The following is a 129,222-nucleotide window of genomic DNA, read 5'->3' on the forward strand; positions in this document are numbered from 1 at the left end:
CTTGACTTTGTAAGTTTGGGAAGGTGAAAGGACGGCTGGGAATGAAGATAGGAGTAGCATCAACCGTTATTTGCTGCGTTATCATATCTGAAAGGTCAGCCTCTTTGTTTAGGTTTGATTCAGAGTAAAGAGGAGGGAGGGAAGCTTTACATACCACAGGCAGCTGTAGCTTCAGTGCTTCACTGCAGGTTACTGTTAGATCATGCTGCTGCTACCCTACAAAAAAAGACATTCAAGATTCCTACAGATAGAAGGTTTTCTTAGCAGCACATTAAACCTTTAAGTACAGCTGACCACACAGAGCCCAAGTCACCTTAGTGCATATGTTCCAAGGGTTGAAGCGATACAACCGGACGTGTAGAGTTTTCTTGAAGACGTTTCGCTGCTTCTCCAGCTTGAAGCTGCTTGGAGGAAGTTACAGATTCATTCTTGAGTTGCCCTAAGACAAGTGTAAGTATCTCATGAGAGTGCACATGCAAGCTAATGAATGTGTGTCCGAGTGAGACACATGAATACAAACCTGTATAAATTACATTTTCCTGTTTAATTTGTTTTAACTGGTTATTTACTTTGAGCGCTGCACAGTTCACCGTGGAGGATCGTGTCCAATGTGCTATAAAAAAGTGAGTTAGTTTACAGGTTTTATATGTAATATATTTAGCCATGGAATGCATGGGCTAATATGCAGACTCCCAGTATTCATACACAGTATTTGATAAAAACATCGAGAGAGCATAGAAATATATTTCTACTTATAATAAATACATAAATCACATGGTTGTGGTATATTATATAATAAAGCAGCAATGGGCCTTGTGTACCTGTATATGTAAATGATAATGTGCCATAAACTGGTCATAAAAGCAAATTTCACGTGTGGTGAGGTCTTCCGTGATTCCTGAAAGGGTTAAATAAAAATACAAATATGCAGAGATAAAGAGTGAATGAGGTAACCAAACACTGAATCAATGTAAAACTGCCAGCCAGTAGTATTTATGGGTCTTTATAGTCCAGTCAGTAAAAAACATTTAAGTGCTAATAGCCACATATAAAATATATTTTCACTGACGATACCTAAAAAAGTACAGCATATCCTGGAGGCACTCTCGTGCACAGACACACACTGACATTAACCTGGGGGGAGTTTTAATTGCTGACACTATAGCTTCTGGCTCTCTGAAGCAAATGGGCCCCCTTGCTGGATACATAATCCATTATCATAAATCAGATGCACCAACACAGACAGGTGCTGCATGAATAATTAAAGGTCGGTACATTAGCACTTGTGTGGAGGCATGTGTTTGAGCCATCATTGGCTAAAAGCACCATCCACATTAAACAGCTTAGTGCTGTGCACTGCAGACGGAAATGATGTACACGTTAGTGAGAGGAGTCCAACCTCACCACCATCCTCCTCCTCCTCCTCCTCTAAACTGAACCAAAACAGAGAGGTCTGAGAGGAGGAGGAGGTATCTGTGGGATAGACAGCGCTCGGAGCGGTGTTCGTCCTCTGTTCTGCTCTCCCGTGGTTGAGCCGGTACCCCTCTCTGAACCTGTGCGGGTGAGCTAGGTTACTCTGTAATGGAGTCCATAGAGCTGGAGGCAGAATGAGCCAAAAAAAGGTCTTCTCAAGCAGGCAGGCTTTAGGACTGCAGATCTTCATACCAACATTAATTACACTTCAGGCAAATTCATTTGGATTTCTGCCCAGTGAGAGATAAGCTTTTACTGCAGACAAGGCAAGAGAGGAGCCAGAGAGGAAGCAGAGATACTCTTCATGCTGCCCTATTTGGCTCTGCAGCGCTTCTTTTTATCACATGAAGTTCTGTGGCCTCAAATGTCACGTGTGTGGAGTTCCATCTTCTCATATTTTACATGACACTGAAGGAAAGGCTTAAAGAGCAGAAGTAGTTTGACAGACAGGCAGGCGTACACTTTCTAACTATGTGACAGTCATGCTGAATTAGTACTAAAAGTAGGGTAGGAGATTTTGAAAACTCAGTGAGAGTCAGCCAGATTTCGAAATTAAACACACGCCCCTTTCTCTCGGGGCTCACCCCGAAGCCACGCCTCCCAATCACATGGACGTGCATCACCTGAAGACAAGCTGTGGTCTGTGACTTCGGCCATCATGCACGTACCTCTCTGGTGCAGCCAATACTCCGCGCAGGGTCCACCCGGAGGATTGGCTGATGTTTTTAGCGTTTTATAGCTTTGTTTGTTATTTGTTATTGTTTGTTTGTTATTGTGGAAACTTGCATCAGTCATGTATGTAAAGGACAGGCACTGCATCCTAATTAATATTTAAGGTATATTAGAGTGACGTCTGATCAATAACACAGTGTCAAACAGCATAGATGTTCTCTGTCTACCTCTTACATGCGGGCATTGGATGCTTTTCTTGGATCCTGGACTGCTGGTCAGAGAAAACATGCACTTTGAAGATGTCACTTTGGCCTGGTGGAAACAAAATAGTTAGTTCTAATCAATAACAGTTACAAACAGCCAGCCTTTAAAAAATATACATCACATTTATTTGTACTGACACCAGTCGAGTCCGTACAGTCGTCTTTGTCTATTGATGCTTTGTTTGGGCACTACAGGTACAACAACCTGTTTCCTACTTCCATACATCCAACAGTCCACACACTGTACCACCGAGCATTGCTTAATCGCTACCAAAAAAAAAAAACAGAGTTTGACATAGCTGACACACACCACTGTTTTTTTCTCTAAAGGTAACACAATGTACAAAAAGCAAGTTTGGAAATAGTAAGATTCTTGGTTCCATAAAAAACTTTTTTTTTTCTCCTCAATGTGTGAATAAGAAAACAATGCACTTATCTCTACTGAGCTTCTGCTGCATTGCTTGTTAGGCAGCCAAGGGGTAAATTGATGCAGATAAGTAATGAAAAGAAACAGGCCGGCTGATCCCTGTATTACTACCACAGCAGCTTTCCAGGAATTGTTCATGCTCTGCGGAGCCGCAGAGCTGTAGGAGTCGCCTGGAAGTGGTAAGATGCCAGTCAATGAGAGGAACACATCATGTAAAAAAAAGGAAGTGATTAAACAAATCTTTCCACAATGTACACTACAGTACAACACTACCGTGATGCTGGAAAGAACTGTGCAACTCAAACATCCAGGACCTCAAACGGAAAACAGGAAACTTAAAAAGGATGAACTCCGCAGAGCCGCCCCCGCCCCTCGGCCGGCCTCGGGCCCCGGTGGGATGAGTAAGGCCAAAGCAAGCAGGCAGTCAGAGGGAATACGGGAGCAGAAGATTGGTGGCTCCCCTCGTGAAAACAAAGATGGCACAGTGGCCTCACCAGGAAGCTGAAGGCACCAGAAGAACCAGGAGCAGTGCTGTCCATGTTAGGCTCTGTGGCAGGCAGTGCACGGAGCACTGGTTGCTTTTTGCTCGGACGCCTAAGAGAAGCCAAGAGATAAGAGGAGAGAGTCAAAACAAATGAAAACAAAGATGCATTCATTTTTAATGCTAAAAATCTGCATTCATCTTTTAACGTTCTCTGGGAGTTTCAGTCTCTTTCCTGAAAAGAAAAAGGACAACAACAATCCACAGTCTGAAAAGGCAGCCTAGTCACACAGAGGGCTGCAAACTTTCAGCTCGTCCTGTTGCTTAGAAGTTAATTGGCTGTGCAGGAGGAGGAAGGTTTGTGTGGGCGAGGTAATTAAAACAGTATTAGCCAAAGAAAACTTGGCTCCAACAACAGCTGCGGTGACTCAATTAAGGGCAGGACTTAAGATGGCTACAAAGGAGAAAACAGCTTGTGCAAAGAGATGCAATTTCAGGTGTCATGTAATGGAGTGTATGATTGAGAGAGGAGGCAACATATCAGAGGAGGAGAGCTTACCGGAGGAGGTGACAACTCGAACCTGGGAGCTGACTGCTCCCTCGCCTCCTTCACTGAGCGCTCGCACCTCGATGATGTAAGTGCCTCCCTCTGGCAGTGAGAGCATGGTGGACGGGTTAATGGTCCTCGTCACCTGGTTGTGGCCTCTGCCCTCTTGTTTGAGTAACACCTGCAGGATGTGTGCACACAACCACTTCAGGCTACACTATATATACACTTCAAAACACACCGGATCATGCTCCAGTAGCTTAGGGTTTAAGCTGCATTTTAGTAAGCTATTCCCTAAATTGTACATTAAGAGTTAGCACATTAATGCTAACTCCAGGCTGGCCTTGTTTCTTTCTCTATAGAAAAGTTCCCTATTGATGGAAACTGTGTGATTAAAATAAAAGACATTAAGGTGTAAAGTCTTTTCTGGCTATTCTGTCCCAAAACAGAAGATATAACACATGACCTGCTGAGAGAGTTTAAATGAGACGACGATACAAACAGCAACAGTGCAAGTCTGAGGGCTCGGCATTAAGTCGTATCAGAGAAAACAAAAATGCAGCTTTTCAAAAACAACAGTTAAAGTTCAAGGCACAATGGTGTGATGTAGCACACAGCTATCTATTTAAAATCACAACTTTGGCAAACATTGATTGCTGAATCGTGTAAGTGTGTGCCGCTGACAAGCAGGCAGACCTCCAACAAAGTTCATTTTGTTCCTGATTTGTTCGCCTGAAAAATGAGTGTTTGGAAAATGTGTAACAAAAAGGTCTAACTAATGCTTAGTTTGGTGACTGTGAGGTGCCAGAATCACACTGAAATGACTTCTTTCAATGGAATCAGGACACAAGTTTCCTAAAGAAGCAGCAACAGCGTGCATGAAAAGTTATTTATCAAACAGAGAGACAGATCTTTTGTATAATGGATCAGTAAACACACAGGAAATGTAATTTGGACCCTGCTTAAATAATACCTCTGGAACATTGTGTTTCTTATGACACAGAACAAACACGATGCATCACTGGGTCATTACCATGTACCCGATGACAGCCGATTCATTGTCTTTTGCCTTCACTGGGTCCCAGCTTAACGACACGTTGTTCCCTTCCTGAATCCACATCAGGCTGGCTGGAGGCTGAGCGGGAGCTGTGCAGAGAACACGACACTCTGAGTGCACGTTCAAACACATTTTAAAACAGCTTCAACCAACTGGGTCAATTACGGCACCTTTTACAAGGGGATTTCGAGTGAAGCTTAACGGGTGGCCTGTATTCCGTATATAGTGTATAATGTATAGTGTGATTAGTGTCGGTGCTGCACTCACGGGCTTTTCTGGTCTTGGCGGTGACAGCAGCACTGGCAGGACCCTGGCCGATGCTGTTGAAGCCTTTCACTGTGATGTGATACAGTGTGTTTCCTTCTAGTCGCGTCAGGACCATGGATGTTTCGTTCTTTACAGTTTGTTGTTTATTCGACGACTCTTCCTGCTCCATGTCCTTCCAGTAGCTGACCTGTTAACATACGGCAGAGACTGAGAAATGATTCCTCTCAAACTCAGGCTTGTACAAAATGATTTCTACATACAAACAATGAATTACAAACCTCATATCCCCTTGGCTTTCCTGGGCCAGGATTGGGCGGTTTCCAAGTCACCCTGATCTCCGAGGAAGAAATACTGCTAGCTCTCACATCAGACGGTGCTTCTCTTGGCTCTGTGGAAAAAGTCAAAATGAAGACAATAAAAAAAAAATGGTGAAAAGTCTTTTCCCCTCTGTACTTTCATATCCATTCAGCCATGAATATGAACTCACCCCCCTCAGCAGAGTGGATGATGACAACTTTGCTGAATGGCCCATCTCCCTTATTGTTGTACACGCCAACTTTCACTTCAAACGGCGTGAGAGGAGGGAAAGTCTCGTCCCTGTATTTGTACATGGTGGAGTCTGCTGACGTCACCATCTTCTCCTTCCAGCCTCTGGTCCCGTTGGCACGAAATGCGACAATGTACCCAAAGCCCTCGCCATTTTGGAACTCCTCCGATACAGGCTGGAAACAAAGGAAGCAAAGCATGAGCTCTGGTGCAAAAAAACATGTTTTATTTCTACGAGTCTCATTTTAAATCCCCCAAAATATAGCATATACTGTAAAAACCTTTACTTTTCAGTGGAGATTTCTCCATGATGTGCATGAGTGCAAAAACAGATTAGCAGAGGCTGTAAAAATGCAAACAGTTGAATATCTAAGCACATGGACACAGGGGGGCAACTGAAGCAACTACATAGGGATGTTCCGATCCGATCACGTGATCAGAAATCGGGCCTGATTACGTGATTTCAGACTCGATCGGAATCGGATGTTACCTCCTGATCAGGACTCGGATATATATTTATTAGGGCTGTCAAAGTTAACGCCTTTAGTGTAGGGGTATGAAATGTCCTAGCTTGGGAAGGCTGAAGTATTTGAAGTTGGCGGCAATGTGTTGCAGGCAGTTTGGAGAAGCAGTGCACATGTGGAAATCCACAGTCAGTGCGAGGCGTTCTGGACGCACACACACGAAGTTTGCTTGCAATAACAGGCAAAGTATTACTATATGGATAATGATATGGACTTGGACTTGAGGGCAAAAAAGCCTGATCGGGACATCCCAAGTTGTAATTTTTGTAACATTAATAATCACAGAAATGTATTTTTCTCCTCTCAGTTTCCTTTTAAAACGTATGTATGACACACATTTGTTGCCATGATTGTGCTGTTTCCATACAGGTGTAGTAACAATGAGCCCACAGGACAGGAGTAGAAAAAACTGCTTGGCATTCAGAGGGTTAAACACTGAATATGCATCATTTGCACATTTTTTCATGTGGACAGTTTCTCCAGCACAGCGACTGAACAACAAAAGACTTTTTCCTGTGCAATAATCCCGGATAACTAGCTTTCAATTTCATACAGTAACCGTCCGCCAGTGTTAATAAAGATGCAGTCAGTCTTGAGTAATGGAAACAAATCATATCTGGCTCAGTTGTGTCCATTATGTAGCTATTTATCTTTGCATGTCTGACAGGAGGGTTTTGGGGACACGGATTGTTATGGGCTGGATTCAGTGATTATCTGTGGTTTTCCTAAAGTGGTGAAACTGGGAACTAACTTCCACAGCTGCTCGGCTGCTTAATCAAATCAAATGCCAATTTTTAAGTGAGCTAAAATGTAATTAAAATATGAGCTGCAGGGATTAAATCTGTGGCTAAATTTAATAAATGACAAACACCTGTACACCTGTTTTTTTGGCAACAAGTCTGCCGCTCCTGCTGTAATGTGCTGATTTGCATAAGCTTCAGAATAATATTATTCCCTGAAGGCATCACCCATATAAACCATCCAGTCTACAGGAGCGACTGGTGTGTGCACGGAGATGTAGTTCAGATTTTATTCAGCAACGACCAATCACCGTGACTGCCTAATTACAACGAGGATCAGTGAAAATGAATTAGCTTCCATCAAAGTTATTATCAGAGCTGGCACTGTGTTTAGAGCGCTGCCAAAGAACACAAGTCTGTAAAGAAAAGCAGCGTGAACAAATGAGCTAGTTAAGTTTAGAAACACTTGCAGGTTTGGGGAAGTGAGACAGTCACATACAAGTGTGGACACAGTGTGAGAGGGCGGATATAACCGAGGTAAGTCTAGCGGATGAAATTGCGGGACCTGCTGGGCTCAGTGACGGTGACTGTGGGGGCATCACTAATGGTCCTCCCCATGGCTTCCCAGGAAAAAAAAGCCGTCTCTCACAGTCGACTCTAATGAGACGGCTGAATGAAGCTGCGGAGACTGTTTAGTCATTCATCCTGCTTAATAACCCTGCCCACCGTGGCCGTCCAGGCTCTGACAACTCTCCACAGATGACTGGAAAGGCAGAACTGCCACACGCTCACATGCCTTGACTGCCAAAAAGGGCTAACATTCCTGCTCCGTCTCCTTTAATATCCATCCCCATTGATCACTGACGGAGCCCTGACGTATTTCCAAAAGCATTTAGCAGAAACAGGAATAAATAGGGCAGAGCTAAAGTGACTTAAAATGCCACGTAAAAAAAAGAAAGTGTGTAAGTGGAGCATGTCAGCACTGTGCTGTGATACTTTGATTAAACCTTACTGATGGGTCAGAATTCTTCTACCCAAACATAATCAGACATGAGACGTCATTCTTGGGGATTTACTTTAATTTTTCACTTTTGATACACTTAATCTGTGTGAAGTGACTTTTCACTCCCGCATCTCATAATTTGCAAATCAGCGGAGAAGACAAGCCTTTTCTGAACTCTGCCTCAGTTAGCCATAGTGCTGCCTTTCATGGTATGAGCTGCACTTTTGATATTATCGCTGAACGAAGCATGTTGAGCATGTAAAACTAGCCGTATCTGGATTTCATGCTGCCTAAATGTGCATTTATTGAAAACTAACAGTGTGTGTGTGTGTGTGTGTGAGGAGTTTAGTTAACTTCAACATTGTCAGTTACTATGGTAACTTCGCTGAACTGTAGGAGTCTGTCTGACAGGGTTTCATTTACATTTCGTCATTCATTTAGCACAGAAGCAACACTCATTTGGATCCTAATGTCTTAAAACAGGACCAGACATTATCGCTGATGTGGTGACGACTTTAGAAACATCAAATCTAATATATAGGTTCTAGCTTTATCATTTAAAAGACGACATTTAAAACAGGCACTGTACTGCTTTAAACAAATATAATGTAACTGAATAAGCTGCAGCTTCGTGCACCACGAGAATTCTGGGTAAGAATTTGTTGCACTTTTTCTCATTGCTTAAGAAGCCTTTATGTCTAACAAGGCACCAATCATGGGCTGTGAGCGGTTTTAAGCATCCCCTGATTGTTCTTTGTCCCATATTATTTACAAGCAGGTTGTGCTACACTGGCCAAGCTAATGACACACTTGAGTTATAAATAGGAAATAGTCTACAACCAAACACCATCCCATCTGGAATGGACATTATCCCCCATAATGTGCCACGGAGGTGCACTTCTCCTGATGTGAAGGTTATCCTCCCAGTGGCAGTTGGGCTCCCATACTTAATAACTACAAGAATAACTGTCAGTTGCCTGCACATCTGTTCACTGCTCCCCAGTTAATATATCCTTCAACTGATCTCAATTGCAAATTCTCAAGCTTTGCTCATAGTCATTCTGTACATGTGCTGCCTTGACTGTGGCTGCGAGCCAAGCTGTCCACTTGAAAATGGTTCACACTAATATCCCCCCCCCCTTTACTTGGTGGGAGATTTATTACATTTCCTACAACCATTGCAGCTCCAGATTACAAACAGATATCCATAAACACCGCTGGATTCGGCGGGAACGACTCAGAAAGTCAAGGTTAATCATCGCTGTGCCTCTCTGGTGGGACTGAATTTGAAATTCACTACATCCTAATCACTTGGCCCGGCTGATGCGGCTTGTGTGTTGTACATGGCCCAGCTGGCCTCCTCTGAGCCTCGTCAGCAACTTTTGCAATTGTGACCAAATGGTGCCCTTTAACCCTAAAGATCCTGGAAGGGTAAACCAATTTTGACACAATAAATTGAGACTCTTTTAAAAAATGCAATGAGGGGCATTGATCTTGAACTATGGCAATGTTGTTAATAATAAAGCAGCATTTAAAGTGGATATTTATTACCGAAAATAAGCATTTTGAAAGCTAACCGCTAAGATACACATGATAGCTTAACACCAGTGTGATCTGGTTACCCTTGTGCGACTAAGCTTTACGGGTCCAGACACAAATAAGTATGTGAGTAAGCACACAGGGTGATGTGGCCCCTGTGTGTGCACCATGATCAAGTTTATTGCATTTTTGATGAACTGAGCTATACTACAGAGCTTTAATACACAATACACAGGACCAATCGACACCCCTGTGTAAGCATGTCCATGTGATGGTAGCAAATATTAATCTATACTGAATGTGCATGCTGTTTTATAAAATACGTGTTTTTTTTTTGTTGGAATAACTAATCATTATTTGTGTTGTCTTGATTTCAACAGTCTATTAAAAAGCACTTTTATTGTATTATTTGCTGCTGTTATTTCTTTATTTCCCCTGCGTGCAATAACGTTTTATTTATATCTTATCATATCTCATGCAGGGCACCTTTCTACAGCATCCACAGTCCTCTCTTTGGTCTTATAGAAAACCATTGTGTCCCAGTGGACTGCAGATTTTCTCTCCAGGTTGTTCCTTTGGTCTTCCTTCATGCTCAAATTCTCCAGTTTAAGAGTCAGAGAGAATCATGCAGACTACTAGAGCAGATGGGTCTCCCATGTCTCCCCTCTGAAATGGAAAAAGGTCACTTTGCCCCTAATGGTGAAAGCTCACCTGAGCCCCTCTCGGCTCAAGGCAACCTCCACCTTTGTGTTATCCCGCTGGATTCAGTGTTGCCTTTTTCTATCAAAGGGTCATGGCTTCCTGGGAGTTCTGTGCATCGCCACCTGGCTTATTTTACCTTTGTCTGTACAGCTGTGAGGCTACCCAGCATGTTTCCCAGTGAGGGCTGCTACAGTAACATTAGCATTTTTTTTTTTTTTTTACCTCAGCACTGAATTCTTTTGCAGTCAGACAGTCACATGGCGATACATTAGAGGCTCTATTTTCAGGAACCTGGTGGCCTTTTCTGTCTGCCAAGAGTGTGCCATGTGCATGCTTTGGTATCACTGTGACCAGCTGCACCTGGCACACCTGGGGCACACTTGAGAAAGTGGTGGGATCAGAAAGAATACATTATCATACATTAAAAGTGGGCAATTTAAGAGTTTCTGACGCTCACAAGACAATTTTTTAATATACGTTCAAAATGCAGAAAATAAAAGAAGGGAAGGGAAGATGCACAAAAACACCTAAAGGAGGTTGTGTGATTTTAGAGAGGTTGATGTGGGACACAAAAACACGGTGGAACAGAGGTATGCTGGCCAACTGACCTGCTTTGAGCAGGTGAGTGGAGACCATGCACCGTGGAAAACACTCTGGTTCTCGGCACAAACATTGCAGTAAGCCATTGAAATTGCTGCACTCTCTGCTGCACCTCACCTCCCAGTGAGACACACAGCAGGACACAAGGATCCCACAAAGGCACAACTAAGAAAACCTCACCTGACCTCAGTGTGTTGCAGCAAAATAATACTTCACAAGTCGGGTTTATGCCTCATGCTGCTACAAAAAAAACTAGCTTTGAGCCTTTTAAGGAAACACAGACTGAAACTAACTTTATCTAACATCCAGCTGGGAGATGTTTTAGACAGCCTTTAGATGAACTTTTCCTGGATGTATAAGAAGCTGTCAAATCTCAGGTGATGTTAGTCTATGTCTAACTCTGTACTTTAAATACTCCCTCAATGCATTAAGTCATTTTCCATTTTAAGAACATCTCCAGACACCCCTCATCATTTCTCACTTGAGCTGCTGGAACTTTTCTCTATGTTTTAATTAGGTCCCACTTTGATGGTTCTGGGAATAGGACAACAAGCAAACGCAGGTCCCTGCTAACACACAACCGCCGAGCTGCAGCTAGTCATCATAGTTCACCTCAAGTGAAAGCAGCTGACTGTAAACTAATGCAATCATCTGTATCACAGTCATTAGACCATTTCCTTTAAGCTTAGAACCGCAAGGATTCCGTCATCAGCCAAGCTTTATCCTTCTTAATTCTGCCTGACAAGTATTCCCAGGCAGCAAAAAGTGAAGGTTTTTAATGAACAGCACAAGCAGCGGCAACCTTGACATGATTATTAAGTCCCATTCACATGCAGGATTTATTACTGTGTGACTGTAAAATTCCTTAGTGAACAATGGAGAGGCTGTGGTTTCAGTGCAGATGTTGTTTTGACTCTTGGATTACATTACTGAACGTCAACCTGCGGCCTCTGGGTGAACGATTCCCTGAACATGCAGATTATCATATTTTTAACTCTGCTAAGTAATATTTTCTCAGATTTAGGTGATAAATATTTATCTGTCGATTCATGTAGATTAAAAAATAATAACTATTATACACCTTTATAACACTGCCAGGGGCTTTATTGAAGGTCGCGAACAGGAGAGGAATCTATTCATAGAAATAATAATATCATAATCTAAAAATCACTGTTAAACTTGTCAAACTTATGCTTGAATCCATCTATGGTGACATCTCTAATCTGTAAATTGACCCAAAAAAGTTTTGACCTTTCCTTATTTTTTTTCCAATAATAGTAGTTTACAAAAAACATAAGTAGTTTGGACAAACACGTTTCAATGAAAATGAAAAAATCTGCAACTACCACCACAACAGGAAGCCATGACAGTGATATGATTGTTGGAACTAACAATATAAACTGTTTGCTTGCATTGATTTCTGATTTATGTTTAAGAATACAGGCCAGTCTCTGCCTCCGTTTCTTTACAAATCATCATTGAAGCCAGTTCTACAGCACATGAAAAGGATCATGTTTTTATTTCTTCACTAAGGGATTTGAACATCTCACAGTTGAAATGTGTTCTTGACATTCTAAGATGAAAAAGAAAGTGAGAGGAGATGAAACAGAAGCTTCCGTTCACGCTTGTTAATTCAACACCAATCTGAGTTTGCTTAACCGAAGCACCGGATCTGCTGTCACATTTGTGAGTTTTTGCAAATGTTGACACACTCACTGCTACAACAGGGAAGTTTGGCAGAAGACCTACCTCCCACGAGATGACCAATTCGTGCCTACGGCCATTTCCTCCACTCACATTCGATGGTGCCACTGATGGGACTGTGTGAAACAGAAAGGTTAACACTGCATGACTGACCAAACTCACTTTAACACATTTTTAAAGAATTGAAAAGAAGACGACACATAAAAAAAAAAGAGAAAGAACTGCAGACAATCTCAATCTGCAATTTTTTACCACATAGAGGAAAATTCAGTTTATCGTGTCATGCTTCTGGTTTCTATAAGTAAAAATAAAAACATTTTAATGAAGTGTTTTAGTGAACAGAAACACTGAGAAGTGCCTTCATTAAGAACCATAGCTGGTCTGTGGAACCCTTTTGTTGACATCTGTATCATATTGTAACTGTAAGGATGGATTGTCTCACAGTGAGGGGATACAGTAATTAGTCTGTTAATTAGGCTGAAGAGATGGAAGAGATTAAATAAGCCACTCCAAAATGACCGCTGACCTTTGTAATTATTGCATTTTATAGAGGGGAAATGAGCGGTTAGTGAAGCAGCACAGTGAATCTCTGCACACCATAAACAGTGTGTTCTGCTGTGTTGTTGCCTGGGGCGCTGAAGGACTGGCTGTTTTAGCAGAAACACTAAATTTGCTGAAATCCATGTGAGCAGCTTATTTTCAACTTCTTCCCCAATTAATACTGAGTAATATCAACAATGGGAGCAGAACATGGCGGTGAAGCGGCGTGCACCAGCTAAGCTGTCTGGCTACGATAAAACTGGAATATTAAATAAGACTGTTCTGAACTGTTTTGGGGCGATGTTTGTCCACATGTGACCTGAATGCTGTGCCCACCGAGCATTGCTTAGAAACTTTACCTGCTTCTTTGGTCCTGACAACTCTTGAGGGTGCGCTGGGATCGCCCGTCCCGATGGCGTTGCTGGCCACCACTCTGAACTCGTATTCCACCCAGGGGTTGAGCTCCACAGCCATGGCTGACTCCATGCTGCCTGTCACGGGGTCTGGGTCTGCAGACAAGAGAGTAGCTTATAGCATGTTCTTTCATTCTTATCCATCAGCCACTCACCACTTTCAGCCATTACGTGTTGAATTAGGCTGATCAGAAGAGCCGATGAGACAACAAAAATGGCTGCACAGACCTGGCAGTTCAACCAATTTACAAGGTCTAGTCCAAAAATACACTCCATGGAGGAGAGTGGCTAAAACATTTCAACTCGCATCAGACATTTGAAGCTTGCTATCACTTAGGAATCCATACCAACCGGTGATCTGCCCCCTCAGCCCTCACATTTGAGCTGCTGCACTCGTATTCTCTCATCTGCTGTATGTAGGAGACACCCACTCAAAAGTGCCAACTCTTAACTTTAAAAGTGTTTGGATCCATATTTTCGAAGGCCATTTAGGACCTCCATGACCTCCAATACAAACTCCCCCCAAAAGAACAATGTAGCTTGCAATAAACCTGCAGTCATAGCCACCAGGAGAGAGTTTTTTATGGCCAAACATTCAGTCATGCAACTGAGCAGACGAGAAATGGCAGAGTGCTGGCAGGGCAGCCCAGTTTAGACCGTAGCCTGCATACATTAAGGATTCACTATGAGACTGACTATGGAGCCTTCATTTGGTAACACTATCTGCAGTGTTTACATCCTGTGCGGAGTTGACTCTTTCACCTCATGTCGGTGGTTTTATTTAAAGTCCAGTATACAGGACAGCAGATCCAGAATCACACAAACATACAGCTGTTCGTCAGCTTCCCTCCAGATTCAACGTGCTTTTGAATATTTTGCACATTTTACTTGGTATATGATGATGTTTTGATGCATAATTAACAGCTTAGAATCGGCTTCAGAGTGCATTTGAAGTATGTACAAGTCATTACACAGGCAGAAGCTGATCAATCAATTCTCTTTAGTTTCTGCAGAACAGAGCCGTATGTACATAATTAAATTACATCCTGAGAGTGGGGGGAAAAAAATGGATTTTAAGAATGCATTTAGAGCAAAATTACAAGAAGTTACACAACTAATCTACTTTCTTCAGAACCTCTATGATCAAGCTTTGTAAATATTGATCCTGCAATAACAAACAAACATTGACTGAAAGCATATCCATGTCACAAATGAAGCAGAGGTCTCTTGAAGCAGCAGAGCTTACGTTCTTATCATCCAAAGCAGCTCACAATGAGACCACTCTGTTGAGCAAGCTGCTCTTCAAACACAGGCTGATAACTCTGTTTGCAAGGAGTAAAAGCCCCAATCCCCTTTATGCTAATCTTTAACAAGTTCAACACTGGCAATATATCACAGGGTCCTAATTGTGCTTTATCGAATTAAAATGTGGTTGAACAGACATGATGTGAGAGGAGTGTATACAAAGTGTGATTTATACATCTGTGGGGATGAATCATTATCGCACCTTAAACTCAGCTATTATTATCACATGGCATATTAAGATGGATTACACAGCATGCTTTGCAGGCCTTCATGCTTTAATGCTAAGTGATGGTAATTGATAGCGAGGAGGGGGGGGGGTTCACTTTTAGGCAGTGAAAGTGCATTTCTGCTAAATGAACATGGATCAGTCCTATAATGTAAGCTCAAAAGGTTAATCTATCGCAATCTGCTGATATGATACAGAATAAGATTCACACGAATGACATTTAATACAGGCTTAAAATACTTTTTTTTTTGCTAAGCTCCTCCGAACGACGGCCAAGGTCGACCATAAAACCCCAGAGAACTCCATTTTAACTTGTGAGAAGAAAGTCTACTTGGGTCCACAGACACAATGTAAGATGTGAGGAGCATTATGAACTTAAGGCAAGACACAAGAAGGGGATCGTTTCATGGCTGCTGGTATAATGATAATAATAACAATACATCGAACTTATATAGCTGGATGTGGGTAAAGCGCCTTGCCCAACGACACACACCAATGACTAGGGCAGAGATCGAACCGCCAACCTTACGATTATTAGACGACCCTGCTCTACCATGAGCCACTGCTGCCCTTCCCACTATGTCCTTTCCTTATTAAACATATAAGTGACTTTCATCAGACGTATATGTTAAAATGTGCAGGTACGAGGTGGTTTTTTGAGGTTTATTTGGAGGGATATTTCTTTTTCTTTCTCATATCTGACATTGAGGTAAGATGCTTTACCTTTCTTCTTGTGGTTTGTTTTGGATTAGGTTATCTTGGTGATATGTTCCACAAATAGTTCTGCTCTGTTTGTATTTTAGCTTGTGCCCACCATGGAGTTAATTCCAGCACACATTTGTAAATACACATTCTTTTACTGTTGTCAGCAAAGGTTTCTTTATCTTTATCTTTGCTGTAAGGAGAAGTTGTGGATTTTTCAGTGGATGATTTTGTAACCTGACCTTTTCAAGGCAGATTCAGTCATTGTGGCAAACTTCTGTGTTATTCTACAGGTCACCAGTTTTAATAGATTACCTTCATAAAAAAAAATCCCAAATTTAATATTTTTTAAAGGTTTCATTATTTGAAATAAGATGGTTGAATACGCAAATTATGTGTTATCTAACCAAAATATGTGCTGATGTGCATGAATAATATAAATGGCCAGATGTCTGTTCTGGATCTTTACTTTCCAGTCATATTAAGGAAGAAAACCACCTCACAGGTCAGAAAGAAAAACATTGTTTTTGCCTGAAGTGTCTAGTTGGGCTGATTCTCCACCTCTGCCATGACTTTGCACAGGATTAAGGCCTTTGTATACGGCCCCACATTACCCTCCTAGATCTAGAGGCTGCAATTTGCTCTGTATTGATTACCTGTTTTGACAGTTTGCCAGCCTAATGAAAATGGGCTGCGGGCCTGTAAATTATAGGTGCTGATAGGGCTGTGGTTATCCAGGCCACATGTCCAGGACAGCGTGGCCGTAGTGTCTGTGATCTCCTCCACTATCACCACCCCTGGGGGTCCTGGAGGACCTGGTGGAAGAATTAAGGAGACACAGATCAAATCACCAGTGCTTCAGACATATCAGGCGGGCGGGGGGGGAGGGGAAACAATCTCTGCTGCACTTTGATTCACTACTGAGCTGTGGTGTAGTGATGTCTTCATTACAGATTGTTATATACACTAATGGATGCAGCCACACAAGCATTAAGATGGATATGCAGCTGTGTGCATATGGTAGCTCCACCAGTTCCCCGTTGTAATCTTTACACAAACAAATAACAGACAAGAACATGACATACTAAACCGAACCAGGATTCGGCTGACACAGATCTGCTGCCAGGGATTTCATGCTGATTAAAGGATACTGAAGCTTTCTTTTTGGGGCTTTTTGGAGGCATTTCGCCTGCTTGTTCTGCTGAGCAAGACTGCATGGTAGGTTTCCTGTGTTTTCAAACAGCTGAACATATGTTTCAGACCTGAAGTGAATGTGATCTGCAAGTGCAGCGGATATCTAAGGACTCTAGGGGGAACAGCTGTAAATGAAAAGTTGGCAGGTGCTACGCACAGTGAAAATCAATGTACTGTGTCCCCAAAAAGTGCCAGTTAGAAGGTTTCACAGGGGCATTTGCATTCTGTGATCAAAACAATTACTGCCATAATGGTCCATTTATGTCTATGCACTCGCACTCCACTCCATTCTGGAGTGCAGGTTCTACTTTTGGCAGTGCCACAGATGATGCTATCAGCTGTAGAATGCTAACAGAATTAGCTGACATCACATCAGGGCAGACGGTGCATGTTGTATTAAACATGTGTGGTGTTAGGGTTAGCGTTACGCTACATGTGTTAGTATGTATAAACAGAACCTGCGACAATAAGCCGGCCTATTCAGTTAACACAACGTCACTGTTCCTTCTGTCCGGGGACAAAAATCATCGCTTATGAAAAAAAAAATGGCTGCGGACAGGAAGTGAGACAGACTGCATCACCGCGCTCAGCTGAAATTACACTGCTGGTGATAATGGTTAATTAACATTAAATATGAATGTGTTGCACTTAATGGACAGTGTGCTAACATTTCAGTGCCTTAAGCATTACAGTAAAAATTAAGATTTTTTTTTGGCTGTACTGATGATATCTTGTACTACAACAGGAGTTACAGTCCAGCCCCTGATTTAGCTCTGCTGGGGGACATTTGTTGTTGTTTCTTGTCTGCCTCTTCACTTGTTACTGTCCAATCAAGTCAAAATACTTTAAAAAGGTGCAGGAAAATGTAAATAAAATTAAATTACTGAATGGATCAAAAAAAACTGCGACCTCATAACACCAACCTGTTACCACCCAGTCAAAAAACAGCCCAGAAACATCATGGACAACAATCATTGCAATTAGAAAATAAATAAATATTAGATTACCAGACCTTCTGTTTAACAGCACGTATTAAACATGTTGGCAGAGTCGACCACCTGTTATGCACATTCACAGTGATAATAATTAGTCAAGATGATCAAGAAGGACGATATAACGTGGATGTAGGGATCGTGTGACTGTTCCCACCAGGAGCAAACCTCTAATGTTCAATGTAATTAACTAACTTCCCAGACGTGCCGCTTTTGTGACAAATTAGGTTAATGGATTCCCTGAGAATGTTATTATAGTTTAAAAAACATGCACAAAATAATCATAATCGTCTCAGAAAGAGGTTTATTACCTTGCATGTTTTATATAGAAGAAGTTTGTTTATTGCACATCTGACCAATAGGGGGTGGGTTTTGGTCAGATGTGCACAGATTAAGGAGACTTTTAAGGTTTGTTAATCTAAAGGCACTCTTGGGTGAGCATCCCTTTGCTACAGTCTTCAGTGTGAAAAAGTTAATTCTGTTCTATGGTTATGGATTAAGTCGGGGAATCAACACCTCCAGTAAAGAGTGTACAAGACGTCACGGTGTACTGGTGCATTGGCAGATAACAGGCTTACCTCGCACAAGAAGTTCAGCTTCTGCAAACACAGTGTCAGCACTGGTCTGTGCCCTGCACCCATACTTCCCAGCATGCTTCAACAAAATGCTCCTAATCATCAGATCCACTGTCGAAGACTGCTGCAATTGGGAGAAGAGAGTATTAAAAAAAAGGTATTAAGTGAGCCTAAATGTGCTTCACACATTCCTTTACATCTTGTACAGGCTCATGAGGCTTGAGAGTTTCCTTTTTAATTCAGGTGCTCGCTCGGTGCTATATTCCACAGCTAGCCGTATTTTCTCTCTGCTGAAATGAGAAACGCCTAAGGCAAGACTGAGAATAATTCAAGGTCTACAGGCAGCTGTTTAGCGCGAAACCTGATTAAAATTACAAACCATGCATCAGTCAGGTTTCTGTGGTGCCTGTAAAGGATTGTCATTGCAAATACTTTCTCCCAGGAGCATGGGCTGCAGCAGAGGACATCAGGACAGATGTGACTTTAACATCTCTGCTGATAAACAGACATGTTCTCCTGCTACTTTGTAGCTATATTCTAAATTTAAGTCATTTTAGTATTGGAATGGGGGCTTAAAATATTAAATTAAGCTTAGTGAAATGGCCAAAATGTATGTCTCAATGTGTTGTACAAACACATGTTCTCTGAACAGCCCTAGCTAGGTAGCATTTTCTTGTTGGCGAGTGATGAAAGTAAAGACGTGTCTGAGAGCACAGATGTTGCTTTGTTGCCTTTAAGACAGCTTATTATTTGTAAAATATTTAGCATAAACTATGTAGCTATAATACTCTAACTATATATTGAATTAATACACAGTAAACCTTCATCAAATGCTGAGCTCCTCTTCCATTTGGGAGCATCAGCATCTTTCTTGCTTGAGGCTCCACCATGCTCCTTGTTTACCTGATTGGCCTGGCACTGATAAGGCTTAATAATCAGAATTATGTCTACTTATTCTGGAAGGGCTTGAAGGTAACTGATATTTATATAATGAAAGGCCTATTTGTCCAAAGAACCATGTGGTTCTGATCTAATCTCATTTTTCGTCAGGACATTGGGACCTAAACTTTTTACCTTTACAGGCAGCGTCAGTCAGTCTCTACGAAAAACTTTTTATTTCCTCATCATTGATAGATATGACCATCACTAAATGACAAACGTACTTTCCGTCTCATATTTTCTCTTACTCTTGCTCTTACTGTTTGGATGTATTCGAAGTGTCCGCCGTCGTGCTGGAAGTTGATGGGTTTCTGGTTGAAGAACCACTGGAAGGCCACATCCAGCGACGTGTCATGTGTCGCCTTGCAGCTCAGCACCACGCTCTCACCCACTGTCACCTCCACTCTGCTCGGGCTAAGCGCCACACGCATGGCCTCTGGAAGCACAAAGCTGCTGCACTGTCACCTCAGGCTAACCCAAAGCTAGCGTCAAGCAGCTGCATTCGAGTGTGACATAAGCGCCAGAGCAATCATGGGAAGCCAACCCTAACTGGGCCAAAAAACACTCACCTTTGTCAGATAAATATCCTGGTTAGCTCTTATCGAGACTGTGTACAGTGCATCTATGAGACAGACTGTTAAAGTGTGCCCTTGTAATATGATTCTTGAACGTGAGAGCCCTTCTTCACGGCTGAGCAAGCACAATAAATTTCCTGGCGCCCGTACAAAGGTGGGGAGGGGGGGAAAAAATGACATTGGGGACTGTTTACTGGTGGCCGACTTGTGCTAATTTGGCAGAAAATAAAGGCCCAGAGGGCATCACTTACCTTTTACCCACAGTATGGCCGTCATCTCTGCCGAGCCCAACTGATTCTCTGCCCGGCACACATAGTTCCCCTCGTCCGCTCGGCTGGAGTTAACAATTTTCAGAGTGTTGTTCCGTAACAACATAATCCTGTAAGAAGGGACAGAAAAATCAATACTCGTATGAGGAACACATTCACGTGAACTACAAGTTCAGGCATGAAGTTATATGTGTGTTATATTTGTGTTGTGTTACAAGAATAGCAATGTTCAACACTGCAGAAGGACTTCTTAAGGACACATAAAGAAGTGAATTTAAGAACACTGTTTGTATTTACTGTGTCTAACTCAACAATTTAAATGTGTTAATGTATCTGATTTGCAGATACCACTAAGCAGCCCTACCTAGCACCGGCTTAAACACAGATGCTTTTAAAGATACAATTTAAGGACAAATAATAGGGGGCACTGAGGTTTTGATGTCAGGGAACATGCCTTTCAACGTCAGGAGGACAAAGCTGCGTTCTATCCGATCCTGTGCCTTTTTAAAAAAGAACAAACAAGGCTGCAATTTGAGTAATTGTGGTATAATTTAAAATTCATTAAAGGAAGATTTCAGTGCGACTTCAAAAAGCGTGTTAGGATTCTGTGTTTGTACGCATCAATATTTCCATAAATGTAAATAAACCCTTGGTATAGCGCGCCGCCGTGCTTATAAATCGACCTGACAAACACTAAATGCTGCTGCATTCGATGAATCTAAAGCCAAACAAAAAAAAAAAAAGAAGAAAAATACTGTCAAATGCTGATATGCGTCTCACTGAGCCGTCCTCCTGGGAAACACAAGTGTAATAGAGAGGAAAAATAAACTGCCAAACACCACGTCTGCATTCACAAGTGGCCCCCCCTCATCCAGCTGAAGGACACAAGATATTTTTTTTGGTATTAACATTTCACTCAAGACTTGTAAATAACAGCTGGAGAGTTAAGTGCTTGACATAAGATAGTATAGAATGTAACCAAGCCTGGGAGCAGGTGTGCCAGCAGATGGCTATAGAGCAGGAATTACATTCAAAGGATGGTATAGTGATCATGCTGAGCGTCTGTTCTCAGCGTCCTGTCCAATGTGTAACAATACATATTAATATCACGTTTGATTTTAACACGGCCAGCAGAGCTGCGGATGAATATTTACAAAGCTATTATCATGTTTTTGGCATTTTTTTTTTTGACAGACAGGAAACATGAGGTGACATGAGGAGGGGTATGATATACACAGGTCCCTGACTGGAATCACATCAGGGAGGCTGCAGTTAAATGAGGCGCTCCCACAAAGTTATTTTTTTATTAGAAAATCAATTTTGCCCTAAATAAAACAATTGGAAAGACGGTGGGTGTGAGGCCTGCTTTGTCTTTTAATTGAATTTATATTGTTTGACATTTAAATTTACGACACTAAGCTCCTTCATCACGGCCGATGTGATTGAAATTGGCAGAGAGAAAGTCGTGAGGGCGTGACAAAAACCTCGCCACACGCAGACAGATCTGCAACCAGGAGACATTTTTCAAATTAGGGAGGAAATTCACATCGGGCAAGGACACCGAAGCAGAAAGGACAGGATAGGGATAGGGGGACCTGCTGGGTGTAGAGAACATGCAAATCAATTCAACCTTTGGAAATTTAAAAGAAATATTAGAAGATCGGAGCAAAACAAAACACATTTTACTTTGTGAAATGAGGTTTCTGAGGTGAAATGTAACAGAGCACAACTTCTCATTTACATGTGTAATCAGTGACATGTAATGCATTTCAAACATTCTGCATTGTTTTAACGACGCTGAATGATGCACTTACTGACTGACTCTCCAACAAAGAGTCAGTCAGTAGATTTCAAATGAGTCTGCCACGTACTTTCAAACTAATGGGATTAATACTTTCTATTTAAGAGACAAAAGCCCTGAACATTAGCGGAAATCCATGTTAATTACAAACCTTCATTAAGTCAGCACAGCTGTCAATGCCAGATAAACGTGGAGCTGTTTCGATTCCTGCCCTCTTCTTCCAAGAATAGAACGTTCATTCTATCCATAAACACTTCGCTATAGGTAGTGGCAGAAAATCCTTGCAGGAGTCACCCTGGCCGGGACCTGAAAGCACGGCGCTCCACGTCTTTATTTCCCCCTTTTGCTCAGATAGAAATCAACCTTTCACAAGGTTGATCTCAATTTGAAGAGTGACTCCTCTAAACATAGCGTTATCCCCTTCATTAACTCACTATAGCACTCCTGAGTTACAATAGAGGGTCACAATCTAATGAGATTTGAGTTTGAGATTATAAAATCACTGTAAAATAGCAGCTTGAGAGGAATCATTGAGATTATGAGGGAAATGATCCACATACATGTTAATGCCAGCACTTAACAGTGAATGATGAATTACACTTGAGGGGGGGAGATTACCTGACAGCTTTGCCAATATTTTTGTTAACAATTTCAGTGTCTCTTAAGACGACTTTATTTAAAGTTGGACAAAAACCAGATCAAGGCATTGTACAAGTCTCTCTGCAGAGTTTGCCAGCAGCACTGAAAAATAGATTTAGAAGAGTTTGACAAATACCTCAAAGGCTTTATCTGATCCAGGCCTACCAGGGTCATTAATCACAATTTTAGGGCAACACACTCCCCACCCATCCATCAGTTCCACTAAAGGAAATCTGAAATTACTTCTAAGAGCTATTTTTTTTTTCTTTTAATGGGAAAAAAAATAAATTGCACATTTCCATCAACCCTTGAAATTACCATGTTCATCTAATTCCTGAATGCCCTGCTTCCATTCACCTGTTAGAGGCATGAAGAGCTGTCGCTGCCACACACTGAGGATCTGATTATCAACTCGCTGCCCGTGCTGTGAGGCTGCTGAACAGACTGCAGCGTCTTGGCTGATAAACAGAGGTCTCATTCTCTCAAGTCAAAAACTTGGGATGCTCAGCGGCGACTGATAATTCGAGCGACGTCGCTCAGCGTGATTGATGGACCCTTGCCCCTGCTCAGCTCCCTCCAGGTGCAACCGAGAGATGCTTCTCATAAAAGATGATGCATCAAACTGCATGTGAATTCCAAATGCAATTGTGTGGTCTAAATTGTCAGCATCCTTGAGAAGGAAGGAAGGGGAGGGGAGGGGGGGGGTTTGAGGATGAGTCTCCTGAGCTTTGCCAGCACCTAAGGTGTTTTATTTTAGCAGTGACACTTAATTTCGGTTACAGTAATGAAACTGTGATGTGTTACAACAAGACATGTATACAATTCCTCCCGGGCCTGAGCTGAAATGATACCAGCTGACTTCATGCCATAAAACTATGATGAATAACAATACAAAGATATCGAGAGAGACAAACTTTTCATGACTTCATACATATTTTACAGGGCAATTAACTTTCTCTCATAATAAACAGCAGAGAAGGGGGAAAAAAAAATCAGATACTATTACAACAAAGAGCTCCAGCATCGCGACTCAGCCACTTGTGAGAAAATGTACACAGTCTATCCCGGAGAAATTAATCTTTCCTCAAAATCATTTCATTACAGGCACTAAAATACATCCTCCAACACACTGTTATTTTAGATGTGCATAAAAACCTCTACATTCCCACACTCTCTCTGGCTTTCCAGTTTTACAACTTGTACCAATAAGCACCAGGCTGAGCTATATAAGGATATATTGTGCAAATGTTAAACAGTACAGAAACGTTACACTATTTATGTTCACTCTCAGCCTTTAATGTGAGCTTCTGCATCACTGTACTGGTAGAAAGGCAGCTTTGGTACTAGGAGTATGGAGGAGAAAGAAAAAAGAAAGAAGAAGAAGAAGAAGAAGAAGAAAGCCAGCGTTTAGGGAAAGAATAGAGTCTAAAAAACACAAACCTCGACCAGTCCTATCAATAATTCACAGAGGAGAACGCACAACTAGGGGGTGAGGAACTTTCAAAGCAGTAGCAGTTAACGTGTCAGCAAGCCTGTATTTGTGGTGTGGCCAGAAGTAAATAACCTAAAGCCAGGCAAGTTTGATTCATGTGAATTTACATTATGAAAATAGCCACAAATGTTTAAACAGAATGTGAGGCTTCTTCTCATGGCAGCGGGATGACAGATGTTGCTGCACTTAAGTCTTTGAGTCGTTTAGACTGCACAGATGCTGGCTAGCTAGAACCTTTAGCCGACCCATGATACCGCATATATATTTAATTTTTCACTTTCATTTATAAACGTTTCCACTGTAAATTCACTGTGTGTGTTGTTGTTATGGTGAGTTTCAATACAATGACCTTAACACAAAGCGTGGACACAGGTGCAAGCTTTTCGTACTAACATGACCTTGAGCAGCACCATCAGCTGCATGTAAAAGGATCTTTTTCTGACACTGCGTTTTTAATCATTTCATATACTCTAATACATATATCTAACAAACAATAATATGATAGTGGAACACAGGTCTGCCGTACCTTTTATTCGGCTGTATCCTCCGGTCTCCTCTCCTCCAGATTATCCGTGGTTTGGGAGACGCCCTCGGTTTGCATTCTAGTGATACATCTTTTCCAAGTGTGGCTATGACCCGTATTGGATTGGGCACAAAGACAGGGGCTGACGCTGTGTGAAGCATCGAAAAATAAATTAGTACAGTACTAGATTTTATCAGACATTATGCTCAATAAATAAAAACTAGATTATTGTACATTGCTAAGGTTTAATGGGAAAATCTACTTTCATAAATGTTTGTTTTTTCTCACTAAATAAAATAAAAAAACGTTGCCACCAAATAGCACACGAGCTAAATAAATGATGGCAACTCAGATAAGATTCTGTTTAATCTCCCTGCAACATGACCCGTTTATGTGACGTAATTTTTCTATTGAAAAAACAAGAAAGATGAGCAATAGAGTTTTAATCACTGTGTGGTTGGTGGCAGCAGCAGGAATAATGACTGTAAACATAGTACTTATGTTTACAATCATACAGTCATTATTACCAAAATGCTGGAGGGGCTCAACTGTCACATAATGACTAAAAACACCACTTAATTACAAATACGTCCTAAATAGGACTTTGAGTATTATAATGTGTGCTATTAATCTATTCTTAAATATTATTTAATATGCTGTAAAAACATGCAGCACATTTTATTCAGTCTCCAGTTCCAGCATTGTGTTTTCACAGCCTAATTACTAAATGACTGTCATGTTAATGTTGACATGGTTGGATGATTTGTACTGCTGTTTTTAACCCATATTTAACCAGGATGCCTGAGTGAATAATAAACACGCAACATAAACATTTCCATCAATTATGGCTCGCTCAAGAGGATGAATTAAGCAGTAATGGGCTAAATAAGGCTTCAGGCAATAAGGTTGATGTGGCACTGCTTGGTACGCAGCTGCATTACACATCAAGGCCATCTACGGGCTGCAGGGCTGTGTCAACTGTGATTATTCAAATCATGAATGACGGTTCATAGGTGACATTACACACAATGACAATTCAATCCCATCTGTAGCTACAGGCTGACCCCTCTCCCTGCAACACTTGGGTCTTTGAGCCTGAGTAGTTGCCCGAGTGGGCAGAGGTCCCTGCAGACACGGGGAGTAGCAGAAAACAGAGCAGTTGCTGTGTGTATTTGTTTTAATCAAAATAAGAGCAGGCCTGCAGCTGGTGGCAGCACTACCCGTATTGCTTCACCCGCCACCCTCCCAGAAGAGCTGGATCTGGGACAAGATCACAGACGTGAGGGCAGCCGCTGCCCCCCATACAGCCTCCGGTGATCGCTCATCTGCAGGCTGTTATTAGTCATGTAATCTGTCCTGATAGTGTTTGCTTGTGGACATCTCCACAGAGCACAGGTCACTGGGAAGATGTGCCTGGGGGGTATCGTTATGAAAACATTCGTCAACAGCTACAAGGAAGGCAAAAAAAAAAAACAAAAAGCCTCATCGTCGGCTCAGACAAAGCTTAATAAAATCTATAAATTCTGACTCTTGCAGACAACACCTTAAGTTTAAATCTGCAGTATTTTTCAACTTTTCATCTGCAACAAGATTTTCAAAATGCCAAAGATTTCCCTTGGAAAAAGGGCAAGCCGTGCAGACAGTAAATCAAACTGTCCCTGAGGGATACATGAAAGGGGAATGGGTGTCACCAGATGTGTCCCTGTATAGAAGATGACAAGGAGAAAATAGTGCATCAACACACAACGCTGGACAGCTATTTGGTATGACTCTTGTGTTTTCAGCCTGAGGCATTATGGGTGAGGAGCACGGTTCCCGTAGCTTTTAATGTCATTAAATTTCCAAGTACATATGAGGCAGGTTTTACCATGTACCAAAAAAAAAAACACAAGACACAAATCCTCATTTTAAAATGACCCTGAAAATGTAAAATTACTGAAGATTACAGCTGATTATTACATGATAATAGCAACTAGCGCCTAATAAAAGCTGGATGAAAGTCAAGTCCGAGGTGGAGGTTTGTTTTGGCTGAGTTAAAAAAAAAAGATTGTATTGTTGACCGTGCTTTGATGACAAACGATAGAGCTGAGATAAGACCGAATGGAGTCATTAAACTCCATCAAAGGAACCATTGATGTCTCTCTCCTTGTGTTTGCTCCCATTAGTACAAATCTATACCTACAACTCATTGCTTTTCATTCTCCCAGAGAATAATGTGGAACTGTTCCAGACTCTCTCCTGAACTTGATATGGGCAGACACCTCATTGAATATAACCATAACGGTCCTCCATTTATTCATGCTGTCCATTGCCTGGGTTAAATCGGGGGACCATTGATTGGCAATCAGCACATCTCACAGTTCAGCGTTCCCCACTTGCATTTCAATCTCCCTTACCTATCATCCGCTTGCTTATTCAGATGTAAGCGCTCGACCTGCAATTTGGTTCTCTACAGAGCATCGAGAAAAATGCAGAAAGGAATAACAACCTTCACTTTATTAGCATGTTTTGTCTTTTTTTTTACCTAAAATCTTCAGTTCAGCATTCGAGTAGATGGCTCCATATTTATTTTCTGCAACACACTGGTACATTCCAGAGTCCGCCTGCTGCACTTTGTGAACGGTCAGCTCCCCGTTTACTATTTCAATTCGACTCTGTACAAAGAAAAAAAAAAAAAGGCATTATGTCTGAATATGGACATATTTTACACAATAATACTGCATACATTCATATGGTGATTGTGTGTTCATGGTATATTCAGCAAAGAAGAAGGGTATTGTGTAGTAAGATACGTACCTGGGATGTCAAGGGCAAACCATTACGGAGCCAGCGATAGGTGGGCCGGGGCCTCCCAATGGCCTTGCACTCCCATTGGAGCTTCTCTCCACTATCCATCTGAGTGTCATTAATCATTCTGACCCACTGAGGGAGGGCTTGAAGATGGAAAAAAAAAAGAAAAAAAGATTTCGGAACGGGTAATATATCCTTGAAACACAGACAAAGCACAAGTACGGTTACATGTACTTAAACCATAAAGAGCACAAAAGCACTGTGTGCAGGCCAAGAGATTTGTTACCGAATTAATTTAAGAATAGACTAATCACAATAAAACTACAATGTAATCAATGCCAGATCCATTGTGTGTAGCTAAGTTGAACCTAGCTGGCTAACTGATTGTGTCATTGGCGAGTAGAAAGAGCGTCCACACTATTGGCCAACATAAATAAATAACCAGTATCATTATTACATAACATGGCAAGCTAGCCACATATCAACCCAGTTAGCTTAGCTAGCAAACAAGTAAACAAGCAAACAAGCTACAGGGTAAGTATGGATGCTAGTCTCTCTGCAACTAAGACATCTTACATCTTAGATGTGGAACCTTCAATGCAATATATGACAAGCTAGTTTTTACAATCATAAGGTTGCCTACAGTTCTATGTGCAGATGCTTTGAATTGTTGGACATCCTTTCGCTGTTTCTCTATTTTTGTTGCTGCACTTGACTGAAATAACAGGTATGTTGGAAACAATGTTAAACAGAATCAAAGGCTTGTTTCTGGAGCAAGGGTTAAGAAGTGTAACCAGCACACCGCAAATCAAAAGAAGCAGAGACAAGTGCTTCCTGACAGGAGCAACCTCTGCAATGAGTTAGGCTAAATTATGAATAGAGCATGTGCATGTGGTGTGCGCAGAAAATACAGCTAGCATTTTCTCTGGGCTTGGAGTAGTGTAGATGTCAAACAGAGGAAGGCTAACACATCCAACACTGCGGGGAGGTCAAGTACCTGAAGGAAAACAACAAGCGAAAATACTTGTAAAGAGGCAGGAGTCCCTTTCACACTTTATACGAAATAAAGTCTCAACTGAATAAACATCAAAGAGTCTCTGCTTGTTAGTTTCCTTCAGTTATTTGCACCATGTTTAGGAACTTTTTTCTTTTTCCTTCCACTCTGTGGCAGCTTCATGGTCTTTGCAGACTCTGCCCTTCCTGGGGGCTCCTTCACCATCATCTCTCCTTTTTTTTTCCCTTCCTTGTGTTTCCAGGCTGTGTGTGCCTTTCCTGTCCACACACACGGCAGAGAATCTCTGTCACAGCTTTTCATCATGCATTCTCTTTCTTTCTAGTGGTTAAGGATTTTTTTCCCATTTGCAAGATTATAAAATTTACAAGAACCTGTTACTGGGTCAGTGTGGGGGAGGAATTGTTAATGAGCAAGTCTGGAACCTTTCTTCTTTTCATTTTAATCCTGTAGTGTTTGTTCTGATCTGTTCCTTCTTTCAAAATAAGACATTAAAATATCACGTGTAACCCCTCTCATTTAGATTTCATGGGACAACTTAGATTGATAACATTAGAAACCCTGGAAATAAAACAATAAAGTGCACAGACAGTGACACACTGTAGTGTAATTCTCGTTCATTGTGTGCAGACAGGAGGCGGCCCACAGTATTGAGCTGTTTCTCCCACAGTAACATGCCGAACACGTCCTCTATTCTTTGCATACGGCACCTTCAGGAGAATACTTTTCTGTGAGGTTTGATTGAATGATTATGGCCAGGGAGGTCTCCCTCACAATGAAAGTTCAAACTACCAGCTGACCTGTGTAAATTACATTTAGCGTGAGGCTGCTACAAATTAGGCTTCCTATTCTCCTTGTGATGTCAACCGAATGGAGGTTGCCAAGAAGTGCGGGGCCTTGGAAATGTGTCCTACCAAGGTTGAGGTAGTCCATTATCTTGAGCCCGTGCACATGGTCACAGACAGAAAGCAGCAGCAGACGGTTTATGATTGCGGGGGAAAGCACGGCATGCAGTAATCGCAGGCATGATTCCAGGTAGCTCTCATTGATGAATAAACTGATCAAAACATCAGTAAACATGCCTTTGATTATAACTGAACCCAAATCGGTGGCATTCAAAAAATATTGTAGTAAATGTCCGTGTCCACAGGTAGCTGTTTATTTTGCACTGGCAGCACCTATGGCTTCTTTTTCAAAACGTTGCTAGGTTACGGAACTAACAAGTTCGCATTCCTACGAGCCTTTATAGTCTCTATTACGATGGCAAGAAACTGCATCCTGCCATTGGCCGCAGCTTTCAAGATAGAAACGGATAAACCTTGTAAAAGACGAGTCTGAGTGCATGAGGTAAACAATGTGAGACAGCAGCGTAGACAGAACAACTGGTGTAAGAGGACTTGGCTGTGTCCTCCACCATTGTTGTTATTGTAAAAATCACCCTTGTCTTGATTTGGATTATGTTGAAATTCATAGAAAGCAGAAAGAAACGTCTAAATATTTTCTAAATAACAACCGTGAGAGTCTTTTTAAACAAATCATTCCAGGAGAACCACATCTCAACTCAAACAGCTCTTTTAGCTGCATGATGAGTAGCTGCTCTTGGATTATCTGGGATGGATGTATAATTAATCCTTTGACTGTTCAGCAAATTCCCAAGGACCACTAACAGTCCTGATCCTTGAATTAAGAACACTGTAACAAGCAAAGATTATACTATGAAAAATAAATGAAAATGGGAGGAGGACCAAAATAGAGCGTGTTCCTGGAATATATATGTATGCATCCACATTTGTGCTAATGTATGCTCACTCTTAGATAATGGTCATGAAAAAAAAAACACAAAGGAACTAAACAGATCAGCAGAAAATAAAAAGTAAGAGTGCCCCAACAGCCGAGAGGCGATGAGCGCAGCTCGTTATGTTCCCAACCAGCACAGAACAATACATAAAGAGCGCACTCACTGTAGACCTGCAGATGTCCTTTGAAAGCAGTGCCTCCTCTTGGATTCTCTGCTTTGCACTCGTACGTTCCCGAGTCATCCAGCTGAATGTTGGGAATCTCAAGCACAGCCTGGGACTTCCGAAGTCTTGCTTTCTTGGGGATGTTGCCGTTTATCTTCCTCCATGTGATTGTTGGCACTGGACTGCATAGGTAAAACAGGAGGCAGTGTTAACAGACAGCAGCATGTGATCACTTAACTCACTTTAACTCACTATTGACAAAAAAAAAATACCAGTTTAAGGTTCTCGTGAACATAAGATAATTACACTATGAAATGAGAACAATAAGAAGAAGATGCATAGTAATATGTACAAATTATGTCAACTGATAATTACAACTACCAAATAAATGTATGTGTAAAAGTGCTGTCTAGATATTCTCCTTTTTGTCTCTGGAACAACATAAAATCCCCTACCTGTTTAGCAGTTTTGTTCCTAAGTGTGAACTATTGTATTGTTTTTTAATACCTAATCAAGTTACATGAATTTTAGAAAGCAAAAACAAGCTTCAAATTTCAAACTGAGCTTGTAAAATGTATGTTTTTCTTGTTGTTCCTACTGATAAGAGCAGTGATTTAGTGACCGTGCTTCCTTCTTTGTCCATCCACTCAGACTGTACTGTAAATCTAAACCTTTTTGAAAAGGTATGATTGATCATGTTTTTAAGATTTCTATACTTGATAACCAGAAAGGCACAGGAATAGCCTGTCCTGTCAGACAAAAGCATGCAAAAGACACAAACTTCCATTTGTTCTAGCGTACTGAGTTGGTGGAGAGTGTTTGTTATCACTATTTACCACAAAAACCAGTGTTTCACATCATTACCTAAGAAGACTAATTGTCTGACATAATTGATAACTGTGGCTCACATCAACTGTAACTGTACAGAAACTGACATAGAGTCTTTCATTTACAATTAAGTAATGAATCACCCTGATGGGAGTTTAATGTTGGCTCTGCTCTACATGCTACCCTTGACCTTTTTGACCACTTGTGATATATTTACAGTAACACATGACCCACATGTGACGCCTGTTAAATCCTGTATGTGAGAAGGGACAGGGAAAATATTCAAATGAGGTTACAGCAAGGCCAGGGAGCGTTTTATAATAAGTATTCAAGCAATCGTTACCCATCTCTGTTTATTCATGAATCTCCCCATAGATCCTTATGATAGATGGCTTGCACATGCAGGGAGAGGATGTCTTACTATGCGCTCAGTCTCTTGTATGACGACGAGATTTGACAGGTCTCTGAAAGATGGAAATGTGACACTAGACAATCCTCCATTGCACCCATCAATCATTTAGTCAAGATGGAAATGTAACATCCCTGAGCTTTTTTTTTTTTTTTTTATCCATTCTAAATTCACAAGGACAATGAAGTGCTCCCGGCTGCAGTGGACTCACATTAGGATTCACACCATGTCTGGTATTCAAGTGTTTCTTTTCCATTTTGTGTGACATGCTTTTTTTGTTTTTGTTTTTTTAATAAAACTGCAGCCGTTTGTGTTCCTAACACCACTGGGACCTAAATTGTGAATAACCAATGATCAACTGTATTCGTAAATATGTTATGGAGTTGTTATGAAACATCTCTTTACATGTTATCGATGGAGATTTTTGCTCCAAACACCTGACTACCCAAGACAGCAAAGGAAATCTATCGCAGCTTTGATGGGTTGGAACATGATGGTGAATCTTTCTGATTCCATGGCCGAGTTTCTCTTTGGGGGCTGAATAATGAGCATGAGGCTTGTGCACGCTCACAGGAGGGAATCGGCTCGCTTGGCTTAACGATGAACAGCTCGTCCTCTTAGGCCCCGTTCACACTGGGGAAAAAAATGTGGCTTAAGCAGGATTTGGCCGCATCCAGATCAATCCAGATGTGTTTTTTTCCGAGTGTGAACACCTCCAATCCGGCTGAATCCAGTTTGATTTCAAGCCGGCTAGATCCACCCTCGAGAGCAGGATTGGCTCAAATGTGGCTCAGGTGTGAATGCAAATGTGGCTAGCGAATCCGGCTAGCCACATTATTAGCCATATTACGAGGCGCCACCTAGTGGTTTGGAGAACAGCAAACACGCTGGATGAAGCCGGATTGAGTGCGGACACAACTGTGTGCTAGCCAGATTTGAAAATAGGTCTGAACGCATCCAGCTTAAAGACTGTCTGGGCTCAATCCTACTCTAGCTGGAATGACTTTCTCCAGTGTGAACGGGGCCTTAGTGTCTTCGGAGGCATGGCTGGCATAATCTCCTGAACTCTGGTCATTTCTGGTTTGTTTAACCAAAGTGTGTGAACGAAGCTTTCTGTGCTTTCACTTAGTAAAATGTGTTACATGCTGCAGTTTATGTAAGGTGGTACGGAGATTGAGATTGTGCCTACTGGCAAGCGCTGTAGATTACATCTTAATTAGCATTTCAAGCGACTGCCGTGCCCTCGAATGGACTTGTTCTATAATAAAGGATCCAAATTAAATCTAATAGTAAAATACAATGCAGAATTGGCTTCAGATCATTTAAATCCAGATAATAACCAACAATTTAGTTCATTTCATAAGCCCTTCATTTCTTGGTTCCTGGTTGAGTATCCAAATGAAACACAAAGCCACATTTTTACCTGTGTGATCTGAGCCTAAACAGCTGTCTTTCAAAACATTAACCACAGCACCAAAGAGTATAAAACGTGTTAAGAGGCACTTTTCTCATGCCGCTGACAATGTGCTCCTGCATAGCTCAATGAGGGAAAGTAACTGCAGGGCTTGAAGAGTTTGATTCTCTCTGGGGTCACTCAAACTACAAGTATATCCACTACTCTAAGGCAATTTGGCTGAAAGCACCCAGCACATGCCATATATTATATTTTAAGTGGATATGAGTGGGTTAAATATGAAAAAACAACAAATGCACAAGGCTTTTTGAACCACATTGAACTTCTTATGCCAATATCCTTTAAAAATGAAAACCCACTAATAGCATTCCACAGCCGTCTGTAGATCAGAGTGTGAAGCCAGGACAGAATTCAATATTTCATAAATCATTTCATTCTTCCTCATCTATAGGAAGATGATCCTTCATAGTAAGTATCGTCACCCTCCGTTTTATTAAACAGACACTAAAGGATTGTGTGTCAATAATGCCAGACCTTGGTTTCTATATACTATAAAGCTGCCATGTTGGTTTTCTTTTCACATGACTATCTATTGCATTTCATCCTCTTTTTTTTTAAATTTCATTTTTTAGGGGAAGATTTATGAGAGCCTGAGGACAGAAGTATGTCATATGCTGTCTAGCCTCTTGAGACACATGTGTGATATTGGGCTATATTGAAAAAAAAAACATCACTAGAAAGCTGCAACCTGGGAGTTTGTATGATGAAAGTGAGCAGTGCCGTATTTTGTACTATATTTGGTTTGCAACTTTTTAAGCTTAAAAGCATGAGCTGATCAATTATAAAGTAACTTCGGTCTATACCTACACAAGTGAGAGCAGGATGCCTTCTGAGCCATGACATTGGTGAGCTGTCTGTGCAACCATAGCTAATGGCTGCACTGACTGCAAAACACCCAGCAGAGCAAAAAGCAGAGCAGTTACTGGAATCTGAATTTAAGTCGTGTTTACATAGGACGTGATAAATCTATTAGAATATCGTCAATTCTGTCAAAGTTTTTATTTACTTTTGTTATGCATGAAAAACATTTTTTCCTCAAAAAGTCAACTGCCTGATAAAGCTGCTTTTATCCGCTGTTATTTTAACTGTAACAGGATTTCTGGATTATTGCACACAACAGAAAAACAACACAGTTGTTATGGTCAGTGGGTAGAAGATAACTTTCTTTGCAGCAAGCTTGCATCAAAAGAAAAGGCTTTATTTAAAATTCAGTCTGTTTAGAATAAAGCCTTGTTCGGTTCTGCAGCAGGTTTTCCTCTTAAAGATGCACAAAACTATCTGGGTGTGGTATATTTATAATCTATAGATGTATAATAATGTATGTATACAAGTAAAAAGTGATGTAAACTGAAGTGATGATTTGATGGTTCATCAAAACATTCAAATTCCAAGTCCTTTAAAGATTTCCAAGATGGCCGCACAGGGCGGTAAAAGTGTAAATTTTCAACAGACGAGAGAAAAAATGTTCATTTTTGCTGTGTGCCATCTAAATTTACAAAGAGCCAGAGACATACAAACTAATACTTCCACATGTGAGCAAATCTCGCAGGTGTTCCCTTTATTATGACACCAAAAGTTTTCAAATACACCTTGTGGTTGCTGAAATATACTCTATTCAGTTTGGGCAATTCATTTTCAAGCTGAGGCCTTGGGGTGGAATCTAATCACGTGCTTGTAAATGAAACAGCAAAGCCTAGTTGATAATAGTTGGTACTCTGCTGTTTGTGCATGAGTTTAAGGAGTCTGAATCAGCAGCCGTCATCCACTGTTACCAGCAATTCTTCATGTTAGTGGGCAGACTAATGTTACGTCAACTCTGTCCTGAGCTGTTCGCACAGACGTCATAGGCTGCTATATAAGAAGCTGTTTAATTTATAAAGCTGCACAGACGTACATCATGTCTAACTGCTGGATCATACCGTACACACTGACAGTGACTTTATGTGAGTTAAAGCATTCTGAAACACCGAAGCAACAGCAATAATGTAGTTTTACATGCAGGTGTTCATCATCACTAATCGGTTGTCACGATATAAAACTCCTCTAAGCAGCCAATGTTTTTATTGTTGTGTTTTTCATTTCAATTGTCTCATTGTTCCCTTTGTCCTTGACTGCAGCTTACAAAGTACAGTCACTGGTAAATATCACATCAAGGAGCTGTGGCATTCACACACAAAGAGCTGCTCTGCGCTGTAGTAGATAGCGGTGCCATCATACATATTGATCAACAGGAGAACAAAACCCCATTTTAACTTCATTTTGAGTGCTATATAAAGAGTGGCATTTCTTAATAGGTTACATTGATAAATCATTCATCTGTGCGTAAAAGGGTAAGTCACCAGGATCACTGTCTGACTGAGAGCCATCATGCACAAATTACTTCACCGAGGGGAAGCACAGGGCAAGAACTCAAGCTGTTCCGACTGCTCGACAAGAATCCGGAAGGCCATTCTTAGCTTAATAGGAAACACTGAGGGCTGTGAGATTATAACGCAGTGTCTATATATTTAGAAAATGACTTAACACAATAATGTGGATAATTAATTAAAATCAAGGTAAACAATTATGAGGCCCCTTACTCGTCCGTAGATTAGCGACTGTTTGCACTTAAGATAGGAGTCAGCAATGAATAATTTATGTTGAATAATTATAAACAACACACAGTCGGGATGACTAAAGATTATGTCGAACAATTATTATTACTTTTTGAAATACCAAACATAAAGCACTTTGCAGCTTTGCATAAAAATGCACATATTTTCAATTCAGCCTTCAAAAGTTCGATAGAAAAAAAAAACGCATTTAAATGTATTTTCATTCAAACAGGCAATAGTTTTGTGAAACATGAAGCCTGCACACTAACTTCCGCAGCTGTAGTAAGTGGTTTGGATTGAGTCTCTGTGGACAGAGGAGTGTTTTCCCTTCTGGCAGACAACTATTACCAATTTCATCTTTTTTTTTTTTTTCTCAAAAACATAACCTTGGCTTTCTACATTCATAACAGACCCTGAAAGCACCCAGGAAACACAGATACATTAAGGCTCTCAATTATAAGAACACATGGGTCCCTGGGGCTGAATTCCCCATTCAGTCTTCCCCCTGTGCACTAACATGCCATCTAACAGCTGAGCTACGATGCTGCACTTCTCTACACTCACTTAACATACTGCCTGAAGACAAGATATGCCTGGTTCCCATTCAGGTAATGGAATAATGTAATTTAAAAAAGAAGAGGGGTGGTAAACACAGGCGGTATTATCTAAAGGATCTCTCAGCACTGGAACAGTTATTGGCTGTAGTTTACTCGTCCTGGTGATTAATATGATCTCAGTGTAATAAACAACTACCTATATTTGTGCAATATATCCTGGTTTACTTACTTCCCGAGAGCAAAGCACTCCAGCCTCACTGTGACTCCTTTGGCGGCCAGGACAGATGTGGGGAAATGCACTTCAATTTTGGGCTCATATTCACCCATGACACCTGCAAAAAAAAAAAAGGTTAAAAGAGAGGGATTACAGACATTAGAACCAGGTAGATTGCAACAGCTCCTTTCCCCTCCAACCACTCCCTAACCATTCTCTTGTTTTCTTGCAGACTGACCATGGTGATTTTAAAATAATAAGGATCCTCAATTTCCTTTTCCATCAGTGAAAGTCTAATGAAAAGTGCAAAAGAAAAATTAAACTTCCTCAACATTCTTGGTTTAAATAACCTCTCAAAATACAGTACATTGAATCATGCAGTGGGCAGGTGTGCTACGCACATTATGCACACCATCTGGCGTATCTTTCCACTAGGCACCATCATTTTATACAGTGATTATTAATAGGGCTATTGATACTGGTTTAGATCCAAGCAACTGAATAATTCTACTTTTGATCTCTACAACAACAAAAACATGTGAATTAAAGCATGAGCAGGATTAGCTGGGTTTAACACATGGCAGGCTGCATTATATGAAATATATATTCTTTATTTTATGTTGTCAAAGTCAGAAAGGAAAATACAGGGGTGCACTGTAAGCTGCATGCTATATAGGAAAGCTGAAAAGCCGTGTCATCACAAAAACAAACCATTAGGGTGACGTACTAATAAATATCCTCTAGCGACAGCCGGGAAAAGGACTCTATTGTCCTCAAGAATTAGTAATCCACTCAACAAATTCCAAACACATTGCGAGGGACAGTAGTGATAACGTCTTGCTAAGTGCCAGTATGACTAACACCTCCGCTCTAAGTCAGAGCCACAGGATGGGGTTTTTTTTTCTTCTTTGTTTATTCATCTGTATGTTAAGCCGACTATTTATTCCCATTTGCCGGGACGACATGTCAGATGGCATTGAGCGAATTCTGAAGTAACAAAGGAAAACACTGTCATCTGGGATCTCATTACTATTATCTGTCTTATTAACACGAGTTTGCAATATGAATATTACATGAGGGTTTTTTACCTTTTTTCAGAAGAATGTTAAACACGACGGACACACTGTTAACCCTCCCACTCGCCTCAATGCACATTTAATACACACGTGAACATATGCAGTGTGGCTCTACGTACATTTTAAAGAGCATGATCAGTAAGACAAATGACTGGCGTGACATTTCAGAAACAATAATTACACTTCCTGCGTGCACCTGACAATTTTTATGTGATAAAATGAATGCAGCAGAGGAGGAGTGGGGTTATTGAATTGTGGCCCACTATGTATGGAAAAAGGAGTTTTATGATATTTGTTCCAAAGAACTTTTCAATTTCAATCTCATTCTCAACATTTATGGCTCCAAAGCAGCCCTTCACATATAATGAATTTGCAATATTTCACTGGCTCTTGCCATAGTATATTCAATATCATATTCAGTCTCAGTGGCTGGACTTGATAGAAGTTGAAAGAAATAATGTCTGTTCTCTAAAACATTACCAGCCCTCTGCTGCAGTGTAGCTTTATATTTTATGTTCCAATTTCATTTATTAATCACATGAAAATTACATTTTTTTTTCTGTTTTGCTTTGTACTGCCAAACTGACGTCTGTTCTTAAATTTATTGGAAGCTAAAGAGAAAAAGTGCTTTTTGATCCAGTAATGGATGTGAGTTACAGGCCCCTCAGAAATACTAATGCAGGAAAAATCTTTAAACTTTGAGAAGCAAAAAAAAAAATATACACAACATAACTCTGACTGCAGACAAAGGAAACACATTATGCAGGTCTGTAAGTCTTAATACACTGTGCCTGCTTAAAAATACATGGCTTCTTATACATGTTCACACCCGTCTTGCAGATTTCTGTGACCAAACTAGCCTACAGGTTTTATACATACATATATTTTTTTTGATAATTACAAGGTATTAAAAAGAAACTTGCTGTATGTTCTTATTAAAAATAAAACACTGAGCTACTGCCTAAAGTTTTCGCCCTGTAGGCTATATGCTGCTTCATGGTAAAGGCCAATAAGTTGTTTTGACTACACTATTGGCTAGTAAAGAAATCATGCTGACATCCAATATAGCTAAGGGCTTAAGGTCTTCAATAATAATTTGCAGCGTAGCAGAGAAAACATGCCCATGTGGAGATGACATGTGCCGGCAAACATTATGTTTCATTGATATTACTGCCAGATTGGAGACAGAGAGAAAATATGGCAATAATAACTCCACTACTTCTGCAGTGCGACACAATATGTATGATGATAAAACTTATTAGCTAATAAAAGTTACATTCTTATATTTATTAAGGTAGATAGATAGATCAATACTGATGCAAAATGCTTTGTTTCATTGTTTGTGTTTTGTGTTACTGCATGTGTTCATGGCCTGTCAACAAGTCTGAAAATGAGACCCCTTTGAGGCCACAGACAACATATATAGTGCATTACCATAATAACAGGAATATCTTAGATGAGTCAACAGAGAGATAGTGGCAATTTGACAGCATCTTGACATTTAAAAGGCAGCTTATTTAGAAGTAAGCCGCTATAAACAACAGCGTGTATACACATAAGTAAACAGCCACAGTGCAACCCATACAGCATGGTAAATGGATATGAGAGTTTGTTCTTTTACCCTAAGGAATGCACACAATTACAGAAGATGGATAAAAAAAATTGGATGTCAGAAATCATTTTAAACATCCTGGCTATAGATGGACAAAGACAGGAAGTGTTCAGTTGAAAGTTTCACTTTAAAAAGGTGGAAAGTGCAGCAAGCGTTCCGACGTCTACTCCCTGCATCCGGTTCCAGCAGGCTGTGTGCTGGGAGTCTAGAGGCTGCCGAGTCTTTGTTTTCACAGAGACATGGCCGGATGCTGCCATTCAGTTGGACAAGGTCAGCTCACTTTACTTTGTGCCGACAGAAATGCAGTTCTCATGGTGGTGGAGTAGTGGATTGACTGTGCAGGTCATGTTTCTATAATTTATGGTAATTTGTGTGTTACTCTGCTTCTGCACCGATCTAGTACATCATGATGACCGTGGCTTCAGTATCGTAACAGAAACAGCGGCAATACCCTTAAAGGCACCACAAATTCTTCACAAATGTTTTACAAATTACCTATTTAGTGTTAGAAAAGATCCCCTTAAACTGTATTGGCGATAGAATTTTGTGATAATTCTGCACTACCTTACATTTAAGCATCCATCATGATGATGATTCAGTCAGTAGTTTTAGGTAAAACTTCAGTAACAGCAGATAACTGAGGAATCCGTTACCTAATTTAAAGTCAGTTGGCAGTGTTAACATTTCATTTGTATCTATATCTACCATCTACATTTATGTATATGCTTTGCGCCAAACGTAAAGAAACTGCAATGCATAGTAATCTTATGCAATTGCTTCCTTTTACACCGAAGCAATAAATCAAAGAGATAGTGTCTCTGGGATGAACTCTGTCTGTTTAAAAACAGTGCATTAGTCTGGAGTTCAGCGTTTAGTCCCGTTTTGCTCAAGGTGGATTGCGATCTGACGATCAATGGCCTCCAGCTGGGTATAATGGAGCCCAGATGCTTGTTTTGATTAAGAGAGTCGGGGTTGGAGCTGACAGTGGTGAGCTGCACACAGATCCAGCTTCAATTGTCTGCCGTGTAATAATCACTCACTTTTACTGAGGCACAGATTGCAGTGTCTAATTGGTCAGACTCCAATGACCAAAGGGTGCACGCAGCACGGCAGCATTTGGACGACTGCTGTGAGGCGTGCCAGTGTCATTTTTGAGGGATTTTACACATAAATTCACAATATAGAGAGCTGGTGGGCATCACAGGATTTCCACAGCCAAAGCTGCCAAGACATTCTTTGGCATAATGGACCTACAGGTGTAGAGATTTGATTCAGCAGCAGGTGAGAATGCTGTCCTTCCATGCACATATATCATAAAATTCATTTCCTTCAGACATTACTATAAGAACAAAAGAGATCTGTCTGCTCCCTTATCCAGACATGACACACATAAAAATGCTGTTATAGCAGACTGACCACATAGCCTTCTAAATGCATTCTGCCTCTCAGTTAGTGAGAGACACAAACCAATTTAGCATGGGTATGTGCTAAGTATTATGTATGTCTCGCGGGGCCACTTCATACAAGGTTATGCAAATACAGAGCAGAAGAATCTTGCTGGAAGGAATGCAATCCTTAAGAGCTAAATTTCTGTTGTATCATTTGGAACAAGCGTTCTTCTCAGGCACAGAGGCCATTTCGCAGCTTGTCTGGGGGATGGAACCTTGACAATGACGGGCACCTGTGTGAAGTGATGGACGTTTCTCTGTGTAGTCAGATGTAAAAAAAATAAAATAAAAGCCTGTAGGTGAAATTCACACCTGAATCCAACAAACGGCTCTGCAGCATGGCTCCTGAGAGGCTAGTATAAAAGAGCAAAATCCCATCCACAGCAAGGGCCATTGATTCAGTTAATTTTATGCAGGAAAATGATTTCCCTGATGGCCAGTTTCACCAAAGCACATTGTGAGCAAAGAAGGCACCCCACTCTAATGTTAAAGCATTGCTCACTATCTATTTACAGTGTGTATGGAATAGAAAACACCCTCTCTGCTAGCAGGAGATTCGGTAGAAAGCAAAAGAACGGCCTACTTTTTATAAACTATTCTCATCTGAAAAAATGTTCTCAAAATGCATTAAGATACAATAAAAATGCACCAGCAGGATCTATGCTGCTTTTAGATTTTCATCTTCACAGCAACTTCAGGAGAAGGCAGAGCAATAGATCTAAAAAAGAATCTAAACATCAACTCTCAGAAACAGAGAGAGGACGCTGTGTGCTTTAAACAAATAAAATCCTCACCGTCAGTTTTCAGCGTCAGAGGCGTGGGAGGACTCAGAACCCTTGCATTTGTCACAGTGTTCTTCACCAGACAGATGTAACTTCCAACATCGGAGGGTTGCACCTTTGAGATATACAGGTTGCCGGTATCCTGGGAGATGAAGCGCCGACTGTCCTCAGCAACAAATGAGGGGAACTCATTAAACACCCAGCTGTAGATAATCTCTGTAAAAGCAACGGGAAACAATATTAGTAACATACAGCAGTACCTCCATGCATGACCGTCACCTAAGAAACTTGTAAAATAAATTGTGGCTTTGTTTTAAAATCCTGTCTCAGTCACTACTTTCAGACTATTTAAGGATCACTGGTATGTTTTACAAACTACGATTATATGCTAATCAGTAAAATAATAACACATTTATGATTCCCAATTCAATCACCAGAAATAAAGTAAATGTTAGCTCTAAATCAACCACACCAGTGACAGAAAAAAAAAAACCTTAGCGGGGTATACACAGGGAATTTTGTGTCATAGAAAGTGTGAAAATCTTTTAAGGTTGTGTTAACCTTTCAGACATCCCACTCAGTTGAAGACAAGGGACACTAAAGTGTTAAAATGCTAATATGCATGCATCTTTAATCGTGCAGTGTACAGATCGGCTGAATTTCTGACATGTTTGAAATTTTTGTCGCCCCTTTTGAGGGTATCGCATAATTTAAGCAGAGATATGGCCCAAAGCCTGTGTTTTCCCCCACTGCGCATGCCTTGGCCGAACACGCTCAACGTCACTGCGCCTTCATGAAACTGTTACACGATAACAAACATGGCGATGACCACACGGTGTTGGACAGAGGTGATGGGGCTAGGTTTGTCGACCTGTGGCAGCAACAGCGACACAAACTCTGACTGACTGACTTTTTCTTTGAAACAGCCACAGTTCTGGGTTTGATTTCCAGGAATGCAGTAGAGGAAGGTCCAGACTGCAGGCTTTGAATATCAGCATGGGCTGACTGACCCCACTGTCTGACTTACAGTGCTGTACAGACAGAGGCGTGCTTCAAGACCATAAAGATAAAGTGAAAAAGACAACCAACACCTGCAGAGCTGAGAAGACCCACTGAGTGAGAACTGTTATTTTTGTCACATCTCATTTGGCCAGCAAATTAATAGCTACTACATAATGTGGAGATGCAATATTAATGATTAGTCTGTACAATGACAAGAAAAATAACACAGAAGCCGCTTAAGATGGAAAACAACAATTGAAAAGGCCCCTAATGAGGCTGAGGTTATTTTAATTAGTTGGCAATACCATCAGAAATCTTAAACTGGTATATGGCTGCTTTTTCCTAGGCGGACTAATTCCAGTAAGCCTGACTGGTCACGTGCAGGAACGTGTGTACGCATGTATTAATGGTCATTAAACAATAGAAGCAGCCTTGTAATGTATAATTCAACCAAACAAAACAAAGCACTGACAAGGATTTTTCAGTGTTCGTTGTGGGCTAATAATCTTTGAATGATTGTCCAGGTATTTGCATCTAGGTTGCATCTTTTATATTTTATTCATGAATAAGCGTGTGTGTGTTTGTGGAATAGAAGCATATCAATTCTGGCAGATTCGAAAGTACAGATGTGTTTAGTATTCTTTACAATTCACGCTGATATACAAATTAAATAGAACAAAAATGGATGGCTGGCTGGATGAAAAATGACTGCGATGAACACAGAGCTGACTTTGACAGTATGCTGCCTGCTATGTGACTGTTGAGCGTACTTGTACAGAGCCACATCCATCACTGCATTAAAAAAAAACACAGAGGACTGTCAAACACAGGGACAAATTAATCCATTTAACATTCCTAACAATATTTCACAACTCTCTCATCCATAATCTGTCATCATAATGTAAAAAAAAACACAGATTGCCCTCTTGTCCTCTTGATAAATAATGAATAACGGATGTTTCAAAGACACAAAGATCTTACTGCACTCAATACCACACTCGATTTGAGCTCAGTGGATTCAAAGAGACGAAAATTGAAATTAAATAGAGTTTTCAAATACTGTATTCAGATAAGATAGCACCCTTTGCCAAAACTACTGAGAGAGCGATACGATAGAGCAAGGAAAGCAGAAACACACCAGAAGGAGAAGAGGACCCTGTTATAGGCTTTGGGCTACAACACAGCAGCACCCTCCAGGGATGAAAGACGAAGTCTAAAAGAGTGTGCCAAAATCTGCAGTTCTTAAACCAGTCTAAAACCAGGTTTTTGGTCTTTGGCGTTTCCTTGCTTATCGGAAGAGTGTAGGGGTTTACTGTTACACCAGTTTAGATTTTAGTGAGGCTTAAAGATGGATATTTGTGGGTGTGGATGCCTTAATTAGCAGCTTTGTAATTTTGCAGATTGCCAGCTGACTGCGAAGGCATCACCTGCTAATCTTAGCTCCACTCACACTCCACCCCTTTGTTCATTAGTCAACGAGGCTTCCTGTTAACATACAGCGTGCTTCCAGATCAGATGCTGATGTTATAATTTCACACAATAGAAGTTTCAATAGTTTTTATTTACCGAAGACAAACACAAAAGCTGATGTAGGACAGGAAGTGGGAAAATAATAAACTTTTCTCATCTCAGTGACTTCAAATTATATTCACTCATGAGACCTATCTAATTTAAATGGCATTTTAATGCCTTTGAATCCACCCACAACCACTTTAACTCAAACATTGTTTAACACTCCCTATATAATATGAATTTCAATTGTGACATGCTCTGAGTCACCAAGGCATTAATCGCAGCAGTAAAAATACGGCTGTGGCACTCTCATGTTCTTGGGATCATTTTTTAACTCATGTAAGTATGTAAATAATAATATCACCTGTGTTTTGTGAGGAAATAAGCCTAAAATAAAAGCTCAACAGCTTGTTTAGGTTGGCCCGCCATTTAACTAAATGCACACATTCTAACAACATAATAACACATGTCCACAAGCGACGGTGCTTGGACAAACAGTGCTCTCTCCTCTTCTGTTTGCTCTCCACACATCGGATTTCCACTATGACTCAAACAGCTGCCACATCCAAAAGTTCTCTGATGATACAGCCAATGTGTATCTGAAGAGAATGATCTGGAATATAGGAAGGGGGTTGAGGACTTCGTTGTCTAGTGTGAATTCAATTACTTCCACATGAATGTCACCAAGACGAAGGAGATGGTCACTGGCCTCTCAGACTCCACCAGCGAACATCCAGGGACTCGACATCGACAGGGTGGATGTGTACAGGTACCTGGGTCTTCACATCAATAATAAACTGGACTGGTCAGACAACACAGGTGTCCTGTACAAAAAGTCGCCTCCACCTCCTGAGGAGACTGAGGTCCTTTGGTGTGTGTGTAGGTCACTACAAAGGACTTATTTATGACACCATAGTTGCATCGGCAACTTTCTATGCAGTGGTCTGCTGGTGTGGCAGGATTAGAGACAAGGACAAGAGAAAACTGGACAAACTGGTCAAGAGGGCTAGCTCTGTTCTGGGCTGTCCCCTGGACTCAGTGGACTGAGGTGAGAGGAGGATGTTGGCCAAGCTGTCAAGCATCCAGAACAAGCCCTCTTCACCCTCTGGATGGGACAGTGGGGACCTTGAGTAGCTCCTTTAGCCGCTAGACTGCTGCACCCTCAGTGAAAAAAGGGACGCTACCGGAGGTCCTTTGATCTGACAGTGGTCAGACTGTACAACAACAGTATCACATATGTTTCTAGTTTTTATCTTATCTTATCTTATAAATTTGGAGTTTTCTATAAGCTTATAAAATATAAATCAAGGTCTTCTCATCAAGCAATTTATACTGCCCTGTGCTGTAATCTCTTAAATATCGATTAAAAAATGTTACATGGCCACACACAGAGTATGATATTGCATTTGCCAATTTCTTGATTACCTTCCATTCAGTCCATAAATGCTGATCTGTCTGTCACAATTAATTAAGCAACTTCCTGTGCAGACAATAAAAACAAAAATCCAATGATAAAAATCTAATCTCACCGTTTCTGGATTGCACTTTCAACGGTTGAGCAATTTTATTACATATTGACCCACTTGATCAATCTAATGCAGGCACTGTAACATGAAGGTCTTACACTACGTCAGTGTGACTGCAATCTGGGTCAATTCTAACAGTTTATAGCAGCAAGATGGCAACAATCATTAAATGACAGAAAATCATTATGTCCATTATGCTGCTATGATTTTCTAACATCGTCTCCAGTGTTTGATTCTAATTAAATGTCAATCACAGTTGTAATGATTGAAGTAAAGAAAAAAACCCTGAGTGAAAGCATAGATGTACGTACAGTGTTTTTTTTTACTTTTAGCAGGACAATATCATCTGTCCTACACTTAAATCTGTCCATCATCACAATTTATTAATCATTAATTGTGTCTTATTTTTATCAGCTATTTTGTCACCGGTCGCCATCCTGACATGGACAAACAGGCAGGGGTACTGAGGAGCACCAGGCAGACATTCCCACGGGAGCAGTGCAGCAGTGCGACAGAGCTGATGCAAACAGAAACCCTGGATGATTCATGGCTCGCATAAGAGCTTACATTAGAGGACAACTGTAGAGAGGGATATTCCATAATACATATGCCATTAAAGAGCAGTGCCTATGCTCTGCCTACATGAAATAATTGGCTGTGTAACTTTTTCTTTTTCTTTTTTCCATTTTTAATGATCCAGGAAATTTGATCTTTGACAATAAGCGTATAATAATATGGCTCAGTCACCATAACTTAACACATGCATCATTCGAACAGCAGAGACCGATGGCTAAAAATAATAAATCATCAAAATACAATGCAACAAATAAATAAATAACAAGTGCGATCATTCACCTTGGTGCTGTAATAACACTACCCGCTGATAGAAATGATGATGAACAGTGATGAGCCTGTGGTCAACCTCAGAGGAAATAAGGAGATCAAATATTGTCTTTCTTTTGTCTGAATGAGTCTTACCTGGTGAATGAGGAGGAGGGGTGCACATAAGTACCACACCTTGGCCTTCACGAACAGAAACTCCACCACGGGTTTTTGTACTGAATGCACCAAGATCTGAAAGAGCATGTAAAGAGAACATTTTTTTTCCTTAGTAACTCACAGTGAAACAGAACACAGTTATGTAGAATCATGCTGAACGAGCCAGGAAGTTATCCCTGCAGTCAATACATGATATATTGTCAAGAAGGTAAAGAAACACTGATGCGTACAAATAAAGCTTTCATGCCGTGTCTGACAAATGGTGGTAATTTAGGTTTCAAATCTTATATGGGAAAATATACGACCAAGGAATGCTGAAAATTCATTTGAAGAATTAAATGATTGCTGTAATAGTTACAGATTAATATTATATCTGCCAACTTATTGATGAATTGATTAGTCTTTGGTGCTTCTGGTATTTTTCTGCTGATCTTTTGGAAATCATCCTCCGCCTCCGGAAATGGTTCAAAATTGGGAAAGCTTTCCTTGTAACAACAGTACTTGGTTATATAATGACACGTCTGTCATCATCAGACCTAAAAAAGGGGGACGTCCTTGATCAAAGTCCAATAATTTATATGCCCACCTACCACTTCCAGCTCCAGGATCTGATACTGGTACTGTCTACATAACTCATCACTACAGAAAATATCCAAGCTGGCAAGAAATTGCATCCTTTAAACTTATAAGGTTAGGAAAAGAATTATTTCTGACATAATTATGTTTAATTTACCATAAACATTTGCAGAACTGTCACAGTGTTTGAAACAATTACAATCCTAGTCAAACTGTTCTTCTGGAAATACAACAAAGCAGCTTGAATCTAAAATAATCTCTGCACCCATTTACAATCCAATATCGCCTTGTTTAATTTTTAGTTGCAGCAAGGCCGAAGTGTGAAAATCAAGTGACAGCCTGCTGACCCAAGGCGGGTCTTTACGTCTCCACCACTTTTCTTCCCGTCAGTCTGAGGGGCAGTGTTTATCATTACCCTGGAGCTCTTGGACAATTATGCCTCAGAGTGACTTGTGAAGGCCGCATTTCTGGCAGATTTATTAATTATTGTGGTTCGTGCCCTTCATTTTAAAATGTACCATGCAGTCAATTTCCTGTATTTCTTTATTTCCTTATTTCTCATCCGTGTGGTCCCTTTTCTGTATCCCCTCATTAAATCTCTAGGTTGCATTTCATTTTTTTGTGCTGTTTGCAAAAACTTAATGTGATCCCAACTGACTGGCCATGAAATGACCTGAAAAATACATGTACAAAACCAAAGGTTAATTTGAAGAAATCAAAATATTTTTAAAAAAACCACAGCAAAACAGCTCGGCCATGTCAATGAAAAGTAACAGAAAAATAAATATTTTATGTGTGATGTGCTGCACCTTCTTAGCCAGGAGAGCAGCCTGTCATACAACCTGGATTTGCAAGCAATCAATCCACACCACAAATCAATTTGCCATGCCCACCATTTCCTTTTCCTAAAACAAGCCAGATCCAGCACTGAGCAGACTCCTATCAGCTTCTGACAGGGAGCGATGCTGGAACAACAATACACACAGCTAAAAATTCTGAAATGCAGATGGCTGCAGATACTGCTGCTTCTCCTGGTGCACAGTGTTATTTTAAATGAACTATGACTGACTGAGCCTTTTACCTTACCACACGCTGGATGTTAGATATCTGCATTCAAACTGGGGGAAGCTATCTTCATGTTTTTTCATGTTGGCTGCCTTTCTATTTTTTTCCTCAGACTACCATCCTAAAGATAGAGGGGCCCCATCAATGTGACCTGTTTAGTATGTGTGGCTGGTGCTGATGTATTTACACTAACAACATGGTACCAGAGCAGAACTGGGAAGCCAATGTCAATATGGAAACTATTGATTCACCAGCTCGTCCAGCTGCTATATTTTTCCTTCTTAATGCAAACAGAAATCATATGTTATCTTTGACCAATGTCTCTAATTAGTGAATAGTCAATATGCAGGCTATATAGATTTTCCCCTCTGTAGATAAGCAAGTTCAGGCAGGACTCATGAGTGAGCAATAAGTGCGGAAATGAAAAAGACAGCAAGCACAACAACAGTAATCACTGACCTACAACATTATTCTTACTTGCCAGCAAACTTACTTGCCAAATGCATATATATATATATATATATATATATATATATATATATATATATATATATATATATATATATATATATATATATATATATATATATATATATATATATGCAAAAAATAAATATCACTCATTTATATATTTCTATTATGTGTCTCTGTAAAATTTGTACAGCCTGATCACAATTCTTCCTGCACTACAGTACATCCAGCTTAAGAGACTTATTACACTTGTTGAAAACACACTGGCCTTTCCTGGGAAACGTTTCCTGCCACCTGGGAAATTATACATTTTACATTTCAGGCTGCAGCAAAATTGGTCAACAGAGAGGCATCGGAGAGCCACCTACATGAACCCTCTACTGTTTGAATGAAGTATTATAAAGGCGAAGTTATCACTTATATGTTTTAGTCATCAACAGAATAAGACATCAGTGCTGGAAGCAATGTTAAGTCATGGAACGGGTTCAAACTAAACTCCTACATGACCTGATCATTCCCCTTTGCAAACCACATGTTATGTAACTAAATCAATATTAATGACTTTTTAATAATGTAAAAAAAAATAAGCATTTATTAAGCCTCCTCAAAAATTACTAGTCAACATATGTCTGTATAAATGTTTAAAATCCAGAAATGCAGTGATGAAATCTGCAGCAAGCGTTGGAGCAGGTGTTCAATGTAAATGAGTTATTTCAAGGTCAGTATGAATTCAATCAATGAGCATTAACCACTGACAATGCAGAACACCTCGATGTAGAGTGAGTGTGTGTGTGTGTGTGTGTGTGTGTGTGTGTCTTCTAATGCTCGAGTCAAAGCATCCTGTTAATTTCATTACTACTGTAGCGCTAAGAGTGACTCGATACCTGAGCCTCAGCCAGACTCACGTCTGCAGAGGGAGAACTCTTTGGGGAGAAAGATCAGAGGCCTCCTTTCTGCCTGCTGCCTTCAAAGTCACGGCTGAAAAGCAGCCCAAGTGTGAGTTCAGCAGCTCAGAATTTCAAAACAAAAAAAGAGAAAAAAAAGCATCCTACTGAAACATCTCTGGAACAGAGAACAAGACCAGTGGGAAGAATATAGAAAGCCTGGCCTGAACCTTTCCTTGTGCAGTCTGGCTGGTCCACTCCACCACTCCTCCTGATTTTCTGCATGAAACAGAGCTGTGTTCACTGTGCCAGCCTGACACTTAAACCCCTACAACAGAGGATACAGTGTAGTGCTGCACATAAGCATATCATTTCAGATTGGACTGAATTCTTGATTTTGAAATTCTGACTCAATGCATTGATTTAATTAAAAATTTTCCCCCATTTCACTGTGGTCAACAGTTGATTGCAATCAGGAAAACACGCCACTGTCTTCTAAACCTAAAACTGGCAGCCTTGAAACTACATCGACCATTCTTCTGACTATATTCTAAGCTCCTTCTCCTGGAGTTGAGTGGTGTCACCTATCCAAAAAAACAGTACTGCCAACTTCAGGTGAGTACTACGGTGTGTGCATGTAGACTAGCACTGTGCCTCCAGATTTTTCCAGTTTACACAGAATTCTTCACAAAGCTTTTACTTCTCACTTTGATATCAAATCCTCTACCTACAGTTTATGATTCTAGTGTCCGTTGCCTAAGTATTAAAAGCATGCTGGACAAATTAACTGGATTTTGTTCTTATAAAATAAGCAATAATATGATGAGGGCAGTGGCGAATATGTAAGTGGTGTACGGGAGATGGTAAACAAAGACTTGCAAGCAATACATTTTTTTATCTGACCTGAAAACAATCTTCCAGGCCTGTCCACTCTCTATTAGTTTGGACCAACTGGGTTGAAACATGTCACCACAACAAATACAACCCTGAATAGTATAAACAGAAAGACAAAATATTAAAACTGTACTAAATAAAAAAACATAGTCTTATCAATATTTAAAACAAAAAGCCAGCAGTAGCTTAACAAATCACAACTAACTCAATGTTTTCATGTGCTCCACACAGTGCAACCATTCAGATAAGCTGGCTCACAAATGGAAAGCTTGCTGCAGTGTATTATGGTGAAGCTGCCTCACATTAACTCAACCTTCTCCTCTATGTGTGAATGAAATGATAGAATCTAAATAAGCCTCCCTTCCAACCTAAACCAGCAATATGTACATTAAAATTAAAAACTGATTTAACAGATTGCTTGAAATTATAGCAGCTACAGTTTATGTTCTTATCTAAAATTTAAAAAGAGGCACGCTGTCCTTTGTATGTACATCCACCTCACAACTCCTGCCGAATGGGCTGACCAATTTGTTTCAAGGCAAGAATGCATGCAATTTCTATTTTCGAACGTTCGGTTTGGGAGGAAAACGACTGCTCATATGTATCTGAACCAGGTGAAGCAATCAACAACTGTGCCACTGCATGGGAATGTGCTGTGCAACATGAAAAGGGAAGGAAAAGTTGTGCTCCATGCTGAGTGATAAATATCCACCATTTGATATGCTGAAAGGGAGAAGGAAGGTACTGCATTCAAATGTGTGCTGCAGGGCACCTTTGTTTCCGTGGCTAGCCTTTTGAAGGATCCTGATTTAAAAGATGTATAGACTATTGCACTTCACTGCTGTTGAATATATTTTTTTACAGCATAGATGTGTCACTTTATATGGGCAACAGCTGTGGATAAAATGAAAGGAAAGGAAGAAATCTGGTCATGGGAGGAAATTACTTGACAGGTTTTTTTGCATGCAGCTTAGAAAAACCTCAACAGGCAGTAACAACTACAAGGCTCTCATCTCAAGTTAAGCTTCTTGGCAGCAATGATTTGAAAAAAAAAATGTGTAGTGCTTTTCTTTCTGCACAATATGCAATATCTGTTAATGGCACTTGGTATTTTTCGGAAGGCTTGATATGTCAGTGCCCGATATATTATTGGTAGATAAGCAAGAAAATCAAATTATTGTTGCTTTTCCGATAATGGAATTTCAGCAGATAATTACGTCTGACAATGCAGACCACGGCTGAGGACAATGGACGCAACTTAAAACCTTTCTGTGGTTATTTTTGCTCTCTCTCTCTCTGCTGTCTGTGTCACTGTCTGTGTTTAGAAGGGTGGGGCTCGCCACACAGACACAGGAAAGCACACAGAGCTTTAAGAATAAAGCAGACTCCTCGAATATATGAAGTATTACACGAGTTGAAAATGAAACCGCTGCCTTTAGATGCAACAAAATCCACCAGCAAGAGACAGTACACGCACTCGATCAAACACCTGTAGAACAAGGACACAGTCTGACTGCCCATTGCTTCATAATCATCACTGTCCACTTCATTGTACACATACACATAAACCACATGGGAGGATTTCAAGTACAGATCATGATTATGCTCATGAGAGTCATGGACACAATCGAAGAGTAATATCGTCTTGTAGGCTTCAATAAACTCTGACTACTGCAGTCAAATGTGAAGCCGAAGCCAAGGTTTACAAGGCCCATGTCAAGCTGAAGGGGAAACCCACGGGTATACCCAAAACTCGGTACAGGTGTTACGACGCTGGCTCAGGGGGGGTAGCCACATGACAGAAAAGTCAAATAAAACAAGATTAGCATTTATTTACACATGCACAACAGAAATAAGGGATCTAGCCCAGATGTTCCAAGAGAAACAAGAACTGCGATGGAAAAGAAAGACCTAAGCCCACTGAACACACTCTATATTAATTGGACAAAAACCTTGGAAATTATTTTCTATACAATGGCCAGAACACCAAGATCACTGATGATTATGATGATACAGTTACTGCTACTACCACACAAAAAAAAACAAACCTTCCCACATGGACATTCCTGACAGGTTTTTCCAAACAGCAGCACAACAACAGTTGTGACAGGTGACATGTGGGATTTGCTGCCGACTCAATAGCACAACTGAGCCACATATTTATTCAGTGAGTGATATTTTAGGGCTGAGACTCCAAACCTCCAGGCCACAGAACCTTCAGTACTGTACCGCACTGCAGGGAAATGACGTGATTTGGGAAAAGAGCTGAACGACAGAACTACACAGGCGATTACGGGCAATTTCTACTGTAACACTTTGAACTTGGCACAGGCTGTCTGTGCTGCATCTTTTCACATTACTCCCCGTCACACCTCCAACAACAGGATACTGACTGTCTGTTATTGAAACTAGAAAATCCAATTTTGTGCAAAGGTGGCTTGGGTGAAGCTGATATGTGACAAGCGGTTATCATCTCACCTGACGTGCCTGCCAATCAACCAAACATGACCCCAAAACCTTCCAGCTCAACCAATACTATGCTTTAAGAGACAGTTTTTTAAAACTTCTAAAAATGGGTGACCAAATGGCAAGATTGATATCTAAAAAAGGAACCGGATTATCAGAGATATTTTTGCTTTCACTTACAGATTATAAATGTCATATTGCTGCGTGGTGGGCAGTTATCAAAACAGACAGTTCGACAGACAGAGTCAGGTCTTGACTTTAACCATTTAAAATTACCTCTTTTTTTGTAATATCTGTGCTATTATACCAGAGAAAACCGGCCCAGTTACAGGCCTTGTAAGTGACAAAACACAAAACAGGTAATACATGCTTTCACAAAGTGACATAATGAGAAAAGGAAGAGCTATTTGTTAAATTGAGAAGCAGCTCTAGTGGTTGGATTTCATGTCACCCAGTGGACTTTTGCTGGTAAATCAACAGGCAGACGTGGAAGCAGGCTGCCTAGAGGGAGGTGAGACACTACTAATGACACAAAGCTGATTCAAAATCGGCACGTTTCCTTTTTTTATCTAAAATAAAAACAAACAAACCAAGTGCTGTACAACTTCAGTTTAAATTATAGAGATTACTGAGAATTTCCCCTACAGGGGATGAATAATCTTAATAAAGGTATGTGAAATAAACACCAAAACACTTAAAACTCACAGTGAAGAATGGTTTGTAATACACTGACATACACAGTACACAATACAATAGACTGATTCTCCATTAAATGTCTTAATAAAATAAGGAGAGAGTCAAGCTTATTGCACTGTGAATTTGATGGATAATACAGTATTAAGCCTGTGCACAGTATTTGTGCAAAACTATAAATATCCACCAATGTCTCAACTTGAGGTTCAGATTAATGAGGGCCTAAATGATGCATTGCTCACTTTCAGGCAAGTTCATTTTTTTGGGACAGGAAAAAAGGCTGAAGCTCTTTTTTTTGCTTACTGGGCTGACCCTTAAGTGGAGTGAAGAGGAGGAAAAGTCTGGACAGTTGAAAGCACAGATGAGGGTACATGTTGAAGTGCAGCCTGTGTTCCTTGAAAAACTAACAGCCTTTTTTGAAGGCCATGTCTGTGCTTTACCATCTGTGCATTTCAGCCTGCCAGCGCAGTCTGGCTTATATTTAAATTTGGGCCAATCTTCTTTTGATTTTTTTTGATCACACTGATATAAACTGTACGAAACTTTCTGAAATAAAACAAACAAAAGTACAGAAAACCTTTGGTTCTGCTGGCCTCAAGAAAACAGTGCTTTTATACAGAAGAGGTCCATTTCTCTCCCCTGTCTACACAGTTTCAGGCTAATCTAGCCATTTGTTTCCTAAGTAATTCTGTAACAACTGTAAGTCCCCTTAACAACACAAGAGAGCATGTACTTTTCTCGCTAGCAATAGTTTAGTGACTGAGAACGGTAAGTTCCCTGCAGACATGCCAATAAGGCCATTATGGTCATTGCTCCTGAGGAAACTGTAGAGCACACAAATAATGCATTTTCCTTTGAGCATAGCGCCCCCGGTCTTAGCCTGTGATAATGTTTTGGAGGTAGGCTGAGGGGATTAGAGAGGGAAGAAATGTGCCTTTTGCTCCCTTTCACCACTAAAACACAGCATTTGAGGGCACATTCCCTGTTAGCAGTGCAACTAAACTACATCAGACACAGCCAATGGGAACTGCACTCAGCTACAAAGCCTTGATGTAGACAGAGTAGTGTTTATTTACCCCTGGAACCAAACAGGTTTATTTTAACTCAGAGAGATAAAAAGCTTAAGGGTAATTTTTTGCCTTATACGAGAGTAAAGTTCTTCACCCCCTTTATTTTAATGTACATTCTACTACTTTTATGGTATTTCATAAAACCTTTTGCAGAACTGTCAAAGACTGAATTAAAAAAATGTTACTCACATGCAAACTGTAAGACAGTTTCTCGACTCAGGACGGTCCCAAAACTGTTCTCTGCCTTACACTGGTACTTCCCATAGTCAGTGATCTCACTTGCATTGGAAATGATTAAGTTTCCATCAATGAAGCGGTAGCGGTAATCAGTGTCTGCATCTACTTCTGTCCCATTGATGTACCAACTGAAAAACATAAGAAGAAGGAGATTAGAATATCCTTGTGATGAATGGCAGGCTAATGAACACTGAAAGATGAATAGCAATTAGGAGAGAGACAAATATATGTCAAACCTGTATGTGGGTGTTGGATTCCCCCGTGCCTCGCACTGCATCACCACTTTCTTTTCATCTGAATCCAAAGGAAAAATAGCATCATCTGGCTCCTGGATGAAAACAGGTCCAAACTCTTCACTTTCTAAGAGCGGGTGGGAAAAAAAGAACAGATAAAGACAAAGATGATTGCAATTATCACAACAGGAGCGCCACTCAGATTCAGCATCCAATTACCTCTTCTATTATTGGTTAGTAGATGAATTGACAGAAAAAGAAAATGTACAGCGCCATAGTGTGACAGAACAACAAAAAAGAAATAAGGCTGTTAAGAGGACTGGATTTGTTCAGACATTGTTCATCAAGGCAATGAGCAACAATAATGTCATTTTAAGATCCCTTTATGCAACTGATATAACAATGTACATTATAATAATGCAAATGAGCCCTTCAAAATATCAATAAACCTTTATTTCCCAGTGTTTTTCCTCCCTCTTGACTATTGGTGCTCTTGTCAACCTCTGGTTGATGATAACTGGCTGTGAGATTTTGGCAGATCCCTTTTCAGAGAGTGCTGATCATTAGAATAAAGAGAACCTTGAGACAAAACAACAGACCAACAGCAGAAACATCAGCAGCCTGTGACATCAGTGGTGTGGACAAAACACAAGCAACAGTTGAAAAAATGGCGCTACAGTCTGTTTTGTCCATTCCCTCTAAGTTCCCACAGTCTTTGACCGAAAAATCCTTGAACTGAAACCAGTGACTGAAGAGAGTCTGTGATGTTGGGGATGTTTCTTAGTGTAATATTTATCCATGTCAAGTAATATATAGTGTAAATAATCGGATAAAACAGCATAATACTTTTTAGTGATCGCAAAAATGAGAGGGGGGCAAGTGATTTCGGTGCAGTGTAATTCTTAAGGATTGCAGTGGGGGTACACAGAGTATCACTGGATTTCAAACACAGTGTTCAAACAATGGTTTCCAGTAGTGAACATGTATGGTAGAGGAAAGATCAGAAACATTGGTAAGATACTGTTATTTGTTTCTGTGTTTTTAGAGAATCATTTGATGACCCTTTTACCATAGAAAAACTAAATTTTTGTATTTGTCATGGGAGGAAATGCAACGCAATCTCTCCTTTCTCTGACAGCCCTCCAACATTGTTTACCATCCTTGTAATAGTCTACAGCAGGACTCCTTCTCAAAATAACAAGCTCTGCAAAATTACAAGAAATAAAACAAGCTGATGGTAAAAATGGAAAAAAAGAAAATAGAAAATGACCCCATCAAGATTTCAGAAACTGAGATACAAACACTGAAAGTACAGACAGTTCTTATCTTTGTGCTCCATGTTGTTCAAAAGGCTGCATTTACATGATCACAAGAGCTTATTTTTCATCTTGGCATTCATACTATGGCTCACTGCAATTTCCTACTCTCAATTAACACTGCACATGCATCAACATTTTTGCACATAGTTGTTGCTTTGTTGTATTCATCTGTTGTGACTATAATCCAAGCTTAAAAGCTGCAGTATGTTCAGATAAATTAGAAAATTACTGCTCATGCCACATCAAAGACTGCTCCTCTCGTGAGGTAACCATAGAGTATATAAATCAGACATTTAGAACACCAATGATGTGTGGGTTTAAGGCACCATCTGCCATCAAAGATGTGTAAACTTTTCTCTCTTTGCATGGCTTAAGGGATGAGCTGTACACGGGGGCACATATGGAAATAGGGTGCACTGCAGAATCAGGAGTCAGTGATAATTATGGCCATGAAAAAATGGAGAGGCACAATACTTGTAAATTGGAATCAGAGCCCTTTAGGGCCCTGTCCACAGGAAAACCAGCACGGGCATGTCCACAAGAGTTTTTTATCATATGGATGTTTCATCCACATGGATTCGCTGTTTTAGGAGCCTGAATAAGCTAATTCATATCCAGATGAATTTACGTAAATAACTGAATTCATCCTTCAATCTGTATTATAACCTCGCTGTCAGATGTATGACTTCAAATGACTTATTCTTGGCTTGTTATATAAATGATGGTCATACATACACTCAGTATCTCAATAGCTTTGTACTGCAGCATATAATCATATCCAAAAAGACAGCATTAAACAATAATCTATATAAAAATTACCTTAAAAATTCTATTTGGAAACTGTTATCACAGGGAACAAATACCTCAAGTTACTAATGCCCCATATCCATAATAATAAGCCATGCTGCTGTGATATAAATAAATATGTTACTGTATATGTATATGTTCCAAACCTGAATAACATTTGCTTATATAATGTGAAATTGTATTTAATATGTGCAAGTATAAGTAGAGTAAGCCACACTGTGTCTTGATCTGAGGTGCTCTTGTTGGTGATTTAAAGTGGCTCTCATGTAAAACTTGAACTGTCTTCAACAGAAATGTGCCCACATATTGATGTGTTTTCTGGTCTGCTGTTTTCCCTTTTTTCAGTGCTCCTCCGTTTCTTCAAAACTCTCTGCTCTTTGATCCGTCCTTCTGTTAACACAGAAGTGATGCTCTTGTAAAAGGCTTTCTGAGGTATGCTGCATCTCAGAATCTTCAACAAGACAAAGGAAAGTTGAATCCTGTGCTCGTCAGAAGAACAGTTCTTTATGAGATAAGACATTTATGAAGATTCTGAGCCCAGTAAACAGGCACTCTTTTTGTCTGTATGTGCCAGCACAGCACATCAGCAGTAATTTGAGTACATCGGCATACATGCTGTTTGTTCAAACAGACATAATTGCACTGATCTGTCTGTCATTGCATTTAATCTGGCAAAGCAACAATAGAAGACACTCAATCCTGAGTGCTTGTCACTATTTAGAATGTTTTTCCTCTCAGTGTATAGATAAACCTACCAACGGTTTGTCAGCAATTCACTGTTCTACAGGGAAATAAAAGGCTTTCGAAGCAATACCCTAATCACTGGAGGATAATGAATCAATATTAAGTTGCAAACCTTACTGTGCATATAAAGCAAAGGAACTCATTGCTTGTGAGGTTACAAATAAAAAGAAGAACACCAGACGTTTTCTACATCACCATCCTTACATACACTCAATAATATCAGAATGCTGCAAGTTCAACTTGGGGAGTGAGTCATGAAGTATAACAAGAATATTTCTGTTTCAAATAAAACCATAAGGTTTCTGTTTTCTGGAGTTTCCACTTAAAAAATCAAGATGTGGTGAGACAGATATCTGGAATAATATAAGATCATATGTAGGCCCAGCAGAGCACTGGGAAAGATAACAGGTTTCTGCTGATGTCTATGGATCACAGACTACAGGAACTGCACAGAATTATATAACATTATGTCTGTATGAAGATTTCTAATTATACAAAAATGTTCATTGCTTTCTCCTTAATATTGGGAGACTACACATGGTGCAAAAAAGGAAAAAACAAGTTCCACAATATTCAATGGAACCTCTTCAAATGAAAGCAGAAACACTTTATTGCTTCATTTTAAGATCAGTGTGCTTGAACCTTGACTTCCCGGCAGCACTGTGATGTCGGACACCTGGACCAAATTCAATCAGACCTTAATGTATATTAGGCTGCAGACAGAAAAGAGTATACATTCTGTTTGAGTGAAACAAACTGTGGGTTGGAAAGTCTTCAAAGTACTTAATAAATGGGCAATTGAACCACAAACCATCATCAGTGGAACACTTTGTTTTTTTTTTCAAAATTATTGCTTAATTACTGTGTCCACCTACACTACATTGTTATCGCTTGACAACAAGAAAGAGCTGCAGGAATGAGCCAAGTTTCAGTCCTGAAGGACATGTGCGTGTGTGCATGTGCGCGCGTGCGTGTGTGACATACAAACACATACACAGACATGTTTAAATCACTCAACTTCCAAGCGCCACGGCCATCTGTCAGTCACGCTGCCAAAAAAGCAATACCCCCCTTCAAGCCACCAAAGGTGCATTACTTTTTGGCATCTATTCCGTCCAAGGAACATCAATCCTGTGCAATGGTATAATGGCCTTGTCACCACTGACAATGGAGAGGCATTACCCTCACCTTGGTTATAGAGATCTAAGTCATTTTATGGCTACACAGTGATAATGCTGTCAAAAAGTAAGAAAGAGATACACAACTGAAACTGGGGGAAAAAAGGACAAAAGGCAGTTTTCTGCTTTCAATGTGACCAACTTCATTATTCCCAGTGTGCTGCTGATCCTGTTTGATAATTCACCAACTACTTCAGATTTACATTAATTAATTAATTGATGTGATTAATCATATATAAAAGCATCAATGTGTCATTACATCCTCTAGATTATTCATTCTTTACATCATGGTGCAGTAAGTGACCCATGTAAATTTATGACATTGTGTTTCTATGCCATGTCTGGAGTATTAAATCTTCCCTTTTGACAAAGACATCCATTACATCTACAGCTTCTATACTGACAGGAAACACACAGAGAGCTGGATATTGCCATGATCCCACTTCAATTTCACAAAGGGCATGACCCTGGTCACTGCAGACCATGCACAGTGATAATGGTGAGGTAAGATTCATTTCCAGACCAAATCTAAACAGACGGGAAGCCTGCACACATAAAGCTAGACCAGAGATGGCAGACGGTTGGAGTTCTGAGATAGCAGAGTGCATTCACACCAATCATGTTTGGAGAAGTTCAGTCAAACACAGGAGTGTCCAACCTTTTGGTTTGGTTCATTTCGGCAGGTGGGAGCACTGTAATCTGCAGGCATGAAGCCAGTTTTTTTTAAGGAAGTTTCATATGAGGAAAGTTGAAAATTCAGCTCTTGATCCTGCATAAGATGACTACAAACTGGTTGGTTATTACTGAGAATGTGATCCAGGACTAACACCAGGAAATAACCTAAAAAAATATGCATTAATGCAGACATTTGATAGCTAGCAAGGCAAACCACTCTTTATAGATAATCATATTCAGCTTTCTCTTCCTGTTTTCCTAACTAATGAACACCACAGCGTCTAAATTATCCAAAGTGCGCACAAGTGTTCATTATCCTTGGCTAAAGTTGCAGATAAAATATATGCAGGAAGGATGTGTTCCCAGATTGCCCTCTTAATGAGCCATTTAATTTACATTTGATTTTGTTTAGTTGTGTTGTAGGCATACGTTTTAACAAACAACCAGCAAAACTTTTCCATTTTGTTTCAGACAAGAGCAAAGTATATGTTACAAAGTGTCATTATTTTTACCTTCACTCCTGTAATCCTCATGAGAGCTGAGCAGACTCAGACCTGACAGGGGGTGACTGGGGAAAGCGGGCCAGTCGGGAGTCACCAGCCCACCGCTGTGGTGTTGTTGAGGTCTGCTGCGCGAGTTGAGCACTGACGAGGAGCTGTCGGGTTTCATTCGCAGTACCGCTGCATAAGATATAGGCCGTGCTGCAACAGCTCTTGCAAAGTCTGGAAAAGAAGACAAAACACAGCTCAGAGTTGCATCAGACATAAAGAGAGGCTATCCTAAGTGTCTCAAATCAATGCTGAAACAGAAATTCTTATGCAAATTATAACTTCCCGATGCTACACAGCACTATAGAGAATCATTTGATTCTGTGCACAACAAACTAGGGTTTACAAGGCAGAAGAACACAAGAAAAGTGAAGACAGCCAAACAAAGAGGTGTCACGATTCAGAAACAGCTCAGGTGTAAAAGGTGAAGCATCCTACACACCATAGAAAATACATGTGATGTAATAGATTTGCTTTAGCTAGACAGATGTCAACGTGGAGCTCCCTGTGAGCCTAAAAATATTTCTCTTCTTGCAATATAATTATAATAATTTACCAAATCACCACCAAGGAACATTTCAAAAACTCTGTCACACTGAGCTGCAGTACTTATTAACATACTGCAAAACAAGTTTTTATGATTTTGCCCTTTGCTGTGTAACTGCCATTTGCTGTACCAGCCTGAAAAAGCACTTATGATGCCTTAGGTAAAAACATGCAATTCTTGAAAAAAAAAAAAAAAGAAGCAAAGACGCAGTGCATACTCTGCAAATCACTGTCATCAAAGTCTCAAAATGAATAAAAATGGTAAGTGTAACAGAACAGGAGAGAACCAGCTTCTTTGACAGAGGTTCAGAATAATATCCTCTCTGTAAAAGTACAGTGGAGGCTGTCAGTTCTCATATATTACCTCTTACTTTTGAAGAATTATATCTACTTTAAGTGAGATAATGTGCCAGTGTGTTGCACTTTTATGATACTATAAATATAACAACTCAAACAAACAACTATTATTTTCACATTGACAGCCTATCAGCAAAGTATATGTATAATGCAACTAAAACAAATGAATAAAACAGAAACATATCTGTGCACACACAATACTAAAATGCAAAGGACCAGAAAGTGGAAGTTCAGAGAGAGTCTAATCAGTCTTCTGCAAAACGGGGGGGTGGGAGTGTTTTGCACTACATGATAAAGTGCTATGAAAGAACTGAACAAAACTGAGAAATAATTATGTGTCTTTGGGGACTTGTCAGCTGCAAAAATACTGCTATCTACAAATGGAGAGCGGGCAATTACTGTATTACATATTCTGGGGAGAGGCAGGATATGGAACTCCATTTAAAATTAAAGGTATTGTGAGTTTCAAAATTGAAACGCAAAGCAATTAGTAGTTAGTTGGGTAGTCAGTTAAATCATTTATCTTGCTGAGAATCAGCTCATTCTTACCACTGATGCCCACAACAATGTTAAGCCTTTTACTGCTATTGTTACTACTTCTGTGTACTTAACATCACTTATTTAGACAAAGTTTAATACCCCTTATCGTTTTGTTTGCAGTACAACTGAATGCTTCTTAGGAAACGTCTTAGTACAGTAGGGTGCATACGGCTATATAAACACGCTTTAAGAGGTTTATACTGTATAAATTAACATACAATACTAAATAAATCAAACTGCAGGACGCTGAACAAGGATTTTGCTGGGCAGTATAATCTAATGGCTTTTTGCGCAATTAGAAACAATGGATCAATTATCAAGAGAGAGACACAACATAATCTCCAGCTTTTTATTTGACACTGAAGTTTCGCAGCAGACTGAACAGCAGAGTGAAAGTTAGCCCACTTGTTGCAAACATGCATGTTTGAATCTTAGCATCTCTCTGACTGACGGCTGTGCTGTGACAGTTGCAGCATGGTGCAAAAAAGCTGAATATGATGGCAAAGGAACAGCTTGTTATAAAAACAGGATGATCCTGTTAAAAGATGACAGCTGCATTGACTTCATTTAGTCAAGGTTCAAAATGCTGTCGGAACAAATGGCTCATTTCTCTTACTTAACAGGCGATCTACATGTAAACATGCCATACCGCGTTAATGTCAGTTGGCACACTTCTGTTGTGGTTTGAAATGATAATGTAAGCATGCTTCATTATCGTGAATGTGATTTCACAGGAAGAAATACTCCACTTTGTACCTGAATCAGATCAAATCAACCAGAATAAAAATAATTACGATTCATAGAGATTTTCCTAGAGATTTTTCGCCTGAAGCAGCACTGAGAAAAGTGAAATTATCTGACAAAATGAGTAGTAGTTCAAACAAAAACTCTAGGATGCAAAGCCCTTTTCCCTGTGGTGTTAAAGCAACCTTTAGCTGCTGGTTCAGACTGGGCCAAATCCATAAAGAAAACCAGTTTATTGCAGTGCAAATGTTGTAGAGGGCCCAGAACTTGTGCATGGTAATCAAAGCTCTGGAGTCACACGATAACATTTTTTAATATAACATGACTCTGTGGTTAGGTTGTCAGAAGAATGCCGTACTCAAGACATGATGCCATAGTTTATTACTATTAATGTCTGTGGAAATGGTAAGTGTTGTTGAATTGGATTATACTTGATGTTGCTAGGTGTCCCTGTAGTAATAAACTACAAGCCCGAAACAATTCTTGACAGCAAGGTTGACTGCTACAAAAGAAACTGGTCACTGGGGGTGTTTGGATTGACATTTCTCATTCAGATGTTTGCTCATAGCAGAGAATACAGATGTTACAAATATGTACACACAAATACAGACACGCAGCAGCCTATATACATATGTTGCTTGCAAATCTGCCCTTATGTCCCTTATGCATAAGTCACAGGAATATTTTGTCAGTGACAGCCTATACATTCTGCATGCAGTTTTGTCAAGTAGAAGTAACCCAGGAAAACAACATTCCAGAATGGGGCTAAACCCTGACAAATGCTGCATACTAAAAAAAAAGTCTCTTTTGTTTGTTTGACTACTGAAGCCGACAGGCACTTGCTCTTGTCTGCTGTCACCTTCATCTGATAAAAGCAATGACCCTTGCAGATCCCACTGATCCCTATCTTTCAGAGGGTGCAAAATCAGAAACACTCATTGTTGTTGAAAGGGCTGCACCTGCTGTGTTTCAGGGAGCTCTGGAGCAATGCCATCAGCGATCGTTTCAGGCCTTAACACCACCTCCAAGATAACATCAACAAAGAAGGCAACAGCCATTTTATACTTGAACAAAGAACAAAAAGCCAAACGCGCCCTGTTACCTTGTCCGTATTGTCATATGTACGACTATTTGAATGTGTGTTTGTTTGAATAAAGATCAACTTTTTATACTAGTCTGCTTTTACAGGAATAACACACGAACATAGCTTTAAATCAGGGAATAACATAGCAAACAAAGCAACAGCAGGGGTGAAGGTGAGGCTAACGGAGGATGGCATGTTTCAAGTCAACAGAGGTGAGACCTAGGGAAGCAAAGCCCGGAGAAATGCTAAAAAACTCATCTAGCTGTATTAGGTCATTGAGTTGACAGTGCACTGGAGACAATGTGTGAGTCTGGTGAGGCTCTGTATGCAGTCTCTGGACCACAGTGTGAAAAATTAATTAGAATAACATACAGTTAAGTAGGTGAGACGCTCATGGGGGCTCAAGTAGACGGACATGATTAGCCATAGCCTGTAAGATTAATGAAGACCTTCACAGGGAGATTATATTGACTGAAGCTGATTATGCTTGAGACCATTTATTCAGCAGAATATCATTACAGATAGAACAATCCATATATCATATGCAACCTCACCTCACCTCCTATCACAGTGGACTACTTACTAAAACCCCAGTCTTTTTCCCTGATCCTCCGTGTACTATGGGGGATTGTATGATTTGCTTCAACCTTGCCAGAGTAACAATGAAACCACAGTGGTGTTGCATGATGTATGGTGTTAATGTGACAAACCTCCTAAAGGGGAAGTGTGTGAGCCTCTATCTAGTATGCTATGATTTTACTTTAGCAATAAAATGACACAAGATCAGAGGTTGTATACTGTTCCCTGTATCTAAAAATTGAACCGAATGGCAACAAACTACTTGTATTTGGCTTGAGGCTGTGCAGCACAAACTTTGGCGTCCACACAGAGACTCATTGTATGTGCTTGTATACCAAGATCCCAGGGTGCTGAATGTGGATCACTACACCGAAGCAGCTTGACTGCCAAGACTTGAATAGTGTGTCAAACTTCTCAGGGTCACAGAAATAAACAATGATTTTTTGGTTAATTTTATTTCCTGGACTCTAGCTGTGAGTACGAGAGAGGCAACACAAACTACGTTCTCCTGCCAGTTGGAGTACATCCATCAGTCCCTTGTGGTAGGAGCAAAAATAGATTATTTCACGCAACTGTACAAAGTTGATGCAGAACTGTGAGAAGCAACTGTTGCTTCTTGCTCCTAATTTAAGTGACATTTTGGTTACTGAATGCATAGTTAACCCCAATGCCTTGGAGATGACTTTTTAACCACAGCTCCATATTTTTTTAAGTTTATTTTTCAATCACAGCAAAATATTCATTGCATGGTCCTGCTGTGTGTAGTGCATGCAAATACTCATTCGTTTCCCCATACGGTGCACAACCATAATTCTGGTGTGTGACTCTTTTGCCCTTGGTGAAAATGACTTCATGCATCACTTATACGGCACCACACATCTATATTCCCTGCAACCCACTTTTAATATTGAGATACCTCTGAGTTAGCCGAGGAACAGCTGAATTACCATTCCACACTTAACACTCCAAGCAACATTGTATTTCAATCACCGAGACTTGGGAGGGTGGGGGAGAGAGGGGAAAAAATGGCTCCAGACATCATGCTTGCCCAACCCACTTTTAGATATGAGAGAAATCTAATTCTGCTTCTGTGTGATTTAAACATCTATGCAATGAAAAAACGATTGGATAGTGGAGACAGGTATGGAGGAAAATAAAACAGCAACTACTGTCTTCAAAGTAAGGATTTTCAGAATGTTCAGAGAGAACATTAGGTCAATAATCCATTACACAACCCATTGTGTCAAAAGTATTATAATAGACAAAGACAGCTGCACACCCCTGGGAACGGCTGCTCATGGCTCCCGCTGCTGATAATATTGAAAACCAGTTAGAAGTGCGGCACTCTTACCAAAATGTGACATGCGGTATTTCTGATAGTTGAAAGGGCTAAAAGCATATTCAGTTCTCAATGCTGCTCTGAGTGAAGTGGAAACCACTACTTGGTCCAAAATTAGTCGAGCAATTGTTGAGTAAAATGAACAGTTTTATCCTCCAAAACAGAATCTATGTACTTAACATTTACCAGCAGGCTTGTCAGCTTTGATATCTTTTAACACTTCGTATCGCAATGATGGTATCAGCAGCACGGCTCGACAAAATGTCCAACTCTAATTTGTTTTCAGCTACCGATAAGGCTCAGCTGTTAATGTGTGGATGGGTAATGGCAGGAAGTATCTCAGATCCACCGAGAGTCTCTTTAATACAAGCATACATGAAGGAGATCCGAACATTTCTTCCACGGCGGGAAGAGCAAAGAAAGCAAACAAAAGTAAAGGCGTATCATTTCAGGCAAGAATATGCCTAAGGACAAATCTGATGTGTAGTGTGTATGTCCATATAGTGTTTTTATGCCATGCTCATAAAACTTCATTCGTGTACACTGTGATATATCTCCTGGTACTCTCATATTACAAATACACATGGCATTATAGTGGGAGAAATGCAGAGGGGAACTGCATAAATGCACCAAATGTCATGGAAACACTGTGATCATCAATTTGGGAGAATGCATTTATTTATATGTGTTATGTAAATGCCACAGACAGAGACCCCACATGATTGGATATAAAAATGTATTTGAGCTATTATGGTTGAAATAGCAATCTTGGTAAAGACAACAACAGTCTGTGCAGCCATATATTGTTCTCCATATGAGTATGGAATTTAACAATAGAAAAATCAACACAAAGAAAACCTTACAAGGACATTTTTTCTGAGAGGCAATTATTTTCCAAAGCAGTAAGACAACAGGAGAGAATGTAGTAGCAGTAGGCTGAGACACCTATAATGAGCAAGCTGAGCAAATTCTGTCAACTATATGCGTCCAAGGTACCAAGGAGCCAAATCCTGAGATCAAAAATAAAAGGTTAGAATAGACTCAGCTGAAACAAATTAACTGTACAAGCTGCAGAGTCCCCGTCTATAATCTTGATAAACTAGTTAAAGTCTCAACAAACATTACAGTTCCTAACAATTTTTTGTCTAATGCATAAAGTTTGGTTGATTACAACAAATCTAAATAACTTTATTCCCTCCCAAAGTTACTGCAGAATTCAGGGATTATAGTACAAAAAAATGCACCTTGTGGTACCTTCAGTACTTCACAACACATAGGACGTATGCGTTGTCCAGACTCGCAACACCTAAAGTTATTGATTTTCCATTTCTTTGTTCATCATTGCTACCCCAGACCCTAGTGTAGGGTGGCCTTTCACATGCAGTTTTGGCTTCAATGCAGTCATTAATAGGTCTTTTTCCAATAAAAAATGTCCGCAGTTTATTCAAAATCTAACAATCCCTGGGGTGACAGAGACAGCTCAGAACTTAAACAGTGGTTTCCATTTAATAGTATGGTTTAACAAGCAGACAAGTGAGGTCAGCACTGTTCATTTGACGCCCATAAATGAAGCACAGCAAGAGCCACAGAGTGCATGAACCCTCTGCTGGTGGGTTGAAAAAACATTAAAAAGGGGCAGAATCCATTAGACCAACTGACCAAGAGAGACACTTTATATAGAACATAAAATTGTGCACTCACTGCTAATCACACTATTGCAGTATACAACAGCAGGAAAACTAAGCTTGGAAGATTGAACAGAAGACTGTCTTCTATCTAACCCCTTGTCTGTCTGTCCATCCATCCATCCATCCATCCATCCATCCATCCATCCATCCATCCATCCATCCATCCATCCATCCATCCTCCCATCCGCTGTCCATCCATCCATCCATCCATCCATCTGTCCAGCCAGCCAGCATGCTAAGCATGCTAAGCAGTGCATTTCAGGCGTCTCCTTCTCTAGTCCTTTTCTAGTAACTCCTGGGGGATCCCGAGGTGTTCCCAGGTCAGATAAGATATGTAATCCCTTCAGCAAGAGCCCTGCCAGGTTAAAGTTTTAAATTGCTTCTGGGCCACTATAGCAAAAACAATACGTCATTGGTGTTTTGGACAAGCACTCATGTCTAACAAATTGAGTGTTGACACTCGTTTCTTAATTAAGTAGAAAAATATTCGTCTAGTAATATCTGGCAGGCAATTAAGCTACTATTCAAAACTGTCAGCAAACAGAAAAAAGTGCAGTTGTAAAGAGGCCTTATCAGTGGCGGATGGTTGTTACTGCCTGTCAATTATCCCAGACTTAGAAACCAAAGAGAGTGGGTTTACTGAATAATCATGGCATCTTCACTTCTTTTCATTCTTAAATGCGAAATTCATAATTTCATAGATCTAGATACCTCTTCTTCATGTGGGTGGTGCCCTGCCCTTCACAACCATAAATATATTCATTCTCCCAGCCGTGCCACTTTTACAACTGCCATATTATTACAGTAGAATTCAGCACTTGTAATTTTCGGTTCATCTACTTATGACTATTATTTCTGAGCACCACCCTTTGGGTTTCTTACCTGAAAGGCCACTGATGATAGACAGGAGGAGAAATGGTTTCCATGGTGACCCCATACTTCTTAAAGAGGGTCCCTTCTGCCAAAATGTTAGCAGGTCTGCTTCTTCATTAAAGCTGTATCTACAAACAGAGAGAACAAAAGATCGGTTAGTGGGAAGACCTACACTATGTCTAATTATCACATGCATGGAGTGGCACCCCAAAGAACACTAAAGATTAAAAGGAATCTGCATTACTTTCTTGTCCCTCGATCACACAGAGATGTTCGCACCACACCATGCGGCCCACAGGGAAATTACACATGACAAGATTGTTCAGCACCCCACCATTTCATGTAAACATAGTGAGTTACAAGCCTTCTCCCTTCCTGGAGTTTCTACACACTCTACATGCATCCAGTCATAAATTCCCATTATGTTTCACATAGTGACAAGTGTCACACGTCTGCTGTTGAGGAGGAAAAACAAATAAAAAAACAAACATGCTGCATAAAATCAGTTGGACTGTGACCCACATCATTAACTAGGCTGCTGATTTGATATGTTTCTTGTACACTCCAAATACACAGTGTGATAGGCTATGTATGCATCTTTCTTAAAGAAAATGAATACAATGATTTTATTAAAAGTATTAAAATAAACCCATCATAAAAGCCGCTCTATGAACCATACTGTATATTATTGAATGCCTGCATTTATCAGTATATTCTGCTGCCTACTGTATATATTAATTATCAAATTATTAATACCTTTCCTGTAACTTTATTCTGATCTCTATTTACAACAAATCACTGGGCACCCATACGGAATTCTGCACTGCATTACGTTTCAAACACACTGTACACAAATCCTTAAGTTCAGACCTTCACCACACTTAAATCCTATAAATTTAATGATTCCAGCATTGTAAATTCAGCATCAATACATGACTACAACAACACTGATATCCCGAGAATAATATACCTGTAATTACGAATGACAGTATTATTGGGATACATTGCTGTTTTTGTCGGCCCACATTATGAAAAGTGTGTTGTGCTGACCCTGTTACACTCCACCAGCGCCATTCATCTCCACAGAAATGTATTTATCTGAAAGAAGCGTGCATCTGTTTGATTCCCTGCTTTGTTTCTCATCCTCTCTTTATGTCAGTGACAGCGGCGGCTCTCATATTCATTTAAGTTGTGCCTGTGTCATTTGGATCATTAATGCCGTGGCACAGACAGCTCTGAGAGTTGAGGGAAGCATGTCGAGATCCACTAGGAGTCATCTCACATTCATCATTTATGTCTCCTTGTCTTTGGCTCACCTCATTTGCTCCCCTGCAATGAACAATGCAAAAGCAGTGGTCTTGGTGGATTAAACAATTGATGGCATAGCAATTAGGCTGTTATTCAGAAAGAGAGAGGATGAAAACAGACACTGTTACTTTTCCTTATAATAACAGCTGTTTTTTTATGTGACTGCAGGCTGTTCACCACATGCAGCCAGCTTCTTCTATGACTTTAAGCCTTTTCTATTCAGATGAAAGTTAACTAAACACGGGGGGTGATACCATAGTTGCCATTCTTTTCTTTACACTTCACACTTGCTTTTGAATGTACACATTTAAACAGCTGAAGAGCGACTGTCTAGACAGCTGTCTGGTGAAAAGCTCTCTCCTTGAAGGAAAGGTTTCTCATACTTCACCTCACTATGACCTTCCTCGAGTCTGTCATACGAGGAGCACAAACGTGCGATAGAACATCCACCATATTGCATACACTGTGTTGTTGTGTATGACTGTAAAAATTGGCCAGGTACTTGATATTGATACTGAGTAGTACTACTTATTTCACTAATTACCATTAAAGTTAAATGACTTTAAACACTGCACCTGCTTCAGCTTGGCTGCTGTGCAAGCCCTGAAACTGCATTGCTTATAGTAAGTATCACTGGAGAATAAAGTTCACATCAGTCCACTGCACAGTTAAGCTGATGAGAGACACTGGGCTGCATTTTCACAAACTCATGCACCTTCGGCAAGACAGCTTCTTAGTGATGGCTGACAAGGTGACAACATTTTATCAACAACCAACACCGGCTGGTCAAAACAAAGGGTAGGAGTTTTTTATTATTATTATTCTCTCATTTCTTTAATGGTAGTTGCTTATTTGTTGCTGGCTCCTGCTGCTAGCATTAGCAAACTTCTTAATCTCCGAGTTGTGTCGGGTGTGCAGACATTTCTGTCAAATTGCTTTTGTTAAATGAGCTGTTTAGTAGGGCTGAGCTTGCATACTGTTCTTTTCTGTATACTACATTGTTATTGTCAGAAGAATGAAAACAGTAAAGTAGTGAATCATTATAACAATAACTCAAAAAATATGTCTAGATAAAATAACATGTTTAGAAAACTCGCACACTCGCTTTAGTGTACATTGCTTTTATAACTTGACTTATGGTAAGAGCGATGTGAATCTTTTCTGACATCTGTCAAGTATTTATCATTTTTGAGAGAAGAGTATATCAAGTGTTTCAGCACTCATCAAACCTACAGTTCACTCCACTTGACTGCTTGATGTCTCACAGAACTCAGAAATCCCATCTGCAGACTCTGTTCTCTATATATTTTAGTAGGAAAACGGGAGAGCAGAAACAAACACATGCAAAGTATGAAATAAACTGCATAGGTTAAGATAATAACATAATACCTGTGAATGTATGTAGGCACTGTTCTACATTTCATCATGAACATGGTTATGCAGTCTTTGAGCCCTGAAACAGTTCAGCTCTAAGTGTTCATACAGAGAAATGCTGAGAGTCTGTAATGTATTCCGCTGAAAGACAAATCTTCCCTCCAGCACAACAACTTGCACTCCAAAGTACCCTGCAACTTTTCCAGGTGTGTGCAATATGCTGTACGTTAGGGGGCTGTGGAACTGGATTCTGCAACATTTCTGTCCAGGCGATCACAGCTCAGCCAGATGATTATTAATGAGGCAGTGTGGAGAGTGCAACAAGGTCCTCTGACAGTTCTCAATGTGATGCTTCTAGTTGGACTCAGTGCTGTATAGGGGTGTTACACGTAAAACCAAATGTTGAGGCCGACACTCGAAAAGTAAGTCACACACATCACCTGCAAGAATTCCTACCATAGCTACACTCTCATTAAGCACTTTTTGCTTGATAGACAGGAATGAAGAAATGTGCCCTTGACAGCTGTGTAAAAATTGGATGAACAGTCTGTTCAGTTGCAGTGTGAGTATTTTTTTTTAGTGCTAACAACACTAATATGTTTTTTCTCTGTTCAGGATTGTAAACAATAGCACCATGGTTAAACTTCACATGTTTTAATGAAGGTATAAACACAACAGTTGTTGAAGCACGGCAGTTGACAAATGTACTAGCCTGATATACATTATCATTTTCACATTTCACATATAAGAAGGAAAGTCTTTCAAAGAATGCAAGCAAAACTCGAATGTGTGCCATCCTGATAGCATAGATAGATAGTTAAAATTAAAATAAACCTATACTATTCAAATTTAAAAATGTATGATTCACAGAATATATATTTTTTTACATTTATATATGTAGAAGACCCATCTTCTTCTTATTGTGATGTTTCCATAGAAGTGCAATCATATTAAAATTAGAAAAAACCTTTGCGTAATTCATCCTTTTGTAGTATGTCACACTCAATTTTCAACGACTGAGTGCTGATCAATCGTGATACAGCCTGATGTTAAAAGGTCCATGATGGTCACGTGAGAACATATGTGACAGAAGAATAAATGTGCCAAGAGCTACTGAGGACAACCTCTGGGACCAAAACCATTGACTGTAAATGGTAGCAGCATGGGTTTGAAATGTGACATGGACTGACCAAATATCTGTCAAGTGCAAGCAGTGGCTAACGGAGCGAACATGCCAGAAAAAGGTGGCAAAATACATACAAAAAGACAGTATAAACCTACCTCCTGGTGCCCTTATATGCACAGCACTACACTCTAGAAAGCCCCAAGAAAGCAGTTACCAGCTCTCCTAAACATGTTTTTTCCAAACATGGCATAAGCTGAATAACATGGCTGTTCAATCTGTCTACATTTTTTAACAAGCACAAAAAATACCAACATATGCCTGCAGGTAGTAAACATCTGAATATTATTTAGGCAGTGAAAGAATGACACTTCACTGGCCTATGATACTTATCTCTGCGACACTTGCTCATTGATTTGTAGATACTGTCACATGAACACTTGAAGACACAAGCACACAGACATTTGTACTCTACTGATATTCAAATCCCAATATTTTCTAACTAAAATTGCATTTATATTTTTATGCAAATGCACAGCAACTGTTCAAGCAGAAATTATTAATCTATTATAATAAGGAAAAAAGATGTGGCTCTGAGCAATTAAAGTTAATTTTAAAAGCATTATAATAAAATTCTTGGAATTTGTTTGACCTTAAAGTAACCTTAAAGTGAACTACATAAAATAACAAGATTTCAGCTGCAATCAAAGTGCACCACTGTTTTACATGGACATATTTGTACCAAAACATGTTTCTAACAGACAGAAAACACAGCTTAGAGACCTCTACAAGCTGCTTAGCTCTTTCAAACGTCTCCTTACACACACTGGTGGTATTAATCCAGGTGCAAAGGGTGAAGTTAAAACATGATAATACTGGGATTACTCCCAACACAGTTTCACTTCATTGACCAAGACAAGCCTGCTGTTAATAGGACATGGTTTTTTATTATAAGGGACCAGCAACAGGAGAAGATAATAGTGAATGTTAGATGAAGGTGGCTTTTGAGGGGCCTTTTCTGTCACTGCACTGGAAGGAAAATTGAGGTAAACTGTAGATGAGTAGCTTCTATTGACTTCAGCCTTCCCCAAGCAAAACACTTCATATATTAGGAAACCATTAAGCAGCCCAAAGAAAGGATATGAGGGAGAAAATGTTTCTGCTAAATTAAGAAAAGGTTTAAAAATGTAAGCCATAGTCTTCAGTCTAGTATAGCAGTTTGTTTAGCTTTGAGGCAGGCAGTGTATCGTTTCTCCCACTATACACCCCCACAGTTGGTCAACTTCCCGCTCCCTCACTTGTCACTCTTTTGGATGAGATGTCTGCTTAGAAATGGCATGTAGCCTTAGGGCGCTGTAAACAGCATCTGTAAAGATATCAAAGGTGAAGCAGGTGGCAAAAGCAGCCAACGCAGCCGATCTGTGATCAGTGTCAACGGTTATGTTGTAGAATAACTCCTGTCTGCAGCACATTCACATATTCTCCTCTGATGGGCCTTATACAGTCGTTCCCCAAGCTGAAGCCACTGGCAGCACCTTGATCTTGCCCAGATGAGAAACAGGCCTAGAATCCACTTGAAATCACGGAAAACAAATCTACATTTTTTTTTCCATCATCTCAAGCACATAAACGGTGATCCAACTTATTAATAATTAAATATTTCACATCTACACATGAACTACATGCATTATTTTTTCATTAAACTCAGAGGATTCCAACATCACGGCCCACAATTATTTAAACATACCTACTCTATTCACAACTGCGCTGGGAGAGTCCTGTGGGAACCCTCCATTAATGCAAACCTCCACTACAGAACATACTCTATATTCTAATAGAAAAGTCTGAGGACATAAGCCATTAAGCAGGGTAGGACTGACTCATTTAACATTTAATTTCATGTTATTCCTAACACTTGTCTGTTGTGTGCCCTAAAAAGAATTTATTCTCTATAGTAAAGGGATATTTCAAACATATAATGGTATGTTTCCTGCCAATAAAGCTTTGTCTTGTCTGTTTTTGACTCCTGTGTCTTGAAAGTAGTTTTGAAACCATGTAACAGAACCAAATTTTGTAAGCACAAACCACATCTAGAGACATGGTAGAACCTAGACTGGGTACTGGGCATTGAATAACCCAGAGCAGTTTTAGTCTTTGGAGTCTTTAAAATTGTATTTTCATAATTTGAATGAGCCTACCATTACATGATTTATTTTAAAATCCTTGCTTTTAAAGCTGAATGCTGAATGCTGGGCATTTTGGAGTAGGAGAACTCCATCTGGCAAGCAGAAATGTACAAGAATACCTAATTTTCAGACACTGGTTGAGTTAGGTTTAAGAAAAGACCTCCTCCTATCTTTCACAAACTTCTCTGCCATTTTTTTGGTTACAGCGAAGACAACCTCTGACCAGACTAAAAGACGTACATGCACTTATTCAAACAACTGCAAGAGAACCTTAAATAATACCAATCACTTTGATTTGACCACGTCTGACATATTTTGGTGGGGACAGGGTGAAATCATTTCAAAACAAATGTGCCAAATCTTCACACAAACAACGCAGAAAAATATGTGCACTTGTTTTAAGCGTGACATTCTTAGCACTGTACTCAGCAGCTCAATAAAATCTCTCTCATTTACTGAAGAGTCACTAGTACAGACTGTTGCAGCGATTTCACCCAACAGATAAATCTTGGCGCTGCTACATTGACAGTGAATAATGATGCAAGCCACGAGACACTACAACAGGACCCATGGTGATTTGACTGGGACATGAGGACATTTTTTAAACCTCAGTTCCACATTCACATAAAACTAATTTTGATAAAATGTTTCAAAGTAAAATCCTATGAGCCTACAATTCAATGATTTAGTCAGTCTCACTGGATCGGCTCCAGAAAGGTTACCCGGTGACATTATGATTCAGTTGAGTGTAGATACTAAATTTGCTGTTCAAAATAATCTGAATACTATAGTGCAGCTTTGAAGTGGATCTTTCCTTCGAGGATAGACCAGCCATATATTTCTGCAAGGCCAATCTGTATAAAATAGCAGCTTTTCAACTATCATTTACACCCTATTCAGTCTGAAAAAGACAGAATGGCATCCTTCCAGTCTTAACAAGAACAACATGAATGTTCCTAATCAGTCATATTTATTTGATGAGGATTACTGGCATTCAAACCATGTATGCAACAATAGTGGCTATCAGCATTCCTAAGAGATGCTATCTTTGCATCTCAAGGCTTTCATATCAATACCCCCACTGAATGTGAGGATAGTTTGTACCACTTCTTACTATATTTCAGTCTAACTTCAGGGTAAATAAGGGAGACACTTGATAATTAGTTGGTCTTTAGGGAATGGGAGTAGGCATCTGTGGCAATCTAATGACTCAGTTTGCTTCCAATTCTTTGTGTCATGATTAATTCTCATAATCAAGTCTAAACTAAAAAATACTATTGATTCATTACAAAGGAGGAGGGGCGATATATCGTTATATTAGGTAGTCTAGTTCGCCGTGTGCTGAATCATTACCTCCTGTCCTTTGAGCTGCAAATGAACTATAACTTGCAATTGAGGTTTTGTGCAAATAATGAAATGAAAGTTTAAATAACAGCTCAACAACTCTGTTTGAAATGAAAACAAATCTCCTCCTACCAATGATGGTAACCTAAATATCCATAGGACCTTTAACTATGGTCTTACAAAGATAGTGATTAGGTCTTTGAATACAAAAGACTTAAAAGGTAGGGGAAACACTGCTGTAAAACACACAAACTAGCAAACAAAATCTCCAAATCTAAGTGCAACTACACACCCATGACAGACTCATGTGCAACTAACAGTCACATTTTTTGCTAGTCACTTCAACTAGATAATAATTTAAGTGAACATCACTTCAATCATAATATGCGAATGAACAGAAGCTATAGGTTACATATACCCTCACTGTGAGATTACTGGTTGCTCCTATTTTACCATAATAGAGATGATTCAGGTTATTCTCCCCTTGAAGTAAGTCATAACACAAAAACTGTAAAATCCTAGGCCTGAAAATGTTAGTCATACACCCTCATTTTATTTAGCGTGTATTATTGCAGCTCCACCACCATCTCCCACATACAGACAGGGGAGACAACTTAGTTCTGCCCACGCTCCACTGGTACACATTCACAGAGAACAGCTTCTGTAAGATAAAAAAAAAGTGTGATTGTCAGTCAATACCAGAGGAATTCCTGGGGAGGAGTGCATATTTCCTGGCCTCATACCTGATATTCAGCTCTTATATTTGAGGCAAACGATGTGTGAATGTTCAGAAGCTGCTTCCAAATCATTATTTGAACAGTTTATCTGCCTTCATCACAGGCAACATCCCATCCCAGGCAACTACCTGACCTGATTTTGACAAAACTTCGATGACTTATTCTTAAAATTCAGCTTTTTAATAATTTGCCCAAGATTTATGCTTTATTTGTATATTAACACAACTAACTTGTTTCCACATTTTAGCAACAAAGTACATGTTGTCATCATTGGTGGATGAGTCATTTTTTTCTTTACCTTGGGTCCTGAATTGTTCTGGGTTATTAAATAAAAAATACTGTGCTATTGGATCTGAGGTCTCAGTGAATTCATTACATCACAGGCACACAGAATAACTTCTGAAAAAAAAGCAAGAATTGTTCTACCATGACCATTGATGACACCCTCCTGCTCCCTTCAACAGATTTTTGAAAAAGGCATATAATTAATAGACTGCGATAAAGCAGCGTAGACAAAGCCATTCTGTTCAGTATCTAATCCTGACTTCACTGGGTCTCCCCACACACAATTATCTCCTCTGTACATCCTTTCTACTACGTAGCATTGCTGTCTAAAGTCTCTAGCTGCCACTTTTCACCCCTCAATGGTTTTAATTGTCCTGATGACCTCAATCAAAAGACAATTACCAAAGGGGAGAGCAGCACAGGCAATTATTGTGTTCACCGCGAGATAGTGAACACCTGAATGGAGCTACCTGCTTTCACACTGGTAAAATTACATGTGCTGTCTTGCTGTTGTGATGAAAACATGGGTATTAAATATACGCTGCAAATGCTTTACATGTCCTTTGAGAAGACTGACTATGAGAAGACACTGACACTTCAAAGCCAAACAAGCTAGGAGGCACACATACATGCAGCTACGTGGAAGAATTCAGGATTCAGGGCAAGCTGAGATGAGTTGGAAAATAGGTTAAGAGGGACTGTAAGCAAGCAGACATTTTTTTTGCCATAACATTATTTTCCTATTAAGTAAATGGAACATTTTTTTCCAGAACTTGGCAGTGATGATGATTATTGATTGTGCATATTGTCATTGCAGCAAAAATGAGTCACATTCCATAAACCTATATCATCAGAAAACGCATTGTCTGACAACATTAAAATCCATCATTGTTTTAAGAATCAATGCCGGGATGCGCACTGAGGCTGGTGAAATGACAGTCATTTCTTGGACTGAGAGAGGAGTGAGCCACAAAAAATGTTCATCATCTCTGCAGCTGCTGGGGATCATGGGAAGGGCAGAGTGTTATTTTGTTATTTGTCAAGAGATGGACAAACCATTCGCAAAAAAAAAGCAAATACATATTTTAGATGATGTTTGATACTGTGCGGTGTTGACTCAGCTCAATGTATACAACTTTCCTTTTTATTTTTTTTCAATAAATTCAGACACTTACTGAATATATAAGAGAGCACCCTTGCTCTTAATGCTGCATTTGTTCAGTGTTCAGGGTTTTTCCACTCAGCTATCTCTTTAATATAAAGTTCTGTACAGGCCTTTCTTTGTGAAATAAGTAGAATGCCAAGTCCCTTGCACTGTTGGATTCACTGCAGAAGCCACCTAGGGAATTTCACAGTGACCTGAGGTAGTGATAGTTGCCAAGGGAGCACACATCATCAGGAACCTGAACAGCTTGAAAAGTTGCATGGTTATTTCAGTACCATGCAAAATTCAAGGAAATGTATAAAGGTGACCATATTCTTTTCTACTGTAAACACATATGTATGCATCTAAACCTGTCCTTTGTGACTGAGTTGAGCCTAATCTTCAGTCACTCCTGCATAGCGCAGCTGAAAACCTATGCAGGCAGTGATAGTTCAATTTGACATTAATAAGTCAGTGGTACTTCTGTTTTGGGAAATTGCAAGTCAGACAACACCAGCCTTCGATAACTGCATGGATAGATACCATGGGAGATACCAGATGAACATCATCATGCAGGTATTACCACAAACTACACATGACAGCTTGCTGGGTCCCAAATGTTGAGAAGCAGAATCCACTCATGTCAAGGGACTATTTGAGGTTCCAGTTCCAACCAATGAAAAGGCTTCAACAGTTTAAACAACCGAAGAATACAGAAAGCTAATTTCTCTCTCTCTCAATGCTAAGCTGGTACACTGTTTTCAGCATTGGTTTCGATGGATAATTTTTTTTCCATTTCTCCAAATTTTATTCATTTAAGTTTAGTTTAGTGATCAAGAACTGGAGATTCTGCTCTAAAACCCTCTTCTCTACAGTTTATGGCAAGTTAAGATGCACTTCAGAATATATAATTATTCCTTTAAAATGTTAAAAAAAAGTACAAAAACTGCTAAACTGGCAAATGTATTAGATAATACATTTTTAAAGCAACCAACCGATCAGAAATGGTCTAATTTCTTTTTGTCTTTTTGTGGACGGCATGATCATTTTTACAGCCAAGTGCAAAGTGGCAGAGTACCAGAATACCTTTGGTGCAGCGAATGATATGCGTTAACCTCCTGCAACAGCCTGAATACAAACACCTGAGCTTCATCAAGGTGTCAACCCTATTCTAGATAGATAGATACTTTATTGATCGCAGAGGGGAAATTCAGGAATCTGGCTGTCTGTGTAAAATGCGCCATCTGGTGATTTGTTGGGATTAACTTGGGTTCCTTTCAATCTCAATAATGTTCAGTATGGAAAACCTCTTATCAGTAAATTGAAAAATCGTCACGTGTGAAACATCTATACTCCCTGTGTATGCACTGCGACTTGAGTTAGTTAAGTAAAACATGTACCCATGGGAGGATGTACCACTCTTCTATTGTTTGTCATTTATGAGCATTGTCTTTTCATAGTGGCGCATATTTCCCACGGGATCTTTGTCATGTCACACTTACACGCTCCACAAAGATACACAGAGAGCTCTGCTTCTTCATCTATGTGTTTTAACTCCAATGGTGACGTATGGCTTCTCACTTATGTAAAAACAGTTTGAATAGCAGAGTGCGTTTTTCTTTTTGAACATAAAGTTCATGGTGAACACTATTCCATAATTATTCTCGATGAATCTTATCCACATGGAAATGTAGAGATGTTTATTCCACAGCCCTTGTCAATCTGATTGATTACATTCAGTAAGAAAACTTCTGTCAAACACCTGCAGATGCAAGTGCCGTCTACCATGATAATGGATGAAAGCCCATTTCAGTCTCCACTGATTTAAAACACATCCCCACAAGGACTCCTTAATCCATATCAAATTATAAATTCAACCCATGGGGTAAAACAAACTGCAAAGGCACCTGTCAGCTGGTCTTCACAGAAAAATGTAAAGGGAAATACAAGGGAAAAAATAACACAGAAACAAAGAAAGAAGAAGTAGCAGCAAAAAAGGGCAAGAAAGCAGGTATGTGCATAAATTAGTGAGTGAAGGTCAGTCAGTTAATGGCACCATGTTTTAGATTAAACAAGATTCAGCATTGCACATGTACAAGAACACGTTGTTGACTACAACGGTAAAACTTTTCGCACATGCTTCATAGTAACGCTGCATCGAGACTCCATGTGAATCGTCATTCAACATCTCAACCTGAACAGGTTCTTTTTTTTGGAGCTGTGAAAAAAAGCAATGCATATCACCTGCTAATGTTTCACCATCTCGCCCACATAAATTTCCATCTATACCATCCATCTAGATGACACAAAGATAATGGGGCGGTTAATGCTCCCAATAAAAAGCAAACAGCACACTAATTTTAGCCCTGAATACTTAAATTAGCCAGTTCAGTATAGTATCAAGGTACAGTGCACTTGTCTGAAGTGTAGTGTTGGTCAAACATGAATAGCCAAGGCGCAAGGATGACCATGAGCTCACTATGTTGGGGTCGTAATCCTTTTGCAAAGTTTCTGTTTCTTCTCTATCAGGCAATGTGTTGAATTTACTGGATCTAAAATGGCTTGCATTGTTATATCTGCCTATGCTTAATAAAATGCTAAGCATGATTTATAGATTATGCAGTGCAGCTTGATATAAATTACATTTAGCAGCTGCTTAATTGTTGTAATTAAAATCCTTTCTCCCACCACAAAGGAAACGCACAAGTCTGCCAAAAGGCACAGCCCCTACACGCATCTAGTTATTTTAAGATCTTTCCTTCCTTTGAGAATATATGTGAATTAATCAATTCATTCTAACCTTAAAACTGTGACAAAACATTGCTTTGCTACAGGCAGTGGCTGAGGCACTCTAAACAACCCATTATCCAGAAATATCCCTTCTGTAATAATAATATCCTTCTGTTATGCTGCCTTTTGGACAAATGGTTTGGTTAAACAGAGGCTGACTGGTGATCCCAAAACATGAATATATGGTATATGATGCATCACATTTACATACATAATACTTTAAGGATATAGCATTTAGTTCTGCAGCAAGATGAGCCAGGCTGCTGAGCACACACACATGCTGTTTTGGGCACCTTAAAGTTTTCACTTCAATTAGTCCCTGCCAGAACACAGTTTCCATGTGTCCCACCAATTATGCTTTAGACGAGCTCTTCTTCAAATTAAGATTTAACGAGTATGTGATGTGGGACACATGAGGGGCCAGTCTCAAGGTGCACTGCTGAATCTCTGAAGGTCAGGTCAGCACTGCTGCACTGCTGACAACAACATGAATGGTTACTAAATGATTGTGAATCTAAACTAGATGTCAATAATGTTTTATTTATATAATGTTTTACTTAGAGCTAAGTAAAATTTCAGGCCATGACATCTCAGGGCAAAATGCCATGATTAATCCAGATTAAAATTCTATGTTTCTATTTATGTTGATGCCTGACTGAATGCAGACAATTAAGCTGAGACGCTCACTGAGTGGTGTGCAGGATAGAGGAAACCAACTATTAGATCTGTGAAAGTGAAGGAAAAGGTCGCATCTAACAGCAATAATGTGACCTGATTTCCCCCGCTCAAATCAAGGGGCACAAGTTGCTATGGTAACTATAGTGCAGCCCATAAGATGGATGCTGGTAGTAAATGTGCTTTTGGAAAACCCTGCCTTCACAGACATGTGATAGTATTGTTATAGCAATAACTGTATTTAACCAGTGGTCCGTTTGGAAGCACTGCAGCAGAAAAGTGGAGCACAACAGCCACTGACATGTAGCTGTGGGTTTCTATGTCACAGAGCAATTCTCTGAGGTCCCACGAAGCATGCTCAGTTTATTTGATAAACTAAAATTCTGCAAAGATTACAAGGATGCTACCTGCTGGTTAGCATGAGCAGTTGGACTGGTGATTGTAAAATGACTTAATATCTTAATGCAGGATTAATTCTAGCAATGAATAAAATATTCATACAGGGAAATGATTAATAACTATTTACCTGAAAGTATGACACAAATAACCAGTATGTATAATTTAGGACCGATCAGCAGAAATAGAATATTATATATTGTGTTTATACATAATCTGAATTAATAAGTAATGTGATTTTACAGCCACAACAGGTTCTTCTCCACACTTTTAAGGGAGGTGCCAGAATGTCTCCTTTAACACGATCACAAGATGCCACTAGTTCACTAACACTTTCTCTTTTTCTTCTTTCTATACTCATATTTAATTCTGATGCTGGACTGCTTCACTTGAAACGAATGGGAAAAATCACCCCAAAAGAAAATCAGCACTCAGATTAAAATTATGCATCATTACATTTATAATGCAGAATGGTATTTTTAGGACAGAAATATTGGCTAAACTTTTTTTCATCTAGATAAATAAACTGAACAGACTTGTCTACACCACAAAGATGCCCTATGGAAAATGGCTGATAACAAAACATGCCCTTGTAGTAAACAGAACAAGACATATAATAGGACATGGTCCTTTAAACCATTTGAGACCACTCCATAAATGTTCTCACTTTGAAGCTCAACTAATTAAATTTCTTAGATCATGATGTGTCTGTGTGCGTTCCAACCAGAGAGAGCACCATGCTCTCTGGTGCAACAGATGTTTCACATCGCTGATTAATTACAAACCTCCAGTTGCTGACTACTTGAATACTCAGACGAGGATTCAGCTCAATAGTTTTACTGCTGCACTATGAAGTGAATGTTCTGACCTTTTTTTCAGTCTTTTGATCAGCTGCTTTCGATATCTTAATGCAGACATCTGTAAACCTATTTGTTCTGTCATCCCTTGTGTCCCTGTTAGTCTTGCATTTTATTATTCATCACATCTATTGATCTACAGAGCTGGTAAAAACTTGTTTCTCTGAAGAGATAATCATTTAAAGAGTCATTGCAACATTGGCTGGTGAATTAAAATGTAAGCATTATGAATAAATGAGTGAAATAAATATAGCTAGTGAGACATGTAGAACAAATATAATTTAATTCATAAAAGTGCCACATTATTCTTTGTGTTTTGTTTTGCAGGTTTTGTTTTGTTTTGTTTTGCATGCTGCAGTCATAACACTACCCACAGCAATGTGACAGCTGATACCAAGGAATCATCAGCAGCATACACCCCACAAGAGTAGCTTTGAATAGAAGCTTCACACAACAGCTTTCTTTTATTTCCTGTAAAATGCATCAGCGCTCCTGTCTCATCCCAATGCCTAATGAAGCTTCACATCATCCTAATATCTGGTATTAACTCATGCATTTGTTAAGGCATGCGTTCTGTATACCGATATATCCTGTGTAATATTATCCCTTTTCCCAGTTAATATAGTCGGATCACACACTTCTGATGGTGATTCCCTTTGTGTCGAATGAATGTGTCACATCAAGGCAGTGAACTCACCAACCATCAATCATTTTCCATTCAAATGAGTACCATTATATCATAGCATAACAAAATGATAGTGGCGAATCTGTGCCTCTCTTTCACTTGGGCAGAATAAATCCAGTGTTTGTCAGGAGAGAATGAACGGGGAGGTACAGCACAAGCAGAGCATAGCATAGCAGCCCCCATAGTTGTATTCTGACAGATTCCTTCATACACATTTCATCTCTTGGGAGAAAGGAGGCATGAGAGTGGAACGTAGCAACTCATCATGAGCCTGCAGGATGCATGACTTGGAACTGTTAGGAAGGTGACCCTAAAACAGTGCTTCTCTTATTTTAATGTACAGCACTGGTTCTTTCTCGGCAAATAAAACCCACTGGGCTATCAGAGACATGACTGCGTAGGTTTACCACAAGTAAGTGGACACTAACAAGACCTATTGAACAGGATTTTGACCTGAGGGGGAGACTATTGTGGATACGTGATTTTTTTTCCACATTCTGAAAGATCTGACACGCACACAAGCCAAAAAATAAATTGAAGTAAATAAGATATAGCACATAAAACCTGTATTCTGCCACGTTCCAATGGAGAAATGGAAAAAACATTCAATCTGTCACAAACAGATTGCTACTTGTTAAAAAAAAGAGGACAAGACAGTTTGGTTTGGGTTCAAATTGTGAGGTAGTTTTACATAATTACATACAATGATACATTAAAAATCCTTCATGTTTTTACTTACCAAGATGTGAAATAAAAAGATAAAACATTCATCAAGAAAGATCTGAGCTCCAGTGAGTTAAAAGGAAAAAGGTGTCAATGTGCTGTGTGTTGTGATGAGAAAGAAAAGTTACAGATAAATAGACAAAAGAAATTAACCTGAACACGGCAAAGTCCACAGAGCATACACTCAATCACCAGCAGGTGGCAGCGGTGTTCATTTTCTCATTCAAATAAGCAAAACCTATAAAGCGTGAGGCACAGTTAATAAAAAAACATAAATACATAAATTCACTCCCTCACCACAAGCAGAAAGGCGGCCCTCAGTACTTCATTCCTGAGAGCCATTTGGTTGTGAAAATATTTAAATACTGGAATATTCAGATCAGACAGAGATGACAAATTAGAAGAGGCTTTGGTACTTCATCACTTTCTTGCTTTAACTATGACCATTTTTCTTGCACAGGTCCACTGAGTGATGTCTTTCAACAACGGGCTCTGCTGCCAATTAGTGCCAACGATGTAGGACACACTACAGAAACTAGGACCTAAGACTCACCACAGGTCCAACGCTGGCCCAAAAGCTTATTTATAATTCATTTAAGCTAATAAAGCTACCAAGGTGAGTGCTTCCTATTCACTTCGACAAACTTAATCCACTTATATGTTTTTCCCCCAATGCAACCAATTGATCAGGCACAATTTCAGTTAATCAACATGTCTCTAGGTGTTCGACAGCCCTATCAGGTTCACTTAAATGTATTCACAAACCCTGCCATCACCCTTTCCTTCCATTATAACCCTTTGTTTAATCTCATTTAAACTCTGTCACACAGAGGATTGTTTACCAACACAAAAAAAAAAAAAAAAATGCCAGAAGACGCATCATAATCTTTGACTTTCTGGAATGTGAAGGTCAAAAGTGTGTCACTAATTTCAGCTAATCTTTCATTTTGTACTATCAGCATGATGCAGATATAGCCTGAGACCCTGTATTTGACACCCCCGAAACTACGAAACCCATTTTTACACCTTCATCTCACTAATCTGTCTACAGCATGAGACGTTTGGAAGATAAAAAATCAAAGAGTGTTGTGCTTCATCATGGCCCTGGTAGATAAGGCCCTTTACTGTCACATAAAATCAGAAGCTGCCTACTGAAAAACACTCCATCCTCAGGCTATTCCCCACCATCATCACTACTCTTCCATACCATCTCCACAAATACTTGATGTTGACTTCACTGACAAACTATTAGCAAAGACAAATAAGAAACACATGAGTGATGTGTCTGTATGTGTTTTATCAAAGGTAAAGGAGTGCTCAGTGCCCCCCAAAAATGCCCAATGTTAATATTTTAATAAATAAAATCCACATAGTTTTTATTTCCAGTCACGCTGCCTCATCTCATGTATGCAATTAATAACCTTTAACACTTTCAAACTAGCCATTTAGGCAGGAGCACAGAGGAGGCCTGCGGGTATCTGCAGATGACTTGCTCAAAGTTAACACAATGAGGACAGCACAAAGACAAACAGATAAAGGGGCTGCATAATTAACCAACCTGAGGCAGTGAGACATATTAGCCAACTAAAACAAGTTATTTCAAGCCATTCAGATTAGCCACAGAAAACAGGAAAGAGAGAGCCCCCACATGGCTGTTGTCATGTCACTTGTGTTAATTACTTTACTGCTTAACAGATGCACACACTTGTCACAGCGCGGGGATTGATTGTAAAATCGGCTGGCTGCATCACAAGAGTCAGATCAGAGCACTGACAAAAATGTACGATGAAGATATCAGACTGAATCTGCATACCATGAGAAGAAGGCGAAGCGGGATTCAAATTAACAGCACTTATTTTGTTGCTTCGGGATGACAGCATCAGTGTGACTTAAGATTGTCTGTTTGACTCACTGGACATCAAATTCTAGTCATTCATAACAGTGACAAGTAGAGGAGGCTGCTGAAAGTCGGGTCTTTCTTACGCAGATGCTTCTAAGCAATTATATAAATTAAGTTGTCAGATGGGTCATGAGGGACGTTTGTCTTCCAGGCGCTGCTAGACCACTGGGCCTCCCTTGTAAACAAAGTGCTGGATAGGAAGGCAGCCAAGGAAGGGTTTGCCACTGTCACGATTACCAACACTTGTTAAAAGAAATTTCTGTAATCTAACAAATGTATGTCATCTCAAATCTTCCCATGGAATTATTCCCAGGGCCTGCATGCTTAGTCACTGCTGGCTTTTGAGAAGAAAATTACACCCTTGCATCCTTTGGACCCCCCCAAAAAACATGTTATTTACATATTTCAGGATGCCCAGCAATTTCCTATCACTTCCTTGCTTCAGTTTGTCAGCCTAAAAGAACAACAACACTGTGCTCTACAGCCATGCAGTGTGAAACCATATTACTGTCTTTGCATGTCTTGGCTCTCATCGCATAAAAAAAAAAAAAACACACAGACAAAGAGAAACAGTCTTCAGGGACATGTTGAGTACCAACATGTCTGCAAGATATTTTCGTCCATTTCCTTTTTATTAGTTGCAGGTTTGTCAGGGAAAATAAGACTCCCCTGGGTGCCATTGTCTTGGTGAGACGGTTTCTATCCCTAGCCCTTTCTCTCTCTTTCCTCCCTCTTGTCACTGCTTATACACATTTTTTTTAGAATGTCCCAAAGGCTAGCCTTCACTAGTGTTGTCATTTTCAATTAGCTGTACCCTAAATGCATTCTGTTGAGCTATGTCAATAATCATTTAATTTAAGAGGATGGGCCAGCTGTAACTTCAAGACATATTTCATTTCAATCAAGGTTAGCCGATCTACCAATTTGCATTTCATTTCACACCTGCCCCCCCAAATGGATTTACAAACATTTTTAAGCACGCACTGCAAGCAAATATCTGATTTACATCCAAAGGAGATAGAAGGTAACCTCTAATACGTGCCAAGTGAAACAAGCACAGCTGTGCATCCCCTCTGCCTTTTCCCCTGATATGCAGGTGAATCTCCTTTTGATTATGGCATCTGGTGACTTTAGCTATACATCTCTTGGTGAGATGATCTCAGGAAACTGAACTCAGCAGTGGAGTGGGCTGATATGACGATTGTTGACGCACATTATGCATCATGATATATATATTTAAACATGTATTATATTAGCATTGCTACAATGACTTATAGGACATTTAAAATCACATGCATGCCATCAAGTTATAATTCCATTATTAAGTCTTAATGGAGTGCCATATGTGACTGACAAGAAACAATGGTGTCGATTAGACCAGTATGTTACAAGGTTTTGGCACTTTATAAGAACATGAATAAAATATTAAATAAACAAAACAACATGGTTCATTACAGTCAGAATAAAAAAAAAAACAAAAAAAACGAAGAAATACTGTCCAATAGTTCTTGAATGCATCATATATGAAATACAGTTCTCTTGGAAAATAGAGGCAAATCAAAGGTTGAAATTAGGATATTTTTCTCAAATCATTATAAAAAAGGCAAAATAGTTTGCACTCAGCAAACTAAGAAGCTATGTTTCTGACCAGCAGTCATGTGACAACTTTATGACTGTGTTAATAATGCACAGATGTGTTTGAGTTGATTGATTCAAGTTAAATATGATACATACATTTTAAGTGAAATTATGTATTTACTAGTAAAAAATATTTAAAAAAGACAGCAGCTTCTTTCCGAAAAAAAAAAAATGCATGCATGCTGAATCGGCTAGAATTTCTTGACATCGTAGCAAAATTGAATATTGACTGCGTCCATGTTGCAAGCGATATAGCAGACTTACACTACAGTGAACTGCATATGACATAACAGGGAGATAGATGTGCTCAACTCACAAACCTTCCAACAACACTTGAGGCAAAAAAGACTGACTAGGCTACTTTTCTCTGTGCATATCCCCTTTCCACACACACAAACAATACCATACTACATCATACTATACCATACATAACCTGACATGGGGGGTCAGCATGCATCATGAGTGAATTTTTTCTTTCTCTGGGTAATTTCAGCCTCTTGAACAACATATTATTGTTGTATATCTGGCACTGCTTTCTTCAACAGCAGTATTTCTAGAGAACCACTAGCTTTAAATGCAATTTACATCAAATTCTGGGCTGACTAAAAAGGTTGCAGACCACAAACCAGTTTCTGTATTTTTAGAAAAGAAAACTGGTCCAAAGGTTCATCATTTAAATTTTCAGGAGTCTTGAATGTTGTAGTGACACACTTAGGGACGTTAAATTGGACACTTAAAATAGCACTATGCTGTTTCTTACTCTACCGAGTGGACGTGTATTAAAAATGAAGAAAACCCACAGCAGCACAGAGATTAACTGACAGCAGACAGACCTTTAGAGGCTGCATTTTCCCGTGGCAGACTTAATTCTGTCTGCCACTACCTCGCTAATTGCTGTCATTGAAGAGAAAGTCAGGCAAACTCCAGGACAAAAAACAAATGACAATAATATCCTAATTGAAAAATGGCTTAATAATACCTCTTTCCCTCAGTGCATCCAAACACAGCCAAATCAATAAGATAAAACAAGAGACTATGAGCCCCCCCACCCCCAAAGCCACAATGCACAACCAAACTGTCACCAGCACTGTCAGGCAACAGCATTATAATAAACATTCAACTGCAGCGAAGCCACAAAATTAGGGTTTGGGGAAATTTGCATATCTCTGATTAGATAAATCCTCTGGGTGTACTTGTGTGGTAAGTGGAGTGTTAGAATCCTACTGCTCAGCTTAACCTAAAAGATGCAAGACAAAAAAGAGACCAGCCTCTGCTCTCACAGGAGAGGGGATGGTTTTTTTTTTCCACAAAATATTTTCACGGATCCCTTTGAGCTACGATCAAAAGCAGCTCAGACCTGAAACCCACCTCTGTGTTAAGTACATTTCAAAGTGCCTCTCTTTTCAGGGCTGTGGAGGGTTCAGTGTAGGACACCGTTAATTCCTGCTCACAACTACAAACTTCCTGCAGGTGTAATAATAAAGAGCACAAAGGATTCATTTTGACACTTTGCCGTGTGTTGATGCATCTTTACACACTCAGCAGCACCATGCTTCATTCTGACTCACTCTTCAGGAATAGACAGAAGTTACTGAAACAAAGGCAGGAAATCTGAGATCCTGAGAAGAGTCCAAAACTATAAAGCTCCTTGTAGAGGATTTTTCAGACATACCAGCAGCATTTCATAATCACAACTTGCCTCTTATGACAACCTGCGTGCACTAATACAGACGCAGCTACAACATAATCCGTAAAAAAATAGAAAGAAAGTGAAACATTATACTCACGGAAAGACAAAAAGTGGTCCCTGGTCTCGTTTTCTTTCCTCTCCCAGGTGAAACCAGCTGTGGTCACCGCCGTACAGTGTCTCTATCTCCCGACCCCAAACAGCGGAATGGTAGCGGTACTGACAATATCCAGTGAAGTCCTCGTCTGTGCCGCTTTATCTGGTGAACCAGTGCAAACAGCGCATCTTCCAAGTCCGAAATAGCTGTAAACAGGTATATTTCTTTCGCTGTCCAGCCCTCTGTGCTCCCTCTTCCAGCGCCAGACCTTTCCCCTCCACTTCAGGGAGCTTTGTACTGGTGCCGTGCGTCGCGGTGGACGGAGGTTTGGTTTGGTCTCCTCTCAGTCAGCCTCCACCGCTGCAGCCGGCTGAGGCTCTCTGCAGCGCAGCATCCCATCTCACTGGTGCTGAGGAGGAAAAAGGTGGCCCTTAGTTTGTTATGAGGAGTGGCATTGCATCAGTTGCTGCCACATTCCGGTCATAATATAATTATTTGTATGTTTGCAGGAGGGTTTCCTTATGGAAATACAGACAAAGGGGAAAATTCGTGTTAGCAAAAAGAGTATACAAAATGGCTAATTTGACATACTAATAACACATAAAGTTCAGATTATACATTTGGTGTCATGCTTATTGATTATTAACCTCTTTAAATGATGTATAAATAATAAAAAACAAAGCTCTAAAACCAAGGCTAGGGAAATTTAACATTTGTTTACAAAGCTTAGCTGGTTAATTAGCTAATTAGCATAGCATGGGTGTAACCATTAAGCTAGCAATGGCGTGCATGTCTAGCCAACAACTTTCGCGTCATTGCTACCTTAATTAGCTAATGTGAGTTATTATTTTACGAACTTAATTCGCGATATGCATACCTGTCAGAGTTCAATGTAGCAAAGCTTTCGTTGATGGTAACCGGAAGTAGCATTATACCGGGGGCAGAACGTCATGCATCCGTGAGATAAACACAAACATAATATTTCTGATTTTAACTATGAATCATCACAGACATTTATGGTTTTTCGTTTGCTAGTTTATGAAAAAAAAAGTTTGCTAACATTTTTTATACAGACGTTTTTCATTTCTACACCGTTTGACCACTAGATGGCACTCATCCTACACTATTACACTGTTTTTTTGTTCCATCTTTTGTATCTTAACTTTGTTTGTTTGTTTGTTTGTTTTCCACCCACACTGTTAGGCAGACTCACTAATATTGCAGAAATTGAAAGTGTTATTTATTATCTTACAATGTGTCAGTGTGGTTTCCTGTCAGATTTTTACTATTTACAACAAACGAACTGTTGTTAGTCTGAGAGGGACATGTAGCCAGGGGAGGTTTAATGCCTTGTCCAAGCACTTTTTGACAGGACAAGTGTTTATTGATGATCACAACTGGCCGTAGATCCATACAGGCCTTTCTGATCAATAGGCCACTTTACTACCTCATTGAGCTTCAGAATCAGATCGGCAGGGTCCTTTGATGGTGAAAGACTTCTGTTTGACTCCTTAAATGATGATTGATTTATTTTTCTATTGTTTGTTTGATTTTTGTAGTCTTCACATTGAATTATTTCTTTCAAAGCAGCCCCCCTACGGGAGTTAACATGCTGATTTAATTTGTCCTATCTACATTTGAATAGCAATAAAAGCATCCGATTCTGAGATAAAATAACAAAAACATATCAAGTTGTTTATTTATCATCTCTCACAAGGATGTTTCCTGTCAACAAGATTAAAGAAGTGGACAAATGTGTTCTTTTCACAGACCAACTAGCCTCTTGAGTAATTAGACCACTGCCACTACCACCACTGTATGTTCAAATGAATCCCACATTTGTTTGTTTTTCTGCAGTCAGAATGAATTCAGATGTGTTTGTCATACAGCAGCATCCTTGCCTCCTTAACTGAACATTAATGGCTCAAGACTAGAGAGTATAGATTGGTTCCTTCTGTTTCCCATATCAGTTACATAGCTCATATTGCCACCCTCTACTGTGAGTGTTTGACTGACAATATGGAGCTAACAGCCTATCTCTATCCCCCATCATTAATTAAACAGGACCCATGACTGAGTGCTCTTCCTATTGCACAATTGATCCATGCCAGTGCTTGTAGCTCTTATCAGCTCTTAGATCATGTCTTTTGAAAAGCAGTGTTTTAAGAGTCCCTTTGCTTGTTGCCACTGACTTCATTTGGACAGTTTTCCTCAGAAGACAAACATATCATTTTAAAAAAAAATATATTTTACCTTAAAAGTTGCAGCTTTGTTTGATTTAGATGCAAAGTATCTGTACCACAGATGATGTCATCATCACTGTCTAACCATTAAGCTTCTTCTTGTTCTTGAGGAGGAGGCAGGAGCCAAAATCATGTGAATGATGGTGGCATGATCCATCACCACTGTGGACTTGTGCGCTGTGGCGCTGTTCGGGTGGAGGAGCACACCTCTTGCTGGCCGAGTTTTGTTGATTTTCTCAGCACAGTCCTGCAGTAGTGGCCCTTCTCCAGGTAGTTCCATCAGCAGCACTCACACTTTATATTCCTGGAAATAGAAGCTTTCACCTTGATGTGTACTTCACTGATTTGTATTTCTTGAGAGTCTCTGTGTGTGTCTTCACTATGTGGACTCAAGTCTGACATGATGTGCTGAATATGCTTGTCATCAGGCCCACGGAGTTTCTAAACTGAGGGAGCCGGCAACTTTGTTTCAGGGAGATACACATCTCAAAGACAGCGCTTTGAATCAGAGACTGTATAATTGGACACATTCAACGGGTAGTTTTTCTGTTTTTCTGTGTTTTTTTCAGTGTTGTTTAGAGTCTCCTGCAGACTTGAAACTACTTTTTACACTAATGTCAGAGAGCACTTTGAGTGAGTTGTTGTATCATGGGGTCAAACACACCACAGCTAGAAGAAAATGTCTGGTTGTATTGTGGCGGATGCACACCAGCAGTGTAGGACACATCCAGGCAAAGTTTTACAAAGCTCTCCCCAATTATACTGTTGCATCCCTTGTTATCTGCAGTCCCATGTGGCTTTTCATTCTTCTCTTGAACAATAACAGACACCCCGACTTGTTACCAGCACATAATTTTTAGATGAAACCAAATTACAGCAGAGGAGGACAACATGACAACATGATGTTGGCACCAGGAAGACAGCCATCACATATAATTAGATAGGTGGTCCTTCGCAGCAAGAAAAGGATTAGAAATTAGGGCCTGACAACAAATGTCAAGTGGTGACATGAGCTGCGTGGCAGGATGGAGAACTTTCTACAAGCTGAAACTGACAGGTAGAAAATGTGGGTGGCTGGTGGAAAAAAAAAAAAAATCAGACATCCCCGTTTCCTAGGCCGATATTTAATTTTTGCTGGCACAAAAGATGCAGTGCTATAGCTAACGGTGGGCGTTAATTGTGTGCAGACTCCAGTGTGGAAGTGTATATACATTCATGATTAAGATGAAAATAAATCCAAACTAAGCGTGCACGCAGGTGTCATTCTTGTGAGTTATTGTAGGTGTGTCTTATTTGAATCAACAGCATGACTGGGACTTGTCTCTGATCAGTCATATCGCTTGGCAGAGCCTGTTCTTTACATAATCTGCCTTCACTCAAGTCTGTCAGTGTGGGAATGAACACTTTCACACTTCTGACAACGTAAGTATGTGACATCTGCGCTTAGCAGGGTGGTTTGTGATGTTGCAGCCGACTGAATCCTAATTTCCCCCAGTAAAAAGGCTGAGGAGAGAGATGGCTATCCTCGGTGTTTGAGCTAGCACAGCACAATCCACCACCAAAACGTCTTAATTTATCTTCATTACACAGTCTGAGAACCGCGTTGTGCTACACTGCTTTTCCACTTCACTGCCGCGCCGACTGCTGCACCGACTTCTGTTTTTAACATGGATGAAAGCTCCTATATCTGCTGCAATCTGACGAAATGTATGCTTGTTTTATATTTCTCTTTAATCAATATTTAATTGTGCAAAAAAAGTTTGCATGACGAGAGGTTGTTTGTGTTTGTTTACACTGTGTGTGTGTGCTGGAGCAGTCTGCTGCCATAAAAACTTCAGGAAAACATAAAGGTATATTAGTACAGATGGTGAGTTACATTAACATGCCCAGCAAATTTAAGAAATTTATATTTACTGCTTAGCAGATGTTGACTGGATAGAGGTGGTAAATTATAATTTGGTTGGTAGACTGAGTCTTTTCCTTATTGGTAGCACCAACATCTGCTGGATAGAGTGTTTATGCATGCAAGTGGCTGCATAAAGTCACGCTGAGGGATGCAAAGATTTAAAGTGTATTTAAAGAAAGCGAGGGAGGAAAATAACAACACAAATCAGAGCGCAGTATGGACTGATTAAGCATCTCTAACCTGTCAGGGAGACACATAACTAAAAAGCATTACATCTTCAATGGAAAAGTAATTAGAAACCCAAAGCCCAAAGCTTAAGAACAAACTTTGCAGGGATGGCTTGTTTCATGGATAAAATCTGTGTCAGTACTTCAAGCATCAGGATATATTATACTGCTGCATAATGGAGAATGGAATGCACTTAAAATTTGATCAAGAAGCCGACCTATCCCCATAGACCTCTATAAAATAAGCAGCTCTACAGACTTAAACATGCCGACAACCTGGGACAAGATCAGTTTTCTGTCGTATGTCTTGAGTTTCCTGCTTATGTGGCTGTCTGCCTACATAAGCTCCATGAAAGCGCCGCCATTTTGGATATTTTAGGGTACGGCGGTATTGCTAAGTCCAACTCCTGGAGCCTCAAAACTGCTCATGAGGTGACATCATGGAAGGTCCTTCTTTACTTTACCATCTTCACGTTTTACCATCTTGAAGTTCATTTTCCATCCTATAATGAAAGTAGCACAACGCTTCACACATGTGCATCAATTCAAGCCTGTGTGCCATGTTTGGCATTCACTGACACCCCAGATAGCACTGGTGGCCTTCATCTGGCCCTGAGGAAACAGATGCAAGCCTCTAGTGCTCCACAGGTAAAATAGCAAATGTGGCTCAAAATTCTCAAATGTAATGTGGGCCTCTTTTGGCTAAGATGTGTGTTTTTCTTTTACACTATGCGGCCCTAAACTGGCCCACATTTAGTTCATGTTTTGGTGGCTATGGTCTGTCCCGCTTGTGGATAATAGATAAGCCGACACTCGAGTGCTGTCATTCCACACCATAACTGGACCAGATAAGAGAGTTGAAGTGAGCCAGATTTGGGCCACACCAGTTTAGTTATCTGGGACTACATGCTCTGGAATTACCAGCAGGGTTTGTCACCACATGGTAGACAAGAAAATGGCGGAGGAGTTTGTTGCAGATAATCTTTTCCTGAATCCCTGGAGCTGGATTGTTACCGTAAACTGCCCCCAAATGGTCTCAAAACCTCAGAAAAACTACCATATATATACATATGTGTGTGTTTTTGGTTCATTAACGTCCTCCCTCTTCTGTTGTGCATGTGTAAAAATGTGTTCAATCTAATGTACTTACAACACAACATGATGTGTGCTTTTAGGTAATACTTCACTGGTTTCTGTGGAGCTGGCCTGTTGAAAGTGATGCTGTATGACTTGTGTTATCCATACCGCAGGGCAACAAGGACAACCGATGGCATGACAGCTGGAAAAAAAAGAGAAATGCTATCTGTGAACATCAGACTAAAACTGTTCACAGCATCAGCGGCAGGAAGGGTCGAAGGTCGTCGACCATGGAGTCAGAGGACGCCTGAAAGCAGCTCAAGGTGGCTGCTCACATCTGACGCCTGCTGTTAATGGAACCTGAGAGGTGTGCTAGAAAGCTCAAAGACAGCATGCTAGTGGACCTTGTGTTAACCACATAATACAGTATTTCTTCTTATGGAAGCACAACATGAAGCGAACCTCCTTTCATATAGAAACAATGATCGTTTGATCACTTTGAGGTGGACGGGCTGTTTTCTGAAGCAGCTTTGACCAGTCACCACTTCATTAGCCTTACATTACAGAAACACCTCCGATCTCCTGTAAGACTACACTGACCCTGTCTGAAACTACAGACAACGTGCCTGCACTCGGGTAATAAATAAACATTGATCAGAGTGGTGACAGAATGTAAACAGCATGTGAGAGTGATGCTACACTTTGTAGTCTGGTCGTGTTGCAAACTGGGTCAGGCTTGTAACAATAGAGGGGGGTCTGCATGCATGCACACACACACACACACAAACACACACACACACAAACAAACAAACACACACACACACACACAAAGAAATGCTAATTTGGTTAATTTGAATAAAAAAACAGTTATGTGTGTATCGAGATAGATTCAACAGTGTAATGAGAAAGTGTTGAAAAAGTACATTTACTACAGGACTGTAGACATCCTTGAGAAAAGCTGAGCGAGTGAGAGAAGGTCTGGCTGAGCAGGTGTTTTGTAGATTGTACTGCTCTAACAACCCACCATTCACCCGATGTGCACCAGCTCCTTCCTTAGCCCCTAGCTGCTAGTTGCTAATCCTTACCTCTGTCTACAGTCTCCAGGCTGCTTGGTGCTACCTCAGCTTCCGGTCTGTGGTTCAGTTCACTGACAATAAACTTATGTAGGCTGCTGGTCTCTCAACAAGTCACACATTTATATTGATTTTCAATGTCTGGCTCGTCTGAAAGGTTCAATCAGCCCAACATACGCAGTCTATGTTTTGAAACTGGCCGAGTCTCGTCCCATCATTTCTGAGGATTAAAGAAATCAAATCTATGTTGTTGCACAAATACAGACTCAAAGAATCTGACTCTGTTTTTTGGGTTTATCCTCAGAGGTCAAAGGTCACTCTCCTCCTCAGCGGAGTGCAGATCCACCTGCAGAGAGTGTGAGATTGTCTGGCGTCCCCCTGCAGAAAGCATTCGTCAGTGCTTGTACTAGCAGAATGCTTGTATGTCAAATCGCCCCCATCAGAATCATCTAGTTCAGATAGTCACTCCGGTGCTGTCTGCACTGCTGAAATAACACACTCCGACTCCATTCAGCTGTGATTGGAAATAACAATCATAATTACCACAGCGTAATCATATCCCTCAGCAATGACTGTCACCAGAGAAATACCATTACTCTAATGTCATAACAAATCAGCTGGTTTGAAGAAAAGGAGCCAGAAAAAGAAGAGTTGGACTCTATAATTGGAAAGGTTCACTATCATGCATCATGTAATTTTAAGCAGTTCTGTATCACAATCCTTTTGGTTGGCTCAAGAACTGAGGCTGAACGATATTTGTGCCTTCATCTTAAAGTGCTTCCCCACAGACACAGACTTTCACTGAGGTTCTGTCACTTTAAAAAAATAAAACAGCGAAATAAAGCTGAAGCATGCCGCCATTCAGCCCTCTGTCTCTTTGTGGGAGGACTCCTCATCTCCCATGTGGTGGCCCATTTGTCCTGGAGTAATTCATTACCTGTTCAGTCAGTAGTGACAACACCTCAATTCCATCTGGCTCTACTGTCTCCTGGGGGCCCGCTAGCCCTGGAATAATAAGGACGGCCAACCAGGAAACATATTTGCTCACCTATTACCTCAATAAGTACGTAATGATTGATTCCTTGTTGGATTATCCATGTGTCACGGCACAGCCAAGAGCCGCTTAAATGAGGGAAGTGTCAGCTCACCCCACCTGTGGCTCTGTTTCAAATCACAGATGCTGAGCCAAGCATGCACTGAAAAACATGTGGCTGTTTCATACTGTATCAGTCATCGTGTCTCAGCCTCAGCATTGCATTATGGGGTGATCTCAGGTATTCAAGTCCACATTCAAGGTAGTCTGATGGAGTTTATTCCCCATGTGCCACCGATCTGCATTAGAGCAAATGAAGTGTGCAGGTGTCGTCACCTTTTCAGTAAACAAACTATATTTCAAATAGGGTGGAACTCGTCACCATGGCAACTGAGAAAAGAGAAAATAAGCACAGGAACAAATATAACCAACTAATAGTGTTGCCTTAAACCTTAAGCCAAATCCAGACCTTTAACATCCACAAGAGCCTAATACATGGCTTGTTAAGAAGGTGAACGTGAGCCTGTGAACAGATGTCTACCAACCGTCTGTTATAAACACAGCATAATTAAAGACATCACAGCCCATTTAGCCCTACACACCATGGAGTTAGATGCTGTGTGAAAGGGTGAGCTGATTCAATCGGAGCTAAGACATCAAGCCAAGTGTTAAAAATTGCAGTTCACCCGGCAGCCTCTAGGGGCTGGATCCAAAAATGAGTCAAACCCACATTAAAGGTAGGGTAGGAGATTTTGAAAACTCAGTGAGAGTCAGCCAGATTTTGAAAGTAAACACATGCCCTTTTCTCTCAGAGCTCACCCCGAAGCCACGCCTCCCAACCAGTCTGTGACTTCGGCCATCATGCATGTACCTCTCTGGTGCATGCAGAGCAGGAAGAGAGTGACAACCAGCCAACTATACGCACAGGGGCGCCTCGCATGATTGCCTGATGTTTTTAGTGTTTTATAGCTTCCACAGATGATTCATATTATAAAGCAAAACTGCCAAACTAATTGGTTGCTATCGGATTCTAAAGAGAAGTTACGATAATTTAACAAAAAGTGCATCAGAATGAAATCTCCTACCCTACCTTTAACATGTCCAACTTAATAGCAGAAATGGACATGTCTACATCATCTCTACCATTAAGTTCACTTTTTGGCGGCAGCTGTACATGGTGAATTTTTATAACTGACATGTTTTATTTGCATTTGAACTTAAAGTTCTGCATAATTATGAGCATGACACTGCTGCATCAGCCTGCTCTCCACCTCTTTGCCTGTATTTGGATTTTAGGCAGTCTGATGCTGCCAACATGCCGATGGTTGGATGGTTGGAGTCTTTCACAGAGACTGAAAACAGCTCTACCCTCCTGGGGATATTAAAGTATTTCTGATTCTGAAACGTACAGGTGACCTTATGGTGAAGGTCATGGAATGCAGCTTAATAGGTGAAGGCACCCGTTGGTTTCGGAGAGCTGTTCTGAGGCCCTGTGGGAGGCTCCAAACATCGCCAGGCAAAGGGCGGGAGCAAAGGTGGAGCTAAGGCGGATGTGCAGGAAGCTTGCAGTGCGAGTCCGCACCCACTGTCACTCAAACAAAGGTCTTAATATAATTAAAATGAGTGAATATCACTTTAACATGGGAGTCTATAGGATTGGTTTGCTTTTGAAGTCAGCCCCCAGAGGCCTCAGGGGGGAACTACAGTCTCTGCATTTATTCATTTCTCAGTTTCAGACGTTGCTGGATGATAACAACAGCAAGCCTTATGTGTATGGAAGTGCCACCATTTAGCAAAATGCATTTCCCCATTCACACATGCAGAGAGTGACTGGAGGTGACAGAAAGAAGCAGAAAACATAATGCACACAGGTGGGGGAGCCTCCTGACAGGCCTCTGTGATGGCTGCAGCCTCTTTGTTGCAGCTTGTTTACATCCATACCTGGCAGAGCCCATGCATGCAGGAAGCTGCTGTTACAGCGACGTCCTCTGAATTATCACATGCTGCCAAGCTACACCTATTCAAGTGAAGCAATCAAGCAATAATGTGCTGGAAAATCATGTCTATTGATGAAAAAAACAGCCCATCTTTATGAAAACAGGCCAATTGATCCGGAAAAAAAATGGAAAACAAGCCCGATAATTGCTGCTTTGAATTTCTTTGTCCTCAAATATGTCTCCACAAAGGGCTGCTGTCCCTCCTCCTAATGTATTCATTCTGTTCAGCTGGAGCTGCGTGCAATTTTACACCGAATGACATGGATTACTTCAAAAGAAGGAAACATTGAAGCCACAATGTTTGTGTTATGTAAGAGCAATAAGAGCACAGCAGCACAAACCAAGGTCACACTGGTATTTAACAGGGGGCTACAGCATCCTCATAACCCCCCCCCAGCTGACGTGGGGCCACCTCAGGAGCTGTGCTGCTGCCACCCACTCGCAGGCTGCACCCACCCAGGGTATCACTAAAGATGCCGTGCTGTGCCTGACAGCTGGACACATGTTGGCGTGCCTTCCCTGCAGGAAGCTGGGGAAAAGGCTTCCCGTGCCCCGCAGCCACACTTTGAATCCATCTTTGATCACATTCCCCGTGCAGAGCTGGACAAACAGAAAGTGTGAAGCATGACTCTTCCCATGGTGCCAATCACACCATATTTTAAGCATGTAAATGATGCTTTCATCTGGAGTGATTTGCAGTGGATGCAACAGTGCAATAAGCACCAATATGAAAGTAATGATCTCAGACGTGAAGGAAACATGCAGCTCAATCTGAGCCTGACTGTTCTACAGCATCTATCCATCTTTCTGCTAATATCATGCTTTATTTACGTGTTACCAGGCATCATCATCAGTATTTGAACTCACCCTGTCTGCTTCACACAGACACACGTGCACACACGCAGCACATTTCCCAGTCTGTAGCTGTTAGCATCATGGGTCTGGGCTCCGTTCCAGCTCTGCTGCAATTGATTAATAGTGGCTTTAATTCCGCAGAATGCTGAGTGCAGACTCGGCAACTGTGCGTCTTGAAACATGCTCCTTCCAGCCTCATCATCGGGATGTGTGTTTTGGAGAAGTTAATGAATAAGTCATTAGGAGGTGACTGTGATTGATGCGTTAGAAACAAACAAGCAGCTACTGCTGCCGCTATCAGTGAGGAGGCGAGACGGCAACCTGCAGGTGAATGGATGCAGACGTGTCAGCATATGTGCCCCGTCTCCCCCCCCACTGCTCGTATGTGGTCTGCTAGTTCAACATCCGTCTCTTCCTCAGCGATGTAGACGTCTCACTGATATTTCTTTCACTTCTTGAAGTTAAGAAAAAGTCACCTGTCTTGTCACTTTCAAGAGTCCATTGTCCAATTAAGATATAAAAGGCAGCAGGCTGTCCTACTCACTCAGCTGGCTGAAGAGCCCCATAACAGCCAACAGGTATTTTAAAGCTAGCATCTAAATGACCCTTTTTGATGCACTCTCCTGTGGCTGAGGATGCAAAATCCTCTGTCTCGTCACCGTGGTAACTAAGAATATGATAGAAAAGCTTGGTGCCGATTTAACACACCGAATGACTGTCAAACTGGGTGACAGAGCGCAACCGTGTCCTTTGTCCAACTCTAGCTGCTCACTAGCAGCTAGCTCAAACTTCAGTTTCAGGTTATTAATGACAGGACAAAGACTATAATGAGCTCTTCAGAGGGAGAGAGTGTTAAAACCGAGGTGGATAGTTTTATAATTAATATTCTTTGAAAAGGAAAAATAACATATAGGCTCTAAAAAAAGATGCATCATCTATCACTGCTTGGTGATTGGTCCCTCCCTCCCTGTGCATACTCCACACTTTCTGTGCACCAGCCTGTCTTAAATCATTGACTGCATATAGAGCTGGACGACATGACAGCTGCTGGATGGGATCCAGCTACAAACCAAAAAGTTTTCCAAAGATGATTTTTGGCTTGTAGCTATAGTTTTTTCTTTTTACACTGACGTGTGTTTAAATGTACACATTAGTTATTTAACTTTCAAAATCAACAAGTGATGCTGCAGTCAGCAATTAACGGAGCAGCCAAGCAATGCAAAACAAATGATGGAGGCATAGCTCGATGTAGAACTGTGAGAAAAAGCAGCTACACCTCCAGCTACAGGATGGTGGGCGGGCAGAGTTGGAACCATGTCGTCAAACTGTGTGTATACAGTCTATGCACTAAGCATTTGTTGACATCTTTAGCTTGTTTTTGCATGGTACTGATACATAATGCTAACATGCTACCTGCCAGCTGTGAGTACCTCCCTCTGTGCAGCTGTGAACGCTGATCCAATGCAGATGTCTGTGTAGAGGTCCTGCCTTTAGATCACATCCAGCTACACTCCTCTAATATCCTGCCTCATGCCAAAGTAATGGTGCACACACACACACACAGAAACCTGACAGCCAACAATCGGTGCAAAGAGTTGCCTTCATCAAAGTCTTACTGAGCCTGCTGCACATTACATTTTTCCACATTTCAGCGCTCCTTTCTGTGTCTTCACATTTGACAGCGTGGAAAAAAACCTCCGTGGTAAAGCTGAAATCTTTACTACCCAAGTTCTTCGAGTGGTTGTGCCGCTCTTTGGGGCAGGGTGCTAAAGGGGAACATGCATACTTTATCACCTCAGCCACCTCCTCAGTTTAGATCTGACTCTGGTCACATGTCTGTGGCTCACTGAACTGCACAGGAGCTGAAGACACAGCTTGTGTGTGTTTGTGTACGCATGAAGAAAAAAAAACACACACCTCCACTCAGTGTCACGCTGCACGCTGTCCTATTGCATGTGTCTATTCAACAACATTTTGGTGATTTAGAACACCCAATAGACTGCAGGAGGAGAGAAACCCTTCTAGAAACATGTCTGTAGTAATGCAAACTCAACACTTTGCCATCCCTAGGCTACAATACAGCAGAGAAAGGTAATAAGCTGCTCTAAAGACGAGAATTCATGCAGAGACAAGCTGTTGAAACGGCTCTAAGTTGCATTAGCAGCCGAGCCTTCAGCCAAACAGTTTCAAATGAATAACTGCTGTGTAAAACATAAACTCATAGAATCCTGCCCAGGCTTTTTAAAGTGCCCTATAAAGAAAAGAGAGAGCACTGCAGTCATTACAGATGATGATTATGTTTAATATACTTGAAGATTTTAAAGGTTTGGCGGTTGAGATTTCCTAAACAAATCCCTGCAGCACGCGCCGCTGTGGCTCTAACTCGTGTCCCGTGAGGCCTGACTGCTAATCTCAGCACAGATTGTGGTTGTACTGGGCAGCTTCCAGATGTAACTGTGAGCGGAGCTGGCCAAGTGTGAAATAAGCATTGTGGGAAATGTGCCTGCAGAGAACATTTTCTGAATGATAAAGGTTTATTTAAAAATACATTTAAAACATAGAATCATTATTGGATGACTTTCAGTGTTACACATGCACATATTAATCATTACTCTGCGATATTGACATGGTGCTGAATATTATTATTAACTCGAGTTTACAGTGGGAGAACATTATGTATACATTGTGTGCATATTTGGACTCATGTGTGTAAAGATCATCATGATCGAACTAATTCACAAATGTAATAGCTGCTAATTTTAATGCTAAATATAGCATTTGTTTAAAATAAGTATATTAAGATAACTTTTATTTAACTCATCAATCACTTGTGTAGTTGTCATCTGCCATCTTGCAGTACTAGTTAACAGGCTAACAGCAAATATTAGCTTTGTAGCACCCCATTGTTGGCTGCTGAATATGGGAAGCTAGCCTTTACAGAGCTGCCAACTTTTCAAAAAAAACCTTGGAGTGAGATTCTGTAGGATGTGACAGTTTTGTTCCCCGCACGCAGCCACATATGCGCTGTACTCATGTTGTGCCATGCGTTCTGGGGGTTTGTGGGGCCAAAACCCATTGACACAGGCAGCCTATACTGGAGATGGACATTATTATATTCTGCTTGGTTTGTACTAGAAACTTTCCACCGCGGTTGTCTCCTTGGAGCTCGGAACTGATCCAATGGGACTGATTGGGTATGGTAGGATATGCAGTGAATACTAGCGAGGGGTTGAAGTTTGTCAGTAAATAAAGCATTAAAGCCCTGACACACACACACTGCATCCAGAAGGCCTTGAGGTTAAGGTACAGTACATACTACATAATGATAAAAGCAAAGCCCACAGATTGGATTAAAGATAAAACAGCAGCCCTTGTGCTCTCAGAGAACCTTCCTTCTTGATCTGAAGCCTCTCTGCTTTGAAGAGTGTTGCTGAGCCTTCTCTGCTCATCAGGAAAGTATCACCATGCAGGCTGAACTCACTGTGGACTATTTAATTACAGCACTTGTCTAAGAGGGAGAGCCATGGCTCTGCAGCCCAGTGGAGATCCAGGGTGACTTTCAGGCCTCTGCAGAGAGCCGAGGACCCCGGCTGCTGAGCTCCAAGCTGCACCATCACAACATGACTGTATCGATAAATATAAAAAAAAATCTCCTAAATGTTCTGTCAGTGCTCCGGGGTGTTTGCAAGAGTCTGCAATCAATTTTTGTCCAGCACAGCCACCCAAGCTAAATAGGTGTTAATTTAACAATATGTGCTTAACGCATGCATCACATAAAGGAGCCGGTGAGTCAGCGTGCACGAGCCTGGCTCGGCCCCAGGCCTGCAACTGTCGGCACAAATCAGAAAGTCTAATCAGAGGTGAGTAATAAGCTAAAGAGCAGAGATCCAAAATATTGTGACATCATGTCACAGAAATTAGCCGAGAATAAACATGCAACACAAAAACAGGCTGATCACCTGATCCTTCTGTGTTTCAGGCTGAGCAGGGAGGAGTGAGGAGCTGCTTCTTCTCCTCCTCCTCCTCCTCCTCCTCCTGCTGCTGCTGGTCTGATTTACATGTTTGCCACCTCCTGACATGACCAGGCCCCAGCAGCCCGGTTTGATTCAGCTTTGTATTTCCCCTGATCATTGAGCGGCTCCTGATCTCACCTCTGTACCTCACATGTTATTTATGTTTCCTTTTCCTCCCTGGCTCAACAAGCTGTACCTGCACTCGTCCTCCTCTTCTGCCAAGGAAAGCTTCTTTATGGGGCTCACAGGGAATTATTCACAGTCTCCTCAGGGCTCTGACAAGGTCGTGGGCTCTCTGTCTCCCCTCTCTCTTGGCTTCTGTTCTGAACCATAATTGATTAGGTTAAGCAGTGAGAGAGGGAAGGTCATGCCTGCAGCGGGTTATCTGGAGCGCTCGACAGCACGCGTGGCCACAGACACATGCTCTCCATCACCTGGAGACAGCCGCAGCGTGGACAGACTGAACCACACCTTCTGAACTCAGCTCAGATTTCACAGCACAGAGGGACCTGTACCCATCTGTAATGAAAATGTGTACGTTTTAAATAATGCAGACATCAGGGATCATGTCAGAACATCCGGTCACACGTTAGCGCACAGAGGAAATCTCAGAGTAAATCCTAACAGGAGCAGGAAGTGCTGGCAGGAGAGAGGCGCGGCGCTCAGTCTGTGCAGCTCGGCTGCTTCTGAATCAGCTTCATTAGTCAGCCTGGAATTGTTCTTGAAGGATATAAAACTCAGCGACTTGACACAGACAGGCATGATGAGGCTACAGTCAGATCCGAGGGAGGATCTCTCTCTCTTCCTGCCCTGGAATCAGTCAGCTAACACACAGCACGTCCAGCAGAAGCAGCAGCTGCTGGCTGAGGCTCATACCATTCAGAAAACCAAAGAACTGACGAAGCTCTAAGTGTGAATTCAGGTTTTCACTGAGTTAAAAAAAAATTAAAATTACTTTTTTAACCCCCTGTAGGGAAATTAGGTTGTAGTACAAGCAACATACATCAGCTCTGACAGTCACAGAGGAGTTAAAGAGTCTTCGGCAGGAATGAGTTCCTGCACCATTCCCCCGAGCAGCAGGGCTGCAGGAGTCCTTCTCAGTTTGTCCATAGGTTTATGGAGGGGGGGGGGGGGCTGTCCATGATTGTCAGCAGTTTCCTGACTTCCTCCTCCAGGTTGGCAAGTTTCAATCCAACAACAGACCTCGTCTTTTTAATGAGTTAGTCCAGTCTGTTGGTGAAGCTGATCCTCGCCATGACAGGCTGGTTGAACATGTGGAGCATCCTGCTGAAGGAGTCTCCTCAGGAAGTACAGTCCACTCATGCCCTTCTCGTAAACGGCCTCGGAAACCTCCAGGAACTGAAGATGTGACTAATTAACAGTGGCGTCATTCATTCGTTCATCCTCGTGCCGGATCGGCTCCTTTATTTATTCACACCGTGCACCAACACGGGTCATAAAGCTAGCCCCTCTGGTTGCTTCAGATTCCCCTGTTGTGCAGACAAGAAGAGTGAAGCCACAGATTGGTCTGTGCTGTTAGACATCAACCATCTGACTTTACTCACAGGTTTTCTAACCCTTTGTTATTTTCCGTATGGCAGCTGCAAATTGCAAATTGAAAGCAGACAGAAGATTGATTCAGACACAAACAAGACGTTTCTCACTTAGCAGCAGCTGTATGCAGATATGTGTGCCTTCACATTAGCACTATGAGGCTGAATGAAAAGAGGAAAGTATCATCTCTGACAGAGAGGTGGCTGCAGACACAGTGCAAAGCAACAGCTGGATCGAACACTTCTGTATCATTTGAATTATTAATTGCTCATTCCTCTGGATGCAGCTGCTGTTTTGAATTTACTCTGACTGAGCAGGGATCAGCGTGACTCAGAGTCAAGATATATGAAATACAGTGTGAAGAGCTGCATGTGAATGAGCAGCAGAGCCCTGTTATCCCTATGCAGAGTGTGGCTGGGAGGGAGACAGGCCAGAGCGATGATGAGTCCATCCCCGGCGAATAAATTGGGGTTGACTTTGTGAGGGCCTTGAAGGAAGGGAAAGGGAATAGAATGAGAATGTGCCGCTGCCGCGCTGCAGGATCATATTCATGGGAGATGAGAGGCGATGGTAATGTTAGGTGAGGGACGCCGCAGAGCTTCGTGAAACCTTCGTGAGGGCGAAGGGGGCGGAGGACGACCCGGGCCGCCGGCGTCGCTGTCACGGAGGAAGGAGCTTCTTCTCATGGCAACGTCAAGCCCAGAAAACACAGTTTCATCAGCGACCCAAGAGGAGGGGACGACACAAAATAATACTGTGGGATCTTTATGCCATCATGTTATCTGCTCTAAATGCAAAACAGAAGCTCGACAAAAGACAGAAATAGCATGTAGCCCAGCGTTTGAACATTCTTAGAGAAGTCTTTTTTTCCTTGACAGCACATCACTGAAGGCTGCGCCACATTTTTATTCTTTTTTTTTTTTTTTTTTTTTTTTAAAAAGGGCAATGCCTGATTTGAATATTCATAAACAGCTCTTTCGGCAGACCTCTGTGTTTGAATGCATTAATAAAACACTGAATGTTTTTTTTAAGCGAACGCAGCAGTAAAAACAAACGTAATGAAAGTGTTCGGCTTTGTGAAGGAGGTCATTAAAATGTGAGGGAATTATGAATCCTTTCAGAGAAAAAGCTGATCATCTGATCACAGCGATGAAGTGCAGCAATTAAATTATTTAGATGTCCCACGGTGAGAAATGCTGCTAATTAGAATCAGACAACTTCAGCGTGATGAGATGCGCCAGCATCACACAGGTGCAATTGTCACTTTGTGTTGTTGAATAATGAAGGAGCTGATGGTTGTTTAAAGGGTTTGTTAAGACGTGTGCAGGAACGTCACGCTCGCTTTCTCAGAGGCCACATGTACAAGAAACAGCATCAACACCCACTGCAGTGCTTTACATCAGGCCTTCAGCAGCTGCATCATCATCAAAGTAACACAACGGAGCTGCTCCTAGGCTCCCCCTGTGTTCGGAAGGTGCAATGACATCATTGTAAATCCTTTCTCAATGATGTTATACATGTTTACACATCGAAGGATCGATGTCCACAGAAATGGTTGAGTATGTTTTAGGATACTATAAATAGGGAAACAAAAAAAAGTTAATACATCCCACCCCTCAAATGTGTCGCAGACAAAAGACAAGCATCGCAGAAGAATCGTGGAGATATCTTTTGGTAGCGGCTCTAAATCGGTGGTCTTACGTCTTCTCCTCCTCGCATGTTGACGTAAGTCGTAACCCGTGATCGCCTGCGATTCAGTTAATGGTCATCGTACAATTTGCATGGATCAAACTTGATGTCGTACCAGAGTTTATTAGATCCACGTCGCATAGTGTGTCATGCAATGGTCTTATAAGATCGCTAAAAATCGCACAGTGTAGAGAGGCAGGTAGGGGGTGGTGGGGGTACAGGCAGTGAAGCTTTGATCAGTAGTCTGAGGTTCATGTCCCCCTGGCACTGTGAGCTGTTTTGTTTTCACTCACACTAAGGTAAATATGTTAAAAACAAGGTAAGATGGGATGTAAGGATTATTGTTCACCTTAAAACACATGAATTCTTAATATTAAACACACACGTTTCTTTCTGCGAGTCGCCATTTTTGGTTACTATGGCGACTGGTCTCATTCCTATAAACACATAAAGATGCAACCAGAGAAATATGCACACATTCTGTTTTCAGGTACTGAAAGATCAACCTCATGATCTGTTTTCCCAGTGAGCACTGGCTGACATGTGCACTCCCCTTTGTGTTACATAGTGCTGATGCAGGTGCTGAGGACCTAGAGTCGCTTCTGATGATCTATACAAAAAAAAAAAATCTATACCAAAAAAAAGTGTCAGGCCACCTGAGTCCAGCTGCTCACCTTTACTCCATTTGTCCAAGGCCAAAGGTCTGCTGAGGCACAGCTTGATTGCTTCTTCAGTCTGTAGACAGCTTGACGTGTCACCTGACAGCAGTTCTCCCCATGCTCCGGCCTGGCAACAGCCTTCAAGTCAGTTCAGCACACTGCAGCTCTGCTTTTAGACTGCAACACCTGGAGCGGTTCACCAGCCTGCAAACACACAATTCTATAGGCATCAACATCTGTTGGGATCAGTGGGAGTGGAGGCAGCGCTGAGGACTCGTCTCCTGGATAGGATCCATTTTTACAGTATCTGGGTTATTTTGTGTGCATGTAAACACCACATCCAGGTTTGAGTTTAAAAAAAACATCAAGGCTCAGTTGTACATAGATGATCAGAAACCCTGATCATGCATTATACAGGAGCGCTCTATGATTTATGCAGACACACCATATGATCAAACCCAGGATACGACACAACAGTCTGCATGTACACATAAACACCATCAGTACGTTTAAATTCCAACACACTCGCTTTGATTGTTTTTTTTCTCTGTTAGAATATATTGTGTGATATATTGTTATTTGCAGCATCCTGTGACAGCTGTTTGTTTTTAGTGTTGTGAATATTGCATTAAATGTAGTTCAGGCTGCAGCTTTTTTGATGTGCAGAATCCTTTAAATTGACAAACACTTAAAAAACTAAGCAGAGGTTAAATTTCCTTAAGTTACAAAAAGATAAGTGAAGTAATTCTGTAGCTGGACAGGGTTAATCTTGACTTCTACAAGTGAACCAAACAATTATAATTGGCTTCATCTGAGCAGAGAGACTTTGTCAACCTACTGAAAAATCTGTCAGTGATACTTAAGACTTTAAGATTTATCTTGAGATAACAGGATCATTGTCAGACCTGCTAGTTTCTACTTCTTCCATTTAAAAACATTAATCTGTATTTATACAGCTCCTTTCATACAGTATCATCTGTAATCTGAGTGTTAGAAGCAATTCCATGCATATAAAGTAAAGAAAAGGTAATAAATGAGATTAAATATACCATAAAAAAAGATGAAAGTATCCACAAGTTGGTAAATGACCGGTCATAAATAGGTTTTAATTAAAAGCCAAGGTAAAGAGAAGGTCTGCCTTCCTGTGGCCCACTGGAAGCAGCGGAACTGACTTGACTGTTTACATCCTTTGTAATATCACAATTCATGCACCATAAGACGTGCTGCAGCCACTTTGAAGTCATTGTCAACAGTTAATGATCATCCTCAACAGGAAAACACAACATGAGGCCAGCTCAGTCTTTGAAAACAGAACATGTGCATGTGTTTCTCCAACGGGGACCCGCCGTGATGGTAGGTGGGGAAATAGACCACACAAAGGGAACAATTCTCGTTGCACAATGTGTGTAATATTATGGATTTGGATGTTAACCTATCCCCTTACCATGTTTTAAATGTTAAATCCATTTGTGATTCAGTCAACAGGAGGTGAAAACAAATCAGGTTGTGGTGTCAGGGGGACTCGAACCTTGGACTCCAGAGTCCCACATATTGTATTGTATGTGTGTAGCCCCACCATCCCCAACCCTACTTCCTCACCTGGACCTTTGAGGCTGTATGGGCCCCATGATTGGAAAATGTTGGGCAACACGATTAAATGTTCCATTAACAGAAACATAACATACTGTATGTAAGGAAATGCATACCTGACACACCCCTCGGGGATCAATAAAGTATCTATACATATTTTCCATTAGTATAAATGTTGTATCTGCTGGATATGTTATCAACCAAACGAGGAGTTTTTCGAAGATGATGTGTTGGATAAAATATGCAAAATAAAGTGCTACTTTGTGGAAAGCGTGCCTGGATGCTGCCTCCTCAAGGCTATATTTACATACAATGACTGCACCATTATAATAATAGAGGCTTCGCTTCCTCCATTAGTCTTTTGTCTGATCTTCTCTGAGCTACAATTTTAGGTGGAATAAGAAAAATAATAATTCAATTTACCCCATCAACGGCAATTAGAGCGCTCTGTTGATGAATCTGGGATTAAAAGGCTACGACAGGAGGTGTTCGCCCGCACATATCTGCCTTTGTCATATTTCAGAGCCTGCAGTGTTGCGCTTAATCCCGTCATGGTGCGTTTCCGAGTGTACAAGTGTGCCAGTATAGCAGAAGGGAGGAAAAAGGGGAGCACACAGCTTGTTACCCAGACACCAGGATGAGTGGCCGGCTGCACGGCGAGAAAGAGAAGCTCCCTACAGGGGAGTGATGGCGGTGTGCACATGGACAGCATGATGAATGAGGGAGGGAAGCTGCAAGAGGCCATAAATCAATATCTCCTCTGCTCTTCTCTCTTTTAAAGGTGGATACTCCCATACACATCTTCTTGTCCTGTCTTATTTTAAAGATGATGGAGGAACACCCTGAAGTAACACGCTGATATCCCTGAACAGATCCTCTGGGCAGCTGTTAGCCTTTCTGCATTCTGTTCCCTTTTGTGCACAACATCACATCGTTTCAGCAGAAGCAACCTAAACAACTGAAGTCATCGTCTGGGGCAGCGTTAGAGGACTGAACGCTCTCTGCTAAATGCATCGGTCAGACTCACTGAATGATTTATCAAATGCTTTGTAGAGCATTTTAGAGTTGTTGTGTCTCCTGAGTCTGAACCTGAGAGCCTGCATCCCATCCACCACTCACTGCTCCTCCGTACAATAACACCGCTGAACAAACACACCTTTTAGGACCTTCATTATCTATACACTGCAATAGATACATTTAGAGAGCAGGATGAAAATAACGCCCTCTGCATGTTCTCATAAAGACGCTATTAAATGCAGCTCACCTTCATCTGGATCATCCACATATGAATGTAGCATAGCGGTGGGTGTTTTTAATCTTATGCACATCATAGCAATTTAAATTAAAAGTCAAAATGACCTGCAGTGTCGTTAACCTTCCCAAACAGCGAGTGAAAGACAGAAAACAATGACTCGATTCAAAAGTAAACAAACCTGCACTCTTGAATCGAGTCTCTGGGTTAAAAGTCCTGTGTCTGTCTGGTGGATCTGTCTGTGGCCTTTGCAAGCCAGATACAGAGCTTATATTGTGAAAGGAGTATCATCTTCTGCCGTGGATCAGCGTAGCTGTAGCTGGCTATGACAAAAATGTAGCTGCAAGCGTAAGATTCTCTCTCCTTCTATCCCTTACTCCATTGCTCCCCCTCTCCTCCGCTCACTTAATAGAAAGCACCTCCCTCACCAATCAGCTGTCGCTTTCCATCCCTCTCCTGACCAATCGCAGCGTAGCACGAAATTTAAAAGTCTCCATCTCCTCTCCAGCTTTGTTCTGATTGAACCCGGCAACCCTCCTCCACCCCAAGCACCACCAGATCCACGCCAGTTCAGGCCTCCTATCTCCATCTCTCCACCACCACCAGGTCTAGACCCCGGGGGGATCTTCTGATCCAGCTGCCTCTTCTCTTGTGTTTTCCCCCCTTTTCGGATGTGGTCTTCACGACGGCGTCTAGGACGCCGATGCACATTCAAAACTTTGTACTTAATAAATCTTTTTCATTCAGTTCGCTGAGTCTCTCATGATTGAACTACATTCGTCTTCAGCTTGTTGTGACGACAGGCACTGAAAGAGTTAAGTTGCCTGTGCAGGGTTGTGAGCTCACAGGCTGATTGATTGACAGCTTCTTAACAGGAGGTAAAGCTCAGGTGGGCATCCTTTTCATCTGAGCTTCAGTGAAACCTTTCAAACAGATGGATCCTCTTCCTGTGCTTATTGTGCATGAACCCACACACCTATTGTGTTAATCAGTCTGTGCATCGATCTTAGAGGCACTTTCTAATACAAACACTGCCTCAGCGCCTCAGATTAAACCAATACTTTTATATTTATGATACTTTAGTTTTAATTTAAGATGCATTCTGCTGCTCTGAAGACATGTGGCCAGGCCAGCCCTGTTTCACTGAGCAGACATTTACTTTGTTGCTTCCTCCATTATTGACTTGTGTGTATCAGGACTTCCCATGAGTATTGAGCAAACAGAGTGGCCTGCAGAGAGCTGTCTCTCATCATCCCGTGGCTCTTTACTCTCCTTGACAGCATCTACGGGCAAACATTTGACTTGAGATAAGTCTCACATTACTAGGAGATCTAAATTTGTCGGCAGAGACGGCACAGCCATCTTCTTCATTTGGGGACTGAAATTGAGCTGAAACACTCGAGCATTGCCGGCTGAGTGATCACTCTTTACTTTTGTAGTCTTTGTGTATATGCTGCTCCTGTAAAGACACCAACATAAGTGACATTCTTTCCCTCTATTATTATTATTATACGTGCTTGAGTGATTCAAACTTCGATACAGAAATAATCCAAATGTTGGCATGTGAAGGATAAATGATCAGCCAAGCAGAACTATTTTTACCACACCTGCACACTGCAGATTTCAGCCCGGCTCTCAGTGGAGAGAGTCATCTCAGTGAAACTCAAAAGGGACAAAAATAAAAGTTGCGGTTTGCACTAAAGCAGAGAGTCACTGGAGCGGGACAAAACACACACACAAGGTCCAAAATGTTAATGAAGCCCAAGGTTGTTCAGGGAAGGAAAGTTTAGCTTCTGACAAGCCTTAATGTCTTACTAATATGAATCTGACATGAATAATAACTTCACTTCGGTGGAATAAGCAGGGTCCTAAAAAATTCAAAAATGCCCACAACAGATTCACTTTAACAAAGTATCAACATTCATTGATATCTTAGTTAAAAGCAACTTTTCTTTCAGCTGTTTTTATCTAACTCTTTAAAGGTTCTGCTTTCTGGTTCTAAATGTGCAAAAAGGAAAGAATATATGAGGCATGAAGTTTGTCTGAGCCAGCCTTTCAGAACACCAACAAAATAAGCTTGTTCAGATCTAGCATGAACTGCAGCGAGAGGCTGGACCAGATCCAGAACAGAGGTAATGCAGATTTTAACTCACACTTGGCCCAAATCACTGTAAAGGAGTCTGCCTCTGGTCCAGAGCTGGCTAAGTGCTGGTCCAGATGAAAAAAACTGAGCTGTGCTAAAAGACACTAAAACCCCAGCCTGTTGTTTGGATCTGGACAAGAATGTATATGAGGGATCTGGGCCCGCTCAGGACCTCACTGTCTGGTACTAGGACTGTGGATTTAAGTTTCTCTGTTAACCAAGGCCACATGAGAGTGAGTGAGGCTGGGGACACACCACACAACTCAACGTCAAAACAGATTTTGAAAAGACTAGGAGGACACACTAACAGACTGACACCAGCAGATTGTTATGATGATGGGGTCACACACTTAACCACTGCTCCTGATGAGGGATCACAGACTACAGGAATTATCAAGCTAAAAACCACTGAACGCAGCAAACATACCAGCTGGTGGCAGTAAAACAGCAATTTGTTGTTTGCTAACGAACTCAAGGAAGAAGGAAAAGAACGAAGAAGAGGTAAACAAACAGTGACGACAGTCAGCTCACTGCTGCTGCTGTCTGTGCAGCTATCTGGGCAGCAGTGGCTCAGTGGTAGAACAGGGTTGTCCAATAACTGGAAGGTTGGTGGTTCGATCCCAACTCCTCCCTAGTCACTGTTGTGTGTCCTTGGGCAAGGCACTTTACCCGCATAGCCTCCAGTGTACTCACTGGTGTATGGTGCTCTTTGCTGGGCTGCCTTAAGCAATTTCCCCATTGTGGGCCTAATAAAGGTTTCTTAATTAATTTAATTTAATTTAATCTGCTTGGAAAAACACCAAAGAAGAGAAAACGGGTTTGGATCAAGTCATGGTCAAGGAGTCCATCATTGTTTTGATACTTCCCACCATCTGACGCTATTTCCTGTGTCTCACCCTCTCTTTTTTTATTGGCTGCTGGCAACACTTGTTAGCAGTAGAGTCAGCAGAAGGACAGCGACTGAGGTCGGGTCTGCTCCCCTCACACACTAACAGATTTTGGAATTGGAGATTTTGTGTCTCCAGCTTTAAAAGAGCACATCAGGTGAATATACTGTTCTGATCTCAGCTAATTGTCTGTAAACCTTATAAAGAAACTCTGAACATAAAGTGCTAAAACCTTTAAGGCTAGGCCCAAGAGTAAGTAAGACCTGTGCGTTTATATGTGCTAAATTTAGCACATTTATGGAAGTGACAGCTTTTCTGCATCACTTGCTAGACGACAAAAATCTGAATTCCAGCAGTATTCTCTGGCTTCAGCAGTAGATGTGAATGGTTGTGTGTCTCTGTGTGTGTCGTTGTCCCTGTCATGGAGCGGTGATGTATCCAGGGTGTACCACCGCCTTTCGTCCGATTCCAGAACAGCAGGAGGTACACTTGAGCTTCACAGCAATCAATACACGAATCAGTGAGCTACTTCCATCAGCTGCCTGACATCAAAGACACTGACTGTCGGGAGCTTCACGTGATGCAAACTGTGCTGAGAGAAATGCATGAAAACAAAGAGCGACGAGGAGCGATGTGTTCAAACAGCCTTCCATCAGTGTGTGTGTGTGTGTGTGTGTGTGTGTGTATATTTTGTGACATCAGTATTCTGACATCCTCCTGTCTGTGTGTTTTTTTTGGGGGGGGACGATTCAGTGAGAGTGCAGCAAGAGTTGGATATTTGGTTTGGCCCAAGCGGCTCTGTAAATCTAATCCCCCTGGGGGACTCAGATTATTTTTCAGCATAATAACCTGCAGCTCTGAGGATAACTCTTCACCTTCACAGCAGGCTCGTGCCTCCTCTCTTTCTCTTCTGAATAAAGCGATCGCTCGGAGAATTTCAACGCGACGCTTCCCAATTGTCAATCAATGTTATGCACAACAGAACCAAACACTGCTCTAATTGCGTTTGTATAAGATCTGTTTGGTATTACATTGGCAAACAGCACTGAACCACCCACTTCCACTTCACTGAACAAGAAAATAGGGCCTCTGTCATGCTGGCAGGGGGAGGATAAATCTGCCACTCCTTGGGAACCATCACACCTCTATTGGACTGCAAATGTTACCACAAGTGCAAATATCAAAAGGAGCATTTTTATGACTAATAACTACTGTGAAAGAGCTGTTAGCTGAAACAACTGTCATAATATTCACCGTATGTTCACATACACACCATGCTGCAGTGGAGGAAGGCGAGTCGTTTTCTAAGCGGCATAAATGGAGCTGTCAAAGAACGGGTGATATTTCAGACCCTGTGTGCAAAGCATCTAGGACTATACGACACGTCTTACGACCTCAGGAGGTCAGTAACATATAAGACACCTCACTGAGTCATGAATAATCATTTACTGTAAAATAAAACAATAAAAAAAAATGTGAAGCTACCTGAGGGGATGCCAGATGAAAAAGAGTTTCCGACAATTATACACCCGACTATCAGACTGAGACTTTCAAACCCCTCTTTAAAAAAAAAAAAACAGTGAAATGAGACTTTACATAACCAAACAAAAGAGAACGGTCCCTGAACGCAGCAGAAGGAGGCTGATATTTGCCTTGTGTCGGCCTCAAAAACCACGAATGCGGTGCATGCAAACGTCAAAGAAAAATGGACCGTTCACTTATCGTCTTCACAGGAGCTACATTTGTGAAGCGACAACTCTTCAACAATGCATCGCCACAAAGGATGAAATCAAAAAGGGACACCAGAGACGCTTCAGGCTGAATTACCAACTGCTGCAACTTTGAAAAAAATATTCTTGACACACGTGGACGTAAAATTCATTTCACTTGGTTAGAAACATTGTTTTTAACATTAAGGTGCAGCTTTTCCTTTGCTGTGATAACAGCTATGACTAATCAGACGAGCTTGCTGAGTGGCAGTGCTGCGTTCATAACTGTGCTCCTTTACTAGGACTTTTGCTAAATGACATTTCTCTTGTTTTCTGCAGTTATTACAGAGGCAGCCATGATAATGAGCCCTTTGTTCCTTAAAACAATGACCCTTTTAGATGATTTCTCTTTCTACTTAATACATGTAAATGTCTAAATGACTGCGACCGAGGCCGGGTCTGCTCCCCACGAACAGATTTCGGTACCAACTACACATGACGATGAAGTCTCTCCTAATGAAGGCAGCCATGTTGCTGGGTGTGTTTTGGTGGGGAAGTGACATCTTTGCAGAGCCTCTACAGCAGCAGGTAGCATTGTTAAACACATTGTGCAACATAGGAGTTAGCATGCTAACCTACCTGGAATCAATCATCCATTAGTGTTGGTGTGCTCCAGTCCACGTGGGGGCGTCAGAATGAAGGTTCAAACAGGAAGAGGAAGGTTCCACAGTTCATATAGTGGGAGGGGAGCGGAGCGTACCACCTTGGAAAAAGTACACAGGGGGAACCAACTGTTGTAAAATGATGTATTTCTCACCTGTGTTCTGGTTACATAGTTTAATTGATTGTGAGGACATGGTTCTCCAATGTTGCCATTAAGTGGCTCCAGCACCTCTGTGCTATTTAACTGATATAACACTAATAAATGTACAAACTCTTTTTGTTTTTTTAGAGACAGTATGTTTTATGTCAGCGTTGCTGCTTTGCATGAACGCAGATTTGGGAAAAAAAAACAACAACAAAGCCGAGAGCTGCTTGACTGTGAACAAATGTGTGAATCATGCCTTCTGCAAATATAACAAAACTCTTCTCATTCAGCTTGAAAACATCTTGAGCCACATGTATTAAGCAGCGTCGTTGGGACGAAGCTGATAAAGTGTGCTGAATTTAAATGTGCTTTCCACTTATTTGGAATTCACTGATGTGCTGTGAAATTATGCAAACTGTTAAAACACGGCGTTATGATTGCTAATATGTGCGGGTTAATGGATTTCTGGACTCTGGTGGCTTATGTTCAGTGGTGCTGCGGCAAAGTGGTTTAAAGTGTGTTTAAACTACGCAGGCACCCCCACCCCCCCTTTTTTTGAGAAAACAATTAATCACACTGGAGTCCTTTTGTTTCAATATTGCAATTAAGGAAACAAATACAAACTAATAATTAGCAACATAAACAACATCAAATTCGATAAAGCAAGCCGTCACATCCAGCTGTTTTCTATCTAACAGTGGTCAGACCGATGGTGTGTTTGTGAATGTTGGTGTGAGGTTAGATATAAAACACAGATGAATTGTTGGTTAATACAAAGCAGACTTATAGAAATCCTCTTGCAGGTCTGTATGTGCTATAAGAGTCTCAGCAGGGTAGTTCTAAACTCCTGCAGTTCCCTCCTTGGCCACTGGAGGCTGGCTACAAAAATGAGTTGCCACAGACAGACATATAAAACTGTATGTTAACAGAATTTAGCCTCCGTAGATGGTTTGTCTTCAAGGTATATTCCCAACTATGGCCGCCTGCCTACACTGGCTCTGGTCAGCTGACCAATGTCGCTATTACAGCACATGCTGTTGCTATTTTTAATTTAATTGCCACAAAGAGATTCAACTTTTTTCAGTCGTAGTCCACTCGAGAGACCCCTTCATAATAACCTGCTGAACATACAATAGTGCAAATTATGCCCATATTTAGAGAGTTTTTTGTCATTTGGATCAGTTTTCATCACTTTTAACCCCTCTGTAGAAGCAGGTATGACATCACAGATGACTCGTCTATCTTCATTTATAGTTTATGGCTAGTTGTGTACTCAAAGGAAGTAATAATAGCAACATTAGACCTTGATGATTCCCTGATGGTAGCTAATCAATACAAACACTAAGCCTACTGATGGCGGCTTCCACTCAGCAACAGCGGTATATAAAGATACATTCACCATCTGCAGTGACCTTTACCATGTTCACAGGTCTGAAAGTGGGTCATTTGGTCTTTCTGCTAACAAGCACAAGTGAGAAGTGTCCATTGTTTCACACTCAACATCATAAATACACTTTTTACTCACAGTGCGACTGCACGCACAAAAAAACAGAAGAACAAGACTTCACCTTTATGTGTGTTTGACTGACATGATTTATTTATTCATCCATAAAAATCACTGTTTGGCAGATCTTAACTTTGTAATTAAAGCAGATGATTTTACATTATGGCAGTGATGACATGTGAGCATCACTGAAGAGAAAGACAAGTCTTTGTGTTCAAAGGATGCTTCATTTTAATCAGTGTATGGTGAGTGGAGGGAGGCACTGGTGGGTAACTTAAAGCCGGGCTTTGTCGGATTACAGTGAGCCTCACGGCTAATGGAGCAGCGAGGAGTTCAGGTGAGACTTCATCAGACTATAAGCCTTTCATTACATGTTCCAAAAAAGGCCTGTACACAGAGCAGCCTCTTCATCAGGGGCTGCAGGCTTCTCCTCCTCCTCCTTCTCCTTCTTCTATCCAAGAAGAGACAGGACAATGTGTGTATAGTTGTCAAAACTAACACCCACACAGGCCACCTGCTCTCGGCTGCTTGGCCAGTCTTTCAAGTCCTCAGCCGCCTCCGGTGTTCAGAAAAAACAAGAAGGTGTGAGGGATGTGAGGCTCGCTTGGACCGCTGCACGCAGAGACAGGCAGAATAAAAAGCGGCTCATGGAGTGTACAGTGAATAACCTGCTGTCCATCCAACCTGGACTGAATCTCACTCAGTGATCAATCTGTCTGTAATTTAATTTGGACGTTAACGGCTCCCAGATGAGGAATTTCCACTGACTTTGATGATCTTCCTGCTAAATATCTCAGCTTCTACTGAGTTAATTAGCAAAAACACTTGGAAAATATGACGTCCTAATGACTCCTGCAACGTTTAATTCAGACATAACAGTCCTCAGAATCATCTTTAATGACGCTGGTGATACCTCAACATGTCCTCCTGTAGTACTGCAGACGTCCTGTTGCTACCTCATGCTCTGCTCTAAAGTCTCATGGTAACATGCAGAGCATAAAATGACACTGTTGTTAGGTCCAGCATGAGCCACACCAGAATGTGAATTGGATTCATGTTAGAGTCTGCTGGCGTTAGCGTGGTATATCAGCTGTTGTCAGAATGTTGTTTACATCGAGTGCTTATGTTGCCGTGCTGGATGTGCTACACATAGTCGCATTTATCATTAAGCACTAAAGCACATCATGTTTCCTTCCTCTGCCGGCCCATTATTATGTTTGTTTCAGTGCACCATGTGTGCAAACATAAAAAAGCCAGAGGCTGCATCCACAAGGAAAGGATGCACAAATAAATGCAGATTATTGTTTAACGTGAGAAAGCATCTCACTATCTTCTCCTTTGTGTTTATTAACCTACAAGATGCTGAAATTAAACATCAAGCTGTGATTAACCCTGCAGTAGGGAAGGTTCTGGAGCAAGCAGGCCTACAAAGACCTAGTTGTGGGATGCTTAGTCGGGTTCTGTTGCTGCTAACTTCCCACCAGCTAACTGAGCGTGATGGTCTGTATGCCTGGTCTCAAGTAAGAAAGAAAGTCAACAGTGTGTTCTCATGTTTAAACTGTGGTGGCTACAAATGCTAACACTGCAGCTAACAGGAGGGTTCTGTTGTTTCAAACCAGTCACCATCTAAAGGACAAGGCGTGACAGTGGACAGTCTTTGACTAGTGACCATAAGAGACTCACCACTTCATCCAAAGTCCTCGTATCTCTTCTAGCTTGGTAGTCATTGTCGAAGCCATCAGTGCTGGTTAGTTAATGCCAGCTACTGTCAGACTTCCACAATATCCAACCCAGTGATGTCATCACCTCTGTAAGGACACAAGCTGGCATGGAATAACAGTACCAGTGCCATCTTCATCATTACAAAATTAACGCTAGAGACAATCAGTCTGACAAACTTTGTTTTCTGGCAGCAGGATTTTAAAAGCTGCTTTACATTCCTGATATATACTAAGCTGGTGTTCAAAATGCAAATGTTGAGTCATTTTAGTGAAATATTTTCCATTTATGTACATCGGAGGAGGAACGGCGTCGTACGTTAGGCTCCGAATTGAAAGTAAAAACTGAAAAAGTCAAGCTGCTGTTCTAAGGTAGAAGGAAAAAAGTGAATTAAATCCCCCCCAAAAATGTTTTTTTCATAAAGCCTATGTGTCTGTGAGGAGGCCTATGAATAAATGTATACTAAAACAACAGCTGTATGTGGCTCGCCGTGTAATGGGAAAGCACATTATCCTGAAAACTTCAAGACTTTTCCCCTGCTGGAAATACTCCTCCAAATCTCCAGCCCGTTCAGTCTGCAGCCGGCCGCTCACCTCTGACATCTTAATCAAAGGTGGAGGTATTACTCAGAGAGGGGTGGGGGAATAAACGCTGGGGACACGTTAGCAAATCCCTGCTTTAAGAGTCATCGCTCATGACAACATCCCAGAGTTTTTGAAGTTTCCGGCGATAAATGTAGCTTGAAATTGCAGCGCTGTTTTTTTATACCCCCCCCCCCCCCAGATGGAACCAGTGTTTGAAAATCAGCAACCGTGAAAGCAGACACAGACATATTCTCCAGTAATGACTGGCAGGCTTTATGACTTATTGTTGTGTTTTCACAACAGAGGGCATTTTTTTATTTTTTCCTTATGAGCAGACGTGGATTTCTGCTCCTGTTCGGATGTCACGATTCCGCCTGATAGTTTCCAGAGTGCGGCACATGATGCACAGACACATGACATTCATTATATTGCACACCGGATCAATGAGTATAACCTGTGTGCTCACAGCCCCCCCTGGGTGCCATGCTAATGCATGGATGGTTTACAGTGTGCTGTCTGTTTTAGAGGCCTCTCCATGCTCTGTTCACATGACTGACTTTAACACCATTCTAATGAGCAGAGCTGATTTATCGACTGTGAATACACACACGATTACACATGCATGCAAGAGACTTCAAGCTACAGGCTGGTAATTGGCCTGAGGTCTAAACACTCCTCATCCTTCCAGGAGTTAAATAAAAAAAAAAAGAACCCCCCCCCATCCCGCAGGACTTTCAAGAGCACCAGAAGAGCATATGCCCTCCCCCATCAAAGCCATCAATAACCATAATGTTCACCCAGACATTTATGTTACAGTTAGCAGGATGAGGGATGAGGTGTTTAAGTCAGAGGGCAACCTTTGTGCAAACTAGTTCTGAAAAGGTCCTGTCCAGGTTTCCTGATTGTGTTAGAACACATGAAGAGATGAGCAGCCATCACATCAGTGATGTTATGAGTAAATTTATGCTCCTCAAATATACATTTTTCAGGTTTTTTTGTAGAGAAAACACAAAAATGATTTTGTAATAATTCTGGTTTTAAAGTCTGAACTCGACTTTCAGCTGCTCAGCTGCCTCTTACTAAAATAAATCAATTATTAATTGACCATCTTTGATCATGAGGTTTTTTATATGTTATGCATTTTAATTAAAAAAAAAATTAATTTATGAATAATTCGCTATTCTGGATATGATTTGTTGTTATTCCAAACTTTTTTTTAAAGTATTTAAAAAAAAACATTTATACTACATTCATCTGACTTCCACACATTAATTCATAATCAGTAAAAATTCATGCATAACTGTGAAGATTGAACATTGAAGATCTACACAGGCTGTGAGATAATTAATGTGAATAACACAGTATGTAAAAAAGCCTAAATGTACGTTTCCATCGATTAATCTTCAGAAAGTCTGAGCACTGAATAAAGCATGACACGGGATGAAAACGGGCTGTTAATAACACCACACTCATTTTGCAGCATTATTATACAGTGAAAAGTACTTCTCGCATACTTTATTATGAAATTTGCATTTTTCTTCACTCTAAACTTCACTCGCAATAAAGGTAGAATATTTTATCCTGTAAAATACAAATGTTTTGGTTCAGGATTTTGAATACATTTACAGAATATTCTCACCTCACTGAACAGAAACTGCAGCTGGATGTTGGCTGCTGCATCTTAGAATGAAACTTGCAGCAGTTCAGCACAAAATCTTTTTAAAAATTGATCAAATCAAAGGCTGAGAAACTGTGAGATGCCTTCAACATTAAAAATGGAGCTTTTCATGGTTCACCCTCTGAATGGATGCATTAAGCTCCAACTCAACCTGGTGGTTTTGGTGCCAAAACGCCACAAACATGCACTCAAACTTGTGTGGAATAATGTTGCATCATGCAGCCAAACCCTGTCTGGTCTCTAATCCAAAACGTTTACACACACACACTACAGAATATTATCAGGATTATTGTGTCAGAGGGAGCCGCTCACATCTCGTGGAGAAGGAGATTATTCTGAAGTGAGAGAAAATCTGTGAGATAAAACATCTGAAGAGACACCAAACACAGATTATTTATTCTTCAGTGAGGTCTGGAAGTGAGATTGTATCTGTCAACAGTGACAGCTAACATTATAGCCTCAAGGGCCAGGATGTTTACTGTTGCCTAGCAACATCGTCAGCTGCTTTGTCTCCTGGTAGACTTGTTAATTCTTTATTGTTAAAGTTGATCTAATAATAAAGTCAGATCTGTAACTTTAGCACCAAACAAGAAGGGATTAGTTCTCTGATGAATTAGCACAGCTATGAGATGACAAAACTTCATTTGAATATGCCGCCTCAGAAGTAAAAACACATTTTTCTGTGAAGAAAGTGCGACATGAAGAAGTGCTGTTAATGAAAATGAAACACTCACAAATCTGTCTTTGATTGTCAGCTGTTTCTATGTCACTTAGGCCCCGTTCACACTGGAGAAAGTCAATCCAGCTAGAGTGGGATTGAATCCAGATAGCCTTTAAACTGGATACGTTCAGACCTATTTTCAAATCTGGCTATCACACACGTGTGTCTGTGCTCAATCCAGCTTAATCCAGCTTGTTTGTTGTCCTCCACACCACTAGGTGGTGGCCTTGTAATATACAGAGTCCGTTCACGCTGCGGCAGGACCGCGTGTGCGCATGCGTTGTATGTTTTTTTTTTGTCCTGTGTCGCTCGTTCTTTCATTATTTTTGGTTCAAAAAGCAGTTCATTCCTTTGTAGCCCTGTCGAAAACAAACTCGGGGCAACATACGGCTTTTTGTATGCAACCTGGATACTGTCCCCATGAACCGGAAGTATCACGTCACTAGCTGCATTTGTGTTCAGACCTGAGCCACATTTGAGCCATTCTGGCTAGATCCACCTCCCAGAGGTGGATTGAAATCTATCCGGATATATATCGCGTTGTTGAGACTCCGAAAAAAAACTATTCGGCTATATCCAGATATGGCCTGAATCCCACTCTAGCCGGCTTGATTTCCCCAGTGTGAACGGGGTCTTAAAGCAGCTCGTCACTGTCCTGTCACTTTTTTTATGAGGAGTCATTCTGTTTTAAACGTGAGCCTGTTGCAGTTTAAGCACCATGTAAAGCAGCAGTATTCCACCATGAAATGATTATTCTAAAACGCACTGCTGCTGGTCTGAGCGCGCTCTCTTTCTCTCTCCCTCTCAGTGTTCGTCACCAGGTATCAGTGTTAGAGGCTGCACATGAGGTCAGGCTCACGTCAGCTTTCTGTCCTGTTTGGCAGTTTAATGCATCCACCTGCTGACCTGAGAGAAAGGAAACGCAGCACAGAGGCCGTCCAAATAAAGTGATATTTAACAATAACCGTCCCGTCCTTGGGCTGAATGCATGAGGACACTGGCTTTAATTTAGATTTATAAACCCGCAGAAAGTGATTTAGCCGAGGTTACCGCATTCCCAAAAATAGAATTTCCAGCAATAAAAGCTGTCATCTTCTCACCCGCCACACAGAACCCAGCAGGTCCAGGCCTGTCAGAGTCTGACCACAGCGTCTCAGAGGGGGGAGCTGGGAAGCTGATACCAGGGCAGAGCTGTGAACACGCGCTCGCCTTTGTGCATTTGCTGTACATTTTTTATGTGCTTCCACCGAGCTGGGAGCTCATATATATTAGCTGGTTAGTAAAGATGTTGTCAGTCAAATACCACAAGCATGTCAGCAAGTAATGCTAGCAGCATTTAGAAGCAGGTGCTCAGACCGGCCCTGCATGAAGTGATATGCTGGCTGCACAGAGGCACAGCTGCTTTGCTGCCTCAGCCTCTGGATTTTCTGCTGCTTGCTTTTGATGTGCTGCAGAAAGTCTTTTCTTTGGAATATCATCTGGGTGGAGTGATCTGTTCCACACGTATTCACACCCAGGTGACAGAATCAGGCAACATTAAGGCATCAAAAACACACGTCAAAGGTCAGATTTTCTCCGTTTACAACAGGTTTCTCCCCATTTTATGTTTTAAAGGAACGATTTTACATGCACTAATTCACCACAAGAGGGTGCATAGCTACAAAAACATTGATTTAAATCGGAGAATGGCATGGTGCCCCTTCGTTAGAGGGACTGATTTAGATGCAGTTTCTGTCAAGACCAGGGAGCAGGACTCACAGAGTCAGTACACAGAAGCAAACAATCCGAAAAGCGTGACCAAGGCGATGACGTAGTCCAGTTTGGGTTCGAAGACAAAGGTAAGTCCACGAGCTACAGTGTCCAAAGGGCAGAGGCAGGAGGCAGTCCAGAAACACAACAAAGTTCAAACACGGAAACAGTCCAAGAAGGGCGAAGGTACCGACAGGGGAAAACCATGAGAATAAAAAACCAGGCAAGTAATCAGAAATAGTCGCTGGAACGATCTGGCACTGAAATGGCGTGAGGACGGCATACAAAGAGTCAACAGTACACAAGGCTTCATGGGAAGAAGGGCGTGCCTAACCCCCAGCGGCGGGAATTCGCCATGATATAAGTTTCTAACAGTTTCAAGCGCTCGCCTTAATGTTCATGTAGTGATGTAATCAGAAGTTCGGATCCTGATTAAAATTTAATGTTGTGGAGAACAACAATGCAAACCTGCAGGGGTTAACTGAGTCTGACTGCTGCTGTTGTCTCTTTAGATGCTGGCTAGTTAATCCAGAAACAGTGTCTGTTGCTGTCAGAGGCTGCTTATATCTGCTGGCTTCAGCCATATGTCTTTATGTTTCAGCCCATTTCCCCCGGAAAACACAGGAGGAGGTCAATATTTCCAGGCCTTGGAACCACTGTCTGTGTTTTTGATGCAGGACTACGTTTGTTTTTGTTCCCCGTTGGGTTCCTTGTTTGTATTTAGTCAGTTCGTCTTTTGGATTATTAGACTTTTTGTTGGACTTCTTGGCTTTTATTATTAAAGCTCACCTCTTGTTTGAACTTTGGTTTGTTATTTGTGTCTAGAAACCAAGGCCACAGAGCACCGGATCATAACAATATCTGACAAAACCTGATGTTTTTATTTCTGGGGGAAAAAGGTTCATGCTCTCTGTCTATCTTATGGAACATTGTTTACATTTGTATTTAAATCTTATCATCACTTCTGTAGCTTTCTTAATGATATTCACACCAAAAAGATCGACAGCTGCTCTGATTGTTGTTGAGCTCTGAAGGTGCATGTGGGGACAGTGAGAAGCATGACACGCTGCCTACCTCTAACTAAAGAGGGGCCAGTCATGCTGAGTGCACACACAGCTCTAAGCAGAGTGCTGCTATGCCGATGTTTGGCCATTGAGCACCAATTTGGACAGGCAGCGAGAGCGAAAGGGAGTAAAAGGAGAGAGATGTACGGCTCAGAGGAAAAGCAGGGAATGTCAGCTTCCCTTTAATTGTGGTTTCATGCCTGAAGCTCCTGCTCCAGCCGGTGTTTGGGCGTTGATGGGGACACCGTTGGGTTTTCCTGTCTGCGGTCCTTCCTAAGCTAAGCAGCGTGGGGAGCCTGTGGCAAAGAACTGACTGTGACCTGCAGTGACAGCGGCGGTGCAACATACAGTAGACGAGACTCACAAACTCGGATTTCAAATCTCCTTCAGAGGTTAAGGATGAGCGCCTCTCTTCGGTGCTCCTTTCTGGTTTGATGCCATTGTTCCTGAGCTATAAATACACATTTTACTTTTGAGACCTTGGACTGACTCACACTGAATTTGTACTTGAGACACCAGAGAAGAGAGAGCCTCTCCATGGGATGATCTAAAAACACTGTCAGGACAAGCAGAGCTGAACACAGTGGCTACAGTAAGCTGTGCTGGCTGGCTACTAGACAATGTGCTAATAATAAAAGCACAGATCATATACAGCCGTCAGCGACATCTGTGATTGTGAATACCATTAGCTGTTTGGTAATAAAAAGTTGTCAGTGTGATTAGTGGCTTTGGCCGGCGTCCCTTCATTTTTCAGGAGGAGAACTGATGAGGATGTAGATCACTTGGAACATCTTATTTGGATTTTTTCCATCTGCTGTAGCTTCAATTTAATGAAAAAAATACTGAGATGCTAATCGCTAACAACAGTAACTCCAAATGGCAGCCATCTTTCAAGATTTCTTCATATCATTTCCTCCTCAGGCTTCACTAAAGTTAGATATCTGACATCTGAAAATGTGAAGTCTGCATGCATTACTTCTGTTTTCCTCTTTAAAACAGCATCTTGGATAATCCGCTGCTGTGAGGGCTGGAAAACATCCTGGATCCTGGCAGCCCGTTCATAATAAGACTCACCCTGATTACTAATGCAGAGTGCTGTTTACACCCCACAACATTAATCTTTTATCAATTTGGGGATTTGATTGATTTTCATAGGTGTGAGTCTGAGTCTCAGGTAAACAGAACACACAAGTGGAAAAAGCTCGGAAAAGTTAATGAGCGTGTAATGTCAGTCAGCAGCGGGAGCGTTCAGACAGAAGAGCTGCAGGTCATTTTTATTCGTTTTATCTAATAGTGAAGCAAACAACAACTAATAACACTACTACCTGTTTTATACATGCTGTGTTATATGTTTAACTGCTGCTACTGGATTCCTGAATTTATCAATCAATAAAGTATTGGGCAGCAGTGGCTCAGTGGTAGAGCAGGGTTGTCCAATAACCAGAAGGTTGGTGGTTCGATCCCAACTCCTCCCTAGTCATTGTTGTGTGTCCTTGGGCAAGGCACTTTACCCGCACTGCCTCCAGTGCACTCAAAAATAATCTATCTATCTATCAAGAACTACTACACGTGGATATGCTAATGGACATATGATCACATGGGACCTCACACCACATAACTATATGAAGTTAGACTGCCAGCAAACAAACTAAACAAAGGTCTCCACACAAGACTTGCCTTTCTTGGTTTTACTGAAGATCTTTGATGAACAATGTTATTTTTTGTAACTAAAAAACACAGAAACGAAAAGGAAATGACCAGCAATGCAAAACGCTACACCTAATAATTAGCCAGGCTTACACACATGTGTATCACTTTGCATTCAAACAATCAAAATACTTATACTTAGCTCATGTAAAGGTGCTTTCTGTACGCATTTCTACTTACAAAGACGAATGTTTCCCAAGGCACCGTCGCTTTTAGCCACATTCAACGTATGCATGAGCCGCTTTCTCCCTCATTTACTGAAACACAAAAGTACAACAAAGATATGTCCCAGGTAAGAGCGCTCACTCGTTCATGTTGCCAAACACAAAAACGACAAAGATTGTTTGTACTAGTGATGTCAGATCAAATTTTAAACCATAAATATTTTAAACATTTTCTACATGAATTTACTTCTATTTATTAACTACTGACTTATTTATAACCATATTTAAGCAACTTAGTTCCACCATAAACTAACTAATGCCTTTGACCTAAAGGCATTACAGCCAAAACAGTCTACATGAGGATGTAGGTAGGTTGGGGACAAGGTACAGGCAGAGCAGTGAACCCAGAGGTACCCATTAAAAACTACAAGTTAAGATGAAGCATGGAAAAGAACATGGTAAGAGGTCAGACATACACATGCATAACATTAAACTCATTTTACAAGAAAAGCCATTCCCTTCAGCCATGTTCATTGAATGAGCCCAATGAACACATAGAGATGCAGAAAAGAAGTAAGAAGCAGAAAAGTAACAAGTGGGCTCCACAGTCAGAATGTTTTTTCAGCACACACCATATTTTGCATATTATAGGAAACTAGAGAGACAAAGGAAACAGTGGTCAGTTCTCTTGTTTTCCTTCTTCTAATACATGAGCTCAGTGTCCAGTGCATCAGAACCCATTCTGCAAATGTTTTTCAAGCTGCCATTCAGCACATCCGCTCTTTTTGGCATGAGTCAAAAACCACCTCAGGTGAGACTAAAACTTTTTTTTTTTTGCAAAGTATGTTCAACTTTTTCTGGTGTTTCCATCTCACTTTTTTCATGCATTTTTTTTTTAATATGCATGAAAACAGGGGAACGGAAACCCAGGAGTTCTGCCTGGTGCTGCCTGCTGGATATATGACCTTAAAATGGAGAAACAGCTGGTGCTGGTGCTGCCACTCATGCAGAAAAATCTGAAACTAGAAACTATCATTTATCAAAACTGATTTCCACTTTGCAAAGAGTGGGAGCTCTGTCCTTCAGAAAATCTTTGAAATCAGGTAGAAGCCATGTTAGCTATATTTACTGAATCACTGCGGGGATTTCCATCATAAACCATGAGTGCTCCCTGTCCAGCAGGCAGTTTAACCTCATTTGGCCTGAATGACACTGTTAATGGAGCACTGGAAGTGTGTGTGTGTGTGTGTGTTTGCATCTTTTTTACGTCTGCGTACAGTTTAGCCTCGGGTCAGGCTGGGCTGAAATCCAGCAACATCTGCAGGGGTCTTAGGAGAAAAGAAGCTGAGGATACCTGATCAGCGTGATGGATGCCTGCGAGCCTCGCGTGCACACCTGCCGCCCGTGTCCCACTTATTGGATCCATGAATCAATTTAATGAGCGGAGGACGGGGTCAGGACTTCAATAAACAGCCCGGCAAGCTTTCAAATTTAATGTTTGCCCAATGAATGATTCTGTATGATCAACAAACAGCCATCACAGAACACTTGCACTGTAGTAAAGAGGAAGGCAGAGTACGGTTCTCTGTGCATCAACGTTTCCAGTTCAAGTAGTGAGTAAAATGATCATTTAGATGTGTGTGTGTGTGTGTGTGGTGCTAGAGTGAGACCTGAGAAAGAGGATCAGACATCTTCCATTGATAATCAATACTGCAGCAGTGACCTGAGCGTTTGCTCACTGATTCATCCCGTTTAGAGCTACAGGCTGGGCTGTCTGAGTGAGACAACACCCTGATTTCCCTCCAGGAAGAACCACAGAAACTCCCTACGTCTCACACACGTGTATACAGTTACTGATGTTTAACGCCACGTCATCATCATCATCGTCCTGCTGGGAATCCTTCAAACCTCTGAATCACGTTTGTGCTTCATCAAACAATCAACGTCGACCTCCTCATCTCCACATGCTGTGATTATAAACTTGCTTTCCCCCCCTCCACGTGCTTTGACCACGCGGTGAGGTCATTGCCGGCGCAGAAAAGGACGAACACCGGTTGCTATTTAGATGTCTGTGGCAGCAGTATCCCAGTGGTGAATACATTTTTCTTCATCCACCGGGGACGCAGAGGCTAATGGAGCATGAGAGTGGCATTTCCCCGGGAGTTGTGTAGCTGAGTCACGCCCCCGTTTGGAGAGGAGCCGCAGGCAGGCAGGCAGCAGTCGTTCGAGGCTGAGACCAACGGGGCATGCTGTGTGAGAGTCTGGGCCAATTCAGAGGTAAACATCGATGGCAGTAATTGGAGAACAGCACAGCAGGGAATTTCATACATTTCTGATCCGTGTGGCTCAGTCAACAATCTCCTGACTCTGGACTTTCCACAGGTGAAAAGAAGCGATTGTGTGTCAAAGGTCTTGTATTTTCTGTTTCTGTACAGAATTCCCCATTGAGACAGCATCCACATGTAGGTCAAGAAGTCATTGATTAAAGAAGAACGGAGCTAACAGGATGCTTTAACAGCAGCTGTTTTACAG

General features: G+C 40.9%; 1 protein-coding gene across 1 annotated transcript; it reads right to left on the minus strand.

The window, feature by feature from the left end:
• Positions 1–3,293: 3,293 nt before the first annotated feature.
• On the minus strand, positions 3,294–89,344 carry cntn5 (contactin 5). The gene is made up of 24 exons (XM_028420126.1): positions 89,089–89,344; positions 68,146–68,264; positions 60,351–60,560; positions 55,119–55,242; positions 54,835–55,010; positions 46,506–46,601; positions 41,500–41,703; positions 36,585–36,687; positions 30,494–30,675; positions 27,527–27,663; positions 27,255–27,384; positions 24,734–24,878; positions 20,258–20,385; positions 19,692–19,867; positions 18,496–18,616; positions 16,388–16,546; positions 13,445–13,594; positions 12,591–12,661; positions 5,675–5,909; positions 5,466–5,575; positions 5,188–5,374; positions 4,897–5,009; positions 3,876–4,044; positions 3,294–3,429 (listed from the first exon to the last, which is right to left on the minus strand). Exons 2-24 carry the CDS (start codon positions 68,198–68,200, stop codon positions 3,326–3,328), a joined length of 3,285 nt encoding a protein of 1,094 aa, XP_028275927.1. The 5' UTR covers positions 68,201–68,264; positions 89,089–89,344; the 3' UTR covers positions 3,294–3,325.
• Positions 89,345–129,222: the final 39,878 nt, after the last annotated feature.

This window comes from Parambassis ranga, chromosome 13 (assembly GCF_900634625.1).
Source record: "Parambassis ranga chromosome 13, fParRan2.1, whole genome shotgun sequence".
Classification (NCBI taxonomy): domain Eukaryota; kingdom Metazoa; phylum Chordata; class Actinopteri; family Ambassidae; genus Parambassis; species Parambassis ranga.

Coding starts and splice junctions, on each gene's coding strand:
- cntn5 (XM_028420126.1), bottom strand. CDS start 68,200: ATGGGGTCACCATGGAAACCATTTCTCCTCCTGTCTATCATCAGTGGC. Junction 20,386..24,733: donor AGGATACAGCCGAATAAAAG/GTACGGCAGACC, acceptor CCCTTCTTACAG/GATTATGTTGTTACGGAACA. Junction 16,547..18,495: donor AGCTGAACTTCTTGTGCGAG/GTAAGCCTGTTA, acceptor TTCTTCCACCAG/GTCCTCCAGGACCCCCAGGG.